The sequence below is a fragment of the Mytilus galloprovincialis genome, chromosome 4, assembly GCF_965363235.1.
Source record: "Mytilus galloprovincialis chromosome 4, xbMytGall1.hap1.1, whole genome shotgun sequence".
NCBI lineage: Eukaryota > Metazoa > Mollusca > Bivalvia > Mytilida > Mytilidae > Mytilus > Mytilus galloprovincialis.
In genome coordinates, this window is record NC_134841.1 from 23088466 (window position 1) to 23204052 (window position 115587).

Genomic DNA, 115587 nt, shown 5'->3' on the forward strand with positions numbered 1-115587 from the left:
GATAATATCATAGGACGCATTGATGGAAGTCATTTAGTATCTACTGTGGAACGAACCCAACCGCAAAAGATCCTCGATGTAAAAGGTAAGACACTTTGTTCTGGATTTGTCTTCAACTGATTTCAAATATTTATTATAATAAAACTTTTCAATCACAAATGGTACATCAATGATTATATGTGTATGTGTTTTAAAAGTTTCATCAAACGTATTAGGAGTTATCAAACTTTAAATAATAAGAATATTATGAATATGATTTTTTATTTGCAGTGAACGACTATCAAAATATAAGAAGAATGAATAGACTGTCTTGACAAAAATGCCATACAGTAACATACGTAATAAGTGATGGTGAACATGCATTATTAGTGATGGTGTACATACGTTATAAGTGATTGTTTTTGCGTTCTTGGTGATGGTGAACATATGTTATTGCTGATGGTGTACATGCGTTATTGGTGATGGTGTAAATCATTTTTCATGCGTTATCGGTGATGGTGTTCATGCGTTATTGGTGATGGTGTTCATACGTTATAAGTGATCGTTGTCATACGCTATCGGTGATGGTGTTCCTGCGTTATTGGTGATGATGTACATGCATCATTGGTGATGGTGTACATACGTTATAAGTGATCGTTTTCATGCGTTAATGGTGATGGTGTACATGCATTAATGGTGATGGTGTACATACGTTATTGCTGATGGTGTATATGCGGTTTTAGTGATGGTGTACATTCATTATAAGTGATCCTTTTCATTCGTTATTGATGATGGTGTACCTACGTTATTAGTGATGGTGTACATGCTTTTTTATACGCCCGACAAAATTTTGACGGGACGTATTATGGTATACAAATGTCCTGTGTCCGTCCGTCTGTGTGTCCGTCTGTCTGTCCGGCGTAAACATGTCGCACCGTAACTTGAGAACGACTTATCCAAATTTCACGAAACTTAATATATTAGTTTTTTATGATGGTCAAATAATCTGTATACTTTTTGGTGAAAATAAGATTTAAACTTTTTGAGTTACGGCACTTTGTAACTAAAACAGGGGTGTTTTTTTTTCACATGTCGCACGGTATCTCAAAACGATTTTTGATTATTGCTTAAAACTGTACACACTTCTTAGTTATATTAATCTTAATAACTGTATACTTTTTGTTGATGATTCAAAATTATATTTTTGAGTGATTGAGTATTTTGTAAAAAAAGGGGGGAAGAGATTTTTTTTTACATGTCGCGCTGTATCTCAAAAACGATAAATGATTATTGCTTTAAACTTTACACACTTCTTTGTTATATTAATCTAAAGATCTGTATACTTTCTGGTGATGATTCAAAATTTCATTTTTGAGTTATTGAGTATTTTGTAAAAAAGGAGTAGGGGTTTTTAACATGTCGTGCCGTATCTCATAAACGATTTATGATTATTGCTTAAAACTTTACACACTTCTTTGTTAAAATAATCTAAAGATCTGTATACTTTTTGGTGATGACTCAAAATTTTATTTTTGAGTTATTGAGTATCTTGTAAAAAAGGGGATTGTTTTTTTACATGTCGCGACGTATCTCAAAAACAATTTATTGATTATTGCTTGAAACTTTACACACTTCTTTGTTTTATTAATCTAAAGATCTGTATACTTTTTGGTTTGATTTAAAATTTTATTTTAGTGATATTTAGTTTTTTGTAAAAAAAAAAGGTGGGGGAAGGGTTTCACATTTCCCGCCATGTCTCTTTAAACTTTCTCAAAAACTATTTATGAATTTATGATTATTGCATAAAACTTCCACACAAGACGTCTGGCGTATCATGAGCTTATGGCGCAGCTGTTTATTAGTGATGGTGTATATACGTTATAAGTGATAGTTTTCATGCGTTATTGGTGATGGTGTAAATACGTTTTAAGTGAAGGTGTACATGCGTTATTTGTGATGGTGTACACACTTTATAAGTGATGGTGTACATGCTTTAATAGTTATATCAAATAAGCTCTTAAATACATTATATCGGATTGAAACACACATTATAAGGAATAGCATACATACATTGATGAATACTTACGTTACAAGTGATGTTATACATGCATCCTCATTTTTACAGAAATGTTGTTAACCGTGCCCGGAAATCTAGAAATGATCCATGTAAACTTGTCGCTCCTTTAAATAAACTTATTTTCAAAGGCTACCTATTCAACACTGTAATAAGATCATTGAATATTGTTTTTATTGGTATAAATATTGATTTTGTTATCAGTAAATTAAAAGCTAACTAAATATTACTAGTATGTTATTTACATATACATATTTATGGATCTTCAATCTGTCGATACCTGTAACTTGGCATTGCACAATATCATGTTTTTCACTGGCTGTATATGACGTCTTTACACTAAATCTATTGGATGTTGGATGTGTACGGATTGATAGTTTAGTCTTAGATGCATGATTTTTTATTAGTTGTTAGTGGCTCTGAGATAGATGTCAGATAACTGCGAGAACTCTCAGATCTGTTTTTGTGTCTTTTTGTGTCGGGATGTATAAGTACCCGGCCACGTCCACTTGTATGTTTGTCCATTTGATGAGTTTTTTATAATTCGTTTTTATGTTGTACTTTTATACCACTGTCCCAGGTTAGGGGGAGTGTTGGGATCCCGCTAACATGTTTAACCCCGCCACATTATTTAGGTTTGTGCCTGTCCCAAGTCAAGAGCCTGTAATTCAGTGGTTGTCGTTTGTTTATGTGTTGCATATTTGTTTTTTCGTTAATTTTTTTTTATATAAATTAGGCCGTTAGTTTTCTCGTTTGAATTGTTTTACATTGTCTTATCGGGACCTATTATAACTGACTATGCGGTATGGGCATTGCTCATTGTTGAAGGCTGTACAGTGACCTATAGTTGTTAATGTCTGTGTCATTTTGGTCTCTTGTGGACAGTTGTCTCATTGGCAATCATACCACATCTTCTTTTTTATATGTTACATGGTATTGTATACATACGTTAAAAATGATTTTAAGAGTAATTGTATAGACATCTTATAAAAGAGGGAAGAAAGATACCAGAAGGAGAGTCAAACTCATAGATAGAAAATATACTGACAACGCCATGGATAAAAATAAAACTACAAACAGACAAATTATAGTACAGAAGAAACAACATAGAAAACTAAAGACTAAGCACCACGAACCCCACCAAAAATGGGGGTGATCTCAGGTGCTCCAGAAGGGTAAGCAGATCCTGCTTCACATGTGTCACCCGTTGTGATGCTTATGCTATTACAAATCCGGTACATAGACTAATTCGGTAAGTTACAATCGTGAAAAGGAAAGGGTATTGTAGTTACGACATAATGAACATATCCGATATCATCTGTGAAACGGTTATTCCATAACGGTCAACCAACTCGTGATGGCGTCCATAAAATTTACAAAGGGATGATTTCAACTTCACCATTTGGAACTCTTGGATGCTAATTTTATTTCGTTCAATTGTCATTGATCATCAATGTGACCGACATACATTATCCATATAATATATCCAAATTAGGAATCAATATGTTGACTAACAGTAAAACAATTCATAAGTTAACTGACAATAATAAAAAAAAAAAAAGACAATGATATTGAATCAAGGAATATCGAAGACTTTTCGGCTAGTTTCTTTGGACAGCCGGATATGTAAAATAAACTTTGGTACAGATTGTTTTTAAATCAAGTCAACAAGCAAACATTACTAGAGGTATCAATTTAAAATTGATCAAGTTGTTTATTTTGTTAGACTGACTTCAAATCCAATGAAATACTTGGTGTTTGACATTTCCCATGCAGGGATGTCGACACAAAGACAGTGAACTATAATCTGCTAAAGCGTCCCAAGAAAATGCTTGTACCAAGTCAGGAATATGACAGCTGTTATTCATTTGTTTGATGAGTTAGAGCTTTTGATTTTGTCATTTGATTACGGACCTTCCGTTTTGAATATTCCTCGGTGTTCGGCATTTTTGTTATTTTATTTTTAACTTACGTCGTCTTTAAAGTAAAAAAAAATCAAGGAACTATTCCCAAAATAAAAAGATCCAATTTTATAGAGTTTGAAATTAACAGCAGAAAGCTTATTCTATATTTATATCCAGGTGAATATTTGTTATACAGCAGTAACAATTTACTGTTTTCTAATGTGTTTCAGATTGTATAATGAAGATACTTTTACAGTTACTGACCATCGTTGCTTTAGAATGTATAATGATTGTTACAACGAGAATTCGTAAGTTATTTTAATTAAAGTTTGTATCTCAAATCATGCCGCACGATGGGTAAATACATAAGTTCTGGACCTATATTAAGCTTTTTATAATAGAGGCAGAATATTAAAATAAAAATTGAATTCGCAGAAAATAAAAGAATATAAAAGTAAAAAGGTGTGGTAGGATTGCCAATGAGACAGCTTTCCACAAGAAAACAAATGAAACAGAAATTAACAAATATAGGTCACCATACGTTCTTCAACAATGAATAAAACCCATACCGCATAGTGAGATTGTAAATGACATCTAAATGACAAATGTAAAACGTCCAGTGGCAAGCATTTCACGCAATCTAATATTTATGATGATACTATTACCAATGTTATTTCAACTGATCGGGCGGGGCTTACGTTTAAATTTGCATAAGGACAGTCTATTTGACGATGTGTGTGATAAGGATGGTTGCCGTTATAATTATTACTGATTTCTGATCACCCATCAGTGTCATCAAGTGAATTTACAAAATAATTACTAGACACTTCATTGATGAGTTTATCCTAAAACACCTATCTATAGATGGACTGGTTTTTTTATGAGCGAACTGGTTAAACTCCGCCCAGACAAGTGAAATAAATCGAGTAATATTTATAAACACAATTTGATTGATATTATTAAGATTTTATTACAGTAGTCCCTTATAATCAACATATATTGTCAAATTACAAACATTATTCAAGTAGAACACTACATGCTTTGCTCACACTTTCCGGAGTGTGTGTCTTGTTGATATACATAGAGTATTGTGAATATGCCACTTGACGTTCAAACAGCAACTGGTATAAATGTATTGTGAATTCATATTTTGAACTTATTTCAAATAAAATTTAGAAAGGAAATGGGGAATGTATCAAAGCGACAACAACCCGACCATAGAGCAGCGTGCAGACAACAACCGAAGGCCAACAATGGGTCTTCAATGTAGCGAGAAACTCCCGCACCCGTAGACGTCCTTCGGCTGGCCCCTTAAAAAATATGTATACTAGTACAGTGATAATGGACGTCATACTAAACTCCGAATTATACACAAGAAACTAAAATTAAAATTCATACAAGACAAACAAAGCCCAGAGGCTCCTGACTTGGGACAGGCGCAAAATTGCGGCGGGGTTAAACATGTTTATGAGATCTCAACCCTCCCCTTTACCTCTAGCCAATGTAGAAAAGTAAACGCATACCAATACGCACACTATAAGTCAGTTCAAGTGAAGTCCGAATCCGATGTCAGAAGATGTAATAAAATAAAATAAATAAAATGACAATAATACATAAATAACAACAGACTACTAGCAGTTAACTGACATGCCAGCCCCAGACCTCAATTGTCTTCATCATATGAATATCAAATGTCTATAATTGTGACATTTTGACCGAGTTTAAAATCGCATTGCGAGTAAAGAATGCATAACAGGAGAGTCCTGATCTCGGTACTTTTTGGACTGACTTTATTTCATCACTCATTCCGCTGAGACACATAACATACGCGTAACAAGAGCAACACAATTCAGTGCCAATTTCTATATGCCATAAGTCGCATATTCTTTCTTATTTTTGTAATGTTTGTCCACTTTCTGTTTTCTATGGGTATTTCTAAATTTCAACACCTCTATTTTGTTTATGGAGAAAATGTAAATTCCCTTATTTGTTTTCGTCACCTTCTTTGTCTTCTTATTTTATTATCGAGATTTGAACATTGGGATATGCTGTTGCCTTAATTTATATTAACGCTCGCTTTCAAGTGCATATGCATTTACATTGTCTTGCTATCTATTTTAGTTCCAGATTCCTGTAAGGTGAGGTCATCGATTGGATGTAATACCTTAACTCAATGTTCTTTACATGTTACTTTTCATTTGGCAAAGTCTCTTGTTAAAGGAGAGTACCTTATTTACTGGAGAATAAATGGTACCAAAACAAATAGTAATTTTACAGAAGTTGAATACAAAGGCCCTTGTATGTCTCGATCAATTTGTGCAATGATGGTGACAGCTACATTAAAATTACCCCGTACTACCGAAGCCTATGGAATGTATACAGTAAAACTGTACAACAACAAGGAACAAGTGCAGTGTTCTACACCAGTTTGTAAAAATTGTATCATAGGTCAGTATTGTAAGTTTAATGAATAAAGACTCCTATGTGTAACAATTTTACTATATTTTTATCCACTGAAAAGCGATTCAATGATTATAGGTTTTGCCCTAATTGCCCTTGCAATTTAAGATATCGCTTTTGGTTCGACGATATTAGAATGTAAGCTGTTAAAATATTAAGGGCTCCAACTCAGTCTTCTGTTCTTTGCTCCGTAAACCACATGTGCAAACAGATAAATCATATAAATATAATTTTGAAAATTTGAAATTATGCTTTTATTTCAAAAGCATGAACAATCATTCAGACTTCAAAATGACAAGAAAAAATGTGTCTCGATATTTCGACTTTGCTATCCATCTTTGAGTATAGTCATCTTAACTAACAAATTTCTACCGTCACATAACGCAAGCTTCATGCAAGTATGGGTTCATGTAATTTTGGAAACTTGAAAATACTTCCATAAGAACCGATCGAATGAAGATCAATAAACTTGATTCAAACTTTTCTAATTTCGCAATTCATTTGATCTTGCCTATAATCTTGCTATACATGAATAAACAAAATGGGTAACGTGATTTAGTCGACTTGTAATGATTTCCGTATACTTAATCATATAAAGATATATTAGTATATACAAAATTAATCAATGAATTTGGAATCTCAAACTATGATTTTATTATGCAAATTTGAAAAATCATTTATACAAAAAGTCATGCACTTCAGTTAAAATGAAAAAAAAAATCTACAATCAATTGTATCTTCCAAAAGTATACCTTAAGTTGAATTTAACGAACGCATATTTCTTTTCAACAACCCAATTGTGGACCAATATAAAAAAAAACAAGTACATTGACGCTTCGGAAATTACCTAGTACTAAAAAGATCACTTTCTTTGACTATCTTTGATAAGGAAGTAATGTTGCACATTTTACCTAAAAATGTAATACAATTCAAACTAAAGTTGAGAATGGAATTGACTGTTTTGTCTCTAGTACCTCCACTCAGATTTATATTTATCTTTTACATTTTCTACATAACACACAGGATTTTTTATCTTTACCATATCATAAATGCGCCCGTCATTTAAAATGATTAGGAATTAAGAAATTTGGGTAAGTAAAATCACAAACACATCCGAACTCCGAAAAATATTCAAAAAGGAAAGTCCCTTATCAAATGGCCATGGCAAAATCAAAATCTCAAAATTTAACACATCAATCTTATGGATACGAAATATCATATTTCTGACTTGGTACAGACATTGTCTTATGCAGAAAATGATGGATTTAACCTGGTTGCATAGCTAGCTAAACCTTTCACTTGCATGACGGTCTAAAAAAAATCAATTATATTTACAACGATGTGTGAACAAAACAAACAAATAGGTAAAAATGGCAACAAAGAAAAAAAAAAAACAAACAACAAGTCATTGCAAAAATACAGCGTTTTGAAAAGTATTCTCGTTGATTGATATGTTAGGATTATGCAATGAAGTAATAAAATAGCATTCCTTATATAATAATAACATTTAGAAGATGGTATTCGCATTATAAAAAAAAGCAATTAGCATAAAAGGTCATAAGAGAGCACGAAAAGTAATTGTGTTAAACAATACACATAAGAAGGGAATCAAACGATAAGTATGTTTAAAGACGAAGAGACAGTCATACTTAATTTGGATCATTTGAAACTGAAGAATTAAACTCTGCAATTCTATACAATGCAAAATATCATTATTCACTTTTGTTATTTATTATTCAGATGATCAGCAAGAGGAAGAAGATCATACAGTATCAACTGGTACATACATTATATATTATATGTATTATAGGTTGTATTTCTGTAAATATTGACAATACAATTTCCCATAGGAACTCCTTTTACGGCTAAAACTGTACAACTTTTACTATGAAGTTTTGAAAAAAATCTTATCCTAGAATTGAAAGTTCATATGCACCACAATGTTTTTCAAAGGTCAAAATATAGGGCTGTGCGGTATATTTTCAACGTTTATATGCCCTGAACTTCTCGGAGTTTAAACTACCTACCTCGAATGAAAGGTTACCACAGATTTCAATGTAAACAATATGCACATGTTTATTTACTGGTAACATTCCCAAGTAATGTCTCTGTGAGATGGAACACAGAGAACATAACTGGGAACCAGTATGTAAACAAAATTAATTTTCTATGAATATTTTCCCAAAAGAGGCGTGTTTTGAGAAACAGCTGTATTTACAAAACGGTTGATGATTGACATGTAGTGGTTAATCATACTGTATAGTACTGCAGATCACATGGCTCAATTCTAAAAACACATAGTACACTACAATTGTAAAAAGTAAAATCTTAAAAATACTGAACTCCGAGGAAAATTCAAAACAGAAAGTCCCTAATCAAATGGCAAAATCAAAAGCTCAAACACATTAAACGAAAGGATAACAACCGTCATATTCCTCCTGACTTGGTACAGGCATTTTCTTATGTACAAAATGGTAAATTGAACCTGGATTTATAGCTAGCTAAACTTCTAACTAATTGTCTTACAGTGGTAACATTTAAATAAATGCTTTGTTCTACAAATATGCTACTTTACAATACAAATATCTAATAGTCTTGATTCGGTATCAATTGTCTTTTTTTTATGTAACAATGTAGTTGTTTTGTCATTGGTGACCTTATAATGAGTCAATTGACATGTTAGTTGTCTCAATAACATCAGATACAAAAATCCAAGGAGCTCACCCAACAAGCACAACTAGGAAACTAACTAAGACTTCAAAGAGACAATACAAATACATATTATTGCAGAGCAACTTAATGTATAAAACCTTATAGAAAACATTTAAAAAATATTGCTTGAATTGCTCAATTTACTAAATGCTCTGTGTACTCGTTTCAATGGTTGTTATCTAAATATTACAATCTTTATCTCGAACTACAGTACCTGGCCTCACAGTCATAAAACTTTCGAGCATGATTTTTGTACTCAGACTCGAAAATCAACCAATCAAATTGCTGGATTTCATGTTTCGAGCATGATTTTTGTGCTTCGAGCACTGAGCAAAGTTTAATGCCTTCAAAGCCAGGCCAAAAGTATTTGTTTGCTGTATAGTTCCTATAAAAACGCATTTTATATGTATTTTTCTTTCATTTGTTTAACAGATACACCAAACAATATCTACATTTATATCATCGCTGGTAGTGTTTTAATGTTGATGACAGTTATAATAAGTTGTACGATTGTATTACATGTAGTAAGAAAGAAAGGTAAGAAATAAAGCAATATCATAGATTAGTTGTTTAAAATATCTTACAATTACAAACATGTTATATAAAAATGTAATTATCAGTATTTTATCACAGATAAAGTTTCCCTTCAATTTGTATTTCTGTTAAATATCGTTTTGGTTTCGATGAGTTTTGAATTTACATATTATACGATTACAATTGGGTTTTTTTTTCTCGGGCAAACTCAATGAGACATTTATGCAATGAAATCGATATCCCATACCCCACGCAAATTTGTAAACGTTATCGTTTTACGATGGAAAGTAATTAAAAGAGATGGGAAGACGAGACCCAAACCGAACAACATAGTATAACTAGAAAAGACTGATAGCAACATTTGGTCTACGAAAGCTTATAATAGATTAATCATGGATACCAAGAAATATTTATATTGTACGCCATACGCACGTTTCGTCTGTATTTAAGTACTTGAGACGACTAACACACAGGAAGTAGACTAATGTTAAGAATACCGTATTGTATATTTTAAGAAAGAGCCCGTATATTTGAATTATTTTGACATGATATCTGCACGTAATAATAGATTGCACTTTTAAGTGATTCGCGAGTCACTTCACGTGAAAAACTTTTGAATATGCATGCAAAAACACATTTCATAATGAGCAAATATTTGAAAACTAGTGTATTACAATCATAATTTATGATTTTCTTTAACTGACATACATGTGTTCAATTGTTATTCTTTTACAGCCGGGAGAAGACCTGTAGAGATTCAAACGAGGTATTGTATGCCTTTTTTCAAATGTATATAAAACAGTGGGTGGTTATAATCAGATAATTTATATAAGTCGGTCTCTGTTTAATTAAAAAAGTATTAAAAAGATACACGTGGTTTAAAAATTTAGAAAATTATTTAGTAAGACTAGTAAGACAAACCATCAACGTATCAAAAAATTGCTTATCACCATTTTATATATAGATATCATCACTACGATTTGATTGTATTCTAAAGTCCATGTTAAAGATCGTACTTCGACCTATAATGGTTTACTTTTACAAATTGTGACTTCAGGATGGATGTCTCATTGACACTCATACCACACCTTCTTATATCTAATTAATTCATTTTTCAAACCATCAAGTATCATATTTTCAAACCTACAAGTATTATATTTTCAGACTGTCAAGTAATATATTTTTCAGGCTTACAAGTATTATATTTTCAGACCGTCAAGTAATATATTTTTCAGACTGATAAGTATTATATTTTCAGAACTACAAGTATTATATTTTCAGACCGTCCAATAATATATTTTTAGACCTACAAGTATTATATTTTCAGATCGTCAAGTCAATATATTTTTCAGATTTACAAGTATTATATTTTCAGATCTACACGTATTATATTTTCAGACCTATAAGTATTATATTTTCAGACCGTAAAGTATTATATTTTCAGACCTGCAAGTATTATATTTTCAGACCTACAAGTATTATATCTAATGACCAAGTATCCGCTGACGAGCCATCAGTAGCTGTATCAAATCACACATATGCTTCTGTTCAATTAAGTGTGCCAAGTAGATACCAGGGGTTACTATCAAGAAACGTCAGTCGACATCACTACAATAACCCAAGATTTCAAGATATTCAAGGTGATTTAAAGCAAGTTGTTATGTTAGTTTTAACAATTATGGTATTTTATTAAGGAAGAGTAAGTTAGATGTGTTGAATGCTAAACGGTTATCATGATATTGACACGCATGATTTAAAGCAGCGGTGAATGTATGTCAAATAATGAAATAAAGTAGCCATTTTGCTTGACCAATGCGACATTTGTAAAAAGATACCCCGGTAGTAGGGACACAGAAGTTAGTTTGGTATATTATTTCCCACTCACCAGTCAAATATGGTTTCTTATATCTTACTTTCTCAACTGTATCAACTGGTGCATTGTAAATTTTGATGCATGTATCTATGTCTGATTATATATAGATATGTTAAATATGTTAAATTAAATGCGATCTTGTAGTGAACACACAACACTATACTGTGTAATTGTTTTCTCTACAATTTCTAGATAAGAAAGAATTTATTTTCGAAAGGTTAAAACGAGGAAAAATAAGTCTTTTTATCTATGCTTTATTTACTTATTAAGTACTTAGTATATACAGCTGATGTGCAATGAATTTCATTAATTCAGGCAAATATAGAGATACATGTACATCCGAATTTACTCTTACACTTGGTAAACTAACATAAAGATATGATAAACGAATCATAATGTTGAGGTATTCAGTTGTTAAAATATTGTTAGAACGCAATATAATATCTATATCCATGCTTAAAAGAAAAATGAACAATAGGAAAGGAAATGGCGATATGTTTTAATTTGTTTTTATTGATGACGATTTTGAATAGGAGATGGAAACATTGTCTTTTGTTTTTTTTGTTGCACATCAGTGTTTCTGTTGTTTCGTTGTTTTCTTCTAGTTGTTGATGTGTTTCCCTCGGTTTTAGTTTGAAACCCGGATTTGGTTTCTCTCAATCGATTTATTATGACTTTTGAACAGCGGTATACTACTGTTGCCTTTATTTAATGGTGTTGGTTATTCCAAAATATACTTTGGAAAGGTATCTGTTAATTTTGCGATAGCTTGTGTCTTTAATAGTTTTTGATTGTCCATAGCAAACTCGTTTCTTTGATAAGTTCTTTTTGTAACATTTTTGCTGTCCATAAATTTTCCTTTTGCTTCTAACATATATTCAAGTAATATTCAAATTTCTATTGACAGCATGATATTTAAATAAAAATTGTACATTACCAGAAAATCGTATTTTTGTAGATGAGAGTCAAGGGGATTCAGCTTTTGCTTCGACACTTACTATGTTAAGTTCTGACCAGAACAACGACAACCAACGAACAGAAAGAACAGAGGAACCACAACTGACGCGCATACCAATCAATATACTAGTATCAAGATTAGAGCAGATTCAAACTAACCAGAGTATGCCTAATTTACTAGGTATGGTTTTTCCATTTTTTCCATTTTTTATTAATATACTACCAGTTATTACTATTCACCGTTCCAGTACTGATATACAAGTGAACAGTTAAATTATATACCAGTTGCAATAAATATTATCAACCTGATGACCGACAAATGAACAAAGTAATGCATGATTCACCGTTTTACATATACTGTATCTTTTTAAACAAACTACATTTGTTGATTCATTATTAGGACCTGTAAAAGACGGGAGGGCATGTTGTATAGGTATAATTTGATGTGTAGCATATATCTATTAACCATTCCATACTAACTATACGCAAAGAAAAAAGTTAAGCACACCCACGTTTTTTTCGAATTGACAAATATTGTTTGGCTTTATAAATATTTTGATATGAGCGTCACTGATGAGTTTTATGAAGACGAAACGCGCGTCTGGCGTACTAAATTATAATCCTGGTACCTTTGATAACTATTTACTATAAGGAACATAGGATCCTTGGACAATTGGTGCCATAATTAAAAATATATTGCAATATATCAGGCCAGGGTTTCCCCTGGGTCAATTATTTTTTTCGCCACCTCTTTAGCCAAAACAATATATTTTTCGCCACTTTATTATTTTTTTCGCCAAATATATTTTTCTAATAAAATTTTATTTCCCCCCCCCCCCTTTCCGCTAAACAAGAAGTGATTTTTACAACAAAACGAAGAATCTTATCACTTGGAATTGATCCCTCGTGTAAGGTGTAGTCATTACATTGAAGGGTTACTCTCATGACAACCACTTGAATATATTTCTTCATAATGACAGTTTTCTTTTCTAGACCATCGTAAATAAGTAAAACTATATGCTTGAAACACGTGTGTTACTGAAACGACTTTGAAGTACCCACTCAATGATCTATATGAAAGTTAAATGATAAAGTTTTAAATCAGCGACCTTTCTAGCTTTTGAAGATTTTTCGTCATAACAACAATTTTCTTTTCAAAAGAAGGAGAGGAAGCGTAAACTTTGCTTCAAACACGTGCGTCGCAAAGCGGTAAATAAATCCCTTTTATGACATGCGAAAGAAGCCATTTAACCATATCATTTTGTCATATCATACAATCAACACCTTTATTAATTAGGCCTTTGATGTCGATAGCTATAAATGCAATCAGCTGATTATTGATTTTCTGTCAAAATCTTAACGAGTTCAAGGTGAATTCCGAGTATTGTCTGATCGGTAAACATGGTAAAGTCAAAGAAACCCGAAAAAAGTAAATAAACAAGATGGCTGAAAATAAATCGTCATATATATTTCTTTCGCCAATGACGAATTTTAATCGCCACAATTATTATTTTTTCGCAAATTGCGAAAATGGCGACCGCCAGCGGAAACCCTGCTTAACTTTTTTCTTTGTGTATATAATGACTTAGGTATGATCTAATTTTCTACATCTTCAACAATACTTATACAAGTGTCAATAAATCCGCAAAAGTCTACACCAATCGTTGTCTTGAACAAACTGTTACTCTCAAATGTCTGTCTTTAAACGGATTTTTATATTGATTAAAATTAAAAAAAAAATATATTGAACTCAAGATTACAGATGTAATTTATTAAGGGAGTTCGCTTCTCAGTTTCAAAGTAATTAACTTTTCAAAAAACTAGTTTATATAGATAGGGGATTAATAAAGGAATCCAAAGAGCAAAAAAAAAATATAGGTCACCGTGCTTGTTTTAGAGATATTAGCCATTAAAATTTTGGCGGGAAAATATTCTCTCTTGACTTTTCATAGCTTTTTCATTGACAAGTTGAAGTTCTCAAAAACTGTTAAAAAGTAATTAAAATTTTATAAGACTTTTACAGATGGCTTATCATTATACATGTAAAAGATTTACAAAAAGAAGAATGGTGGTCACCGGGCAAATTTTTTCAAGGCATTCAAATGGTTAAAGTCAGAGGATTCCGAAAATCTGACAAAAATTCTAAAACGTGACAAGCCAGCTTCCTTAAGCACAGTTCAAAGGATGAAAACAAATTAACCACAATGAAGAAAAAAATCCTTAAAACTGAACTAAAAGAAATAAGAATTGAGACATACGAACCCAAACAAAAATGTTTTATATGAAGTTTCTTTTTGTTGAGAAAAATAAAAGTTTTCAGTCTTAAATATATTCTCATTCAACTTTTGTGTTTTCTTTATTTGTATAAAGAGTGTCTTCTACTTAAAATATTAACAAGAACATTTCTGTTTTTGTTTTTAGTACACGATTACCAGAATATCAGAAGAACAAGGAGACTTACATGATACTGTGACATCATATCAACAACGTTGGAAAAGTAAAACACACTTTCATTTCGTGTCGTGACACATTTTCTCTGATGTTATTGAAAGAAGGAATAACAGAAAAGTGCATATTCAAAAGCTCAAAGAAAAGATTAATAGACCATAGAATTCAGTGGTTGTAGTTTGTTGTTGTATATCATATTTGTTTTTCTGTCATTATTTTGTACATAAATCAGGCCGTTAATTTTCTCGTTTGAATTGATTAACATTTTGATTTTAGGGCCTTTTTAAGCTGAATATCAGGTAAGAGTTTTATCCATTTCAAGAGCCCGTACGGTGACCAATAATTGTTTCTATGTCGTTTGGTATATTGTGGAGAGTTTCTCATTGGAGATAATAGCACATCTTCTTTTTTGCATATAACATATAATAGTATACAATACTATCTTTCACTTCTTCTTACTACATTTGTATCAACTTCAAGATTTACCTGCATTTTTTTAAAACCGGTTTTTTTCTAAAGTGAATATTTTCGAAGGGTTAAATATTTCGCAGTGGTGACTTGCCATGGCTTTGTTTGGACTTGTTTGTTTGCTTTTTGGCCTTGAATGTTTGTCCCTAATATTTTATTAATTGTGCATTTGCATTCAGATATCGCAGATCAAATTTATTCGTTTATAGTGTATTAATGTACGTTTTTTGATTGAGTTAAGCATGCCAATTGATATTTTACCGTGTGTTTTTCTATATTGTGAAGTTATGCTATTGTTTCAGAAAAAAGGAAAAGGTTTGGATCCATTAAAAAGTTGAATCCCGCTGCAAATGTTTGCACCTGTCCTTAGTCAGGAATCTGATGTACAGTAGTTGTCGTTTGTTTATGTCATTTATACGTGTTTCTCGTTTTTTAAAATTTATATAGAACAGACCGTTGGTTTTCCCGTTTGAATGGTTTTTCACTAGTAATTTTGGGCCCTTTATAGCTTGTTGTTCGGTGTGAGCCAATGCTCCGTGTTGAAGGCCGTACATTGACCTATAATGGTTTACTGTTTTTTTAAATTGTTATTTGGACGGAGAGTTGTCTCATTGGCACTCACACAACATCTTCCTATATCTATCATTTGTATGCAAACATATGACACTCAATATGTTTTGACAAAATAAATCATTTGTATATATTTATAAATGAATTGTACTTTTTTATTCTATTTTATTGTTATATTGTACTAATAGTCATAAATCGTATTTTGATATTTGTTTGTTATTCGTACTTTTTTTTTTACCTTAAAAGAACCTTCCTACTGTATTTCATTTATTTTAGAAAAATTAAGCTGATTCAAAATAATAATAATATAATAATAAAACTGATGCCAAGACCACAACATTGTGCTGAAACCTATCTATTTCGCATGCATTGATTTAGTTTTTACTATTAACTTACAAATAAAGTTATAATAGATACGAGGATTGAAATTTTGTATTTGCGCTTCAAAAGACTCATCAGTGACGCGCCTACAAAAGACTAGTTTAAACATATTTTATTTGCTGAAAGCAAAATGGATAAGACATAAGTAAATCATACTTATGAAGTCTTCTCCATAATACAATATAAAATTACAATAATATACTAATGGACATGCATATAAAGCAAACCGTTTATAGAATATATTACTTCCTTTCAAAGGTAAAAAGAGAAGAGAAAGAAAAAAAGACAAAAAGAAAGTTTGAAAAGTCATCTAATTCTATGATGATGACGTATGTGTTGATGATGACGATGATGTTCCGTGCCAGTACCAATAACGCTCTATCAAGGCATAAAATCTGTTTGATCATTTATCAAATTTTGAACATGTTCGAGCATTTGAATATTTTGTTCGTTTGAAAGTTCCAAGTGTCCGCAAATTAACATTTTTGTATCTAACTGTTAAAAGAATAAGGGAATAAACGCTTCAGTAGTAAGGGAAAGTCTACAAAATGGATCAATACTATCATGACCATTTTGCAACGGATAGTTGGTTGTACTTTGTACACATCGAGGAACAAGATTAAATAGGTACACTTGTGCATGCCTTTGGTTCATGTTATAAAACATCTGTAATTTTCTTCTCTCAAAAAGAGATTCCCAGCCAACCTCAGAACATAGTTTCAATTTAAGTAAACATAGGTAGATCGATTACTATTCTGGCAGCCTCTAATTGCAAATTTTCTAATTTATGTGAATAGCCTATCCTACAATTATCCCACACTTCCGTGGCATATTAAGAAATGGGTCGAATAGAAAACTAAGTATAGTTTTTCTAAACTGTTTCGAGGTAACCGGTATTTACATTTAAGTGTTTCTCTACACTTGTAATTATACTTTCAATATGGTTGTTCCATTTTTCGACACTGCTAAAATTAACTCCCAGATGCTTATTAGTTTTACTTATAGGTATATTTTTACCATTTAAGGACAAACTATGGTGTGGAGTCTACAAAAAACCCATCAGTGACACATACAAAAAGTAATAAAGGCCAAAACAATACGAAGTCGACAATCATATAACGTTTCTAATAAAAATGAAGAAAAAGTAAGAAAATTACAACATTTAATTTATGTTACATGCATTACCATCTGGACAGCACATGGACTTCCTTTACCACCAACAAATATAAAAAAAAACGACCAAAACATGACCTTATCTGTATAACCTTTAAAACGACAGACCTGAAACCAAAACCCGATCAACCTAATTAATCTATAGCAGTAATTACCAGAATGGACAACTAACACTAGTGTTGCTCATGGACAAAAACAACATAGAAATTAGTAGTACTCTCGTTGACCTACGGCTCACTGGAGTTAAAATCAACATGAAGATACGGCTCGCAGTATTTGATTACATCATTGCCAAACAGTTCATATCAGTTGTTATCTACAAGCATCATCGGTATACATGAGTTGTTATCAATTCGTAATAGCAGGGGTCACTTTAATTGATATCTTCTTTTACAAACAATTAGTATGGAACAAGTTATGTAAACTAAAGGTTTATAAAGCTATCAACAGCTGTAGTCGGGTTTTACTTTATATGAGGCTGTAAACTGTTGTGAGATGTTTCTAAATAACGATATCAACTATAAGTAAGCTTTGGAAAGGCATACTGAACTTAAAAAAAAAATGCTGTTAACAACGACCAAACCTTTTGTTCCAAAATAAAATTGAATAAGTACTTTGAAATTCCTTATGACCAATATTGAAAATCTACCAGTTCACTACGAAGATGTTCATTTTAACCCCTCTCCTTTCTGCTTATTGTAACATCTAATGGGACTATCATTATCAGTGTTACCTCTCTGGAGATTTCATCAGTACCTTATGTAGTGCTATACAGCTATGTTTAAAAGTAGAACGGATTGGCCTTGGCCTATATACCATAAATAGTACCAACTTTCTGCACCAGATGCGCATTTCGATCATCAATGTCTCTTTAGTGATGCTCGAGGCTAACATATTTGAAAGATTAAAGATTATTAAAACCTGATGAGCTATAAACTAAAAAAGGGGGAAAAAATATAGCCAAAACTTGACAGGGAATCAGAGCTTTGCATGAGTGAGATTCATTCCTTAATTTTTAATAATTTCCAAAATTTTGTAACATATAATGATTAACATAAAGAGTAATATAAAGTGAATGGCAATCGATCATCAAACAGTCACGTTAAGAGGGCAACATTATGACGAGGATACGTTAAATTTGTGGTACACCACAATTGACTCATTTTGTCCTCGTTAATCACTTATCAAAGAATGATACTAATTATTGATTTCTTTTAAATTTTAAATAACAAGAACAAGGCTCGAAATTCAGGAGAGAGAGGAAATATCTCCCAAAACATCTAAATCACATCAACTCATTGATTTGTTGAAAGAAATGAACAGCACCATCATAAATGTAACAATGTGAAAATTCACAAATAAAACACCAATTACCATGTCAAAAATAGCTTGGATTCAATATCATAATGCATATGAGCCAGTAAAAGAATGTATTTGTTTCTCTTTTTTTTTAAGTAAATAAATGTCTTCGGGTAGGACAAAAACATTTAATAATTGCCACTGTATAATATTTTTCACCAATGTTGATTTATGAGATTTTACACGAAACTATTTAAAAAACCAGCAGTTTTAATCTGACAAGTCGACAAAGAAGATACATATTCGTGTAACAAACAAATGATGAGGAAATCGCATAAACTCCAAAAAGGACGGGACTACAGATTTACATGCCTTAATATTCAAGATTATCACAGCTAGCGTCACAATGTTTTTCATTCCATGGTTTCATTGCTTATTGTTATCATTGCAGCTACTACTTTCTGTTTATGAATTTTATCTTATATAAGTAACAGATATAAAAACTATTACATTCTAATTACACACTGTCAAATAGTTTAAAACCATCACCTTTGACGTAAAATATAAGTAACCTATTTTACCAAGTGTCTATACCATTTATTCATAAAATATGTGAAGTGTGTTCTTCAGATTTGTCATGCGTAAATGTGTTTAAAAACACTTCATATTAAGAGACAGTCGGAAGAAAGGTTTTTATTATTGATAGGCTTTCCGGCGGTATTACTTATCATAAAGTAAAAACAAATGAAATATAGATACAAAATTGCTGATCAGGGTAAGATTGAATTATCAATTTTTTCATATTTAATATTTTTCCATCAAAACTATCAAATTTCGTTATCAATCACCTGTGTAAACAATTTATAAAACAAAAATCACTAATTATAGATTCGAAGGCACAAACTTTTAGAAGTGTAATTTTCAAATATTATATACGGCAATAAAATCAGCAATATATATATAAAGAGGAATTTTCGAAGATTTTGAAAAATATATTTTAAAGCACTGAGTTTCATTTAATATTTGATAGGATTTGTATTTGTTATCCAACAAAACTATCCCTGTAATGAAATCCTCTTCGGTTTGAATAAACAGATGGAATCAAAGTCAACTTGATTTATATTCAAAGGAAAATTTAAAAAAATACTGAAATCCGAGGAAAATTCAAAACGGAAAGTCCCTAATCAAATGGCAAAATCAAAAGTTCAAACACATCAAACGAATAGATAACAACTGTATGGAACGCCACAGCTGTCTTATGTGGAACTCTGATATTACTTTATGTTGTTTTACTATTACTTGATGATACTTTGTCTTTAGTTAATATGGTTTTGACATTACTTGATGATATTTCGATATTACACGTTATGATTTCGTATTGACTTGATATAGTTTTGTCATTACTCAATATGGTTTTGTCATTACTCAATATGATTTTGTCATTACTCAATATGATTTTGTCATTACTCGATGTGGTTGTGTCATTAGTCAATATGGGTTTAACATTACTTGATGTGTATGTGACTTTATGTTATGTAGTTGTTTCATTACATGCTGTGGTTTTGTTATTTCGTAATGATGATTTGCCTTTTCTTTATATGGTTTTAACATTACGTAATGATGTTTCAAAGTTTGACGATTTTACACTACTTGATGTGTTTGTTTCATTATTTGATGTGGTCGTGTCATTCTTTGATGTGGTTATCCCATTACTTGATGAGGTAAAACCACGTGACCAATTAGGAAAAACCTGTTCTATTTTTAGATCGATTACCATGTTGTATGTGCCTTGAATGATTACGGCTATCCATCAAATTAGAGTTCAATTTAAAGTTCGAGTTACTGTTCGAGTTAAACTTTGAGTTAGTCTTCGATTTCGAATTCAGGCCGTTATTATAATTAAAGTTCTACTTGGCATTGAGTTTCGAGTTGGACTTCGAGTTAGAGTCACATTTAAAGGTAGATTTCTAGTTACAACTTTGAATTTGAGTCACTTTTTGAGGTAGAGTTTGTGTGAGATTTGAATTTAATTCTCATGTAGATTAGTTAAGATTTCGAGTTGAATTCGAGCTACCTAAGTTGTAATTAATTTTTGCTATCGCGGACAATGGCTTTTGCTCGGGCTTCCGAAAAGAGGGCTCTGGGGTATGCGTACAAAGATAAACAATGTAACAGTATACAAAACGCAACATAGAAATTGAAATGAAGTTAGATGTGGTGTAATTTCCAATTAGACAACTATCCACCAGAGTTTAAATGCATTGGATATAAGAAATCATGTATAGGCAACCATCGGTACAGCCTTTAACACAGCGTATAGTCAGGTACAAAAAAAACACCATGCACCATGTGAAGAAAATCAAACGAAAAAACTTACGGTATAATTTATAAATAAACAAAATCTTCAAAAATGAAACAAATATGACACACATGATACAACGACGACAATTGAACGTGTTTAACATGTATGTGACCGATAAATTTAACCTAACATCGGACTGTTACAGTAGTGTAACAGCACAACATGAGAAAAATATGTAAACTAGATAAAGTGATGCCCCCCCCCCCCCCCCGCACTCCTCTCTAAAGTAGCTGTATTATAACATAGTCAATTTAGGACTTTTTCTGACATAAAATTGTGCATGGGAGACACAATTGATGCCCCCGCAGATGCATAGTGATATTTTAAAATAACTATAACATTTAACCGCTTATAACCCAAAAATGACAAAGTTCAATTATCTCCGAAAAGAGCAAAAATTATTTAAATTTAAAACCTTGACCACATGCACGCCTTCAATATATGTACAAACAGCCAGCAGAGTGAAAACTGCCTAGGATTCAAACTATTGGAGAAGTTATCTGGAAATGTTCCTTTAATGCAAGTAAAGGAGTAAGTTCGGTAAGGGTCCTTTTTCGCCCCGATTTTAAAATTCAATGTCGCAAGATAAAAGAAGTTGACTTAAAGACATATGAGAAAGTTATATATAACTATCTCTGTCAAAGTTTTATTCTAAAGCGTTGATTTTTACATCCCAATTAGGACAAAACAAGGGATTTTGGCGAAATTTAACAAAATTGACCGAATTTCAGCCAAATTTAGGACAGGAAACATAGAGCGCAGGCGTCGACAAACTAAATATTCAAGTATGACATGTAAAATGTCATAACACACATTAATTTCAAAGATCTTTATTTGTCGACGTATACGCTCTATGTTTCCTGTCCCACTAATCAATGGAAATTTAGCCATTTTCATTGATTTTTCGTTAAAAATCAAACTGAGTACTATTTGTGACGTCATGAATGAAACGCAGGAACGTAATTTTTTCAACAAAAAGACATATTTTCTATCTAGTCAAATGTATTAGCAATAATTCATTGTGATATTGGCCGATAAATCCTAATTTAGAATTAAAGCCAAAAACAGGGGCCATATTAGGGCCTTATCGAACCTACTCCTTTTCCAAAAAAATGACAAAGTTCAACTATTTCCCAAAAGAGCAAATATTTATAAAAAAAAACCCGACCACATACACACCTTCAATATATGAACAAACAGACAGTAAAGAGAAAACTTCCTATGAATCAAACTGTACGAGGAGTTACTAGTATGCGTAATAACTATATACCCATAATAGGTCGGATGGACGGACAGGGGTAAACCATATGCCCCCAACTTTCAGTTACAGGGGCATAAAAAAAAGTTTCAATTGGCTGAGTCAACAGATCGATAGGACGGGGTAATACAAATTCATCGGGAGGGGGGGGGGGATATCGGGTGCTCAAGAAAGGTTAGAAGGAGATTTTGCTCAACGAGTGGCAACCGTCGGGTTATTTTGGAAAATACAAACCCATTGATTTGGTTTTATTTGGTAGTTTACATTGGAGGAAAAGATGACAGTATTTAGGTTACGACAACTGAAACATATCCGTCGTCACATTTGAAATAGATATTTCAAACAGGTTTTTTTTCAATTAGTGCGAGGTAGATCAGAAAATTCAATTGCTAAAAATAAAAGATTGATATTTGCAATTGTATATGTTCAAATGATCGTTCACACTAAAAAAACATCGGAGAATTGTTATTTTATAGTATTGATGCTTTGTCGCTTAGTCCGAGCCTGACACCCCTTCCTCCATTTCCCGATAATTTAGTGTGAGTTGATTTAAAGTGTCTAATTTGTTTGAAAACAATAAAGTACAAGTCTTGATTTGTGTCCTCAATATCAAGAAAAGTATCTACAGAAAAACTTTTTTTATTTTGTTTTTACCGATAAATGTATCGATAAATGTACAGCCGGTCAACATTACGCTTTTGCACTGAAATCAACAATATCAGGCGAGACACTGGGTTCCGCGGAATATTTTACAAATTTACTATAATACTGCTTCCATTTTAAAACTAAGAGAGAAAAAAAAAAAACGGCAGGACCAAGTTGTTTGGGGATATCACAACTATGTCCGAAATATTGTAATTTTTTTAGTACTTTTTTTCCTTTCATTGTCTGCCGTTCCCTTTTTTTTATACCAAATAACTCTGAACAACCACTCGAACTTAAATTTGAACTTTGACTCAATGGATAGCGATTCCCATCCAAAGCACATCAAACAAAAGAAGGACAAAAGATACAAGAGGGACAGTCAAACTCATAAATCGAAAATAAACTGACAACGCCATGGCTAAAAATGAAAAAGACAAATAGACAAACAAAAGTACACATGACACAATATAGAAAACTAAAGAATAAGCAACACAAACCCCATTTTTCCTAATTTGTCACGTGGTTTTACCTCATCAAGTAATGGGATAACCACATCAAAGAATGACACGACCACATCAAATAATGAAACAATAATCAATTAGTGTAAAATCGTCAAATTTTGAAACATCATTACGTTATGTTAAAACCATATAAAGAATAGGCAAATCATCATTACGAAATAACAAAACCACATCATGTAATGAAACAACTACATAACGTTAAGTCACGTTCACATAAAGTAATGTTAAAACCACATTGACTAATGACACAACCACAACGAGTAATGACAAAACCATATTGAGTAATGACAAAACTACATCAAGTCAATACAAAACCATATCGTGTAATATCGAAACATTATTAAGTAATGACAAGTCCATATTGAGTTATATCAAATTATCATTATGTAAAGACAAAATATCATCAAGTTATAGTAAAACAACATAAAGTTATATCAGAGCTCCACATAAGACAGCTGTGGCGTTCCATACAACTGTCATGTTCCTGACTTGGTACAGGCATTTTCTTATGTTGAAAATTTGTTGGATTAAGCCTGGTTTTAAAGGTAGCTAAACCTTTCACTTATAAGACAGTCACATCAAACTCCAATAATATAAAGTGGTCGTTTTAGTCGATTGTATGAATTGTATACTGGGCGACCGATTGGTTCCATTGAAACAATTGAACACCAAAATACAAACTAATACGAATATTATAATTAAGACGGGTGCCTCTTATCAAGAACAAAGGTAAACTTAAGATCATCTTTATTTATTGAGTTTCATGAATGTAGGAGTCGTGTATGTAATAACTCATATCCTTAATTTTCCATTTTACAAAATGTACAAAAACTTTGATTAATCAAGCGGAAAAATCCATACGCATTTGGAGCATCCAACATGCTTATGATATGTTAGTTTTCTGTATGACAATACATTTATTAACACATTATTTATTTTAGCACGTATAATGAAGAAATTTTGGATAATGTCCATTATATTTGCATTGGAGTTTCCAGATATGTCATGTAAGTAAAAATATGCAATTTGTTTTAATATTTTGATACTGGTAAATTGAATTGAAATCTGTAAAAATTCCTTTGGTTGCTGTAATACTTTAATAACGAAAATATTTGTAACCTATAAGAAAAAAAACTCACAATGCAAAACAAATAATAGCATATAAAATTTAAATGCTGTATAATCTTAACAATTATATGACTATTTGCAACTATCTTAATTTGCTAATTTTAAACCAATCTGTTAATCTATGTATGAGAAAAAAGGTTAAAAAAAATCTCGCATTATTTATATCTTATAATTTATATCGAAAGAAGTAAATATAGACTAATTTTGTCTGGGAATTCTAGAGTTTTTCCCGCATTTTCGCACAGGTTTTAATATTAATCACACTATGCATTTGCTTTTTGAATATTGTTTGTCTTTTAGTGTGTTATTATTTTTCGATGGTGTGGAAGCTCCATTCAACTGATCGTGTTTTTTTTAATAGAGAACAAACAACAGTGTATACTTTAAAAGAAAACAGTTATAATGGTTGCAACTACTCAATGAACTATGTGTGAATAAAGTTTGATAAAAATCACTTAATAATTTGATGCCTTTTAGTATATTGCTTGTCATAACTTCCTTGTATATAAAAATATAATGAAAAGATGTTGTGTTATCTGTGGTAAAAGATAAGTGGATTTACTTCCTGTGACTCTGTTCATTATGATATGTTGATGAATTAATTGCAACGTAAACATGATAATTCAATACAAAATCGTGTTGTAAAACAAATACTGTATTATACCTAAACCAATAATTGGTGTTAAGATTAGTGGCTTAACCAATTGTCATAGGCTCAAGTAGATTTTACACAAATTGGCCAATTAAACCCCTTAAAATTATTCTAAATCTGACCATTTCAAAATCTGAATGCCTATTACATATATATAAATAGTAGTCTTTGCATTTAAATCTTCTGTTACCCACAACTTCAAATGACTCAAAATATTATTAAAGTTAATCTAACTTCGAGTTCATAACTCCATTCATAATTCACAATTCTTCTTAATAATTCGCCTCTTCCGTTGTTTTTTGTATTTTTATTTAATTAACCTCTGGATTAATTTTATTTTTGTCTTCACAACCAATAGAAGACGTTTTCATTTTGTTTTTTTACTAATAATTCATATGTGGATTTGATGTAGATTACTGCTGCATCTTTCAAACTTTTGAAATTTTTCGATAACATGAAATATCGCTACAATTAATTCTTTTACATTTTAATCTTGTAGTTGACGTTTGATACATTTGGTTTGTAATGGAGAGCCTTATGTATTCATTATTATCATACACACCTTTAGCAACCTCTAATAAAGTATTGAGATATTACCGTATGTTTTTTTTTTATTCCCATCATGAAGAATATACCCTATTCACAGGGCAAATACCGCATATGCAAAATAATTATTTGTTAATATGTACATAGGCAAATAACTGTTTGGAGAAATGTGCTTAGGCAAATTAGCTGTTCGGGAATATCAACGTAGCAAAAATAACTTTTTCGAAAATCTTTTCTCATTTTAATTCAAAATAAAACTAGCCAGTTACGTCAAATAGTTTATTGACGTCTGGAAAATAGGGTTGTCGACTCAAGATTTGGCCAAACAATAACTTTATCTTTCTCTACATGTAATTCAGTATAATAATACAGTTACAGTTTTCATGAAAAGTTAATATTCAAAATTATTTAATCTCGAAAAGTTTTTTTCCCTAAATTCAACGGACCTCGATGTAAATTACGTTTCTTCGATTTTATATATATACTAGAACGCACCCGTGATATCGCGGGTCCGTGACTGAATTAAAGTATATAACTATGCGTAAGCCTTAATTAAGTATAAGTATTGTCATATGATAAAGTCATGCCGATTATAAGATGCACAGTTTTCTCTGATTTCTGTTTGAACCCGTCTACCTGGAACTTATCAATTATTGATAATATTAATTATTTGGAAAACAAAAGATCCTGGAATGGAGTAAGTTTTAATCAACAGCATTGTCCTATATTAATTATAAATAAAGTTGAATTCTTTGATTCGCTATGCCCGCTAACAAATTGAAAACTGTATCTATATGCCTTATTTTAAGTCCAGATTTTTAGTATTCGTATTGTTATCTTAAAAAGTCCTACTGATTAAAATACTACAATAGGGAACAATTTGACAATGATTGAATTTAGTAGTGTCAACCCTGTGCTGTGATTATGACCCGTGTATATAGCAAAACCCTAAATACAGCGTTTGGTGGTGCGCCTGTCAGAAGCGGAACGTACAGATAAGGTAATAGGTAACAGATGAAAATACTTCTGGTATCGGTATCGGATTCGACCCGGAACTTGTTAATTATTGGCTATTTTAATTATGTGGAAACCAAAAGGGTCTGGAGTGGTGTAATTTTTAATCTACACCACTGTCCTATATTAGCTATATATAAAGTTGAATTCTTTGATTTGTCGTTTTTTCTCCATGACGGCTGACAAATTGGACCTCGTTATTTTACTATTATAGAATGTATATTGCAGACGCACATGTTGTTTAAAAACATTATGAGAAGATATTGTCTTGTTCAATTTGACTGTTTATTAAGATATAATTATATTTTTCAGCTTCGAATTGTTGCCAGTTAAAACAATCTGAAAGATGCAGCTTTTTACAAGATATCAATTGCAATTTGACTTTTACATTTTGTTCATCACAGATTGTTTACAATTTAAATATTGTATGGTTCCATGAAGGTGTTATGATTCACCCAAATGAGGGCTTTACGACTACTCCTTCAACATTCGTTGTTCCTGTAACGTCCGAATGTATACAAAATGTTAATTCGGTATTGGTGTTCCCGGTATCATTTCTGCCAAGTGATTACGGGAACTATACTGCAAAGGTTAGAGGAACATCAGGGGAAGTAACCCAATGCTCAACAACTGTATGTCAAGGCTGCAGAATTCGTAAGTCAGTGATATTTCATGTTTTAGTTACAAAAAGCACATCGATAGTAAAGAGGGAGAACCAATTCATACTTAATATACTTCACACTCAGAGCATTCTCAAAGGGGGACCAAAGATACCAAAGGGACAGTCAAACTCATAGACGTTCAATTTTTCAGTTTTAATTAATTTCTTAATTGCAGAATTAATATCAAACATAATATAGATAGATTGAATAGGGTGGAATCAATTGAAGAAATACTAATAACACTATTCTCAAGATAATACATGTAAAGATAAAAGACGGAGAATGGTTCTCAAAACAATACACAGAACACAAACTAAATGAGCCCAAAAAAAAGGTGAACACAAGCGTTCTAGTAATCCAGCTGTTCTCGCAACACTTTTGAAATCGTCTTTCTACTCTCAATGAAATATAAAAGAACATGCATGACATGTTTTCCAAGTTATCACAGATCTCTTAAGGTGGTACCTTACAATACAGGGAGATAACTCTGTAAAATCAGCTAAACGTTTTAATTACGTTGTGTTGTTAAGGGAATACTAAGCTTCTAAATGATCAAAATTAGTGTTTGTCAACCTGCTATATAACCAGTGTACTTTTTCTGATAAAATAGTTGGTTCAGATGTTTTGAAATTTTTATATTTTTGTCAAAGGGTCAAAGTAAATACTTTGTCAAAATTTTATGAAAATTAAACGAGCAAAATTTATCTAAATATTTTATTACCACCTTAAACTAGGGATTGACATTAACCAATTTTTGTCGTCAGTTAAGCAAAATTTGATATGCGTGTACTGAAGTGAACAGATATGCATCATGTAATAATATAAAAAAAGGAAATTCAAACAGATATAACACAGGCAGACAGATAATGATGAACATTGACGATTAAGGTTGAGAGAATGAAGGCACAACTTTAAATAATCGAATAAAGAACATTTTTCAGTAAGGTCGGGTTTTTAAGGTTTTTTTTCACAAATGTGTTGTCGATTAATAAAATTATAATATCGGTTTACTACTTTTGCCTTATTTTATGGATCTCCAAATTATTTCAACGTTCGTATTTCGACCACTGGCATTGGTTCTTCTTGTGGACTTATAGTCTATAGAAGAATGGTCTGACCAGTCCCAAAACTTAGTATTTGCACGACTCAGTATGACGATAAATTGTCAGTGAATGAATTATGTTATTTTACTTTATAAGGTTGTAACATTTTCAGACAAAGTTGATTTGGCTGTTTTGTTTGAGGCCTTTGGATTTGGTTATAAAAACCGTTATATAAAAATGTTCTCTTGAAACAGATATCTATACAAATGAAATTTCCATAATTTAATACATTTTAGATTAATAATGGATTTAAACTGTTTTCAGGACATCATTTCTGCCAGAAGAATGACATTTCAATTCCTAAGTACCCAGGTATGTTTACAACTTTGCTTGACACTTATTACAGGTACATAAATATACGTAAATATAAAAATTTAATCCTGGTATCTATGATGAGTTTATTTTCAACCACTGGGTCGATGCCACTGCTGGTGGAGATCTATTTCCCCCAGGGTATCACAAGCCCAGTAGTCAGCACTTCCGTGTTGACTATCGATATCATTGATATGTTTATAAATATAAATTAACTGTTAACAAAACTTTGAATATTTGAAGTACTAAGGCTTTTCTACCTCAGGAATAGATTACCTTAGCTTTATTTGGCCAAACTTTTAGGAATTTTTGGTCCTCAATGCTCTTTAACTTCATACTTTATTTGGCCTTTTAAACATTTTTTGATTCGAGCGTCACTGATGAGTCTTTAGTAGACGAAACGCGCGTCTGGCGTTAATATAAAATTTTAATCCTGGTATCTATGATGAGTTATTCTATATACATTTCTAAATTTTCTTTTTCAGTTCATTCTGAAAGATTCATACATCTTTCATTCTCTTCAGTAATTAAATGAGAAATTTGTCAATAATTTTGATAAAAATCTAATCTATACAGTATTTTGCATTGTTAATTGGTACAGCCAACGATATTCTTTTCATTCATTCTCGGGTTCTTTTTACTTCAGAATACTAAATTATTAAAAGCACATTTTACTCTTAATATCACATTCAACAAGTCCAACATACAAGTCAAAAGAAACACGGATTCCAAATGATAAAACATATATTCATAGCATTGGAAATTACTTATGATTGTGTCTGGCGTAAACACAAAATTTCAATCCTGGTATCTATGATGAGTTTTTATAATACAATATCCCGGTTCTTCTATTTATATTTACTCATAAGTCTGATGAATACTAACGAATTGCATAGCTTTGTGCTTAGTTGTTCATGATTAAAATAGAAGAACCACAAAGACGTGTTTCAGAAATATTTTGTCCCCTTATTATTATTATCTATTGTGTTTACATATTACAAGATGAAATTTCATTGCAAAATATTATGTTTACCTGTTTATAATATGTGAATATTTTAAATATACTTACAGGAAAAAACGACAGCTGGGACAACTTCTATATATTTATAACTGCTGGTGTCGCTGCGTTCATTATTGTATCAATTATTGCGTTAACTGCAGTTATTGTACATTGCAAGAGAAGAGGTAACGTCTTCAATTTTGTTCTAGTTATTATAAGACGGTTGATATTTAAGAAAATGTTGTATTGATGTTTTAAAAACACAAAAAAAAAAGAATTATATTTTAAAAATACTATAAGACGTCAAAGAGGGACACAAGGCAACTACGAAGTTACAATTGTTATGTTTCTAAAATCTTTCTGATAAAAAGTGATGATGATTCCGCATATAATTCATTTAATGAGCATTGATAAAAATATGTGCTTTTGAATAGCGCGTGTAAAGTGCCTTTTTTTATTGAAACTATTAAATTGCCATTTTTGATTTTGAAGTGGTTTGTATTTTTTAAGGACGACGAAAAAGAAGCAGAGCGGTGAGGTATGATATATTATCAAGAATGTATAGCTATGACCATTGTTGTATGTTGTATGGTTCTGAATATAAAGGAATAAATTGTCATTCGAAGTCAACTAATCAATAAATAAAGCAATCAATCTATGAACATATCAAATTGTATTATGTGTAATTCGATCCCGAACACTTATGTTCGTATTGCTTGTAGAGCGTACGTTATTTTACAAATAAAACATGTCCAACAATGTTACTCCCCTTAAGACATATAATTAGGTATGCGAAGATGTGGTATGAATGCCAATAAGACAACTCTCCATCCAAGTCACAATTTGTAAAAGTAAACCATTATAGGTTGAAGTACGGTATTCCACATAGAGACATGGCTCACACAGAACAACAAGCTATAAAGGGCCCAAAATAACTAGTGTATAACAGCCGACGGTCTAATCTAAATAAAAAACAATATCATTGTTAGTGAAATTAATATAAAGGGAAATATATCCTCCCTTTTTGTTTAATTATGTTGGGATAGAGGATAATGGAAATGTACACAGTGAAAAATGTGGAAATTGAGAACAAAAGAGCATTCATAATAATACATCGCCGGTGAAAAGTTATTCTAAACATTTATCTTACATTTTAAAGAATTTATTTGAAGAACTGTGCTATGAGAAATGTACATAACATGTTTGTATACGATGTAATATTTCAGTATTTACCAAGATAATTGCACGAGAAGCTTGTGACACTAAAATCTAAACAAATGTTAATATTTGCTGCTTATGCATAAAATTTGTTTAGAAAATAATCGTTGACATAAAGAAGTTAAATATCTTTCATCTCAGTAGTTTTCGAACTGTTCCATAAATTCTTTATCTTTGGATGTGTCCCCTTCACTCCTGTAGTCTAGATACAAACATATACAAATAATAGGCATGTAGCGAGAAGTTTACCTTTACAACTTGTCTTATCAACCATACAAAAAAACTCTTCTACAATTTCATTTTAGGCAGAATCAGTTTGAGTCAGAAACAAATATATCAACAGATGACCTTTCACATCACACTTATGTCTCCGTTGACTTGAGTGTCCCAAGCTACTACATGGGATTACAGAACATAAATCCAAGCAACCGTTCTAATATTCATCACACATACCAGAACAGAGCTACATTTGATGATTTATCGATTCGCAATGGGCTTTCCACAGACGACCTTCACTGTAAGTTGTTTTGAATCAACATCGTCATTATAAATATTAAAACTGTAAAGTTTCAGTCACATCACAATGGTTCTCAAAAGTCCGGGATTTACTCACAGCCCCCAGAACTCCAAAGTTATTTATGTTTCTGAGTATGCAACCAAACGAAAAAAAGATCAACCAGTTAGTTTGTATACCAAACTTTGTCTAATTGTAAAGCACATTGTATGTACATGTTAAAAACTGCATAATCACGCAACAAACGTTACCAAAAGGAGAAGATGTTCATAAGAACACAAAGCAAACTTATAATATTGTGAAAAAACAAAACAATTTTTGTCAGCTTTTTTATTAAAAATTTTGATCGTATTCAAACTGAATAAAGACATGCAAAGTTTAGAACGTACGGACGTCGAGCTAGGTCTGTATGGACCAAATGAACGTGCGTCCAACGGACCCAGTGAGTTTGTACTTGATCTTCCAATTGACACCCTATCACAGCAAGTTATAGAACTTATCTATTAAGCACAAAGTATGGCAAGTCAATTGGTTGTACGTTCATCTCGTTTTAACAACATTGCCACTCCGTTCAATTACAGTATGGGATGGCCGCCTGAAAATTTTGAGCAGGCTTAAAGTTCTAGAGCACTATCTTTTATCAAACCCGTACATCAAGTTCTTGAATAGAGCATAAAGAGTTGATTCTGTTTTGTATATACGACCTTTTGTGTTTCTTTGGTTCTTGTGGCGTGACTCTGGACTTTAATAGATCCTGTCAGTGTGTTATTGTTCTATAATATGTCATTTTGTTATGTTTCTATTATAAATTAGAAAATACGTTGAACCACAAACGTCAAAATTATTTAATCACGTAGTGGAATGAACCAGTTGTGGATTCTTATAAATTCTATAGAACTTTTGGACTATTTCAAATCTCGGTCTATTTCTGAAATTTATTCTTACATACTTTTGATTTTTTTTAACCCTAAATGCAAACATTGCCCATGTAAAATTATAAAATTGTTTGTATAAACATTTAACGACAAAAATATGTGACGTATAGAATTTTCTGACGTCAGACACGCGAAGCAATTGCTCCTTTTAAAATTGTAACACGATGATGACTGTTGTACCCATATTTTGACTATATTATTTATTATGTCGTTTAGTTCACACATCACTGTAAATATAACGGAATTTTGATGAGAATGTCATACAAAGTGAGAGGTTTAGCGCTATAAAACCAGGTTTAATCCACAATTTTCTACATTTGAAAATGCCTGTACCAGGTCAGGAATATGACAGTTGTTGTCCATTCGTTTTTGATGTATTTTGTCATTTGAATTTTGCCATGATTAGGGACTTTCCGATTTTATTTTCCTCTAAGTTCATATAAAAAAGAAGATGTGGTATGATTGCCAATGAGACAACTCTCCATAAGAGGCCAAAATGACCAGAAATTAACAACTATAGATCACCATATGGCCTTCAACAATGAACAAAGCCCATACCGCATAGTCAGCTATAAAAGGCCCAGAAATGATAAATGTAAAAAGAATCAAACGAATAAACTAACCACCTAATTTATGTACAAAAATGAACGAAAAACAAAAATGTTGCACATCAACAAATGACAACCACTGAATTACATGCTCCTGAATTTGGACAGACACATACATACAGAATGTTGCGGGATTAAACATGTTAGCGGGATCCCAACCCTCCCCCTAACCTGGGACTGTGGCATAACACTACAACATAAGAACGAACTATAAAAATCAGTTAAAAAAGGCATCAGATGGACAAAAACCCAATAGGACGTGGCCGGGTACTTGTACATTCCGACAACAAAAAGACATTCGGAACAGATCTGAGAGTACTCGCAGTTATTTGACAGCTAGTTCAAAGCCACAAACGACTAATAAAAAAAATCATGCATCTAAGACTAAACTCAGTATTTTTGTTATTTTATTTCTTTCTATGATGTAGCAGTATTCTGTGATGATGGTGTTCGTTGAAATGAATCAAAAGTTTCCTACCAAAAGGCTTGATTTCTGTGTATTGTGGTCTGTAGTGGAGAGTTGTCTCATCGACAATCACACCACAACTCCTTTCCATAAACAATCCGTACTTTTCTGATTGGGTTCCATTAATATATTCCCCAGAACTAGAGATTTAAGAAACAACAAACACGGCTTCCTCCGCCTCATTTTTAGACTTATATCTCGAATTTGACTTACACAGTCATCTCAGTACCAGAATCTATGACAAACGAGACGATTTTAATTTTGAAATTATAAATTTCCACCACCTTAGTAGCAATATACCAACTTCACCTGCATATGGGATATATATTTCCCAACTTATTCGATATTCGAGAGCTTGCAGCTCTTCTCAGATTTTATAAAACGTCATCAGTGTCTGAGTAGAAAGTTGATGAACCAGGGGTATGTCAAAGAACGTCTCGTCCTTTTTCTAAAAAAGTTCATCGGAAGGTACCAAGACCTTGTTGATGAATATTCCGTATCAACTTCTCAAATAATACACGATGGTCTTGATGTATAGATTCTGCGTACTGATGTTGTTTATCATCTTAACAATGTTTTTTTTTTATTGTTCTTTCATTTGTCTTTGTTCTATTATTAATATTACTTTTACTGTTGAATAGTTTTATGTGATATCCGTTTGACGTGGCTCGGTACTTATACATCTCGTCAATGTGTTTGAATTGGCTTTCATTTTTTGGTGGTTTGTTTTGTATATGCGACTTTTTGTATCTCTTTTGTTCTTATAACGTGACTCTGTACTTTAAAAGATTCCGTCAGTATGATATTGTTCTATTATATATGTCATTATGATATATTTCTACTATGAATTACTATATACGTTGAACCACAAACGTCAAAATCATTCAATCGCGTAGTGGAATTAACTATTTTTGGATTCTTATAAATTCTATATATAACTTTTGGACCAGTTTAAATCTCGGTCTATTTCTAAAATTTATTCTTACACACTTTTGATTTTTTAACCCTGTATGCTAACATTGCCTATCTAAATTTTAAAATTGTTTGTATGCACATTGAACGACAAATTTTTGTGACGTATACATTTTTCTGACGTCAGACACTCAAATCAATCAATATGTTCGTAGATAGTAGATATTTTTGTGTTCTGTTTAATTGTTCCTTTTAAAATTGTTATACGATGATAACTGATGTACCATATTTTGACTATTTTATTTATTGTGTCTGTTTATTTAACGCATCAATGTAAATATAACGGAATGTGATGAGACTGTCATTAAAGTGAGAGGGTTAGCGCTATAGAACCAGGTTTAATCCACCATTTTCTACATTTGAAAATGCCTGTACCAAGTCAGGAATATGACAGTTCTTGTCCATTCGTTTTTGATGCGATTGTTATTTGATTTTGCCATGTGATTATGGACTTGCCGAATTGATTTTCCTCTAAGTTTAATATTTTTGTGATTTTACTTCTTGATATTTACAGTCTCGCTTGAATTTCAATTATCGCATTTTTCTTTTAGATGAAAGACCTTTTGTACCACCTCATGTTTCCACAATCTCTAGACAAGAGACTACTAATCATTATGATAGCGTTACAGAAGATAATATCCTAGGACGCATTGCACGTTTTGATGGAAGGCATTCAGTATCTACTACAGAACAAACCCAACCACAAAGTACCCTCGATGTAAAAGGTAAGAAGCTTTATTCTTGATTGTTTTTTCTTCAGATCTCAAATAGTTATTAAAAGAAAATATGACAATCACAAATAATACTTTAAAAGATTATATATGTGTGTGTTGTACTGTTCATCAAACATATAAAGGAGTTACCAAGCTTTGAATAATAAGAAATATCTAGATGATTTTTATTTACAATATTTCATTTCTTAATTGCAGTAAACGACTATCAAAATATAAGAAGATTGTCTTGACAAAAGGTCATACAGTAACTGTGCATACGTTTTACGTGACGGTGTCCATGCGTTATTGGTGATGCTGTATATACGTTATTAGCGGTGGTGTACATGAGTTAATGGTGATGGTGTACATACATTATAAACGATGGTGTACATGCGTTATTGGTGATAATGTGCATATTTTATTTTTGATAGTGTACATGCTTTATTTGTGATGTTGTACATACGTTATAAGTGATGGTGTACATGCGTTATGTGTGATGGTGTACACACATTGTAAGTGATGGTGTACATTCTTTAATAGTGAAACTGTATAAGCACCTAAATACGTTAAATCGGTTGGAAACACATGTTATAAGTAATAGCATACATACGTTATAAGAGATGAAAACTTACGTTTCAAGTGATGTTATACATACGTTACATGGTATTGTATACATATGTTATAAATGATGTTAAAATTGATGGTATAAATATCTTATAAAAGATGGTTTATATACGCTTTAAATAATGATGTACATACGGCAACAGATTCAGTACAAATGCGTTATAATTGAAGGTTTATATACGTTATGATGGATGGTGAATACATGTAAAAATAAATGGAGGGCATACGTTATGATGGATGATGTTTAAGCGTTATAATAGTTTGTGTAAATACATTTGTATAACTTATTTGTTCATTTTGAATTTTTACTTTAAAGATTATTCAGAAATGCAGGCTAATAATTCATTTAACGAATGTTAAACTGCTTGTTTTACCTTATTGAAAAGCATTCCTATTCGGACTTTTTAAATTCAAAAACCTTATCAGCATCTCATTTTTAAATCATACCTACTTTGTTAACATCTTCAAAAATGACAAGATATGTTTAACTACGGCACTGGCACCTTAGCATGTCTGAGAAATAAGAATACGATATTAAGCAAAAATTGAACTGTACGGAAAGCAAAGAATGTCATATACTAAATAGTAAATGTAAAAACTAAAAAGCATGCATTCAATTATGACATAAAACCTTATCCGTTAGCAAGTATTTGGCGAGAAAATAGTACCTATGATTGTGAAATCCTTTGTAAAACAGGGTACTTTGTTGATGTTTCATATTGTTATACCAGGCATTACATTTTGATCCGAAAAAAAGAAGCGAAAGAAGGGCCAATTCAAACTCAAATGTCGAAATAAACAGACAACATCATGGAAAAATTCAAAACGGAAATGACAAAGTTTACAGCTCTAACAGGTTTATTCCTTGATTGCCAACATCATTTGATCTACCGACAATTTACCTGTAAATTTATGTTGGCGTTCGAGGAATAGGTGTACAAAGTTACAAAGTGCATGCTTATCAAAACAATCCTACTTATTAAACAGATACTGTAGCTAAATTACATGTAGCTAAATCTATCTACTTTTAAATATTACACCACAGAAAATGTTTATGTTTGTCAAGTTGTTGAAAATCATTTTTTGGTGTTACTGTTTGAACCAATATAAAACTTTGAAAAGTGTTGCATCACAAAGTCAAAATGTGCATATTGTCAGGAATGCCATTTTGCACAAATTCTACATAAGACTCTTTGAACTTTGATGTTTCTTTTCAATCTTTCTATAGTTGTGTGATCTGTAATAGCGTCACTGATGAGTTTTTTTTAGACGAAACGCGCGTCTAGCGTATTTACAAAATTTGGTCCTGGTATCTATGATGAGTTTATTTATCCTCCCATATTAATTGATGTAATTCCATGAAACTTTGTATCTCGTGTTAGATTACTATGTTTTATTTTGTTCAGTTGGTCAGGTTATAATATAACATTTTTTTTTTTATTGTAAGTTCTTATTTTAACTAATAAATTGATTGAAATGATGTTGAATTAAATAAATCTCTAGTGTCCCTTTTTTATTTGAATATTTAACTAAAACTTCTTTAAAATTTCTAATATGTCATGTATTAATTCATAATTATTTAAACCCCAAAACCTACAATTTTTTCTACTGAAAAAGTGATAAAATGTTGCAATTTATAAAATTAACCAATTATTTTTTTAACAGTTAAATACATTTAAATAGTTATAAAAAAACCTATTGATATATAAACAGCTATTGAAATATTTGTGTTGGCGTTCAAAGAATAGGTAATATATAAAATGTTGACATTCAAGGAAGACACCCTCTAACACACCAAACGAAAAAAAAATCAGTCATATTCCTGACCTTGGACAGGTATTTTTGTATGTAGACAGAAAATGGTGGATTAAACCTGGTTTTATAGCTAGCGAAACCTCTCACTCGTGTGACATTATAATTCATTATTTGTGACTGGAAAATTGATGTTAAAATTTTGCAAAAAAGTAGGCAACTATTGATCTTCTAATAAAAGAAAAAGATGAAGGCGATAATCACAATAAGTCGAAGAAAATAAAGATAACAATTGCAAAACACTACAAGTAAATCTAAAGATTGAGCAACATTTGCCACAAAAGAATCTGGAAAAGGAAATCATATCTTGCTCCAATACAAGCTCCCATCAAGAGAAAACGTTTAAATAAATTGATCCATGACTATTACACGATTGAGCTTCAGGTTCAACTTTCTAAGAAAATTACAGTGTACTTTACTCTTTAACCATATAAGACTGCATACAACAACAAATAAGAATTCAGTGCACACGAAACACATGATGTAGATGTAGTTGAGATTTGCACCGTTGCAAAGAGAATAGATTTTGAATATTTAGGTATTCAGATTCGCAAAGCAAGAACAGATTTTTCAAAAGTATGAACAATGCTAAACGGAAAACAGAATCTACACCAATATAATCTTATCGAGTTTCTTGCTACGTTTTATTACTTTCTGAATTTTGTACGAATTGGAATTTGGCACTTTGCAAATATAGATTTATATTAATACGTACAGACCTATATGGAAACTGACCTAATAAGTTCCCCCTTCATGATCACAGTATAATATCTTTAATAATGACAATTTTCTACTGACATTGTTCTTTTAATGGTGATCCCAACATCATACACTTCTTACAGAACATATTACGATGAATAACTGATCAAAGAATGTCAAATTATGAACTCAGACCTGATCCTGAAATACTTGTAGCAAGAGATTACTCCATGTGACAGTTAAAGATGAACATAATATATTTCGTAATTCAGGATTCAAGTACAAATTCAGCACATTTGTTCCAAAACACATTTATATCTTTGTCATTTTTATTTGCCGGATATTTTAGGTACGTATAAGTGTTTATGATATCTAACACATCAACTGGAATAGATGCATATGGAATTGTCTCAATCATCACAGTTAATATCAGTTTACGTTTTGAATGCAGTGATTCCATCCGGGCTATATTTAATTCATACATACACCATTCACTCTTGAGAAAACTATCAGATACAAATAAAATAGTTCGCCTACTATTTCGTATTCCTTTTGAAATATTCAGAGCTATCGATTCTCCCGGTTGAAAATCTCTTTCATGAATGCAGGCATGTACGCCACGTTTAGTTTCTAGCTCATTCAGAGTCCCAGATCTAGCTATTTCATAATCTTCAGATGCATACGAAATGAATACATCGTATTCAAATATTTGTTCGTAACCGTAGGACGTTGGTTTGTACGGAATCTTAATTTTATTTTTGTAGTACCAATACCGTATTTGCCATCGGAATTTGTACATAAGTATTCCACTTACCATTACAAGAAAAAAAGCAATAATGACACTAATAAAAATGATCAAAGTTGATTTATGTGAACATTCGTTGTTTAGACTACTATATATGTGAGATATTTCTTTCAGGGTGGAAATACTCCCATTACTGTAAGAACATAGATACTCGTTACGCTTCACTAATTTAACTTTTGTCTTTATCATCCATTTCAGTATCTGTAGTGTGTCACACGTGCACAACAAAACGTTTCCTGATAGAATTACTTCCACATTGTGTTGTCCAGCAATTGCAGTTAAATCCCTCATATTGTCTTCTGAAAGTTTTGATATTCTATTATTTGAGAGATCAATGTATTCTAGGTTTAAATTATACTCCAGGGATGCATCGAAGCTTTGCAATTGATTGTTGGACATATTTATTCTTTGCAAGTTTCTCATGGACCTCACGGAGTTGAAACAATTTATTTGATTATCTGCAATATTAAGTACTTCTAGTGATACAAGATTGCTCAATCTATCACTGAGGACACAACCGATACTTCCAAGCATATTAGATGACAGATCCAGTGTTTTTAATTTACTGAGATTAGACAATGAATATTCTTCTATTTCTGAAAGTTTACATTTTGACATATTAAAAAATATCATACTAGGACGACATGAAGAAAAGAAGGAAGGAATTTTGCTGTTGACTTTGAAGTTAGATGATAAATCCATGTATGTTAGGTTCGGATAGAAATCATTGGATTCTCCAAAATCCAACGGCTCTTTGGAATTTGTCAAAACAAACCATTCTAAATCATACACATTTTTGGTTTCAACGGTAGGTTGTGTAGGAAACTGTGTTTGTTTCCATTCCTTGTGCAGGGACTTAAACGAGCATCTGTTCTGGTTGCTTGCATTTAGGGTCTTGATTTGCTTATTGAAAAAAAGAACACTGTAATTTATATCGTAACTCGAAAAACAGTTATCCTGTAAATCAAGATGTTGCAAAGATTTTGGAAAGTTGTCACATTCTTCTGCGGAATTAAACGATAAACTGTTTCCAATTATTGACACAGTTTGCAGAGAATTTAGTGCACTAAGGTTATGTAATCCTAGACTACAATGGAACTTCAGTCTTAAATCATTTGAGATCCCCTTTAAAAGCAGTGTTTTTAATTTGTACAAATCAGAAATTGAAACCGACACATTGTATATTAGATCAATGGCGTATCCATATGGTGTGTTCGGACCATATATCGCAAGATGTTGTAAATGTTTCTGTGTGGTAATAAAATTATCAGTAAGTTTACTTGTTAAAAAAATATTATCTATTTTTATCATTTCCAGAAAAGGCATATAATAAAATTGCCGATTTGTAAATGTACCATAAAAGCACACAAAACCGTTTATAAGGTGTAGTGATTTGGTTTGATATATAACCTTTTTAAATGTTTCATTCGTTTGCCATTTTAACAATGCTGTGTCTATCTCTAAGATTTCAGCAAATCCGATAGCATCAATGTTTTCAAACGGTTGACTTTTGTACCTGAAAGAACACGGGACAGGGCTGAATTTTCTATTCTTTGGTATTTCAAAAGTTAACGAGAATTCTTTCAAATTATATAATCCTGCTAGTAACGAATCTAGTACAAGCGTTGTTTGCTTGTATAAAAGGGAATTTCTGATTATAAGTTTTGAGAGGTTAAACAATCCGGTAAATAAGTTGACGGTAACATATTCCAATGGATTATCCGATAAATTTATTTCTCGTAAATCGGACATTCCCTGAAACGGATTCCGAAACAAAATCATACGTAATAGATTATTTGTCAAATCTACAGACGTAGCCAATTTTGGTAATGGCGGAATAGATGTCAAATTTCTGTTTGAACAGTCCACATATACAGCTGTCGTCACCCTACGTTCATCACACCTTTGTTTGAGTTTGTCGTTATTCATTATCAGTGGAGCTGTCATACTATAGCTGATGTAAATGTTAGTTTGAAAAAGTATTACTGATGTAAGGATATGCAAGTCCATCGTCCAAACGAAAATTAATAATCTGAAATAGAAATTTGACTGAATGAATTTATTTACATCCAGATTCCTGTGAAGATGTAGGATATATTTCTTATGAAATTAAATATAAATTAATCCTAAACAGTTGGAACGGATCAAAATATCAAACACGCAATTGTGCTATATATACACGTAAATACGTTTATTAACTCGAGACAGTTAAATTTTCAAATTCAAAACACGCGGCTGGCTTAACATATCTTTAATTGTAACTGCCGAGAGTGGATAGACACTTGATTTTACTGTCGCAGATATCTGCGTCGCTAGGTAAGCTAAACACATACAAATCTACGTTTTATAAAGCCAAGCTTAAAATACATTTCTGTTATCTTTAATTTAAACGCTGCAATATCATCGTGTGATACATTGTACTAGATAAGCAAATCACATTCACGCAGATTTTCGTATACTTTTTGGACACACTCCGTGCAGTCGAGAATTATCTATTCATGCAAGAAATATATAACAGGCTACAAGCATAGGAGAGCATTGTATCCGAGTCATTTCTCAAAATATATGAAAAAAAAATAACAATAAAGGTAGGTTCGGGACAAACATATAACGACAAAAGAGCTGAATTAGACCCGAATTGGGAACTTTCTATGGCTATGTATAATCCTTCTAGATTACCTCCAGAACAATCTTGATTTTTTTTACAATTTCGTCTATGCTGAATTATCTATAAATCTTATTTTGACTGACCACTTTTAGGTATTAACCTCAACATTTCCGGGGCAATAACTTCAAAGTAATCGGGTTGTTAATTATTCTGACTATTTCATAGGAGATACAATTTGGTCTGACTATTTTTATCCCGTCGCTGTTGCTCCTTTATGAAGTTTTAGATATAAGCCAACACTTTTACATATGGTATTTTAGGGATAATACCTCTGAACGAAGTTGTAGTTAAGTATCAAATGTACCAAGATTATAACTGTATACGCCAGAGGCGCGGCTTATCTACATAAGACTAATCAATGGAGCTCAGACCAAAATAGTTATACAGCCAAACTAGTACAAAGTTGCAGATTTTGAGGATCCAAAATTCCAAAAAGTTGTGTAAAATACGGTTAAGGTAATCTATGCCTTGGATAAGAAAATCCTTAGTTTGTCGAAAAAATCATAATTTTGTAAACAGAAAAGTTATGAAAATGGCGATATAATTGATATTCGTGTCAACACCGAAATCTTAACTACTTGGCTGGTGATACCCTCGGGGACGAAACGTCCACCGACATCGTCATCGACCCAGTGGTGTAAATAAGTACCAAAGATACCAGGAGTATGATTTTATACGCCAGACGCTACATAAAACTCATCAGTGACGCTCAGATCACAAATATATATAAAGCCAAACGAGTATATAAAAAAAAAATGAAGAGCGTTGATAACCCAAAATTCCAAAAAGTTGTGCAAAATACGGCTAAGGTAATCTAGGTCTGGGATAAGAAAATCCTTAGTTTTTAGTTTGTCGAAAAATTCATAGCTTTGTAAACAAGGAATTTTTAAAATTGACCATATAATTTATATTCATGTCAACACCTTAGAAATGTTCTTGTCTGACTTTTAACTTAGGGTCAACTGTAAGCAGCTATGTCCATATTTACGGATACGGATACACATGGCATAGTTTTAATGTATTGTTACGAGCATTCTAACAAAAGAGAAATTGGTTAACTAGTGACCTTCAGAGCAATTACTCCGAGATATGAAAATTCCGTAGGAGAAAGCTAATCTTCTGATCATCTATCCCAACGCATGGTTTTTTGTCTATTAGCTTTATAGTGAAATATCAGAAAAAAGAGACCTGTTCTAATTTTAGCATCTTGGTCACGTTCTTCGATGCGGTTCATATTTCAAACTATATTCCATGACATTTTGGCAACACTCGGTCTCTTAATTGGTTTCAGCGCAGATATGAAAAATGGTTCTGAAAAGACGGACAGATGGCGTAATCCAATAGCTTTAATAAATACCTGGTTGTAGTTTCATTTTACTTCTGTCATAGTCATTTGCTTAATATATTGCTTTCCATAACATGCTTGCATTTTGTGAAGATCAAATAAATCTGAGAATGTGTTTCGCTGCCATAGGTTTGAATGATCATATTTACCTTCTACCAGATGCGATTAAGAATTCTACCCATCTTAAATTGTGATGATATAAATATGTAATATATGCTGCAAATAGTGTTTGATAATCATGAAAATCATAAAACTGAATGTTACGCGTACATGAATAATAAATATCTGCTGAATATTATCTTACCGTTTCATATCTGTAATGGTTCCGTCTCATATAATTGAAGATACTTAATGACAGGAAGATATGATTTCCGCATAACCTCTTGAAAAATTGAGATGTGATAGTATATATGTAAACACGTGTATCATGATAGTGTTGTTGTTATATTTTTAATGACTTCCCCCTTGTTTGATGATTGAAATTAAGTTACTTCCCCAAGTGTAAAACTGGTATTAAATACATATGTTTTTATTTGTAAACAATGGTACAAGATATATACATGATATATATATATATGGATTAAACAATTTTCCGTGCGAGTTATACAACCTTATTTGTTCACTGATTAACTGTTGTTAAATTTACTAACAAAGCAGGGGAAAATATTTCATGTATGTTTAGGGCGACAAACAAATTAACAATCAATTAAGAGAAGGTAGATCAGGATGAAGAATGGGCAATTTTAAATGACATTCGTAAATAAGAGTAAATCAAAATATACATAAATCAAGTCTTGTAAAAGTTCACCTACGGACTCCATCATATAGTTATTGCAAGTAACAACTTTACCTATGCCTGTAACAAGTCAGGAATATGACAATTGAAATCTATTCGTTTGACGTGTTTTACCTTTTATTTTGCCATTGATTACGGACTTTCTGTTTTGAATTTTTCTCGGAGTTTTTTTTTGTTATTTTATTTTTTTTAGAGTATTCAGTTTAAAATTAGAAAAATATAATAAATGAATGAAAGTACAGTTATTTTTATAAACTTTTACACAAGCAAAATCTGTTATTTTGTATACATTTAATCGCTGTAACTCTGTAAATCAGTTAATGAGAATAAAGATCTATCTATTTACCGACAAATAAATAAAACAGATACATAAATTAATAAGTGTAAACAAATAAACCGATAGATAAACATAGTTGTCTAAAACTCTTCTACAGATAGGAGGACTTCAAACTGATCATAGGTAGAACTGTAGGAATCTATTTTAGTCAAAAACTGATCTGGATAGAACTGTCAAAACCTGTTAGTTGTAAGAACTTGCCAAAAATATTCTAGGGTAAAATTGTTCACACATGTTGTAGGATAGAAATGTATGCAACTATGAGGAATGTTTAAAATTGGTGTATGTGGTGGCCCTATTTTAAGGTAGCACTGTCAGGACCTATTCTATGATAGAATTGTCAAAACCTGTTACTATTATATGATGGAACTATCTTTTTGTCTAGAATTGAACTGTCAAAATATGTCAAAAGGTATAACTACCAAAGCTGTTCTAGGGTATAACTGTCAAATCTGTTGTAGTAGGATAGAACTGTCAAATTTGTTCTAGGACAGAACTGTCAAAAAATGTTCTTGGATATATAGAACTGTCATAATGTGTTCTATGGTAAGTATGTCTAAAAGAACTAGTGATAGAGTATCATAATTTGTTTTAAGGTAGAACTATCCAAAACTTGTTCTACATTGTAGGTTAGAACTGTCAAAAACAGTTCTAGAATCGAATAACCCATGTCCGAAACAGTCATAAAGTTTGTAGAAGATTGTTGTATAAACTGCTTTAGTACACTTCTTACAATTTTTTACAGACGTCAAGAGAGGTTTGAAATGATTATAAGTGTTGATAAGATACATGTGAAATATTATGTTGAAATTTTACCATTATTTGCTTGTATCGCGCACTCAGGTAAAAGTGCATTTTCAACAACTGACACTCTCAAAATTGTAAACAAACTAGCATTTTCACATTTAACTGGGTTTTCTATGTAATTTAAACGAAATAATATTGTTTAAATTTTTGTTTACGAAAATTATGCATTTAATTTGTTATCACAAAGAGTAGATACAAAATGAGGTTTAACTGTGGCACAAATGTTCAACGATACATTATCACACGTAAGATGTTTATTGTCATTGATAATATCTGTGATTTTTGAAATTATTTTAAAAACGATTGCACTTTCTTTATAGTTCAGGAAATGTATTTTAACAATAAATACAGATTTTCAACAATACTAGTTCAAATAGTTATAAATAATATAAGTTTTATGAATTCAAAACAAAAATGGTTAACATGAATGTGACCTACCGAATCAGACTATTTACCGGGTTTGGAATAACATGAGCAACACGACGGGTGCCACATGTGCAGCAGGATTTGCTTATCCTTCCGGAGCACCTGAGTTCATCCCAGTTTTTGGTGGTGTTCGTGTTACTTTGTCTTTAATTTTCTATGTTTTGTCTTGTGTACTATTATTTATATTTTTGTCTTTCTCATTGTTCGCCATTGCGTTGTCGGTTTATTTTCGATCTATGAGTTTGACTAAATTTATGATATCTTTCATCCCTCTTTTTTAAGAGAGAGTCTTGTCATTTGATCATATATATTAACATTGAGATATGGATTTGATATGTTTGGTAACTTTCTCAATCAGTATATGTGTTTACAAATCATAACAGCTTTATCCTTTATTTACTTATTTCTTAAAAGTTAAAAGGGTTAGTTCAATGATAAAATTTTATTAAAGGAATACCGAACTCCAGCCGGTGTTGATATTTATATATATTTTGTATCACAGAGAATTCAAGTAGTGTGTTTCTATGAGAAATATTATGTAAATTTACATAAAACATGTTTTGTTTTTTTCCAGATAAAAGTAATTGTCATCAAACAATTGCGTATTTAAACAAAAACAATGGGACATTTTTGCTAAAATGAAATTCCGGATTTTCAATAATTTTAAAACTTATACTGTTTCCTAACATATAATAGAGATTGCTGTAAGTGTAAGTGGTCAAATGATCGAATTGAATTGCAATCTATCGACCAAAATCTTGATATGAATAGTTTTCATTATAACCAGTTTAACCTGTCCTACAAAATCACAGTTCTTCACATGCTAGACATGGTTTAAGTTCAAATATATTATATACAACGAAGAATTCTACCTCTAAGATACAATTCACAATGAAGATATTTTGGTTTTGTGTCATGATTATTGTAAACTGGAATCGTTCAGTACAACCCTTGCGAACCTGTCATGGTGAAAGATATGAAACGTTAAAACTTTTTGACATGACCAGTTGGAAAATTATGAACGAAAAATCAACTTCTATCCATGACTGTACAAGAATGTGCCTGTTTGAAGTCACATGTTTCGGATTTTTGTTCAACAAAACCAGTGGAAGGCAAGGAAACTGTCAACTCCTGTCGATTACCCAGGTTTTGTTTCAACGCGAACAAGACTTGGTGACTGATCCTGTTTTAAGTCAAGATATTGCATACTACCCGGTTCAAAAAGGTATTTAGAGTCTTTTTTCTGAAATGTTAGCGATAAATTGAGTGTAGTATTTGTTTAATTTATTACAATGTACCGTTTGTCTTTCAAATGACGGTTAGTGCAACAAGATGAATATAAATTTCATTTTTTGTTCGAACACGAATTCTTATATTCTAGAATGTAAGCGTAAATCTAAACATTTTGTTTTCGAAAAGGAGGGCAGGGTACATTAAAAAACTCAAGTGAAAGAAAGACAAACCTCAACAATTTAGACTGGCTAATGATTTAACAACGAACACAAATTGTCCACAATTTAAGGTTGAACAAAACGAAGGGTATCCTACTATTAATAAAGATCAAAGCTATTAAAAAAGATTAAAGAAAAATATTATTGCTGGTGAAAGTTAACGTATTTAACCATTTGTTTTATACTGACTTTGAGACATTTCAAATACATTATGTTTCGAAAAGCATATCTGGTGCATCAAGAATATACACACATACATATTATGTGTCGAAATCATTGATTTCGCATTGCAGATGAATGAACTAAACATCCACGAATAACGAACAATAGTCATGGTAGTAAAGTATATAAAATATGGACAAACGGACAAACAGTTTCATAGATAACATTTTATAATGTATACAATTTGAATTTGTGTTGAAACATAATATTTTTGTAATCATCATATTTTATTTTTTCATAGGATGTCTTGTACCAAATTGTCCTGTAACAGAAGAGTATGTGTTTAATGTAGAGATTTGCTTCTGTATAAAATACTACCCCACCTTTTTACTGTACGCAGATGCCTCTAACGTCTGTAAACAAGATGGTGGTGAGCTGGCAAGAATTGACAACTTAAGTAAACAAACATTTGCTACACAACTTTGTAAGTTTCACCAATCATTTGAATTTTAAGTAGCCGTGACACATGTGACATCGACCATCTTTTGTTACGTTCATTATAAAAATAAGGATATGTTGTATGACTGCCAAAGAGACAATTATTCACCAAATTGTAAACAAAGTGGATGAAAGCAATTACAGGCGAACGTGCGGCCGCCAACGATAAGAAAATTCCATACCGTAAGGTCAGCTGAAAAAGGACTTGACATGAAAAATATGAAACAATTGCTATGCGATAACTAACGGCAGAACTAATGACAAAATAATTTATGACAGACATGAACCAACGGCAACCACAGAACAGCAGTCTCCCTACTTGGGACAGGCACATACTGAATATTGTTTTGTGTGTTTCCAATAATACATATAAACATGTATATGGAAGTGTCTCGTCTTAATTTATGAAAATATCCAGGTTGCTTGACTCAAATATTCCATTCTCAATATTCGAGCTTACTGTCACCCGTGTTGCGCTTTTATGGATTCAAGTTCATCTATAACGCTTAATTAACATAAATGTAAAAGACAAGTATGTTTAAGTTTCGAGACACTTGAAGATATATGACAAAATGGACCCAAATATGAAAATCTATATGACCACTACTATTTATCTGCATGTTGATAATTTATTGAGAATACATGTTCACTTGCAGTAGTAAATACATGGTTGGTGACACTAGATGTGTCTATTCAAGGTTTTTACCACAACGTTGATGAAAACTGGTATTTTGATGATGCAACTAGACTGAACTTTACCTTTTGGAGTCCAAACGGAGCACAACCAAATCTAAATGGGGAAGAGTATATTTATCTTCGTCCAACAGAAAACGGAGGCTGGCATGATACAGGCGATTATGCACGTCCGTTCCTTTGCGAAATCACGACAGTCAAATGAACTGAAATTGAGGGACATTCCACTGACCGGATAATTTTCTTGTCCATTCTAAGATCAAGAAACAACACAATTAAGTCAATAATGATGTACTTTGTTTTATAAAAAAAATGTACCAACTACAATAATAATGAGGAGTCAATATGTTTTAGGCATGTACATGTGTTCGTCCGTGAAGTTGAAGTTAAAGTTAGAGAAAGAATAAAATAAAGTGTTGATTACGTCATTTGGAATCTGTTACACATATCACAGGCACTTTTTACCTTAAATTGTTGTACATTGTACCTATACACTTTCATATAACACAAACTATGCGTACCTAAGTCGTATATTTGAGAAACATCACATGGTCGCAAAGTTCCGTTCTATTTTCTGCGGTCTATTTCCCTATAACTTGTTATGCCGTATATCTAACAAAATGATGTACAACGTACACGCCTATTTCTGATGTTTGAATCATTCGAAGCAGTCATTCCGAGTAGGCTAATCTTTTCGTCGTCTGATTACCAAATGGAAAAGTATGTTAATGTTGTTGACAGTTATCATCTAAAAATAAGTACTTTCAGACATTACACATCTAAAAAAAAAGTCGCTAATTTAAGGCTTTAAAGTCATATGAAACGAGTGACCGGTGAAAAATAATGTTTATCCAATTCTTGAACCAATATGCATGTATATATCATAAACTTAGTCTTCTGTGCACGAATTTTATCATTTTTTACGCAACCATATCGTATAATCGTCAATTTCTTCTCTCTCTCTCTGTCTGTTATGAAGTGAAAATATGGCAGCTACTTAAATGTCGTGTTTAGAAGCCGAAGTTTACCGATTGACACCTTATAGTAAACAATCAACAATTAAACGTGGATATTAAGCAATAGTTAGTGTAAGGACAGATCCATGCGTATTGCGATCACCGGATTTTTACGAGAGGGTCACGCTGAGGTCACTTTGCATATGGAAATTTTATCGGCGAATTGCTTCCTGGAAGCAAGCAATTCAAAGAAAGTAAACTTCTTCTAAATATGAACAAATTTAAGGATTTTCTTCAGAAAAAAGTGTATGTACTTGTCTGTCGGATAAACATTAATTATTCAAGTGTCTAGAACATTTTTTCAATATTAAAATTACGATTTTTTTTATTTTTTTTACAAAAAACATTAATATTGTAATTTTGTTGCATCAAATTGCCATAACGAGCAAGATGTAGCGTTAACTAACATTAATTAACCATGTCTTGAAGTATATATGAGCATTTGTTGAAAAGTGACATAAGTTAATGATATAAACACTTTGATATTCAAACTCTAATAGAATTGGAAAACTGTCAATATTCTTACACTATCGAATAAATCATGAAACATTGCTTCGAATTCACATGTTACAGGACTAACTTGAGCAAGCCACTCTATTCTATTACCCTTTAATGAAGAAATTACTTTGGGAAATATTTTAGATTGACCAGAATAAGTTCATACTATATGCACTATCACTTTTATGGCAAACAAGTCAATTACTGCATTTTTCGAATTCTATCAGACATGAAGTATTTTTGCATGCCAAACAACAAACTGAAGGATATGAGGTTTCCTTATAGACAAATGTTTAAATGACTAGATGCGATTATGGAAAATGTACATCTATTTTTTCCAAGAAATGCATACCTGTTGAAAAATTGAAACACGAATAGTTGATGAGGACACTTTTGGGTAATTATGTATGTGGATTTTATATCCATAGAAAAAGTCTTCGTATAATTGTTAGCACATCGAACTGAACTTACTCTTGACGTTTCATTTTGACATTCAATTTACATTTAGATTAATCGCATGTGGATTTCAAAGATTTAACCGTGTTTTGAAATACGAAGATGTCTATGTTAAAGTGGATCGGTAGTATTAACTGTCCGGGAACTATCATATAGCTCTTCTGTTACTCTACTTAAATCAACGTTTCTGAACACTGTGATTGTAAAAAATAATAAACAAAAAGCAAAATAAAACGCCATCATCTATTGAACACTTTTTTTTCCAAAACTGAGAAATGAATCAGCAAATAATCAAGGTATTGAAAAGTGTGAAATTATTTTACATATAGAGGAAAATAATTTGTATTCAATGCATTTTTAAATACCTAAAATCTAGTAGCTATATGCTGTATATATTAGGTTTATAAAAATAGCAGAACAAACGGTTAGCATATATATTTAGATATATAGATTTATTCTCTGTTTTCATCGGAGTTCGTCATTGCTCAATTCAAAATTAAGGTTAAAGGCTTCATTTTTAGCTATCTTAAATCAACTTATTCAAATCAAAAATTGTAACATATGTTAAATTCTAATACAGTGTCATCCAAGTTGTAAAATAATGATAAAACCAACAATTATAACGGAATAGTATACAGAATTATTCCATCAATAAAGGCAACAATAGTATGCCTGTGTTCAAAGTAAAAAATCGATTTAGAGAAAACAAAACCTAGGTCATCAACTAAAACCGAGGGAAACACATCAAATACACATCAAATACATGAGGAGAACAAACGAACAACAGGAACACTGAAGTGCAACGCAAATAAACGAACGTCAAAACGTTAAACGATTAATGAGACAATGTTATATCAAACATTTCTTTTATGAAATCGGTTTTCATATTTAAGAAAAATCGTTATTCGAGATCTGTCTGTATATTGTTCGAAACTCTTTTAGGCTTGATTTGACAAAGTGTGCTTTAAGTTAGACAAATTGTTCTATTAAAGCTTATTGTTGCTCTATATGTGTTTAAGCCTATTATAAAACGAAAGCTATATTTGTCAATTTGTCATCGATCTGCATACAAAGGAAATGACATGATATTACTTTCATTTTATAATTTGAATTATTGATGTTTTTGATGATTTCATAACACAAGCATTAACCTTTCAAAAAGGGCTAGTCGACTCTTAGCTGATGAAAATGGAAAGTGCTCTCGCTTTGTAGATTTATTCATTTACTAGAATAGCCACGTGCATCAATCAACAAATTTTACCACACACGTGAGGTCACACGTTATGAAGTAGTATATATCGTTTAACGTTGTTGTTTACGAAACTCCAGAAGATTCGACTATTTATAGATAAAAGTTACCTGTGTACCAATATCGTGATATGCATGATTAATGACCAGGCAAAATCTAATTGCTAAAATAGGGAGGACAAATCCGATACTCTACGGGATTGAAGGACATATACTAGGTTTGAATTGTCCTAACCAATCAATAAACTTTGATTATTCACGTCTCGTAATATCTTCCAATCAGGTAGCAAGAAAAGTTCACGCACTGACTGTCCATCGTTCAATTCTTAATATCGACTCAGGAGTCGATAACAATCTTAATTTTTGTCTCAAAATAAAAAATCGAAACTGAGTGATTTATTTTGTTCCCTAGCTAAATTATCTACACTTTGCAATCCGGTATTTGTGTGCTATTATTTCTTTTTCTCTCGTATCAAAACACTCCAATTATTCGATTAAGTTTCATTTAACTTTCAGAAAAAAAAAAAAAAAAAAAATACTGAAATAATTTACTCACGACAGTTTGCATTATATATATATAATATACAAAAGAAAACAAATACAAATAAAAGTATCATATAATGTTTAAAATGCTCATGTATGTTAGAATGTCGCAACTACTCGTTCTTGGTTATAATTTGTAAATCAACATTACATCGCATTATGTATATATTTTTATTATATTTACATATAATAATGTATAAATTATAAATGAATTTAATCACAACAATTACTGTTAAATGTTCAGATGTTTTAATAAAGACTGAATGTCCAAATACGCTTAATGTCTTAAGTTATTTTTAGACATTATAGTTTCTATTTATAATCATTGGAAATTTTTATTCATTTAAATGAGGTCCTTTAAATAAACAGAAACAGGAAGCAGAATATTCAAACCAAAAGTAAAAATTTCATCACAAACAATGACGGAACATAAAAAGTAATAGAAGTAAGTACATTGTACATTGAAAACAATGATTTAATCTAAAATTGATCATGGAAATGGGGAATGTGCCAAAGAGACAACAACCGACCAAAAAGCAGGAACACAGCGGGCAAGTGACAGCGGGAAAATCCAGCAACTGGAGGTGGTGATTCAGCTGTCAGCCTTAACTAAATTGTTTATTAGTTCAGTGAAAAAGAACGTCATCTACCTGCTCATGTGACTGGAAAATATTAAATGAAAGTATCTCTTCTTTCTTAAAGGACACCCCGTCGATTTGTAGGTTGAAATAATTATACATATACTAGCAACATGTGCAAGTTAACCTTCAATTGTAATCTCACCTGTATTATATATTATTCATATAACATTTAAGTAAATTTTAAACAATAAGAAATTTTGTCGCGTCTATAAATGAGCAAATGCAGAGGTAATGCATGACGTTAAGTCTGATATCTATTTGAGGTTTCTATCCATAGCATTCCTGTATTAATCACTGTATTAGGGTGATATTCTTGTGCAAACATTTATGTATGACGTCCATTATCACTGAACTAGTATACAGATTTTTTTAGGGGCCAGCTGAAGGACGCCTCCGGGTGCGGGAGTTTCCCGCTACATTGCAGACCCATTGGTAGCTTCGACTGTTGTCTGCTCTATGGTCGGGTTGTTGTCGGTTTGACACATTCCCCATTTCCATTCTCAATTCTATATAATGCTTTTTGTTAAATATATAACTGCATTTGTATACAGGAGACAGCTTCAGACAGTTCATGTAAAGTATCTGATAGAGAAGAACGGTTGCTTGTTCAATTTATAATACAGAGGCGGATTTAGGGGGGGGGGGGGGGGCAGGGGGCCCGGGCCCCCCTTTTGTGGAAAAAAATTGGTTGCTTATATAGGGAATCACTGAAGCGTGACTGGAGCGGGCCCCCTCTTAAGTAAGTCAGTGGGCCCCAACTTATGAAAATTTCTGGATCCGCCACTGTAATACGAACTATTTTGCAAAAAGTATATGCGAAAAATAAGATATTAGTTTAGGCCACACCAATTTAATTCCTTGTTCGACGGACCCGCCCGCTTCCCACATCCGGAAATGTAATCGTTTCCATTTCCCGCACCGTTTTTTTTGCAAATATTATAAACAGATATTTGCACTTGTTTTTATAATCACAATCTAACATGTATTTGTAACGATTTTAAACATATAAGCACCCAAGTACACTGTGTCAATGTCTGTGATAATATTTGATTCAGCATTAAACCCATTTATCCCAAATGGGAGTGCTCCGATATAAATAGAAAACAGAAGAAAATACCTGAACAGAACAAAACATTGGTTTCCTTCCCCCTTACTTAGATTCCCTATCAAAATATGTTCGTTGTTAGAAATAAACTTCAAAGAACTTCGGAAAGAAATGCCTTCAACTGCAATATGCTGGCGATACAAAACTGTCCATACCCCCTGCATGTTTATGCACCTGTCCTGATTGATTCAGGGGCCTGTCGTTCAGCAGTTAGATATCGTTCGTTGATGTTCATAAATATTATTTGGTATTTTCCCGTTTGTATATATATAAATTAGATCGTTGGTTTTCCTGTTCGAATTGTGTACACTTATAATTTTGGGGTCCCTTATAGCTTGCTGTTTGGTCTGGGTCAAAGCTCTGCCATACGTACTATGACCTGTATTTGCTATTATCCCTCAGAAGGGCACATATGGGGTCATTTTACTGTTGTAAAAAAGAAACTTGAAGAAATACCAAGGATTTGCATAGTGTTACTATACAAATCCTTTGAAGAACTTAAAAAAGTTAACTTAAAGAGAGGAGAAATACATCATATTTAAATAATTTTAAACAACATTACTATATTCTTAAAGAGAATTATTTATGATGTTATTTATTTTGAATAATATTAAAGTAAATGTGTTAACATGGCCTAAGTACAGGAATATTACAAAATTCTTGGGCATGTTTTGACCATTTAATACCAGATAGATATATAGTTCTTTGGGAAAATATGAGCTCTTTTGTACTAAAAAGTTTTATTTACAAAAAACTATATTGTAACTTATATCAGAGACATATATACACATGTGTATATATGTCTCTGCTTATATTGACCCCTCATAAAAAGGATATTTATAAAATTGAGGGGTTGTTCCCAACCTGATTATGACTTGGATGGAGAATTGTCTCATTAATTGGCACACATACATATACCAAATCTAATTATTCAATTATTTATTTGGTGAACAGGGAAAAATACTTCATAAATTAAAAAAATGTCAAAGTACAAGTGATAAATCAAGTTTTAATATTGTCAAAACCTACTATTTTATGTTTACAAAAAAAAAATATAATCGCTCGCCTTTACTTTTCAAGCTTCGCCTCAAAAATTTGCAAAATAAATATTTTTTTTATTAAAATTTTCAAATCGCTCGCTCTCCCCAATTTTTGGAGTCCAAAAATCCGTAGAACAAGAAATTAAATTGGTGTGGCCTTAGTCTGTAATTGACATGATTGAGTACGGTTTACATATTTTTATATATTGCATTATATCCTATATTTATATCTCTTTACTTTCTTTTTACCAGTGACAAGGGATACACCTCTTATTAACTATACATAGCAAGATGGCGTTGACAATAAGTGATATGGTAAGTGAACCAGCTGTAACCAGTGTAAGGCAAAATTCGAGTTTAATTTGAAAATAGTCAATCAGAAAAGATGTTTGTTGTTATGACACTATTGCGGCTATAAAATGTCTTTAACATGTTCCATTAATATTGAACCGATAAAAAAACATTGTCTATGCAGTTTGCTGCTGGAATAAAATTAACGGTACCAATTTTCTTGCACCAGATGCGCATTTCGACAATACATGTCTCTTCAGTGATGCTCGTGGCAAAAATATTTGAAATCCAAAGCTTATATAAAAGATGAAGAGCTATAATCCAAAAGGTCCAAAAAGTATAGCCAAATCCGTGGAAGGAATCAGAGCTTTGCATGAGGGAGATACATTCCTTAATTTATAATAATTTCTATCATTTTGTAACAGCAAATTTTAATAACACAAAAAATCCGTATTTTCATGCCAGTACCGAAGTACTGGCTACTGGGCTGGTGGTACCCTCGGGAACTAATAGTCCACCAGCAGAGGCATCGACCCAGTGGTAGTAATAATATTAACGGTACCAATTTTCTTGCACCAGATGCGCATTTCGACAATACATGTCTCTTCAGTGATGCTCGCGGCCAAAATATTTGAAATCCAAAGCTTATATAAAAGATGAAGAGCTATAATCCAAAAAGTCCAAAAAGTATAGCCAAATCCGTGGAAGGAATCAGAGCTTTGCATGAGGGCGATACATTCCTTAATGTATAATAATTTCTATCATTTTGTAACAGCAAATTTTAATAACACAAAAAATCCGTATTTTCATGCCAGTCCGAAGTACTGGCTACTGGGCTGATGATACCCTCGGGGACTAATAGTCCCCCAGCAGAGGCATCGACCCAGTGGTAGTAATAAAATTAACGGTACCAATTTTCTTGCACCAGATGCGCATTTCGACAATACATGTCTCTTCAGTGATGCTAGTGGCCAAAATATTTGAAATCCAAAGCTTATATAAAAGATGAAGAGCTATAATCCAAAAGGTCCAAAAAGTATAGCCAAATCCGTGGAAGGAATCAGAGCTTTGCATGAGGGAGATACATAATTCCTTAATTTATAATAATTTCTATCATTTTGTAAAGCAAATTTTAATCACACAAAAAATCCGTTTTTTGCTTCCAGGGATTTGGCTATACTTTTTGGACCTTTTGGATTATAGCTCTTTATCTTTCATATAGGCTTTAGATTTCAAATATTTTGGCCACGAGCATCACTGAAGAGACATGTATTGTCGAAATGCGCATCTGGTACAAGAAAATTGGTACCGTTAATTTTATTACTACCACTGGGTCGATGCCTCTGCTGGTGGACTATTAGTCCCCGAGGGTATCACCTGCCCAGTAGCCAGTACTTCGGTACTGGAACTTTGATAATAATTTGGAAATAAAGCAACTGATTCAGTGGTTCTGGCTTTCCACTGGTAAAAGTGTTTTAAGCAATTTAGTCTCGGACGCTATCTATACTATTATACGAGAAGACCTCATTTTGTGTGTCGCTTCTCTTCTTTCCACATCAAATTAATCAACACGCCTCTGTGTCCTATAGGTACAGTGCATAGTCGCATTTGTCATCCATTCATATGATTATTCAGATTGAGTTATTTTGGGAGAAAAACGAGAAAAAAGGCATCCGGATATTGTCCCGTCATTGGACGAAATTTTAAGTCAGATTAGACTTCCGGTTTGCGTTTTTATACATATACAAAGAATAAAGTGTATTTTCAGAATTCTATCTGCTATCATTTTCAAGTTTACTATCCACGGCGGTCACAGAATTTATTAAATAGAGAGAGTCTGTATACTATATCAATGACCGCCATGGATCGATTAGTAAACTTAGAATTGAAAGTAAATACACTATATCTATATAGTAATGAATGTTCATAATATACCGATAAGCGCTACAAAATATTCATGTGAACTTTTGATACCTTTTCTGAAATTCTCCAGTCATTAAATCTTTTACAAAATTCATTGATTACAAAAAAAAAAAAGAAGATGTGGTATGATTGCCATGTTGAGACAACTCTCCACAAGAGACCAATATGACACAGAAATTAACAACTATAGGTCACCGTACGGCCTTCAACAACGAGCAAAGCCCATACCGCATTCTCAGCTTTAAAAGGCCACGAAATGACAATGTAAAACAAACCAGAAAACTAGCGGCCTTATTTATGTACAAAAAATGAACGAAAAACAAATATGTAACACATAAACAAACGACAACCACTGAATTACAGGCTCCTTACTTAAATGTTCATAACATACTAAATGTATGTTCATATTGAAGTGATAGAAAACCAAAACTTGGGAATTTTGGAAATAAAGGAGGAGGGAGAAAATAACATTTTCCTGTCCCCAATAACCTATGACTTATGATCTTCCAACAACACTTTACATACTTTAAACTACGTTCGGAATGCCCGCGATTTCGCGGGTATGTTCTAGTAGTTATAGAAGAAGAAGAATTGTTGATTTTAGTGCAACCTGAATATAAAGTATATCGTTACATTAAATACATGATATAAGACTTCAGCCAGCCAAATAGGCTTACGATGCACTGTTTGAATCGTTATTTAACATACATATAATTATGACACTTTATCATTGTTCATAAAATTTAGTGTCATGTTATAAATATAACCGAATTGCAAAAAACGATAAGATATATAATTTCAAATCAAATGATCATTGTGGTAAAGTTCTGATATGACAACAGTCTGCTATAAAATTTGCCACAAGTTTGCTAAGTTTGTGGTTAGAAAGAAGCTCATACAGTTTATTAGTGTCAGAAAGACCAGATATATCACAGAATGTTAAACAAATGTATTCAAACTGATTGTTTCTTTTCTCTGTATATTTTGGAAAGTGGATCAACAAGTGTATTTCGTCCTCAACGGAGTTTGTATCGCACATTTTACAAGTTCTGCGTTCTACTGGAATGTTTCTATTTCGTTCCTTCTCGATTTCTAAAGGAAATGTCCCACAACGCATACGTTAAATAGAAAATCGCTGATTTCTAGTGAAGCAACGTTTCAGAAAGGTTTCTGTTGGAAATTCTGTTTTAAAAAGTTTGTACGTTCTTAGTTTAGACATTTGCTGAATATTGTCTAACCAAGATTGGTAATGTTCGTTTTCTAAATGCGTTTTCACAGAATCGATTTAGTATGGCGTGATAATGTGTTGATTCTTTAGAAAAAGTACATCGTTGAGTCCGCATGAATCAAACAGTTTCTTTGCGTGATTGAACCACGTATCACAATATCTGGAAGACATATTTTGATCCCACAAGAAAACTTTTCGACATATTCTAGTGTCAGGTAATTTTACTAGTCTACAATAAAGACGCCTAATATTGACCTGAATTCTATGATGAATCGGATACCGTTCCATATCTCTAGTGATTGCGGGTTTCGGCGTTGTTAGATTTACACCAAGAAAAATACGTATAGCTCTATATTGTCTTTCTAATGTGTCGTAACGTTGATGTCCCCACACACCGGATCCATACTCTAGGTAAAACTGTCGAGTCAAAAATTTTCGTTTATGTGTCAAAGTCCATTCCATCCATTGCATAGTATTTCGACACAAGTGAACCTAATGATCGGCTACCACTGAAAACTAGTTCGTTTGTTGTTTCCTTAATCCAAATGTTCATTAATTACAAGTCCAAGATATCTGTATTTCGAGACTGATTCGAGAGTCATATTGTTTAGCTGGAACGCGTAATCCTTCTTAGGTTTAGAAGCTTTCCGTACGTGCATTATCTTCGTTTTGTCCGTATTCACTTGAAGTCACCATGTCTTTGACCAATCGGTTACACAATGAAGCAATGATTGTAATCCATCTACTGTATCTGAGATCAGTACAATGTCGTCGGCGTAGAGAAGACAGCTTAATGAATCTGTTCCAATGTTAATTCCATTACCAATGCGGTTTATTTCCGTCACTAGATCGTCAACAAACACTGCAAATAGGGTTGGTGCTAAATTGTCCCCTTGACGGACGCCTGCTTCTACTGAAAACCAGTCTATTAGAGATCCGTTTAAGCGTACCGCTGCTTGAAGCTTTTCATAAGTTGATTTGATCGCCTAGTACACATTTCCATGAATTCTAATCGACAAAAGTTTATGAAATAGTAGGTTGTGATCTACGGAGTCGAATGCCTTTTGAAAATCAATGAAACAAAGAAAAGTGTCTTTATTCGCTAGTTTTCGATTTCGGAGAATACTGCACAACCTGTTTATATGGTCCAATCATGATCGGAGTTTCCGGAATCCATTCTGTTCCTCCATAAGCAAACTATTGTCCTCTAAATATTCAAGAAGTCGAGTGTTAATAATATTGCTGTACGTTTTCGCTATTGTTGAGATGAGGCTAATACATCGATATCCTAAAGGATCTCTGTAGTCTTTTCCATTATTCAAAAGCGGATGAATGATACTCTTGGCCCAGTAGTCCGGAACTATTCCATGCGTAAAACAGATGTTAAAAAGGCGATGTAGGACCTTTAGCAGTTTGTCATTACAAGTCCTACAGTTTTCTCGTTTTTATACGACCGCAAAAATTGAAAAATTTTTGGTCGTATATTATTATCATGTTGCCGTCGTCGTCGTCCGAATACTTTTGGTTTTCGTACTATAACTTTAGTTTAAGTAAATAGAAATCTATGAAATTTAAACAAGGTTTATGACCACAAAAGGAAGGTTGGGATTGATTTTTGAAGTTTTGGTTCCAACAGTTTAGGAATTAGGGGCCAAAAAGGGCCCAAATAAGCATTTTCTTGGTTTTCGCACTATAACTTTAGTTTAAGTAAATAGAAATCTATGAAATTTTGACACAAGGTTTATGACCACAAAAGGAAGGTTGGGATTGATTTCAGGAGTTTTGGTTCCAACTGTTTAGGAATTAGGGGCAAAAAAAGGGCCCAAATGAGCATTATTCTTTGTTTTCGCACAATAACTTTAGTATATTAAGTAAATAGAAATCAATGACATTTAAACACAAGGTTTATGATCACAAAAGCAAGGTTGGGATTGATTTTGGGAGTTGAGATCCCAACAGTTGAGGAACTAGGGGCCAAAAAGGGGCCCAAATAAGCATTTTTCTTGGTTTTCGCACCATAACTTTATTATAAGTAAATAGAAATCTATGATATTTAAACACAAGGTTTTTGACCATAAAAGGAAGGTTGGGATTGATTTTGGAAGTTTTGGTCCCAACATACAGTTTAGGAATAAGGGTCTCAAAGGGTCCAAAATTAAACTTTGTGTGATTTAATCAAAAATTGAATAATTGGGGTTCTTTCATATGCCGAATCTAGCTGTGTATGTAGATTCTTAATTTTTGGTCCCGTTTTCAAATTGGTCTATATTAAAGTCCAAAGGGTCCAAAATTAAACTAAGTTTGATTTTAACAAAAATTGAATTCTTGGGCTTCTTTGATATGTTGAATCTAAACATGTACTTAGATTTTTGATTAAAGGCCCAGTTTTCAAGTTGTTCCAAATCAGGATCCAAAATTATTATATTAAGTATTGTGCAATAGCAAGAAATTTTCAATTGCACAGTATTCAACAATAGCAAGAAATCTTCAATTGAACAGTACTGTGCAATAGCAAGAAATTTTCAATTGCACAGTATTGCACAATAGCAAGAAATCTTGAATTGCACAGTATTGTGCAATAGCAAATATTTTCAATTGCACAGTATTGTGCAATAGCAAGAAATATCTAATTGCACAATATTGCGCAATAGCAAGAAATTTTCAATTGGAGTTATCTTTCTTTGTCCAGAATAGTAGTTGAATCAACTTAAATCATTGTTTTATACAATATACAATGTATATTCACTTTTACTACCAACTGATAATTAAAACAATCTTTACCATTCAGTGATATACTGAAATGCAGTCGACTTTAGCGTTTGATAGTTCATTGATAACATTCTGGCGTATCACAAACAAACAACTTGTTACCTGGTTACGTCTCATTTCATTGGCCGAAAGATTTAAAAACAACAACAATGTAATAAGTGTGCACGTGAATTGACACAGGTGACCGACAATGGAATTTACTACGTTACTACGAACGTAAAAACAATGATTTGTATAGTTTACAAACCTTTGGTCAAAAGAAATAAATAAATGTTTTATTAACTTCAAAAAGTGGGGTCAAAAGTAATATTCTAAGTTCTTAGCATGCAGCAACTCAATTATCTTGTACCCGGCATGATGAGAAATATAAGGATAAAATAAAATACATGTGCCGCTTTTATACGGATGAATATATGAACCACTTTTAATTTCTTTCATACTGACGATAGGTTATAATCCTAACAATGTCGTAGTCACTTATAATAAGTATCTCATAATACTGATCCATTACAATCATTAATCAGTGGTTGCACTGACATTCCTCTTTTATTATTTTCATGCTATAAAACATACACACAATACAAAAATGTAGCAATAAGCGTACCATAAACGGAGGAAATTGTCCCCCAAAGATAGAAACAAAATAACTTTAATCGTATCATTGGTGCACCTGAATGAATTCAGTGAAGGCATGTTGTGGTAATAAATTGAAATGTTACATCGGCGAAGATTATTTCTTATGCATGTGTGGAACTAAATAATACATTAATACTTGTGAGAAATCGTAGTTTATAAGGAACAATTCTCTTGTTTGAATTCGGGGCCTTTTATAGCTGACTATGCGGTATGGGCTTTGCTCATTATTGAAAGCCGTAAGGTGACCTATAGTTGTTAATTTCTGTGTCATTTTGGTCTCTTGTGGATAGTTGTCTCATTGGCAATCATACCACATCTTCTTTTTTTAAATATAAATGTACTGTTTTCGATTTTAAATGGATGAACATTTATCTTTCAATTTTATACTGTAAGAATAGAGCTGCATAACATTGTTGAACTTTCCGCTAAAGTATATGTAGTATGTATTCGTATTTAAAATGAAATACAAAACGAAACGTGTATGATAAACTGATAAACAAAATATCAAGAAATTAAGGATGACTAAATGCATGCACAAGAAGAAACTCACCTTTCTATCGATACATTTGAATGATTTAATGAATAAACACTTTTTTAAAAACTGTTTGTGTCTATTTACATAGATATAGGAGGATGTGGTGTGAATTCCAATGAGACAACTCCCCATCCAAATAACAATTTATAAAAGTAAACCATGATAGGTCAATGTACGGCCTTCAACACGGAGCCACTGAACAACAAGCTATAAAGGTCCCCAAAATTACTAGTGTAAAACCATCTAAACGGGAAAACCAACGGTCTATAAATATTTACAATATATAATTTACGTTCGTTTTTTAACCGAGAATAGCAAAACCTAATGAAGTATATCGTTGGAGTTTATAAACTACATTTAATCATCCCCTGTGCCATGATTGGCCATCTCCGTTTTTTCTTAACAAAGCATGGTTGGTTACATGTTATAAATTTACTTACAATTTCGGGATTTTTTTTTCTTCAAGTAAACGGAATCAGAAAAAAATCGCTATCCTATGTCGAATACAGAAAACTTGGAAAAGAATATGAAGTGTTTGTAGAAAAGTACGGTTTCATTTTTCAAGTACAACGTTAATTCATCGAGTCCATTGAGTAAAAGAAAATGCAGGATAAGCAAGGGGGGGGGGGAGGAATAAATGAAAAAAATATGTGAATTGAGTTTTTTTTTATCCTACATTGAACTTTTGATGTCGTCCCTTGATCTAGAGGAGACATTTAAATTGAATATTTAGATGTGAAAACTGTTAAGATTTTAAAGTTTAAACTTTACTACCAATTGCAGAAAACTATAAAACCAATGAATTTCACATGCACATTTATAAAAGCTAGAATTGTGATTGGAATCATGTATGAGAATATGTCGATGGAAGCTTTAAAAGACCTTGACCAGATACGTGAATATTAATCAGTCCATTCAACGTTATAGTATGTGTGTTCTATTTTCGAAGGTGTGAGGTCGAAAGTTTGAATTGACCAATGGAAACGATCGTTCCTTAGAGAGTTAATCTAACAAGTAATAGCTTTTCTAAAAAGCTTTCCGTATTTTAGCTGATTATATTGAGATCAGTGGTTTGTGAGTATGTTAATTTTATTGGAATATTGCACTCCGAGCAATATGAATGCATAGCCCTTTTTTTCTACTAATTTGTGATTTTAGTTGTATTATTGGTGGACCAGGTTTATATTAATGGATGGAGACTTAATAAAATGGGGAATGATATTTATAATGAAATGCATACTGTGTCTATAATCAACTTGATAAAAGAGCATATATAACCTACATATAAAAAAGAAGATGATTTCATAGAAATTGATCCAATATCCACCCATTTAGGTGCGAATCATATCTCTGGCCTAAATTTCATAGAAATTGATCCAATATCCACCCATTTAGGTGCGAATCATATCTCTGGCCTCTATCTATCTCTATCCCTGGTATGATTGCCAATGAGACAACTATCCACAAAAGACCAAAATGACACAGACATTAACAACTATAGGTCACCGTACGGCCTTCAACAATGAGCAAATCCCATACCGCATAGTCAGCTATAATAGGCCCCGATAAGACAATGTAAAACAATTCAAACGAGAAAACTAACGGCCTTATTTATGTAAAAAAATGAACGAAAAACAAATATGTAACACATAAACAAACCACTGAATTACAGGCTACTGACTTGGGATAGGCACATACATTAATAATGTGGCGGGGTTATACATTTTAGCGGGATCCCAACCCTCCCCTAACCTGGGACAGTGGTATAATAGTACAACATAAGAACGAACTATAAAAATCAGTTGAAAAAGGCTTAACTCATCAGATGGACAAAAATACAAGTGGACGTGGCCGGGTATGTACTTTTGAGGATTACTACTTGACAAAATGGACTACTACAGAAGGCCTTTCAAATTTGAGAATGATACATCTTATACTTACATGTATAGAAGTGATTGATATCTTTAATATCTGACTTTTGTCTTAGAAGATGCAATTAGTTTTGACAGTACAAGTTAAGTGTTGTTATTACTAATTTCCAGATGTAGTAATACTTGAAAAAGATGGTTTTGTCACCAAGGTCCACTCCAGAGCACTGTTAGATAAGGGGGAACTAACTCGTATGTGCTGGAACCAAGGGACAGGGGGTCAGTCTATCGCTAGACTTAATGTTCTGATAGGCATAGCTAAAACGCAAGGAAGGTTTTCATAGTTTAATTACTGTAACAATTTTAAACAAATGATGATAACAAATCAATTAGTAAACAATTCCAAATAATAATAATATCTAATTAAGGTACAAAGTATCAAATCTAATTATCAAATCTGAAGTAAAACTAGTTCTTATTAAAATGTAAAATATAAACTAAATGCCAAAATTACTAAATAATAAATAGAACTTAATCTCAAATTCAAAATGTAAAGTCTTAAAATAAAAAGATTCTCCAAAAGTATTTCCAAAGTTAAATTATGAGTCAGAGATAAATTTTTGTCTCACACTACACAGTCAACTGGTAGACTGGTAGACAGTCTTATAGGGCCAGTATAATGACATGAGTAGTGTGAGGTTACGCTTCCGAAACACTGACTGTTTAAATATTTACTAAAAATAAAAAGTGAGTCAAAAATACATTTTTGTCTAAACACTACAAAGTCAACTGGGAGACTGATCGACAGTCCAACAGGCCCAGTACAATAGACTTTAGTAGTGAAAGGTTAGGTTTCCGAAAGGTGACTGATTTTCCTAAATTTCACAACGCTATTTATATTAAAACCAAATATAAATCAATATGACTCGACATGTAAATATTACTCTCATTAACAAAAAATAGACATTAATTAACAAAGCCTAATCCTATAATGTTTTGATAAAAACTTTGATAAAAACATAAACTTTCCAAGTGACATATGCTAATTACAATTAGTCTTTAATCAACCTGTGACATATCGAGTACTTGCCACAGCATAGGTAAAATTAATTAAACAAATTAATTAAAATATTACAAAATACAAACATAAAATTTTCTTTCTTAAAATAAAACATAATTTTTATCAAAAATAACACTAACACAAATTTAAGCCAAATAACACACCATGACAGTTTTATTGTAATGGGATTTGGAATGAAATATTAATTGCAAATAATTTTCTTCAACATGTTGTCACCTGTCTTATATTTTTTAATATATCACGTTGTGGTTTGTAATCTTGACAAATTTTTTTTTGAAGTTCCAATGGCAGATTCAGGGGGGGGAGGGGTTTGGTTGATCAATGCATTTGAATGGGGACATATAGTTGAAACCCCCCCTTTGTCCTTGGTTGGAACCTCCCTTTTTTAAAATGGCTGGATCTGCCCCTGATTTCTGAAGATGAGGGCTTCATATTACTATTAGCCTTTCATAGTGCTTTATATTTGGTTGCACATGTAATCAAGCTTTTGTTACTTTGAATATTTATTTTTTCATTTCTGATGGCAACCATTTCATGTAATACATATAGTCAGGATTATTAGTTAGTTTTACTTGTTAATGTTTATTGTCATGATCAGTGGCGGATCAAGAAATTTTCATAAGTGGGGGCCGGTTGACTGCCTACTTAAATCTACCTCTGGTGATTGATATGGACTAAATAGAATTGCTGTTTGGTGTGAACCAGGCTTTGCGTCGAAGACCATACTACAACCTATAATGGTTTACTTTTATAAATTGTGACTTGGATAGACAGTTGTCTTTGGTACTTCAATATGAGAATCAGTTATATCTATGTACAAGATTGAGAAAAAAATTTTGTAATAAATTTAAAACATATACATGTATTTAATTCTGTAATACTTGATAATATTTATCAGTTATTTGTGCTTTTTTCATTTGATGTTTACTCACTGATAATGTCAGTATAATTTGATTGGTTGTCATAAAAAAATTGGGTCAGTTTGCAATTGTCATGTGCGGGTACAACACATCTGGATCTTTCATAAAATTACGAATGAAATTTATCACAAAAATGCACCAGTTATTTGGTGAATGAAACACTTGTCATATTGTTTTATTTAAAGTCAGAGGCTGAGTTAGAGGGTTTTTCAGGGGGCCTGGGCTGCCCCATTTGTTAGAAAAATTTGGTTGTTTATATAGGGAATCACTGGAGCATGACTGGTGCGGGCCCCTTCTTAGGCAGTCAGTGGGCCCCTGCTTATGAAAATTTCTGGATTCACCACTGAAGTTTCAGTAAAGTTAGATTAGCTTTTTTGACATATTATGTTGAAATTTGAACAGAAAATGAATGAAAAACCGAATAAATTTTAAAAATGCACTCTTATTAAAAGCTTTCTTTGCTTATTCACAAGGACGTAATATATCCTCCATGCTATTCCAATCTGAGTTTTTGTTCATACATAGTCTGGTGCTGTTCCAATGCAAGTAGTCTTCTTTTTTCTGTTTCTTGAGAAGTATCTGGTTTACCTGTTCAGTCACTATAAAGTGTTACAATTCATATTTAAACGCAACACATAAATAGTGACCAAAAAGGTACCGCTATCACATGAGAGAAGCTACTAAAAAGTAAAATGTATACATTTTAAATATTTTTGTGGGAGCATGAAATGTAGTACATATATAGATAGTTTTTTATAGACCATAGAACAAATAAGCAAACAAATTCAAAGGAAATGTACATGCAAGATGAATAAAAAAAAAGAAGAGCCATGGCCAGGGGCCCAAACTTGACAGCATTTGGTGTTGAACAGGTTAAATGTCTGCATTGACAATAAATATAGCCTTTGTTAGAGGTGAGCCAGGTCACATTTCCCTTAATCAGCCATATTAAAGGTAAGCGCATGTTTCTGGGCTGGGTCGAAAAATAAATGAACATGACTTTGAAAAATGCTAAAATTTTAAGATAAAAGAAATACACCAAATTGGGGAGACATCTATTAAAATGTTTGAATATGAAGTTGACAAGAACTAAGCTTTTCAGATAATATTGTTACGGCCAGAAATCGCCTTTAAATTGTAGCCAACAAAAGACACAAATCAATAATAAAATTTAACAATATTTATTATACAAAAGTTTACAAGAAGTATTACACAAATATTACTGTCAACTTAACTGTCAAAATATGAGTCCAATCTTTTATCTTTATCTGTATCCGGATATCTTTCGGAATCCAATCTGAATATTACGGTCACAATCCAGTATGATGTTGTTTGTAGAATAAAAGTGTCAATCCAAATGCGGTGAATACTAATGTCTATCGATGTCTAAGTCTAAGTCCAAGAGTAAGAGTGAGAGTTTAACTTTAGTGTCTGTATATATATATAGTTGTCATGGAAGATTCTAGAACAGTCTATAATGGAACATCCTAGAAAGTTACAACAGAAGTTTCTAGTAAAATGTAGAAGTTTATATAATGCATCTTTTATTAGGATCATTCTGGAAAGTTCCAATCATTCTGTAATTGTTCCAGAGATTTCTAAACTGCACAATTCTAAAATTATTCTGTAAACAACTATCAGGCCACACAATACAAATCAGGCCAACATAAATAAATACAATAATTATAATATCATAACACCTCCCCCCTTAAAAGAAGTTTTAGTGTAACAAAAACTTATCATGAATAAAATGAACAAAAATACATAGTACGGTATATACAAAATGTTTTAATAAGCTCTAGATAAAGCATCTGCTATTACATTATCTTTACCCCATAATATGTTTTACAATTACATCATATTCCTGTAACAATAAACTCCACCTAGTCAACCTTCGATTCTTGTTTCTCATTTTATGTATGAAGGTGAGAGGATTATGATCAGTGCAAACAAGAATAGGATATACAGTGGGATTCAAGTATACATCAAAATGTTGAAGTGCTGACAACATTGCAAAACACTCTTTTTCAATAGTTGAATAATTTTTCTGATGTTTATCTAATTTCTTAGAAAAATATGATATAGGTTTCTCAACATTATCATCTGTCTCTTGATATAAAACAGCTCCAATTCCTACATCGCTTGCATCATCAACAGCGAGTTTAAATTGTTTTTCAAAGTCTGGAGTAATCAGAACTGGACTATTAATTAAAAGTGATTTGCTATTTTCAAAAGCGTTTTGACAATTTTCACTCCAGATAAATTTAGAATCTTTTCGTAAAAGATGAGTCAATGGTTGAACCACAGTAGCAAAATTTGAACAAAATTTTCTGTAAAATCCAATCATGCCTAAATATCTCATTAGTTGTTTTCTATTTGTAGGAGGAGGAAATTTGGAAATAGCTTCCACTTTAGCCATAATAGGTTTCACTTGACCTTGGCCAACTGTATGCCCTAAATAATCAACAGTGGCCTGACAAAATTCAGTTTTACCAAGATTGACAGTCAAATTTGATTGTGACAATCTATCAAAAGTATCATACAAATGTGTTAAATGCTGTTCCCAGCTATCACTACATACAATTAGATCATCAATATAAGCATAACAACAGTTTAAATCTTTTATAACATTATTGATCATTCTTTGAAATGTAGCTGGTGCACTTTTCATGCCAAACGGCATTACAGTATATTGAAATAAGCCATCTGGTGTAACAAAAGCTGATATTTCACGAGCTCTCTGTGTCAATGGAACTTGCCAATAACCTTTCAACAAATCAAATTTGCTCACAAATTTTGCTTGACCAATGTTGTCAATACAATCGTCTATCCTTGGAATCGGATAGGAATCAGATTTTGAGACTGAATTTACTTTTCTGAAATCAGTCACGAAACGAAAGGTTTTATCTGGTTTTGGCACAAGGAGACAAGGAGAGCTCCATTCACTGTTACTCGGCTCAATAATATCATTGTCAAGCATATATTTAATTTCTTTTCTCATAGCTTCAAGTTTGAGTGGATTGAGCCGGTAAGGATGTTGCCTAATTGGAGAAGCATCTCCTATATCAACATCATGACAAACAGCAGTGGTTTTGTTTGGCACATCTGGAAAAAGATTTTTAAAAGAAAATACCAAAGTTTTTATTTCTTCTCTACGATCAAAAGACAGATGTGCAAGTTTTGAGTCTAAATTTGACAAAATTTCTGAATTTTTCAATCTAACTGTCTCTTCCATAGTTTTAGAACTAAAAGGTGGTTCAATTACATCTGGTTTGTCATGATTGTTCTCAAATTTAACCATGCCTAAAGTGGCAACTGGTTTACTCTCACATTCATTAGGACGCTCAAAATATGGTTTTAACATATTAATATGACACACTCTGTTTTGTTTACGCCGACCTGGAGTTTTTACAATATAATTCAGATGATTGATTTTACTCTCTATTGTATAAGGACCACAATATTTAGCCTGTAAAGGATGTCCAGGGACTGGCAAAAATACAAGTAGCTTATCACCAGGCTCAAATACTCTATCCCTGGCATCTTTATCATACCAAATTTTCATCTTGCTCTGTACATTTTTTAAAGTTTTTCTGAGCAATTTGACAAGCAGTATACAATTTTTCTTTAAATCTAGATACATAGTCTAAAAGATTCAAGTCAGTATGTTCAGTAAGCCACTTTTCCTTAATCAATTTTAACGGTCCCCTTACAGTATGGCCAACTACCAACTCAAAGGGACTAAATCCAAGGGATTCTTGAACAGCCTCTCGGACTGCAAAAAGTAGAAAGTGAACTCCATCATCCCAGTCTCTATCAAATTGAAGACAAAAAGTTCTAATCATGTTCTTCAATGTTTGGTGAAAACGTTCTAAGGCACCTTGAGATTCTGGATGGTACGCACTTGATCTATACTGAGCAATCCCTAACTGGTACACGACTTGCTGAAATAAACCTGACATGAAATTTGATCCCTGGTCGGACTGTATAGACTTAGGAAGTCCTACTAATGTGAAAAATTTTATAAGTGCTTTGACAATAGTAGGTGTCTTGATATTTCTTAGCGGAATAGCCTCAGGAAAGCGAGTGGATGTACACATGATTGTCAATAAATACGCATTTCCAGTTTTGGTCTTTGGTAAAGGTCCAACGCAGTCAATCAAAACTCTGCTGAAAGGTTCGTCAAAGGCTGGAATAGGCAGAAGTGGTGCTGGTGGTATTTTCTGGTTAGGCTTACCAACAACCTGGCATATATGGCATGATTTGCAGTATTCTGCGACATCATTTCGAAGTCTGGGCCAGTAGAAATGCTGCAAGATCTTAAGGCAAGTCTTCCTTATACCTAAGTGTCCAGCCAAGGGGGTGTCATGGGCAAGACCAATAATTTCTTGCCTATAAACTTTAGGCACCACCACTTGGTATACCACTCTCCATTCCTCCTCTGGGGTAGCATCAGGAGGCCTCCACTTCCTCATTAAAATGCCGTCCTGATGGTAATAGCATTCGGCCACTTTGTCTGCTTCCTCCTGTGGTTGAGCCCGCTGGTTGAGCTGAAGAACCTCAGGGTCTTTATGTTGTTCTTTGAATAAATTCTTTCGGTCTAATGAATGGCTGTTTACGTTTGGCCATGGCATAATAACATTCTTGTTAACACTAGGTGGTCTTATTATGGCCTTTTCTGAGCTACTAGGACCTTCAATGTCAGCTAGGAAAGTGTCAGAGAGGTCCATGTAATCAAACTGGTCTTCTTGCAAATTCTCATCTTGTTGTTTTCTAGCCATCGCCCTAGTAACAACACAAGCTGGATACAATTCAGCATCATCTTCAGGTGATTTAACATCCACCACTGGTTCACTGGTAACAATTGGTTCAGCAACCACTTTGTTCCTAGCTAGATCATTTCCTAGCAATAATGTAACACCCTCTACAGGGAGATTAGGACGAACACCTACAATAACTGGTCCAGTTATCAAATCTGACTTCAGATAAATATGATGGAGAGGAACATCTATACAACCTAACTCTACACCTTGTAACAAAACGGAGGCACCAACAGAAGTCTTCTCGGACAAAGGCAACACACCTTCTAACAATAAAGACTGAGAAGCTCCAGTGTCCCGTAAAATCTTAATAGGCTGAAGAGTGGTATCATCAACAATAGAAATAAACCCATCAGACATAAAGGGTTTATATTCCTCCATGTAATCACAAAAACTGGACTTAAAAGCCTGACTCGCAGGACATTCCAACGTACTGGTAATATAAGGTGTCGTACAAGCACTGGACTTTGGCTTATTATCTCGTTCATTCTTCTTCTGGAGTCTAAAACAATCAGCCATCAGGTGACCATTTCTCTTACAATAAGCACAAATCAGTGACTTCTTTTCAAAAGTATCAAATTTTGGACTAGACATATTATAATTGGACTGACTCTTATTCTGTGCAACAGGCTTACTATCAGTACGCTCAGTGCTTTGATTTTTGTAATTTCCACTTGAAGTATTAACATTTTGACCCTTGAAACTTCTTTTATGTGAAAGGGTATAATTATCTGAAATTACAGCAGCATCGTGAATTGTCCCAACAGTTCTGTCGTCTAAATGTGTTTTTAAGTCTAAATGAACACATTGTTTGAACTCTTCTAATAACATCAATTGTCTTAGGTTATCAAAATTGTTATCTGTTTTCTTTGAAGTAAGCCATTTATCAAATAGATCTTCTTTTTCCCGAGCAAATTCCACATAGGTTTGCAAATCAAACTTTTTATAAGATCTAAATTTCTGTCTATATGCTTCTGGTACTAGCTCATAAGCTTTCAAAACTTCCTGTTTCACCGTGTCATAATCGGAACTTTTTTCTGATGGAAGTGCGGAGTATATTTCAGCGGCCTTACCCTCTAAAACACTTTGTAGCATCGTAGTCCAATACGGCATTGGCCATTTCAAATTATTAGCAATTTTCTCAAACTGTGGAAAATATTTATCGACTGTTTTTTCACAAAATTTGGGAACCAAACGTATATTTTTTGCTGCATCAAAATATTCTGATTTCGACAGGACTTTAGTGTTGCTTTCTTCTTTGACCATTTCAATTTTCAGTTTCTCCATCTCTAGTCTTTCCCTCATTTCAAGTTCTTGTTTCAATTTAAATTCATCTTGTTTCAATTTAAATTCATCTTCTTTTTCTTTTTTATCCATTTCCAATCTTTCCTTCATTTCTAGTTCTTTTAATTTAAGTTCATGTTCTAATTCAAGTTGTTTTAATTTAAAGGCGTCAACATTTTCGACCTTAAGTTCAAGAGCCTCTTCACCTAAAATTTCTGCGTCAACTAATTTGTCTATAACCAAATTTTTTATAATTTGTTTTCTCATAGATACTTTAAAATCTAATTTCAGATGTTTAGCAAGCAACACTAATTCCTCTTTCTTTAAATTATCAAACCCCTCCAAGTCAGGCGTTTTCAAAAATTTACCGGCATCAAATGCCATTTTGTAGAATTTTGTTGGCTAGTTATAATAACAATTACTAAACAAATTTTGAATAAGATATTTTCAGGATCCCGGACGAGCCCCTAATTTCTGTTACGGCCAGAAATCGCCTTTAAATTGTAGCCAACAAAAGACACAAATCAATAATAAAATTTAACAATATTTATTATACAAAAGTTTACATGAAGTATTACACAAATATTACTGTCAACTTAACTGTCAAAATATGAGTCCAATCTTTTATCTTTATCTGTATCCGGATATCTTTCGGAATCCAATCTGAATATTACGGTCACAATCCAGTATGATGTTGTTTGTAGAATAAAAGTGTCAATCCAAATGCGGTGAATACTAATGTCTATCGATGTCTAAGTCTAAGTCCAAGAGTAAGAGTGAGAGTTTAACTTTAGTGTCTGTATATATATATAGTTGTCATGGAAGATTCTAGAACAGTCTATAATGGAACATCCTAGAAAGTTACAACAGAAGTTTCTAGTAAAATGTAGAAGTTTATATAATGCATCTTTTATTAGGATCATTCTGGAAAGTTCCAATCATTCTGTAATTGTTCCAGAGATTTCTAAACTGCACAATTCTAAAATTATTCTGTAAACAACTATCAGGCCACACAATACAAATCAGGCCAACATAAATAAATACAATAATTATAATATCATAACAATATACAGACTATTACAGTCAGCCTACAGACTCTTTGCCTACTGAAATGTTTGCTTACACAGTGCTTTCCTAAAATGATTTAAAATCAGTGTGATAGTTTTCATGAAGAATGCTGAGCGTACAGGTATTAAGACAAAATAAATGTTATGTTACATGTATCTACCCAAATAAGTAAAATATAAAAATTCTTGACTTCTAAAACAATGATTAATCTCCTGATTTAATTGACTTATCAGTATGCTTCCATCCACTGATGAAAATTCCATCTGAGTTGATTTATTATTAATTATTGTGCTTTGAATACACCTTATTGCTACAAAATGTACATGTCTGCCATTACTAAATGTACATCACAAATGTTCCTAGTCAAATAATTATGACGTCTGGCAAGGCTATTTTAATTTTTTTTCTGGGACGCCTTCTTAGGACAGACGTCTGGCAAGGCTATTTTATTATTTTTCTGGGACACCTTCCTGCGACGTCATAACACAGAAGCCATTTTTTAACATGTGGACTTTGAGAGTAAATTTTGGGGGGAACTTTGTGACCTAATTTATAGTAGAGGGGGCCCACTTTAGTCATGCTTCAGTGATTTCCTATATAAGCAAACAAATTTTTTCCCAAAAGGGGGGGGGGGGCCTAAATCCGCCTCTGCTGATGCCACAATGGAAAAGTAATTGTTGTTTCACGTCAATGGTTGAAGAGGGACAGATTCTCAGGTCAGCTGGGACAAATAAGGGGGAGACTTCTCCCGTCATGCTTCAGTGATTCCCTACATAATTAACCAAATAGTAATTATATCATCACGAAAAAATGTACTAATTGTAAGACTTGATGATGTGAATAAATTGAAATCAGACATATCAAATGCAGTTCTCAGTGCTGTTGATATATCAATGGACAATGACTGCTTATACTATAATAGTCCCAGGTGCAACAACCACATTTTCCCAGAAAGGGGGGGGGGGGCTCCTGGACCGCCCTCTAAATCCCCCTCTGACAACTCAAAAGAATCATCATGTACGAGTATACATCAAATTGTCTACCCCACAAGCGAACATCTTTTGGGAGCTCGCTGTGTTGCAAGTATTTTGGGTTTGAAGGAAATAAGATGCGATCATATAATTTGCTGCCTTCAATAATAATATCATCTATAGTCGGATCCCTCTATAGTGGAGGACGTTCAGCTAGAGGGTTTAGCCTAGATATACAACTGTATCCAGCTATGTTCGATATAAAGTCGTTCACCTAAGGACATTTTTTTCTTATTTTTTCTGTACACTTGCTTTGATTTTTTATTACCATGCATTGTCAAGCTTGGTAACTCATAATTGTTTCTCAGTGATAATAGAATGCAAAATACAAAGTATGGGATGTCAACAGTAAACTTGCAAAAGCTGACACTATAGATCACTGTAACCCTTGTCGATAACTATACCGTGATGCTTGGTGAAGGCTTCTTTGCACACAAGAAACCATATTGCTAACCTTGTGAGTTTTGTATTCTTCTAATCAGTCAGTTGTTTTTATGGTTTTGTTTATTTACACCAAAAATCAATGAAGCGATGAAAGCGTGGGAAACGAAATGACATCTCCGGTAAATTCCCAGATTTTAATATTTTCTAATCAATATGTACAAGCAATGAAAAATAAATGGTTATTATTTTTATACTTAGTGCATACGTTTTGTGTATTTATTATTTAAAATATATGCTTACGAAGAAAACTAACACTAAAGTATCTCAATCATTCAATCGTTTTAATACACAGTTTAAAGTGTATATTGTGTGTATTACTGTTCTATTTTTAAAGTAGATCAATGATACATAAATAAACAGCCTCGTACCAAAATTGCAACATAATTTCAAGATAACATGATTTTATTATCACAGAATTGTATTGATTTAATGGATTGCACTAAATTGACAGTGCTTCGTTAATAAACATTATAGCTCTTTACGATAGCAAATGAACACTTCATTACAATTTATACCGATGACCTACTATCATGATTTTTATCCGACCGCACATACGGACGCGTTGACACATAATGCATACCACTCATTAATAGCCAATCAGAAGTTAATATGACCTTCATTTCCCCCATAATCATTCCGGAAACAGCCACGAAGCAGCCATTAAATAGTATTTATAACCAATGAAATACCATTAACAGATTTACCCGAACCTGACGTCTAGCATCTGACTAATCAGACCGTATCACCATGGTGATACGGTAATAAAGTTTGTTTGACTGATTACGTCGCACTACCTTTCGCTAAGCTAAGCCGCATATGAGTGTAACAAGCACTTTTTTTACATTTTAAATTTTATGATGTATTTAAATGAGTAGTTATTGTTGCAAACTCTAATTTGAATTGAGATCAGTTTTGGAATAAGGGAAAGGCGGACGTGAAAAAAAAATGGGGGGGGGGGGAAGGGGGGGGGGTTCAATTTTTCTCATTTCAGATTTCATAAATAAAAAGAAAATTTCTTCAAACAGTGTTTTGAGAGGACTAATATTCAACAGCATAGTGAATTGCTTAAAGGCAAAAAACAAATATTAATTTATTAGACCACATTCATTCTGTATCAGAAACCTATGCTGTGTCAACTTTTTAATCACAATCCAAATTTAGAGCTGAATGTTGTGTCCATACTTGCCCCAACCGTTCAGGGTTCAACCTCTGCGGTCGTATAAAGCTGCGCCCATTTGGTTCGCTTTTCGATTCGCAGGCTTTGTTTCTTCTATCGTAATCTTATCGTTTATGCAACTTATGTTTTGAAAATCATTATCGTCTACATTTACTCGCAATTGTTCGAATTCTAAAATCTTGTTTGTAAATCATTACTTCTTGGGCCAAGTGATGTCGTAAAACTCGTCGCCTTACTAACATAAACAATTTTGTATGTTAGTAATGCGGCGAACGTAAGAAGAGATATTTATTGTCAAATACGCATCTGTTGTAGTAAGATTTGTACTAAATGTTATTCTGAAAATTTATTTTTAGAGGCTTTCGGTTCTTATTTGCTTGTTGGGTCTCTTTGACACATTCCCTGTTTTCATTCCCAATTTGAAGTAAAGATGTTGAAAGATAATTAAAAATATAGTTCTTTACAATGTAAAAGCCTCAAATGTTTACGAAATGAGATATAAGAAACTCTAAAACACACATTTAGATGTTAAAAACGTACACGTTTAAAACAGTTGATTTTTTTATTTCAGCTGCACACTGTGCAAAGGTCTATACAATATTTGCAGCAAACACAAAGTCAGGTTACACATAAGATAAACCATGCGTGAGTAGAAAAAAATAAAAATAATTAATATTTAAAGTTTAAAAAATTCCTGGAAACCCATTTTATGATAGATACAATATTTCATGTGTTTAAAAAAATGAAATGTAATCGTATGCCAGTAGGGGAATTTAGTTAATCGATTATAGTGAGATTGTTTAAGTTCAAAAAGATGAGGTAGTATAAGATATTCAAAAGCTTTGTATTGATTTCGATGTCAGAATGAATATAAACAGGCGATTCTTAATTTGCACAATACATGCATTGGGAAATTTCATCTTTAGGTATACTAGATTCAAAGCGCATGATATGTTTCAAATATTTCAACAAAAGGGCTGATAAATGAGAACGCCATCAAATCGGAATGAAAAAACGTTTTAAAAACAAAATTAGTTAAACGTACAGTATATTACATAAACTGAATATCAAAATGCAAAAAATAGCATTTAAAATGTACAAATCTTGTAAAATCTATATGAACGCATGATGCCAATTTTTTTCTGAGAGAAAACAAGGTCGCGTTCAATGATTAGTATGGAACGCCGGAACTGGCTTATAGTGTAGATATCTAATATAATTATAGACATACGAGTCTACAACGGTGGCCGTAAACAACATTAATACAGGAAACACAAAATTGGGAGAATTCAAACAAATTTGTATTAGATTATATACTGTGACATCATACAAAAGGGATGTTGACCTATTTATAAAAGAAGTTAAACTATTTTTTTTTCTTTCTGAAAAATGCAAAAGAAACAAACTATAAAGAAATATGAACGTTGTCAGTTTCTATTTATTCTGTTTATAAGTCAGTTACACAGAGAAGGTTTTTTTATAAAGTCGTGCGTATGGTTTGTCAGGTTTTATCGACTTCAGCCTTTTTGAATGTTTCTTGAAGTTAGATATTTTTTGAATAATGTTTACCTTACTGGTACCGACATGGTATTCTACGTAATTTTAAAGTGCCAGTCTGCCTAAGAATCAGGCAGTGGTGAAAACATGACCAGAAAACCCCACCCAATTTGACATTGATTTCAGTTCATAATATGTAGTTATGCACAAAAATAACATTCATTTTCGTTTTCTGTTCTGGTAATAGAAGATACAATTTGGTTGAAATGCACTAGAAATTATCGAATAAGGGGAGATAACTCTGTAATTTGCTATCATTCTAACCAATTTTCTAACCGAGTTATTTGATATTACCAGACACACACAAACGAAAGACTAATAATTTTTAACTCAGGATGATGGTTAGTATCAAATAACATGATTAGCTCAGTGGATTTTTTCTGATCATGTTTTGATTTTTACCTAAATTGCCTGCTTCTTACAAAGACTAGCACTTAACATTAGTACATTTTTGCATTAATGTGTAAGAAAAATAAAAAATATAGGGAGATGCAAATAGGTATGGTTTGTGTGTATTTAATCAAATTTCATAAAAAATCTGAGTTATACTCAAAAATTGTTTTAAACATAATCATAGTTATTTGTATGAATAAAGACAACAGAAGTATACCACTGTTCAGAAGTAATAACTCAAATGGGAGAAAACAAATCCGGTTACCACTCTTCAGAAATATAACTCGATTGAGAGAAAACTAAAACCGAGAGAAACACAGCAACTAACAACGGAACAACAGAAACACCAAAGTGCAACAAAAACAAACACCAACATACATCTAAACGGACTATTTGATAACTACTAACATATTCCAGACTTGGTACAGGACATTTTAAGAAAACATAATGAACGGATATTTACTACATACTGACTTAACCATATTAAACGTTATGCTTTATCTTATTCCAAGCAGCCCCACAGTGACGAATGAAATAAGTAGACTTGAAGGTAAATCTTTTAAGTTATTACAAAACAATGGTACACATGTGGGAACATCATTTTTTGTTTGCCTTCTGCTTTATACCAAAGATATTTCAAATGATGGTGAGACAACACAAAAGGAACTCACATTCTTATATCCTTGTATCTTGTATCTGTATGCATTTTTTTGCTATAGTCATATGTCACAATGTTAAGCATCTGGTTAACTAAATTTCCACGGATTTCATTGAATTATAAAACTTCGACAAACGCAATGACACGCCAATGAATAGCATATGTATGTCATTTTGGGTTTATTTTACAATCTGAAATTGATTGTGCGGTATTAAATTGATTATTTTAGTTCTTTTTGTATGCTGCATTATTTAATCTATGTGTCACGATTGTGTTTATTACTATTCAATTGTACAACAAGTATTCACAGCAGACATTTTTTATTAAAAGTATAAACTTAAAATTACCAAAAAAAAAATCAACCCTATATATTAAAATACAAAACTCATATATATTTATTTATATTAATTCATTAATAAAACAATCCAATACACTGTCATCAAACTACGTGCTTTGGTATAGCCTTCATTCGGTAAGATCTTGACCAGAAATTAGGGGACTCGAGTAATATATAACGTTTAAGAACAAATTCAATCCCCTCTCTCCCAATTAAAGAAATAAACGAAACAGTCCAAATAAAATGATCTTTATTTTGTGTATTCATATAACTGCGTTCGTGGCTTTTGACATAACATCTGCATCCTTGTTATTTAATAATATATGGTAGTTATGATATCTTTAATATATTTTATGACAGGAATCGAAAATCGTTTGATGAAAGTTTATGAAACTAAAAAAAGAAATTCAGCTCAATTGCAGTTAATATTAGAATCTGTTGGAGTACTAACAAAGAAACTACAGACTGTTTCTACGAGTATTGATGAAAATAGAACAAAAGAAAGTTCAAAAACTCTGCGGCAAATAAAATGTGACCAATTATCGATGCAAATAGAAACAGACGGTTCAGATATACCAACTATTGACAATTCCACTGAACAATTAGTTGATGAATATGAATATAAGGAACGACAAGAGCATCACCCGAATTTAAAAGATTCAGCATATTGTCATGGTAAACCACGTGTCAGTGTTCAGCAGCCACCAAATCGTTCAGAAACTGCATCGTCTTCAAAAAATTCTTCTACAGATACTTTGAAAGCAAAAGTCACGGTAGTAAAATCAAAAACAGCAGAACAAATAGTAGATAAGAAAATAAAGAAAAGGAAATCCAAGTATGGATTTAGATTATGCAGAACTAATGATAATCTAGACAACAGAACGTTCTTCCGCAAAAAGAAACGGTGTTATCAGGGAGAGCTTTTACTTCCAAAGATAGATAATCAAGTAGAAGAAGAACCAAAGCCTAACATAACCCCTGCAGGTATGGATGGAAGGTAGGATAATAGGATTAAAACTATATTCTGTGTGCATTTTGATATATATATTGAACCAAGTAAACAGAAACATATTGGAGAATAGTAGCATGAAAGGTGTGAAGATCTATACCTATATATATGGTATATTCAAAGTCAACACAGACACAACAATGGAGAAAAAACTTGAATCTATCTTTGTTCTGTTTTGTTAAAAGAAATTGATAAAGATTTGGTAAATAAAGGCTGACTTATATCAGTCATACCATTAAATAAATGCCAATGAATTATTCCCATTTAAAATATTTAACTATTTTTGGAAAGTTTGTTTAGACAAGAAATTTCATCGTTTGAATTATATACAAAAATATATATTTTAATATTGATTTCGTTCTTAGTTATAATCAGCACTTTGTTATGCTTCACATCAATGTATCCATAGATTTATATGTGCGCATGTGTGTAACTTTTTTAGTTTTCTTGTAATTCAAGATCATATAGAGATACTGGTAGAGAAAATGGTCACAAAAAGAGAGGAATAATGACCATGGCACAAATGACAGAGAGAGGTGATTATAGAATTGTCTATAATATTTATAAGAAATGTAACAAAACCACATACATCCTTTTGAATAATTGATCTTTTAGCATCAGATGCTAAATTATTTTCATGTTCAGGAAGAGAAAAGCATAATCAAATACATTTTATAGGAAGCCTCTGCAAAGTGGGTGAATAGAGATGAAGTGAGGATAAAATATAAATAGTTCATTGTATCACTATTTAGCATTTAGATTTGATTTTAAACCAATGTCAACAACGGAAAGTTAACATAAACATTAACACATAATCTCTATTGATAGAAACGGCAACCCCAAAACACCTACTTCTAGAAAAAAAACTTCAGGTCAGAAGAGTGATATCTGAACTGAGTTAATTGGTAAATAGGTACAATAAATGAAAAGGTTGCATTAATTTTTTTCTTCACTATGTTTAAGTGATTTAGGGATATCCATTATGTTACAAGTAATATGACGAATTAAATGCATTTATAAAAGAGGGGCGAAAGATATCAGAGGAACAGTCAAACTCATAAATCGAAAAAAAACTGGCAATGCAATGACTTAAAAAGAAAAAAAATGACAAACAATAGTAGACAAAATTTAACATAGAAGAATAAAGACTAAGCAACACGAACCCTATCAAAAACTGTGGGTGATATGATTGGTATTCTTCTTTGTCTACAATAGTTTTGTCATTTTTTCAGATTATGACAATAAACAGAACGTTCATTCATTAATAGAATGGGCACATATTGCAACCCAGTCACAAATGGAAGGTAACTCGTATGATTAGTTAATTATTTGTGTTTGAATTGAAATGGTTTGCTAATAATTAAGTAAAATAACCATCGTGTTTAATGTTACAAATGTATAGTCTTCTACTATTAATGTTGTTTCACGTTAATTAATATAACTAGCAAAACAAAGACATCATATTTGCATTCTTATTCTATGGTATAGGACAGCAATTCCAGTTAACCTGATGTCAGCTTCACTTGTTTAAATACTGGCATACCATCTATCTCAGAATATAACGAGCATGCATCTGAATGTATGGGATATGCCTGATCCTTGGTGATAATAATTATAAACTCATTAATTACTCCAGCAAATATCATCATGAATTTGTTTGTTAATAGAAAATCTCATGTTTTCTTACTACTATTTCAGTTATAGCTCTCAAATAAATCCTACAAAAAAAGTAAGGAAAAAAAAGTGAACTCCGAGAAAAATCCAAAACGGAAAGTCCGTGATCAACGGCAAAATCAAAATCTCTTACACATCAAACGAATGGATAACAACTGTCATACTCCTGCTTTGGTATAGGCATGTTCTTATGTAGAAAATGGTGAATTAAACCTGGTTATATACCTATTTAAACTTCCCAATTGTATGACAGTTGCATATATTCGCATTATATTGACAACGATGTGTGAACAAAACAAACATACCTAATAGGTAAACATGTCACAAATATGGGAACAACAGTCAACATCGAGTTATAATATTAATCACGAAATAAACAAACAAAGAAACACATATACATCATGGTCCATCCGACATTGTTACCATTATGTCATCGGCATTTGTGCAGACTACATTATGTACCAGAAATTATTTAACTTTTTCTCTTTTCATATACATTATGTACATGGTGCATTGTATTTCATTGTTCAGATTCTGCCATGACTTTGTTTTGTATACATGAATGTTTTTATTTTATATTTGCTTAACACTGGTCGTGCAGTACCGTCGTATATATTAGGAATGTTATACATTAGTACATATGTATCATTTCATTAATAAAACATATCATTTTAATACAGTTGCCATGAAATTGATGTTGAATGTTGAAAAATTGAGTACTCATGGTCATGACTACATGCTTCTTCTAGACACATCGGAAAGTATGCAAGGAGAGAAATTTAACTTAATGATAAAAACTGCCACAAACTACATCGAAGGTGAATATTGTATTGTTTTTCAATTTAATAAAGTACATATATACAATACTACACGACGGACTCATAAGCCCAATAGTCAACACTTATGTGTTGACATGACATACTATTGCTATGGTCATATTTATAAATAAACTTCAAACAGTTTTCTTCTCAAGGAATAGATAACCGTTGCATGATTTTGGCAAAACCTTTTGAAATTTTGGTCCTCAATGATCTTCAACTTTGTAACTGTTTTTGCCGTTTGATAAATTGATTTATACGCACTAATGAAGCAGTATAAAACTATAAGCCTAATATCCTTAACCAGTGTTTTATTAACAGATATTTTACTTGAAAGTTTATCAGTATCTTACAAAAAATATTAAACCAAGATTTCCAAATGGTGAAGTTAAAATCATCCCTTCGTAAATTTTACGGACGCCATCACGAGTTGGTTGATCGTAATGGAATAACCGTCTCACAGATGATATAGGATATTTTCCTTACGTCGTAACTACAATCCCTTTCCCTTTCATGAATGTGACCTACCGAATTATACTATTTACCGGATTTGTTATAACATGAGTTTGACTGTCACGCTTGTATCTATCGTCTCTCTTTTACACAAGAAAAAGGCTGTCAGATTCCAAAAGTAAAGGTGTGCCTCTTGTCTGCTTCCGCGAACATGCATTTGAGTATCCCCGTGCACATTAACATTTATAGTTTCAAATACTGACTGAATGAGTTGAATGGAACTAATGAGTTTAAAACGTGTGAAGGTCGTGTTTTCTCTGACTGTTATTAACGTCTTTGATTACATTCAATCAATCGGATGTTGGATGTGTACTGATTCAAATTTTAGTCTTCGATACATTATTTTTTTATAAGTTGTTATTGGCTTTGAACTAGCTGTCAGTAACTGCTGGTACTCTCAGATCTGTACATAGTGTTTCTTTTTGTTCCTAAGTATTAAGGATAGATAAATACCCTGCCACGTCCAGTCTATGCTTATGTTGCTTTAATTTGTATCGATAAGATGAGTTACGCCTTTTTCAACTAGTTTATATACTTTGTTCTTATGTTGTGCTGTTACACCACTGTTCCATGTACAATGTAAGAGGAATATTGGGCATACAAACATGTTAAACCCCGCCACATTCCTTGTGAGGCTGTCCAAAGTCAGGAGTCTGTAGTTCAGTGGTTTTCGTTGGTTCATTTCTGTAAAATTTGTTTTTCGTTAATTGTTTTGCTATTAATGTAGCCGTTGAATGATATTCTTAATAAAATTAATGCATTTTTTTTTTATGTCTGGCCCTTTAATAACTGACTATACGGTATGGATTTTTCTCATTGTCTTATGCAGTACGGTTGTCATTAAATTTTAGTCAATTCGGTATTTACCTGAATATCAACTATATGGTCATTTTATCAACTTACTGTTTTCAAAATTATGAATTATTCAAAATTCTAAGGATTTTATTATCCAAGGCATAGATGACCTTAGCCGTATTTAGCACAACTCTTTGAAATGTTGGGTCCTCAATGCTTTTCAACTATGTACTTGTTTTTGGCTTTCTAAATATTTTGATATGAGCGTCACTGATGAGTCTTATGCAGACGAAACGTGCGTCTGGTTGAACCAATTGTAAGCTGGGTATCTTTGATAACAATTAAAATCCACCTTCTTTAACCTTGGTTGTGTCATCGGAAATCATATCTCTTTACCTATTTTTTCAAACAATAGAATATAAGATTTTTTAAAATTACCATTTTACGGCCCGATATAATATTTTTATGACAGTCACACCGAAAGAAACTATACACCAATACTTCACGCATCATCGTTTAGACGATAACATTCGTGAATATAGATTACTGTATAAATGGTCCTTTATTATTCTCCTAAAATATTTTAATTTCTCTTTCTGTTCTTCAGGTCTGCATCGAGCCAGTTTGAGATATAATTTTAGAGACAATGTCGGTTTAACATGTTTTGGAGCAGAAACTAAATTGGTTCTTCCGCCTCTAGCAGATTATGACGACATCAAGAGAGAAATAGGTAATAAAGTTGACGCATGAATTATTTAACCGCTTCCAATAGTAAAATTTGGAAAATTGTAAATTCTGACATTGCATTTTACGTACTAATAATCTAATCAATAGAATATTTAGATGAATTCAACACAATTACAAAACATTGAATATTTAGTATTAGGTCATTCGAAGAGGGACGAAAGATACCAGAGGGACAGTCAAACTCATAGATTGAAAATAAACTGACAACGTCATGGCTAAAAATGAAAAGACAAACAGACAAATAATAGTACAGAAGATACAACATAGAAAACTTAAGACTAAGCAACACGAATACCTCCTTAAACTGGGAAGGGGGTGTTGGGGGGTTGGGGGGAGAGGTGCTCCGCAAAGGATAGGCAGATAGAAATGTACTGTAATGAGAAGTCAAAGGAAAATGTTAGATCCATATGAGATTACACGATTTGTTATTCATGGACATTTTTGAATTTTTGAATTCTGTTTCTAAGTTACTATTAAGTTTATTTTTTCAAAGGAGTATATATGTCGTGTACATTTTATTATTTTGTACAGTTTACTACTTGTACAAAAACAGCTTGTTGCCACATACGGACTACTGGTGCAAAGTGACAAAGTCGGTAAAAGCAAAAATAAAATAAAACCCTTCTATCATTTGTTTTCAAACATAAATCAGGATAAAAAGTTGCAAATGTAATATCTCATATTGGAAACAAAAGTAAAACCTTATAAATCCAATAACCTATTTATTAATTGCAAAAGACAAGAAAGCATGACACCTGGAATTGCCAGCTCAATCGTTTGCATTTACATGTGCCTGTCTTACAGCCATCCCGACAGCTGCAGTGAACATGACCTTGGTCACCACTTAAAGAAAGCAATTGTACTACTTTCATGACGTTAACCTCAGTGGTCTCTGGTATGTCCAACATTGTCTCTGAATCGTTTCGATTTGATTTCGACTAAAAAAAAAAACAATCATGATTCCAACTTTTGTTCCTTATTAGTATCCATTTGATATTTCTACAGTCAACCGGACCTCGGTCTACTCTTTGCACAGGTATTATAACATGTCTCCAATTTCTAAATCTTTTAATCATCTCTTGGAAGGTGCTGTTCTAATCAAAGGGTAAAGTGCATCAACTGTCCAATAATAGATATTTCGTCTCTTTTGAGATTGATTTTTTTCAATTTCGTCTACTTTCAAAACACCATACTGCCGTTAGAAATATCTTGTTAGGGCTACTGTCTTTTTGGAACTCAATTTGACTTGAGTGTGAATACCGTTTTATTAGAAGAGCTGTTGTCACGCCATGAGTTAATTATTTCATTATGATTTTTTTGTTCTACACTGTTTTCCATCTTTAGATTTTAGTTTTAAGTTTTTTTTTAAAGCTTTGCTTATATACTTGTTATACAAAAAATACACACATGTTGAAAGTTTATACTTTTAAGTTTTAGCCATAAATTATTTGTTTAATACGAAATGATTTGTTGAGAATATCAAATAGGCTAAGGTAGAATTATGATTTGTACAAGTTATCATATTTTTTCTCAGTAATAGTTGTACTAGTAACTACTTGTTCAATTGTATTTGTACAAGTAATAACTTGTATGATGGCATCATACAGGTAATTACTTGTATAAAATGTTTGTACAAGTTATAACCTGTACAAAATAATAACATGTACACGACATATAGATTGAATCATTACATTTTAAACGTTCTAATCGTTAAATGAACAATAAAAAATAACTCAGACAATGGTAATATATTGGAGTAAACAATTTTAAACATACAAATATAACAAACACTTTTGTGTTCCCCTGATGTATTACTTTATTTTAGATATAATAGTTTTGCCTTTGAGCATTCCTGATGAAATTAAATCCAGAAAAGCGCTTCGGACGCATGAAATTATTAAACGTGATGTTTCCAATATTTTACCAGCAAACATCAGCATCAGCAGTTATCAAAACATTGTTTTATTTATATCAAGAATCTTATAGGATCTCAAATTTTATATAGAAAAAATGGAAGAAAGTCTTTAGGATAATATTGGTATAATCTCCTCCAGAACTTCAAATGAATAAATTAACTGTTTAACACTTTACATGCAATGTACTGTTATCATTGACTACAGTCGTATATTTTCCAGAAATCAATGGAAAGTTATGACTTGAAGATAGCAAATAGTTTTTGCGTCTTTCATAGATTAAATTGGTTTCAAACTGTGGATTGCTAAAGCGATGGTATACCTGTCAATTGTTTACATACGTATATATGTTACTTTATACATGTATGATTGTGATTCTGATAAATTTTGTTATAGGAAAACTGAAAGCAGGTGGTCCATCCCCTTTAACAGCTGGACTTCTGATGGCACTGTCTGGATTAAGTCACTGTAAGTTTGCTCATGAAAGAAATATGTATATGATTAAACTGTTTGGGTTTTGTTTATTATTGTTATTTGTGAATACTGGAATGATAATTTTTAATCACAAGAGTTCTCCAGATATTTAGTATTTTTAAAAAAATCTCAGATTCTAATACCTTCCATTTTCTAGTGATTTGTCATTTTGTTTTAGACCATCAGAGCCTTATATTTGTATTTGGCCGATATATTGTCTGTCTCCACTGTACTGCAAGGCAATAGCTCTACAGAGAGTTCACTATATAGACACTTTCTTAAATTTCGCTAAGAAATGTTAGACTACACGTTTCATTATACTAAGACTTGCATTTTTATATCAATTAACAAAACGGTTGATACACAAACTGTTTCAGTGTGTTCGTTACCTCTACTATTAGACGCAGCATGAATATCTATAAGTTGTTGCAGCAAAGAAAGCATGCAACTCAATGTTGAGTCGTAAATGTACATGCCAATGGAAAAAACATTAAAAAAACCAGTTTTGTTTCTAATAAGATTGAATTACTTTCTTATTTAGCAATTGCTTCTCTTCGTTGAATTGCAATCTACCGGTACAGTGTCATCCTAGCCGATCTCGATATACAACGTCATATATTGCAAGGTAAATATGTTTTATGTACGGGCAAATATAAACAAAAAGGAAATAAAATGGATAGTCAAAACAAGTTTAGGTCAACGAGAGATGCAGATTTGATCAGAATTATGGGTTTTGACGCAAAATTCCTACAAATACTTACTTTTTAAGGTTAATTGCAGCCATTCCCAACATATTCCTTTTTATGTTGAAGGTGGTACCACGCAAATTGTTAACCACGACTTCAAACCGTATATTATTCTGATAACAGATGGGATGCCTACTCGAGTGGAAGCTCCGAATGAAGAGGACAGAGGCGGTGGTAGTGCATTAGCAGTATCATCTTTACTGGTATGTATCAATGCTATTTTATCCATAATCCTTCTCTTTTTTTGGAATAAGAGTATCTATTTCAGTGTATATCTTTAAATAAAAACAAAGATACTTATGATGTCTTTAGTGTAGGTGCATTACTTTTATATTATTATGTAAAATCAAAGGGCAATAAAAGTTCAGGTACATGCAAAAATATGCTTTTTTTCATTTAATTTGTCTCTTATATCACGGGCGTTTGAAACATATCTAGTTACAATTCATCATATATGACACAAACAATGATTTATAAAACGTTACAGGTAAAGGCATAATAAAAATGTGCTGGCAACTAGTTGTGTCTTAATGACCCATAATTGTGTGATTGGAAATCACATTCCACTACATTAAACAAGTTGTACGAGGTCATGCTTCCTTCAATCCTGATTCTGTTCAAGATGATCAATTTGAAATAAGATTTGCTTTTTTTTCATTTTAGACTAATTTAGACAGAGAAAAAGAATTACAAAAAGTAGTGAAGGACATTGCAGGGCGAGGTATAAGAATATTCTGTGTTCCAATTGGATCAGCAAACACCGATGTAAGTCTTATGTATTTAAGAATAAAAATTCAGATAATAATTATACCACATCTTTTTCTAAGCTGATCATTATATTGATATATGTCATTTAATTATTTATTTGTGTATTGATATAAGTTGTAAAACGCGTATTCTAATTGTATGTATACCGTCTTGGTTAAAAGCAATTATACATGGCGCACACTGATCGCTCTTATATTTTTTAAATTTTGTTCGTTGTCTGCTTTATTTGTTATTGCTTCTGATCGTTCGAAAGTACAAATTTAGTGTTAATATGTCAGGGACCTATCCTCATTATTCTAGAATAGTGTGCACCATGAAAAGGGATGGACAGATGCTGGTCAAAGTTATCATATATCTCGATGCAAGGTTTTCTAAATGTTTGTATTGTTTTAGCATGCTCCAGTGTGACTGTGGCGCTAAAACATGACAATACACGTTTGATTTCTTGATCAGATTTAATTTAATTGAGAGTACTTCATGGTTTCCAAATTCGAGTTGCGGTGTGATCGTCAGTTTGCATGCAAATAATTCTTCTCAAACCGTTTATAGGGCAAAGTATTATTCTTCCCAGTTCGGAATTTGCTTTTTTATGTTATTTTTCTTGTGCATATACATTGTGTTTCATAAATGGATACCCCATATACAATTTTTTTTCTATTTTTATTGTATTTTCGGTCATGATATATATTGCATGAATACCCCATATACTATTCTTTCTATTTTAATTATATTTTCGATAATGATATATATTGCGCGATACATTGCACAACCCAATAGATCAAGAAAAACCATTCAAACATGAATATATAGAGTGGTGACACATAGACTAGTGACTAACAAGTATCAATCACATAATCATTTAACCCTTGGCCCTTTTAACGTTTTGGATTCGTGCGTCACTGATGAGTCTTTTGTAGACGAAACACGCGTCTGACGTATATACAAAATTTAGTCCTGGTATCTATGATGAGTTTATTTATTAACAAGTAATACCCTCTTACATAAGTTCAGTCAAGAAGTAAGTCCTTATTGATATAAAACATATGTGGTATGAACACACACAACCGATCACTGACAATGTTTATGTTCAAACAGAGATCTCACTAAACATATGAGCTGCGGCTGATAGAATTCGGCCTTATGCAAATAATTTTCAATGCAGCTGTAAACTAACTTCGGGTCGAAAAAAGCATCTTTGCAAAATCTGTAAAATGTTTGATAATTAAAATGATATAAGTAACCTACAAATTCAATAAAAAAGCCCTTTTCATTTTCTTTTTGAATGTATCACTATCAATCAAAGTTTGTTAAATGTACATGTATACATACATGTATTTGCATAAGGTCGATTTCTATCCGAAGCAGCTAAATTATGAAATAACAGTGAGTTTTCAATCCCTCATCTGAACTTATTCAAAATACTTCATTGCCTGAATTATGTCTCATCCATTCGTTTTTCACGACTGCTGCACTTAAAATAAACTCATAAAAAATACCAGGATTAAAATTGTATATTTACGCCACTATCATATTTACACCATAAACTTAGATTTCATTAAAACAATGACAGGAGTAAAATAAGTAAATATATCCATGGGTGAAAAAGGTTTTTTCTACATGTAACAGTTTAAAACTAAAGTTTTGATTAATTTCAGATAATGCGAAGGATAGTTACTAAAACACATGGGAAAATGATACCAGCTGAACAGATTCATCGTATTTGTAAAAATACGCAGACCTTAGTTTGTATTTTATTTTTTTGTTCTATTTAGCCGTTCTTGCGACCTCTTTTAAAATTTACTTCATTTAGTTCATTTTACAATGTTATAATAAGAGGTTAATGTCTATATAATTTGCATGTTTACCATCTTTTTTAAAGCAATACTTATACAGTTATAAAAAAAATGTAAGAATATATATTAGTACATACGGGGAAAACCCAAGAGCGTAAGCGTGGTATTAATTCAGCAAGAATAGTATGTTTCTTACTGTGAGTACATCTATTCAACTTTATACAAATATGTTACGATTATCCTTTGTCAAAGGTATCTCCCGAGTACGGCGCCACCTATAGTTTTCCATCCCCAAAATAGAAGCTGTTGTAGGGATGACACACTACTAATTAAGCTTTGGAAAATCGGTTATTCCACATAGCTTCATTCAGATCCTTACGTGAAAGACAAATGTATATTCTAGCTATTAATCAACATTTGATATACTTTTGGTCAACTTAAACTATTGTCTGATCGGTTGTGAGAGGTTACAGGGGCCATATTGATGTGGTAGCCAATAAGTAAATAAATTTAAAAAACCGTGATAAGCTATTATATGATGAAATGGACTTCCAAAGCATAAACATGCATTAAAGTTCAGGTATCTGTGTTCTGGAATATTTGATATTTGAATACTTGATGGAAATGATTTTAATGACGTTTCTGTTCGAATCAAATGTACTAAAACTTTGAAACCCGTCCGGCAACTTCTGATTTCAATGATACTTCAAAAACAGTTTGTTAAAAAATAGTTATTTATAATTCAAATTTGTTGTGGCTTTTCAGTAATTTATTTATTGGTTTGTCATGTATTCCAGTTCCACGCATCAGAAATTGCACATCAGCTGGGAACCGCAACAGAAATCGACAAAAGTAGTGTGAAAACAGTCGTTCGTTCAGCAGATCTCCAGGACTTTGATGATTTTGTAAGTTATACATTCCAATTTAAAGACTTGTTTATTTGAAAAAAAGCATAAAATAGCTCCAATTATATATAATATAAATAATTGGAGCTATTATATACAATATAAAAAAGAAGATGTGCCAATGCGACAACTCTCCACAAGAGACCAAATGACACAGAAATTAAAAATTATAGCTCACCGTACGGCCTTCAACAATGAGCAAAGCCCATACAAATAATAAGACATTATCAATGTTTGGAATAATACATTGTCAGCTATGGTAGGACTATGATAAAATGGATAATTTTGAGCTAAACTTCTGCGGAATCTGAAGTGCGTTTAGTCAAGAACATATATTTGTCTATTATGATCATTTCATTTACATTTTAACAGGATGACGTCACAGACAATGTCATGCTCTTACTTAATCCTATGACACAATATAGCGGGTACTTTAAGCAAAGTAAATGCCCAGCAGTACAATTAGGACAACGTGTTCGACGTGGACCTAATTGGCAATGGAAAAATCAAGATTCAAATATGGCGGGAACCGTTATCGGGGAAGATGATGATGGTTTGTTAATCAACTCATGTACTTTTATCATTGTGTGTTTAATACAATAAATTCAATTTGACATAATCAAATAACAATGTCACAACATTTATATGATGCAAAGATTGAATTACATGTTATTACAATATTATCAAATCAGGTATGTTTTTCTAACAAGCTGATCAAAGAAGTGTCCATGCCACAATTATGTATATATTCATTTTTGTAAAACGTAAAATTTTGTTTTGTAAAACAAATGTTCTGTTGGTTATAAGTTTTAAAAGATTCACAGGACTTCTTTTTTAAACTTTCCAAGGAATGATATGGGTTGAATGGGACAGTGGTCATAAAAACTGTTACCAGTATGATGAAAATTTCAAAGTCTTTCACATCAAACCAGTAAATGAACCAAGAAGATTGGTAGATGAGATGATTGCTGTAGGATGCAAAATTGGAAGAGGTATGAAATAGAAAAATTAGAATACGCTAAATTGAATTATGAATGTAGTTGAAAATGGCAGCAAAAACATTATGGACAAACCAAACCAGATGAAAAGCAAAATATCAAAGAAACATAAGAATTAAACTTTAGATTGAGCAGCACACATATGTCTTTAATCTAAAGACCGTAACGGTAAATGGTTTATATTTGTGTTTTATTATAAAATATACAGGTAAGCAAAGCCAAGTTAGAATGAAGGTATTGTAAACCTTACAAAACATCTATTAAAACACCAGATAAAATGTTTGTTTAAGATATCTCTTGCTAATGACATGACAAGTATTGTAAGACTAACATTCATCAGAGGCACTCCCGAATAAAAATTTGGATAGTCTGAAATATGAAATACAAAGCAAGATGAAGAAAAGAGCAGCCTACCAGCTGATGTCAACATATCATTAGGGAGCTAATCCCATATTTTAGTTCAACCTACAATGTTTTCTTTATATGTCCTGTACCAAGTCAGGAAAATATTTGTTTGTTTTTGTATGTTGGCGTTTATTATTTTTTTTGCGTTTTAGTGTTCCTGTTGGTTCTTTGATTTCCTGTTATAGTGTTTCCCTCAGTTTTTGGTTTATTGCCCGGATTTATTTTATCTCAATCGATTAATGACTTTTAATAACCAATTTACTACTGTTGCCTTTATTAGTACAATTTAGATAGTTATGAACCGGAAATTAACAAATCAGGCGATGTGTTTAATATAATTCATGCCTAAACAGTCGTACATCGTAACCACTTGTATAATTGTGCCCATCATCATGACTGAAAGTCTTTCAATGGCGGTACCAACACATTGGTAGCGAAACATGTAAAAAAAGAAATAAGATGAAGTGGTATGAGTTCCAATGAAACAACTCTCCGTCCAAGTCTCAATTTACAAAAGTAAACCATAAAAATCTATAGTTGACAAAATGTAGAGATAAAAAAAAAAGGAACCAACAAAACATTAAGAACTACTAGGAGTGGTACTAACAATTTGTCATACATAATCTTTAAGGTAAAAACTGGAAACATGGCGACCAGGATGGTGGACGAGGTAGCAGAGGAACAGTTTTACGTGTGGAATCAGACGGCAAAGTTGTGGTATGTGAAAAGTAATAACTCTGGTCATTTTGTTATTCAGAAAGTCGACAAAGCTTCTTTAGAATTTTGATACATCATTCAATATATTTGGATTTTTATATCAAATCTTATGGAAATTTTATGGCCCAGCTTGTCATAATCGGATAAACATTCTTCGATACGAAATGTCTACATAATGAAAAATGAAATACCTGTACCAAGTCAGAAATATGACAGATGTTTTACATTTTTCTTATGTGTTTGAGACATAGTTTTTGATATTTTATTTCCGTCGGGAATTTCCCTTGGAGTTTGGTATTTTTGTCGTTTTACTTCTTTGTCATATATAACGTTGTTAACCTTGGCAAACATTGCATTTTATTATAAACAAGTGTATACACAGACTCGCTTTCTCTGGTGGGAAAATGAAGACACTTTTGCATTTGTTTTGTCACAATTGGGATCATTAATGTTTCTTCAATGAATACATCTTTGAAGAGTGTTTCAGTTTTTGCCTATTATAGTATAATAATTAAACGATCATATAGAAGAACTGCATACATGTGTGGAAAACAAACCCTGTATCTGAATACTTATTAATATAACAGTGAGCAACATCAACTGATTAAACCGAACTCTACAGAGACGAATTAATATTGAAATACACATTTTACAGGTTTATTGGGAAAGAGGTAGACTTGGCATTTACAAGTTTGGGAGTGAAAACTTGTTTGAAGTTGAAGTGTGGTATGTTGAAAACATAGTTCTATTTAATTACAAAGCACTCAAATGTTTTTAACAGATCACATATTGATCTTGACATCTAAAACTAAAAAGAAAGAAACACAGATATCGGCATACTAAAAAATGTCAAAATATACAAACACAAGACAATATGTATATAGCTAAAAGACTGGTTTTTATTATTTTTTAATGTGTGTTGTGGCGTCATTCCTGGTAGCTTCTAATGGAAGTTGTGGAACCGTGGGTAGTATTACTATTACCTGCCAAGTAGTCAGAACTTCGGTACCGACTTGTAAAATCATTATACAGTAGTATAACTTGCCTTATCCGACACACTGGGAGCCAGTAAACTGTCGGATAAAGCAGAGTGTCGGAATACTTATTTTTGTCTGCAAGGATGGCCATATTTGGGCACCATGAAAATGTGCAAGAGGATGTTGCAATACTCAGTTGTTGGATTAGGCATGTTACATTGTACCGTCATTTTCACATTAAATATACTGTTAATAAACAGTTAATAAAACGTAACAGTCAAATTCTATGTTTTTACACCATGAAATTTATGGATTCATGCAGAATAGGCACAGTATTTTGACATTTTTGGTTTCAAATGTTCTTGAATTTCGAATATGTCCTTCCTATCGTTTTAAGACGATTGTCACTGACCAGTCTTGTGAAGACGATATTCACGTCGGCTTATTAGTCTCTGTTAGTGACTGTTATTAACATGATCCCTATTTGATGATTAGCAAAAATGATTTTGAAAAATAGAATTAGTTTTTTTTCTTCGACTGTCTACACTTTTTTGCTTTGTTTTAAATTTTATAATTAAATATTTGACATATATCAAAAGATTTTCTGCAGATAGTTGCGTAAAAATAATTACTTAAATAAACATTCCTGTATTTTTTTCTTTTATTCATGCAGTGAGCATGGTCGATCATTAGGTTTACCTGATAGTGATTTAATAGAGGATGAGGAGAATACCAGACAAGATATGATGCCAGAGTTACCACTCATTCTACCTTCTCATTTAAATAAAAGTAAGTAATAACAGTAATTATCTATATTTACCAATTAGTGATAAAACAAGTTAATATAGAATGAAATTCATAACAGTGTAGCTATGGCCATTCATTGACTGGGGAAAATTAGGTGAACATTCTTCTGTAATGCCCACTGCTCACGACGTGCTTATCATAGAAATTTAAACTGTGAGGTCACTAAAGGTTCTAAACGCCTAAATAAAATAATTAAAAATACTAATCAGGAATAACCTTTGTAATTTGAAAATAAATAAAAATGGCCTTCAACACGGAGTCTTGGCTCACACCGAACAGCAAGCTATAAAGGTTGAATACTTAAAATTCTTTACTTGATTTTTTGTTATGGTTTGACCATCAATTTTCCTAATATGATATCGCACGTTCTTTCAGATTTTTTTTTTACTTAATTGGCTTTAAAAGTTACAATGCATGATGTCGTCTGTTTATGTAGTTCATATGTGTTTTTCGTTTCTCGTTGGTTTTCCCGTTTGAATGGTTTTACATTAGTAGTTTTGGGGCCCTCTATAACTTGCTGTTCGGTGTGAGCCAAGGCTCCGTGTTGCAGGTCGTACCTTGACCTATAATGGTTTACTTTTATGAATTATTACTTGGGAGGAGAGTTGTCTCATTGGCACTCATGCCACATCTTCCTATATCTATCTATATCTATACATTTTCTTTTCAACAAAAGAATACATCACAAGTATATAAGTTTTGTAAGAAACGTGAGAAATTGTGTTGGACTTGAAGATAAGGCAAAGTGACAAATATCTGAAAGAATGAATCGTTTTACGGTATTAAACTGAGAAATAAAATGATTTTTTAATTATCCAGAACTCTTCACAAACAAAACCCACATGTATTCGCATTGAATAAATAGTAGGCCATTCTTAAATGATCACACCGTAGAAGTAGTTGTGCTCTTAATCAATGAGATATTTTGTGAATTAACCCCATCAACTTAATAGTTTTTTTTACAATGGATAAACCTATTTTTTTTATTATTAAATAATATCATCTCTGAACATTATTATTCTTATAAATGACACGGTTGTATGTGATGATTATAATAAATATTTAAAACAAATTCCTTTCAAGCTTTGTAAAAAGAAAGTTTCATTTTATGTATCGGAATGTGTAACAAGTGAATATTTCAATCCCCACTGGAAGGCCTCTGACAGACTGGGTGAGCATAAAATCATAGCCGTTGACAAACAAGTTACAACCTACAAACGTTTTACTGTCGACCACACTGTTATGCAATTAATTCTACAACATATAAAATTCACATGGGATACATAGAATTGCATAAGGTAGTGTGAAAACTATTACTACATGTAAGATCTTAATATTTGGGCACAACATATGAATTTACCCAAATTACATAGCTTTTTCAGAATATCAGAATATATTTGTATATTACTTATACACAAAAGGTTTTCTCCAATCATGACATTTGGCAAAAATAAGATCTAAGAAATTAATAAGTTGGAGATTTAAAACAAGCTGTACCTCATTCCAAATGGCATCCTTACACAAAAAAAAAAACACAGAGAGAATATATGGGTATGAGTATTCGTTCCTTGGTTTTGAAATAAATGAATATACTTAGGAGATATCTAAAAGGTAAAATTGGCGAAAGACACCAAAGGGGTGTTCAACCTCATAAGTCCAAAACAAACTGTCAATGCCATGGCAAAAAGGTTAAGACAACATAAAAACAATAGAACACAAAAACAAGGATTAAGCAAAACGAACCCCACAAAAATCCAGAGATGATCTCATATTATCTGGATGAGTAAGCAGAGCACGTGTCTGTCACATTGTCCCCTCAATTTAGAAATAAAGGGCATCAACTTATCATAGATATACCATTAGAAACATGTGTTACCGACAATTGATTAGAACGGAACATAATGAGTTGTAATGAAAAAAAAGAGATACGTTTTGTGATAATCAATCGTTACCAAGTATATACTTTACCCCACAGTGAAACCAGTTATGTCAGTCTGGCAATATCAGAACAGCGATGGACAATGGGTGAGTTATGATGAAGAAACTAATGTAAAGATCGAACGTGCCTATAACAGAAAGCCAAATGGAAAATGTATTATAGATCTAGACAAAACCGTGTAAGTACGGACTTATTTCTTCTTGTTTGTTATTCTTTCAAATTAATATTGTGATCTATTTTGATATTGGCCTAATCCTTTATTGTTTGCATTTATGTTCAACTAGGCATGTTTCATACTCTCCTTTTGCAATCGTTAACTATTTAAAGAATTTTTTATTAAACCATATCCATTAAAATTGGTATCCAATAAAATAGTAACTGTTCGAACAAAACATGTATCTAGTGAAGACTAATATATAGACTACTATAACAACGACCATCAAAATAATATTCACCAACAAAGGAAATAAACTCATCATAGATATATACTAGTATACCAGGACTAAAATTGTACACTTACGCCAGACGTACGTTTCGTCTTCAAAAGACTCATCAGTGACGCTCGAATCAAAAAATGTTTAAAAGGTTAAATAAAGTACGAAGTTGAAGAGCATTGAGGACCAAAAATTCCTAAAAGTTTTGCCAAATACAGGGAGTATAGATATCCAACAATACTATCAAACAGATATTCTTTTAAATACTTTCAAAACATTGTGAGGGAAAAAACACACATTTATATATTACAGTTGTTTTAGATTATGATATAATTATATAATTCCAGGCATGTGGTACTGTTTTCAAAGATGGTTCAAGAAAACCAAATGGACAAAAGCATAGTCCCTGTTCAACGTTTAGGTGAGATTGATAATTAGTAACATTAAATACAATAAATGTAGATCGAGTTTGAAGTAAGTGCATTTGTGCTACTCTTTATACTATATGTTAAAGTATGATATATTAAGCCAGACTGGGTACCTGTATTTGGTTTATTGATAACTGTTCAACATTCTTTGACAAATAATACCTGCTGACACAGGACGAGATATCAGATAAACAGTACAGCTGATAGGTATATAGTGTAGATTCAGTAGGTTTTCCTGATCAGTATAACAAATGTAACATTGTACCACAGTTAACCCTATGGAATTGTTTTGTTGTGATGTTAAAAGTATTTGTATTTTTCAACAATTTATATTTGATTGATAACTTTGCTAAATTCTTAAACGGGGAAGTGAAAAATAACAACGAAAAATTTACGGTGAATTTGTAATTCCTCTTTAAATTAACTGTGATTATGAAAATGCATGTTTTGTTTGACCAGTCGTAATCTTCATTACCAATGCTGCTGTTAAGTTAAATATGACAATCAAAAGTTAAATATATATGACAATCAAATTGGTTTAAAAAAAAAGACTAAATACAGAACACTAACTCATATACATATTTTATGATTTGTTATTGGTATGATCATTGATGTACTTTATTAGTTTTTGATATCCAATATTTGAAAAAAATCGTTTTGTTTTGTTTTACAGATAGAGAAAGAGATATTCAAGAAGAAAAACAATAAACATTTAATACTATCTTCTGGATTTTACCACCGTTAATTTTGACGCTTAATATTACATTGTAACATCAGCCATACATTGTTTTGTATAACGTTGTGATATAAAATAACTTCTATATCTGATATTATTAATTCATAACAATAAAATTCATGAACAGAATTATAATTGGTAATGACTCAACCTCTTTAAAAATACAATGATTTGAAATAACACACACATATATATATATATATATATATACTTTTTATATGGCCTTTCAAATACCGTTTCTATCCCTAACATCACTGAAGAAACATTTATTGTGTCTGGATCTGGTGTACGAAAAAATATTGACACCGTATGTTTGTGGCATAACATCGTGGCCACAAATTAAAAAATGTTTTTCTGTTTAGTATTAAGTTTATATTAAGATCCATTTTGTTACATCTTGTGATCAATTTTATTTGGCAATCGCCAATGGCAGTCAGCAGGGTTAAAGAACATCAGTTGTTCGACCTGTTAGTCAAATGCGTTTTGTTAAAATATACTTTTTCATTTTTTTGGTCTTTTGGAAAATGTTGTTTGAGCTGTTTTTAGACCCTTCTACAACGAAATTTGTTTTACATGCACACGTATAAAAATTGCGGTTTTTATCCAACGCAATCATAGGTTTGAACGTAGTTTTCAATTTAGACTCGTTTATATTTTTTTGTTTGGGCTTGTATCATATTTTCCCTCCGGTATATATGGACCGTTCATCCTATATTGACTCTTAAAATTCAAGAGTTTATCTAAAAATGAGGGTACTTTTTATATGGCCTTCCAAATACCGTTTCGATCCCTAACATCACTGAAGAGACATTTATTGTCGAAATCCGGATCTGGTGTACTAAAAAATATCGACACCGTATGTTTGTGGCATAACATCGTGTCCACAAGTTAAAAAAAGTTTTTCTGTTTAGTATTAAATTTATATTAAGATCCATTTTGTTACATCTTGTGATAAATTTTATTTGGCAATCGCCAATGGCAGTCAGCAGGGTTAAAGAACATCAGTTGTTCGACCTGTTAGTCAAATGCGTTTTGTTTAAATATACTTTTTCACTTTTTTGGTCTTTTGGAAAATGTTGTTTGTGCTGTTTTTAGACCCTTCTACAACGAAATTTGTTTTACATGCACACGTATAAAAATTGCGGTTTTTATCCAACGCAATCATAGGTTTGAACGTAGTTTTCAATTTAGACTCGTATATATATATATGGCAAATGAAAAAAAATACATTTCATAATTTTGTACGTTCAAAGCACTGTTCTTGAGTTATCTTTCTCAGCAACACTCAAATCTAATAAAAAGAGTACCATTGATGTATTAATACTTTGAAAACTTGAGTTTCAATGTGATCAAAGGAGACATAAGAATATTAATGTATGTTAAACTCGTCAACATGCAACATTCTTCTTAAGATCTGCAACTATCTGCTTCCAAGGGACACATGTATATGCAATAATGAACTCTGAGGACATTGTTTTTTAAGTGATACTACAGAAAAAATATAAATTATTCAGTTATAGCATTGGTTTACCCCACATCAATTTTAATCAGTTATTTTCTCAATTATTGTGATTTAAATAATCATCGTTAATGCTCAGTATAACCTTTGGATATACACTGGCTTATTTGATTTCAACAAAGACACTACGTTAAGGATAGCACCCACAATATTCTTTCCTCCAAAACTGTCGTTTAATGTACTTTTCTGTAAAATAACAGGATAAACTGAACACTTCTACATGTAAAGACTAAGCTATAGATTTAAATGGCCATTTTTATTGTCTTCAAATTAACTGCTTCCTTGGATTGGTGGATAGGTGGATTTTTAGGTTCAAGATATTCAAATGCGAAAAAAATTTGAATTCTGATTTGCACTAGACAAGACTAAAGATATGATACATATTCCAACGAGATAGCAACCCAATAGCAAAAAAATCCATCCCCTCTAAAAAAAAAAAAAAAGCTTACTTTCGAATTCAAACTTTTACAGATTCCAGTTATTTAGACCTCGTCATTTTGTACAGCTCCATGAATACCTTGGTTTGTGTTTTCAATTGTGTATTGTCCTATAGATTTATGTTAATAATTTCTTTTCGTTTTGTTAATGTCTCATTGATTTATACCCAAACTACTAATTCTAGAAAAGTTGTGAACATATTTTAAAGAGATAATATGAAATTTCTAATAATGCTTAATTTCATAATAGACAAAATTATTGCGAAATAACAAGCATCAGACAAAAATAAAAGCCAAGTATTTCACATGTCCTTATTTTTAAGTACTTTCTCAAAGAAATTGCATGAATTACAAGTTAAAAAAAAGTAACAACAAAATAGTTCGTGGTTCATGTCAACAATATGCACGAATATATCTGGTGCAGACACACTTACAGATCTTTTCTTACTATAAGTTGCAACTGGAAATGGCTAACGCCTTACAACAGTAATTGTGCTCATATTAACCAAATTTATAGATTATGACAAATTATATTAAAAATTTAATAGACATAATATGAAAAATATAAATTTTTAAGTATAAAATCGAATTGCGTGGATGGATACGAGACCACAATTCGTGGGATGAATTTTAAATATCTAAATAAATTACTGTTGTTCCTGTTGTAAATTGGTATCTTGACAGTGTCTGCCTTTTTCTATGAACATAAAAGATATCGGAGTATTATTGCCAATAAGACATTTATCCACCCAAATTAACTGAAAGTAAGAATTACCATGCGGCATTCAACTATTAAAAAAACCATACGATTTAGTTCGGTATAAAAACATAAAATATAAGGAGATGCACATACACAATGTGGTGGGTAAACATCTTTTATAAAGGCGCCAACCTGAAAAAAGAGGTGAAATACAGCACAACATAAGAATAAACTTTAACATGAGCTCTATATGTTTATCTTTTCTTAACAGTCAGTCCTTTGCTGTTTTCTAATGCTGATAATGAAATTGCGCTCAATTAACCAATCAATCAATTTATGTGTAGTACATAGAAATGATATTGATGCCACCGACAGAACATTTTTTTGCGAGGCTGCAAAATTATCCCAAGGAATACATCCCTATGTAATTCAGAGTAATGTTCAGGGCTGACCAATAGTGTATTGACAAAAACTGAATAGAATGGAATAGAAGATTAAACACCTATTGAAAATCGAGTTATCTATCTTCGTGTAGAAAGGTTATTAACCGTTGATGTCAACAAAGAGATGGATTTTAGTGTAACCGTTTCTGGCAATGCGTCGACTTTAATAATTGAGGAGGAATACATTGCAATTAATGAGAAGGAAACACAAAGTTAGTTGGTTATGATTTTATATTTCACTTCTTCCTGCAAGGCTTAGTTACATGTACGTGCAGGATATATTTACACAAATGTACAAATGGTGTAAATATAAACAAAAGATTTATCTCCCCTTATTTAACTGTCACATTATCCTGCCGGCTTCATAATTTATTTAAAATCAAGACATATTTAATGAGGCCCCTCATGGGGGGGGGGGGGGGGGTGGGGGGGGGTCCTAGTAATCACATAATCACCATTTTTTTGCCAATATAATCACATAATCATTAAATATTTGCTTATCTTTAGTAATCAAATAATCATAAACTAAAAATACAGTCCTAGGTAATCAAATAATCATGAAATATTTGGCTTAATAATCAAATAATCATTAAAAAAACGGCCAAGTAATCACATAATCAAAAACCCCATGAGGGCCCTCTTTAATGCATTTTAAAAGCCGATCTGTTTCAAAAAGTCTTATAGTTTTTTGCTATCAGTACAAATGTCTAGTCCTACACGTGTCAAAGTACATATATGTTTTTTTCCGCCTAACAGAAGTTCAAATGGAAACTTTGTTATAAACATTTTCATAATATGGACCCCCTTTTTTTGGACGATCAATGCATTTGAATGGGGACATGTAGTTGGAACCCCCCTTTTGTCTTCTTTAGTCGTTTCTTTAGTCCACGTTTTAAAACAACATTTTTTTTTATTAAATTTATGCGAATGTCACGATATTTTTAAAAGTCTGCTGCAGAACAATAATGCAAAGTATATATCGTAGATAATAAAGTCTTCCCTTTTAAAAATAAAACCTCTCTGACTCTTCTTTAATAATCACAAATGTCATGTACATGCACAGAAGTAACTCAGAATAATTTTACTCAATATGTTGTATTATTCTCCTTCAATTTCGAACCCCACCAAAAACTGGGGGCGTGTCTGAGGTGCTGCGGAAGCGTAAGCAGATCCTGCTTCACATGTGTTACCCATTGTGTTGCTCATATTATTACAAACCCGGTAATAGTCTAAACAGTTGAATTTAAAGAAAAAATATTCTCCCCCAGAACAACATACTTAGTATTCATTAAAATCGAAAATGGAAATGGGGAATGTGTCAAAGAGACAACAACCCGACCATAGAGAAGACAACAGCAGATCTGAAGGTCACCAACAGGTCTTCAATGCAGCGAGAAATTCCCACACCCGGAGGCGTCCTTCAGCTGGCCCCTAAACAAATATATATACTAGTTCAGTGATAAGGATCTTTGTTTATATTAATATTTAGGACAAATCATCTACGAAAACATCTTAAGGCTAGAGAATGGTAGTGGTGGCAGGAGAACATCAAGACTTTATTACATACAGGATTATCCATTCCCTGATTATAGATTAACCAAAGAATATGTCGACATTGGTGCAGATGAGGAAACACATGTACAGCTTCAAAAAAGCATATCAGAAAAAATTAAAATAGGTAAATTTAAAAAATAAAAATGTGTCATTCGTACGAAAAAAAGGACAGTTACAGTTACTGTATGTACTGCAAAGATAACCTGGAAGAGAAGCGTAAAAGTCACTAAACCGTTCATGTTTGAATATTAGCCTGTAGAGGCACACCAATGGTGATGACTTCCATAAATCTGTTAAAAATAGTTATAAAATTATGTAAAACCAAATTGGCCATACACAACAGGATTCTGATTTAACATGTGCTGTAAAGTCTTTTGTTATTCTTGGCTAAAAAAAGTTTGACGACTTTCATTGGTGGTGTATTAATTTTCTTTTAGCAACTGCGAGGCCAAGAAAATTAGCCGTTTTTGTCAACCCTATAGGCGGACAAAGGAGAGGTAAACAGATATGTGATGAAGTAGTGGTGCCTATTTTAACACTAGCAGGGATAGAGGTAAATGTTACAGGTGAGACAGGTACCTTGTTTAATACAATCAACGTTAACATCCAAAACAAAGTTATGTTATTACTTGTTACACTACATGTAGCATACATGCAAATACTTTATTACAATCATGTGCACATACAATGAGAAGTAAAGTATATAAGATAGACAACCAACTCTACCCACCATTATTCTCTATTCTTTATATTTTAGCACGTCATTATTCTATACTGGTTTTCTTTTGCCCGTTTGTTTCTATTCGGTATAACTTTTGCCCATTATTCATTCAAATTTATTTTATAAAGCCCTGCTAAGATCTTTATTTAAGATGATGGTTTTCAACCTGTTTGATATCTTTTGTAGTGTCTGAGAAATCTGGACATGGAAAAGAGTTTGCAGAAACATACGATTTTAAATCTGTCGATGGGTAAGCTCATAGCCTTTTCGATGATTATGTTAGACTTTCAGGATATTTTTATGAATTGTATAATTGATAAAAGATACAGAATTTTGAAAGTTAATTACAAAACCTGTAGGATGATTTTTTTTTCATTTACGACACATTTAATATCATACTAAAATTAATTGAACAGGTTAGTCATACTTGGCGGAGATGGCACTATATCGGAAATATTCAATGCTTTGATGAGAAAAACCCAGAGCTCTGCTGGTTTAGATTTGAATGACCATAACACCACGTTACAGAAGATGGAATTGACTATTGGCATAATACCTGCAGGTACATATATTTCATTGTAATGTTATAATGATTAGAAATAAATTCAGTGCATACGAAGAACTAGCGTGACGAAGTCATGAGAACCGGAATCATAGCTAAATATATTTCTCCTTGACAATTTCATATATTGTTTAAAGTCATGAAAACTCAAATTTGAAAAATGATGTATATGTTTTTTTAATAACAAAATTGATATTTTTCATTATTAAACTTAATATGTACATTATTTTTTTCAGACGAAAATTCTTTAAATTTTCCACATTTAGAAGAAGTTTTAATATTTTTTTTAATTGCTTGCTTCCAGGAAGCAATTCGCCGACACATTTTCCGTATACACCTTCTCATACAATTCTGGTGGTCGCAATACGCATGGATCTGTCACTGAAATAAACTGTTATCTGATTGTATAAACACGTGCTCAATATTCATGCTCCTTTGTTGACTGTTTACTATAAGGTGACAATCGGTAAACTTCGGATTCAAAACACGGCATTTAATGAGCTGCATATTTGTTTAATCGTAACTAACTGAGAGATTAAAATTGACGGTTATACGATATATTTGCGTAAAAAATGATAAAATCGTGCACAGAAGACTAAGTTTATGATATATACATGCATTGGTTCAAGAATTGGATAAACATTATTTTTCACCAGTCACTTGTTTCATGTGACTTTAATTTCGTTAACTAGCGCTGGGTCTTTTACCGCTGTTGGAGGCCATGTACTTTTATGGGCTTCAATTGTATTATATAGCCAAATAATCAGTGCGTCTTGCACAGAACTGATTTTTTAATATTTATGTACAAATGCATTTATTGTTGATTTTTTTTTGGAAACTAACGTTGTAACTTTCTCATTCAATGTTGACCTTTTCAGAACTGGTTTATGTTACAAGTATTATTATACATTCTTAAGCTGGGGTCACACATTCACGATTTTTACTGCCGTCCTTGACAGGACCATTCCCGATTAAAATTTATTAAAAGTCTGATCAAGATCCTATGAATCGTGGATGGAAATTCAAACTTTAATTAAAATTTGTAAAAAAAAATTTAATCACGACAACAATCAGATATTGTTCAGGAAGCGTCGATATTCAAACGTTTCCAAGCGAATTATCCCGATAATCCCGTTCTAAATCCGCTTCTAATCCGATTTGTATCTTTCGGAAGGTAAAATTCGACCGAGTCTGTCACGACTGCGTCCCGATTCTACCGAATGTAATCCGACAGAGATCAGATAGTGACAAGACAGTGAACCGACGCTGACGGAAGTTATCCGTTGGAAAACTGTCGGCATACTCGGGATGATCAGGTACTGTCGGAACGTAATCCTATCACGGTCCGCTCTATCGCATCGCTAACGGCTTTGCCTGGTCGCAGTCGTATTGTATTCTGTAATTGTCGGGACTCTGACGTGGGTATCATTGACGAATTTAGAATTAATAACGGGACTGTTTCGGAACGGTTTCGGCAAAAACGGTTCGCAATCGACAAGATCTGGATGCAATCTGGACTCAATCGGCAGAAACACAGCAATGAAAAATTTCTCCAGATCATTCCCGTTCCACAGGACACCGTCCCGAATACACAGAACATTGTTAGGAATTCGATCTGATACAGCAGAATCTGTCACGACATAGGCACGATTGTAATCCGACTAGAAAAAATCGGCTGAGTTTTCCCGAATGTTACGGGACGCACCTAACTATCGGGGTGCTTTGCCGAACTATTCGGACCCTTCCCGACCAGTAGGAATCTGTTACGAACTAAAACGACTGCGTTCAGACAATAATAGGACATTCCAGATAATTGAGGACACTAATCCGACTTTTTCACTTTTCGTGTCGTATCGCTGTCTGATCTCAAACGGGAGCAATAATCGGCAATGTGTGAACCCCGCATTAGCTGTCAATGCCTTGCAGTAGAACACATAGAACTCCCAATGTTATCATGCGTTTATTATAAAATTGAGAATGGAAATGGGGAATGTGCCAAAGAGACAAAATAAACACATTTTAATTATTATAAGATTCCTTATCATTTATTTTAATTCATTTGTCAAGGAAAATACAGATTCACTTATGACAGATTGAAAAACATGTTGCAGTTATATATGTTGTACCATGCAATCTTTTTCGAATTTATGCGATGAAATCATTTTAGCATCATCCAGTTTAGACAGCTTGTTAAATACATTTTATTTTTGATATTTTTCACATTAAAATGTGCTGCAGTTTTATATTTCAGGCACAGGTAACGGTTTGGTTAGCATTCTTCATGGGTGTAAAGATGTATTGACATCTACATTACATATTGTCAAAGGTATGTTGACGACTATTTTTGTTTGTTTTTTACCATGACATTGCCTTTTTTCAACACAAAAATGCTCTTTAAGTACATATATCTTTCGCCTTTCTTTTACTGCGTCTCTATTACTATGATCCATCAAGTCTACACCATTAAGAATTAATCGATTTCGGATATAGCAGTTGGCTCAGAGTCTGAAAATTGTTTGTGATTTGGGTGACATTTCTTCCTGCAGAGTATTTTTTCGAAATCTTGCACATTAAACTTTCGATTCGGAGGTTACAAGTATTTCAGAAAATGATAAATATAATTGGTATAGCATTGATATTTTATCTACACAGGAACTTCACTCACAAAGTATCCATCATATTGTCGCATATAATTAAAATAATATGCTTATTTTACCTTGACTCTTGTCACCGAAAACACTTGTGTCTGGTTTTATACATTGTGAAACAACTTACAGAGGCAATGTTTACTGTACAGCGTGATTGTTTTGATGTTTACCAAGCCGTTAGACAAACATCACACAATGCACTATAAACGAAACCGCTCTACAACAGGATTTAAGCTTATAGGATTTGGTTTCACTTGTTACACAACACATGGTTATTTGGAATAGTAGTTTATTAAGCCGGTCTGGACCAGTGTCCATAACGGACGATCTCCTGTATACAGTAAAATACATAAGTATATATACAGAATATAAACAGTGTCAAGGTTTCTATTAATTTGACCATTATAGTTTTAATTCTAAAGATACAGTGATGAATATCTATTAAGTTGACTCTAATTGACATGTTTTGACCTACCTGGAAATTGATGTTTGAAGAGTACACGTATGTCCAGTGTTATAACTAATTGTAATTGCTACATGTCACCACCTGGTCTGCATGTAAACATGTTATATGCAACCCAGCGGTCAATTGAACAACCTTTTACAAGGTCATGTTTTTCTTAATAGATATTCCCCTGTATTTATTTTATTCAATTTAATAAACATTTTGAGAATATATAATCATAAATATAAATATAAATATATAAATATTTATATATATATTTTAAGCCCATCATATTGTCACACACTAATGTTTAAAACTATCTTAAAATAAGGCCCAGATCATATCTATAGTTCCAATTACAAGTGAATCACAGGCATGTTCTTATTAAAAGAACGTTGTTCATTATGAAAATCTGCATACAAGATTAAGTAATAAAAATGTCAAAAAAAAAAAAAAAAAATATATCAGAAGAAAAACATTTTTGTAGGTAGGAGAAAATGCTGTAATGTTACTGGAAATTATAACGACGGAGATCTGATTGGTTATGGGGTATTTATAGCTGCATATGGATTATTTGTGGACTTTGCTGATGATGTACACAGATTCCGCTGGCTGAGAATATTTAGGATCATAGGTTTGAAGCAATACTTTTTTATTTGTTTATAGTGTGATTCGATTATGAACGAATGATGCAGACTCTAATAAGAACACAAGTTCTTACTGTACATTCGTTTTGCGTAAAAATGTGTATAAATGATATTTAATATATACTATTCTTTGGGCTTACACAATGTATATTGCATTGGCTAGTTCTTTATACAGAACAAGTTTCTTGATTACGTAACAAAAGGCAAGAACTGTGATTACTTATTTCGACTGTTGGTCTGTTACAGTTGTACGGAGGACGTCCAGTCTGACTTTCCTTTTGAAATTAAAACTATTTTACTACTTTCTGCATTAAGCGCCCCACTATGTAAAAGACAATTGGCACCCGATGATCTATTATGAAAGTTCACAAGAAACTAATTATCTAGAGAACACAGTATGGGCTTTGCTCATTGTTGAAGGACGTACGGTGACCTATAGTTGTTAATGTCTGTGTCATTTTTGGTCTCTTGTGGACAGTTGTCTCATTGGCAATCATACCACATCTTCTTTTTTATAAACACTTATCGTTTATGTTTTGAGTCTGCTCCTCATCCTTATAGACACATTGAACATCATACTTATTGTTATATTGTCTTCATCTTTTATAAATATGCATAAACAGTTGCATGACTATATGATTTATGCAAAATATTAACATCAATTCAACAAAAATCCTATAGTAATCTCTTTAACATTATTGACGCTAACTATATAAACAAACCCGTACAGGTCATACCTCCCTATGAAATGGTGAACATTTTCTCCAATTAAGCACTATCTGCCTCATTTCAAAAAGGCCTTGCTAAAAACCGTAACCAATCATTAATTTAATAAAAGTAACATTTAAATCTAGGTATGTTGTACGTATGAATTTTATTAAACGAGTTGCATTTTGCAAATTTTGGCTAGATGATTAAATATGAAAAGTTTTACGTATCCAGATGACAATTTTTTTTTGTACATAGTGAAAAAAACCGTCTTTAAGAGCAGTTCTTGTAGGTGACATTATGATCAAACTATACTTTATTTCCAGCCGTTCCATTCTACTACATGTTTTTGAAGAGCATTAGGGAGATCAACGTAGACATCACATATGAATTTTTGTAAGTAAGAACACAAAATAATTGATATTGAGAAATTATAATGTGCACATTGAGTCTCATGTATGAGATACAACATGATTCCAATACCAGGCTGAAGAAAGTTTGCATATGCTAGTGAATTCTTATAAGAAAAGTGAATAAATGCAACAGTACCCTGTTCAAAATTCATAAATCGATAGAGAAAAAACAAATCCGGGTTACAAACTAAAACTGAGGGAAACGTATCAAATATAAGATAACTACTACACAACAGAGACACAACACCAAAATGCAACACACACAGACACGAACTATAATGTAACAATGGCCATTTTTCTGACTTGGTGCAGGGCATTTTATGAAAAAATGGTGGGATGAACCTGGTTTTGTGGCATGCCAAACCTCCCGCACACAGTTTATTCAAATATAAATGATTGAAAACGTACCTCAATTTAGTTTCATCAACTTTCTACATGTATTCTGTATCAAAATTCTTTACGGATAATGTTAATATTTTGATATTTCTGTATGTATTTTTTCATTAATTTTGAAACATTTTAAATTTCCAACAAGAATTACCATATTGGGTAGATATATTATAAATATCCGAAATTGAAAACCCCAAATAGCGGGTCTGGGTCTTTACAACTTGCAAGGATGCTACTGAACTATAATGTGGTGTGTGGTAAATTGAATCTTATTTGAAGTTGCTTTACAAATTGTTTAAAACTTTATTGGTTAACAGAACATTATTTGCAGAGAAATGTGTGTCGCAGATAACCATGTATATGCTCCATGTTACATTTGTACGTACGTATCCACAATACCGTCCTTTTCACATCGCAGATAACCATTGACAAATAAGATTTCCCACAAAATATGTGCCTAAGTTGTAGCATTATAAGGTATATCTATATGAGCGTCCTAAATGGTGTATAGTATACAACTTAACATCTCGGAGGATCTATGTTCGCTTCGGATTTGTGTTGTTGCAAAGTATTTTCTGTGTATTTTAGGGTTAACTGTTGGTATTCCTTCCCTTCCTTTCTATTTTTACAATGTTAATGTAGTTTTGTTTTGCTATTTAGTTTATACTCGGACATATTATATATATATATATTACTTTGGTTAATGAACGGATAAATTAAAAAATAAAAAGAACAACAAAAATTTAAAGAAAACAAAATAGAAGACGTGCTTATTTAATCATATTTCAGAATTTAAAAAAAATGTTTAAACACTACGAACATGTAAACTAGACATTAGAATCAATGTCTTTTTGACTTTTTAAAAGTTGTTTATTTGTTTTCTATTATCGATTATATATGTTTGAGTTTAACCATGATAAATCTATCACTGTAACAGCTGAAATAACTTTCTCATTTTGTAGAGATGGAATACTGCATCATTCAAAGGAAGACAATATTGACTGTCAAGGTAAAAGTATTGGTAAATTGTGGCTATTTACACTTCGAACTCAATATATTTTTCATGTGAACTCTAAGTTTGTCATATCAAAACAAAACATTAATATTTAATGAATGGCTATTATTCATTTTGAATTTATTGCACCATAAAATTAAGTTCTGACTCTTCATATTGAATAATCCGCAGGCGGCGGATTATGTAAAATGTGAAGAGTCAAAAATTAATTTTACGGTTCAATAAATTCAAAATAGGTTATTGCCATTCATTATAAATAAATTTCTATCAAAACTAAGGCTCATAGAAATTTTTATATTATTTATATTAACAATAACAACGTACACACATGTTGGCGTATGAATACACAAAGTCAGTCAGAGTGGGAGTGTCGCAATAAAAATTGACAACATTAAAAATAAAATGAATACTTTTAACCAATCACATAACAGTAAAATACACCAAATTTATTTATAGTTTATTGTAGGTACATGCATAATCGCTATTAAACAAAATTACATGTATAGACTGGTGCATTTATGTGTTAATCTCCAAGGAGGAAGTTTCAGTTAAAGACCTCTCTTTCAATTCTGTTTTAAAGTTTCAAATAAAAGCATCAGTCAGGATTCTACTTCTTCAAAATTATCTCCCCATTACACCAGTTCATTTTCACAATCGTAAAAATGGAAGCCATTGTAGGGATGACGCGCTGCCAATTTTGCTCTTGAAAATCGATAAATTTATCCACATAGCACCATCACGATCCTAAAATGTCAGTTGTATTTTTAATTTAGAAGACAAACGTATCTACTAGCTTATGAACATCAGTTAATGGTATTGTCTGCATTGGGTCAACTTAAAACTATTTTCTGATCGGTTGTTAGGGGGAATTTTCGAAAATTCTTATCAAAACATTTAAAGAAATTCTAATTAATTATTTCGTGGAAGGGCAGACTAGGTTTGTTTAGTGGTCGAAGACTATAAACCCTAGTTATCACACTCGAAAAAATTTATTATTTTTCGAAGATATGCGTTTTCATCATCCAACTTGAAAGACTGTCGTCAAGTACTTTTAGTAAAAAAATAGCTATTCGAACACACCTTCTCTGTTTTTGTGATTCATTAGATAGGTATTTCACTTGACCCATATATTTCATCTATTAGTACTGTGATTTTGTTTATGTTATATAGTCAACCTGTAGCTTTGATATATAAAACTAATAGAATCTGAAGCGAGATGATGTATCAAATATTTTTGCTTCGTACGATTTCAAGATCAAATATTCAACTCAAACACACCCCAACATAAAAAGGTGCACTCGATTTTCACTTTTCGATATAATTGTTACCCATTTTTTGGAATTTTTTCTTGAGTCACATAATGGAAGGGCAGACACGAAAATTACTTAACTAATATGTTCTCCGTCCGTGGTAATTTTTTTTTTAAATCGGAGTTTATGTATTTTCGTCATCCAACTTGATAGATACCCATGTCGTCGACTTGATATCTAATTGTTCTGCTTAACTATGTAATAGATAAATTGAACACTTATGCAAATGGTGATTTAAAATAAAACACTTCGTTACTGAGAAGAAAATTGTCATTTTATTTGTTTGTTAACTTTTAAAAATTTTGTTACTATAGTAAACATCACAGTAATCATTTGTCGCCTTCTCGAACAAAGAGCTTCGATTCTTTTGTTCTATTTCAACCGGGTTTCCGCATGTCATCATATATACCATGATTCCGTCTAAAACTTGCTCGGATTAAAAATAGTTAAAAAGGCTAAATAAAGTACGAAGCTAAAGAGCATTGGGGATCAAAGTTTCTAACGGCTTAATGGTTTTATACTGATCTGTGACAGATTAATCAACACAATTTAGGAATGGTCTGTCAGTTAGTAAACATTGCAAGTAAACATGGTTGTACAACTTGTACATTGTTATAAACGTTATATGTTTTTTTTTAAACTATCTCTGAATTAAATTTGAGCAAAGATAAAAATAAATCTTTAATTATCACACATTGATACATTGAGCAAAAATCTGAGATTTAAATGATACGAAGACTGTCTTCCTGATAATAACGGAATGTTTATACATTTTGCAACCACCATAGACAAACTAAGTCTCTGGTATTAAGTACGATGTACTTGTTGAAACTTGATTTTGTTTTTCTTTAGTTAAACAAAAGAAACGTTTAATAAATGTAATGGCATTCACCTATGACCTAGACTTTGAAGACTATACTAAAGAGAAACAGCGGGAGAAGAATGACCAGTTTGATTTACTTGACTATACACCATGTTCACGATTTGATTTAATAAAACATTTCTATAATCTGGTAAATTTGACTAAAGAACATGTAAGTAACACGAATTATTTCTTTTCTTTCATCTTTTATTTTATGATTTTTAATTTGAGTTTCTTTTATATATTTCGGAGTTTAGTATGACGTCCATAATCACTAAACTAGTACACATTTTTGTTTAGGGGCCAGCTGAAGCACGCCTACAGGTGCGGGATTTTCTCTCTATATTTATGACCCATTGATGGTCTTTGGTCAGGTTGTTGTCTCTTTGACATCTTTTTCCATTCTAAATTTTATTTTATAGTGGTAAAACAATCTCTGTAGGAAAGAATTACCTAAGAGTGATTTTTCATGTGTCTGTAGATATTTTGTGTAATGAATTACATATTCGTTTCGATCCATTATACACCAGACTAGTTCTGATTTTTGAATAAAAAGTTTAAAGTCATTCGACAAGAGTGAATTATCTTTTATACTAATAGTTTGTTAAAACAAAATCTTATTTTTGATATTTAAATAGTTTTTCTTAAGTTATAATGCATTGGGTTGCGGTACTTGTATGTTTGCATTCAGGACCGAAGTGAGGCAAAAATGGGGTTGGCAAGCTGATGCCTATTACATGTATAAGAAATAGCGGTTGGGTTGCATTCTGCTGAATTGAATCGCAAGAGTCCATGCATACAAGCTAATAAACATGTATAAGCTTATTATATATAAGCCGTCGAACTATGGGACATTCAAATGGTGCTATAATCAGTTTTTAAATATTCAATATTTTATTTATACAAATTAAAATGTTATTTATTCGGAATTTTTATTTTTTTTATTTTAACAGCTCGACAGCGTTAATTTTATAACTCACAACAAGGTCACATCTTTTAATCTTGAAGTCACAGAGGACAACAATCCATCTGAACAAGAACAAAATCTGCGATATAATATTGATGGTGAAATTTATAGTATAAAAACACCGAACCTTTTTGTTAAGTAAGTATCAGTTTTGAGAAAAAAAAAATATTTCAGGATGATAAATAGAATACCGCTTTTTGAAGTTAATTGAGAATTGAATGAAATGTTTTGGACCACTAATGACAGTAAAGTACGATTTTCGTCCCTGTCCCGGTATCTAGAGATCGTCATGACCGTCCAATTTTGCAAATCAAATGAACAAAGGCGGGTAGATGCTTCAGACAAAAATATAGCACTTTTAGTTGATAACATTCCAGGTATGAAAATTTGTTCTTTTAAATATACGTAAAGCATTTTTGTTTTGTTTCAAAGTGTCACCTTTAAGATTTCACTTATAATGGACTTCCTAACAACACTTTAAAGATAAGAATGAAGATGTGGTATGAATGTCTATGAGATAACTCTTCACACGAGGCAAAATGACACAGAAATTAACAGCTACCGGTCGCCATATGATCTACAACAACGAGCTAGGCCCATTCCGCATAGTCTGCTATAAAAGGCCCGGAAATCTCAACTGTAAAATAATTCAAACGAGAAAGTTATACTTAAACATTCTGATTAATCCATGTTAAAACTATACAATCTTTATTGTAGGTTACATCCTAGATGTTATAATGTCTACAGCTCGTATACAGGACCCCTGCGATGGTCGTAACATGTCAAATCAGCAACGAGTGTTGTGACCACACCTAAATATACCAGTCTTGATAAATATAATTACGACGTTTAGTATTCATGAAGAGACGGATTCTAGTATATATGTTTGCCCAAATAGTAGCAATCCCAGAAAAATATATTTATCATTCATAAATTAGTTCTTACAAGATTTTGAAGAAAATTTATTTTTCTATTACGCATGTGGTTTATTTTAGATGAATACATTTTGTTTAACGGACAATTCTAAGATAGACTCGTTGATGTGAATGTGATCGTGTATCAAACTAGAAATGAATTTCGCATGTTTATTTAGATTTAGTTCGTAGTGTATAGAGTTAAATGCATATATAACTGGTGTAAAACATTCAAATAGTGAAATACTAAAATAAAAAATCTAAATGGAACATTGTTCATTTGTTTTTTTTAACCATGCAACCATCACTGTCAACTTGAGTAATAAACGCAGCTTTCACCTGGGATATTTCTCGTCAGAGACTTTCAGACCAGTTGGCATTTGAAAAATTGTAGCGGAGAACCAATATTGTGTATTTTTTTACTTTGCAAACAAAGAAATCAATCTTATTAATATAAGCAACATCCTTCATCATTAATCAGTTCAATCAAAAATATATCCTTACTTTAAACTTGAAATCGGAACATTATTAACCAAAAATCCGAAATTATTTTAATATGGCGAAATGTCGCAAACAAATGGCGTT

General features: G+C 32.2%; 5 protein-coding genes and 1 long non-coding RNA gene across 12 annotated transcripts; 5 read left to right on the forward strand and 1 right to left on the reverse strand.

The window, feature by feature from the left end:
- Positions 1-4202: 4202 nt before the first annotated feature.
- On the forward strand, positions 4203-15179 carry LOC143071651 (uncharacterized). Its single transcript, XM_076246116.1, has 8 exons — positions 4203-4265; positions 6079-6405; positions 8158-8196; positions 9562-9666; positions 10399-10429; positions 11131-11303; positions 12495-12674; positions 14915-15179. The coding sequence occupies exons 1-8, from the start codon at positions 4244-4246 to the stop codon at positions 14956-14958; spliced, it is 921 nt and encodes a 306-aa protein (XP_076102231.1). The 5' UTR covers positions 4203-4243; the 3' UTR covers positions 14959-15179.
- A 4345-nt stretch (positions 15180-19524) lies between these two features.
- On the forward strand, positions 19525-35970 carry LOC143071654 (uncharacterized). The gene is made up of 9 exons (XM_076246118.1): positions 19525-19607; positions 24560-24625; positions 27271-27612; positions 28988-29035; positions 30107-30220; positions 30546-30573; positions 31559-31770; positions 35300-35473; positions 35678-35970. Exons 1-9 carry the CDS (start codon positions 19577-19579, stop codon positions 35710-35712), a joined length of 1050 nt encoding a protein of 349 aa, XP_076102233.1. The 5' UTR covers positions 19525-19576; the 3' UTR covers positions 35713-35970.
- Positions 35971-37829: 1859 nt separating this feature from the next.
- On the reverse strand, positions 37830-43789 carry LOC143071652 (uncharacterized). Its single transcript, XM_076246117.1, has 2 exons — positions 43719-43789; positions 37830-41433 (listed from the first exon to the last, which is right to left on the reverse strand). Exons 1-2 carry the CDS (start codon positions 43724-43726, stop codon positions 38865-38867), a joined length of 2577 nt encoding a protein of 858 aa, XP_076102232.1. The 5' UTR covers positions 43727-43789; the 3' UTR covers positions 37830-38864.
- Positions 43790-46599: 2810 nt separating this feature from the next.
- On the forward strand, positions 46600-49827 carry LOC143071655 (uncharacterized). The gene is made up of 3 exons (XR_012976940.1): positions 46600-47005; positions 47695-47877; positions 48548-49827. It is a non-coding gene; the product is annotated as an uncharacterized LOC143071655 (long non-coding RNA).
- Positions 49828-52681: 2854 nt separating this feature from the next.
- LOC143071656 (uncharacterized) lies at positions 52682-98876 on the forward strand. Of its 6 annotated transcripts, none has more exons than XM_076246119.1 (22): positions 52682-52790; positions 55384-55470; positions 76778-76851; positions 78669-78706; positions 79512-80148; positions 80620-80696; positions 81393-81464; positions 82515-82652; positions 84568-84690; positions 87017-87088; positions 87907-88043; positions 88504-88605; positions 90264-90350; positions 91199-91306; positions 91679-91859; positions 92155-92298; positions 93341-93426; positions 94082-94152; positions 95077-95192; positions 97186-97327; positions 97931-98004; positions 98685-98876. In XM_076246119.1, the coding sequence occupies exons 2-22, from the start codon at positions 55423-55425 to the stop codon at positions 98717-98719; spliced, it is 2562 nt and encodes an 853-aa protein (XP_076102234.1). In that variant the 5' UTR covers positions 52682-52790; positions 55384-55422; the 3' UTR covers positions 98720-98876. The 6 variants fall into 6 exon arrangements, with proteins under 6 accessions (XP_076102234.1, XP_076102235.1, XP_076102237.1 ...); XM_076246120.1 differs by having other exon boundaries at positions 78672-78706; XM_076246122.1 differs by having other exon boundaries at positions 55384-55446.
- A 2960-nt stretch (positions 98877-101836) lies between these two features.
- On the forward strand, positions 101837-115272 carry LOC143071657 (ceramide kinase-like protein). Of its 2 annotated transcripts, XM_076246126.1 has the most exons (12): positions 101837-102058; positions 103336-103524; positions 103838-103966; positions 104308-104371; positions 104538-104683; positions 106935-107009; positions 108264-108410; positions 109458-109527; positions 110897-110943; positions 113112-113293; positions 114075-114226; positions 114806-115272. In XM_076246126.1, the coding sequence occupies exons 1-12, from the start codon at positions 101971-101973 to the stop codon at positions 114864-114866; spliced, it is 1350 nt and encodes a 449-aa protein (XP_076102241.1). In that variant the 5' UTR covers positions 101837-101970; the 3' UTR covers positions 114867-115272. The 2 variants fall into 2 exon arrangements, with proteins under 2 accessions (XP_076102241.1, XP_076102242.1); XM_076246127.1 differs by lacking the exons at positions 106935-107009; positions 108264-108410.
- Positions 115273-115587: the final 315 nt, after the last annotated feature.

Excerpts from the sequence above, each read along its gene's own strand:
- LOC143071651 (XM_076246116.1), top strand. The coding sequence starts at position 4,244 with ATGATTGTTACAACGAGAATTC. Across the intron at positions 8,197-9,561 it reads AGATCATACAGTATCAACTG|ATACACCAAACAATATCTAC; the intron begins GTACATACATTA and ends TTTGTTTAACAG. Across the intron at positions 11,304-12,494 it reads AAGATTTCAAGATATTCAAG|ATGAGAGTCAAGGGGATTCA; the intron begins GTGATTTAAAGC and ends GTATTTTTGTAG.
- LOC143071654 (XM_076246118.1), top strand. The coding sequence starts at position 19,577 with ATGAAATATAGATACAAAATTGCTGATCAGG. Across the intron at positions 29,036-30,106 it reads TTCAATTCCTAAGTACCCAG|GAAAAAACGACAGCTGGGAC; the intron begins GTATGTTTACAA and ends ATATACTTACAG. Across the intron at positions 30,221-30,545 it reads TGTACATTGCAAGAGAAGAG|GACGACGAAAAAGAAGCAGA; the intron begins GTAACGTCTTCA and ends GTATTTTTTAAG.
- LOC143071656 (XM_076246119.1), top strand. The coding sequence starts at position 55,423 with ATGGCGTTGACAATAAGTGATATGGTAAGTGAACCAGCTGTAACCAGT. Across the intron at positions 93,427-94,081 it reads AATCAGACGGCAAAGTTGTG|GTTTATTGGGAAAGAGGTAG; the intron begins GTATGTGAAAAG and ends CACATTTTACAG. Across the intron at positions 98,005-98,684 it reads AGTCCCTGTTCAACGTTTAG|ATAGAGAAAGAGATATTCAA; the intron begins GTGAGATTGATA and ends TTTGTTTTACAG.
- LOC143071657 (XM_076246126.1), top strand. The coding sequence starts at position 101,971 with ATGGATTTTAGTGTAACCGTTTCTGGCAATGCGTCGACTTTAATAATT. Across the intron at positions 102,059-103,335 it reads TAATGAGAAGGAAACACAAA|GACAAATCATCTACGAAAAC; the intron begins GTTAGTTGGTTA and ends ATTAATATTTAG. Across the intron at positions 104,372-104,537 it reads GATTTTAAATCTGTCGATGG|GTTAGTCATACTTGGCGGAG; the intron begins GTAAGCTCATAG and ends TTAATTGAACAG.